Raw genomic sequence first — 121,896 nt, 5'->3', positions numbered from 1 at the left:
GCATGAATGCAACTGTAGCTCTTTGCAAGAAACCCGCCGCGGATGTGCGCATATAGACGCACAAAAAAATAAAACTATTTGCCCTGACATCCAAGTGACACCATTTGGAGAAACAGTATAGGTGCTGCACTGAAAATCTAAACCAGATGTAGTAAATGAAATATAATCCCCTGACCCGGGAGTGTTCATAAATAAATCAACATATGAGAGAATGAAGAGAGGAGGAGGTGGGGATGGCTGTTGCTCAACTGGTGTCAGGAACCCATCTGTGACTCTCCTGAAAGGAAAATGAATGTGTGAAAGTAGAAGTCAGTGATACTCTGAGGTCTGTGCAGTTTTATCCAAGTGGATATCTCTTTCTTGAACGCACGCACAGTCCATGCGTTAGTAATAGAGAAGCGCTGATTTTTTTTTTTTTTTATTCTCTGGCATTCAGGGCTGAGTCGACCGGAGGGGAAAACTATCATCAAGCAATTTGTAAAAGCCAGACTGGTGGCGTCATTGCCTGCCCTTCTCTATAGTAGCATACGCGCAACACCACGATTCTCTTGCTGCCTTTATTCAATGCTTATTCTCAAGTTTCTCTGTGGCTCCATCACACTGATGTGAAAGCAAACCCGTTCGCCCAAGACTGGTGATCATAACACAATGCGTGTTTGCTCGATTTATGTTACTCTGGCACATGGATTAGGAGGTTTTGCGCAAGAAGCGTCACAGACCAATGTGTTTTCTACTCGTCGCTGGACTGGTGTTGTAAAAGAGAAGGTATCGTACGGTGCGCTTCCAACACACCACTTCTGTAGAACAGTGTCTCCAATTTTTTGCCTGGGAGGAATCCTCTCCTCCTTCCCAGATGTTGCCGGAGAGCATTTTCTACCCGCAATTTAATGCGCAGCTCAAATGTTGCCCAGAGGGGCACGCGCTTTGGCGTACTTTAGCGGGCAGACCACGTCCGGATAATCTCAGTTTACATTGGCCTATACTCTTCAAGATACCCGAGAGTTCCCGTTGTATCGGCTGTACGTCATCCATGCCTGATTAGACTTGTCTGACGTCGTTGAGCACCATTCAAGTAAAGCATGCACCTCATACAACGTTGAAAACCTTAATTGATATGAAAAAAACTGAAAACATCCAGTGTGACGAAAACCACTACCTTAAAACACGGATCAACAAGTTACCTCCAACTTCCATCTAAACACGAAACGAGGTTAAATCATAATCCGAGACGCACGTGATCGGCAAATCACTTGAGCTGCAAATATTTCTCATCTGTCAAGAGAAATACGCTCCAGACTGTCCGTGGAGACACATCTTGTCCGATTACGGCGGGAAACAGGAGCTGACCGGCTCCATGCCTCGCTGCGTCTGTCGGTGCTCGGCTGGCCACCACATGGTAACTTCGCTCACACAGCACGCTGGAAAGAGGATACATAGAGAAGGGATCTGAATGAATGGGACTGAGATTTATTCGCATTTCTCTTCTCGCCTCCCCCAGACTGTTGCATGTGTTGTATATCCTGCCGGTTGAAGTCGTCTCACGTTATCAGCAGATATCGAGTCAGCGGTGGATAGATCCATCACTGGAATAGGGAGCAGCAAATGTCGAAGAAACGGAAAAGTCCTGACGACCAGGACTTTGAGGAATCTCCGCCTGCAGGATGCAGCGACCAAGGTAAGAGTCATGATCTGAAATGACAGTGTGAAAGTTGAACTGTTGCTGCCAAAGTGCATGCATATGATATTCTCAGGGACTGTTTTTGATGTTTCTGCAGAGCAATTTCTGAGTAGAAACCACAGGTTTATTGCAAAGTGAGAGGCACCAGGACTTAGTCATACCCTCGGGATACCCAGCCGCTACAGCTGCTGTATTAATTCATTAAGTGTCAAACCTGTACAGTGACATGGCCATGTTGTCATGCAATCACTCTCCCCTAAATAAGTAGTTTTATCCAAAACAATCTTGTGTGTTGCTGATTAATTTTTATAATCTCTCATCAATCCTCAGTGGAGTCCCATTTGTGTGACATCAGGTTTGGTTGCAGAACAGACTCTAATGTTCAGCTACAGAAGGAAGTATATGATAGATGTGTGGCATGAGAGTTGTAGAGGCTGGGTGAACTCAGCTTGGTTGGTAGTATGGCTGTCATCACTCAGGCAAAGAAGGACCTGTTGATTCAGAAAATGGATTATATGCATATAAAGTATAATGGTGGTTCACCTAGATTACTATTTCCAGTCCAGTTGTTACAGTTGTTGAGGTGGAGTTGATATATGAACATGCATTGTGTGAGTTCAGAGGGATAATCAAGGCTGGATCTACCATCATGGTGTAGCCCGGCATACGAATGGGCCCTTTTATGTGCACAGAGAAAATAAAAATAAACTGTGGATACAATAGCAACCCAGCTGCACAGAACAACCACTACATGAACATTTCCATTGGGAAACATTATTAATAGTCACACTGTTTATTCAGTGTAATAAATGATTGCAAAATAAACAACTTTAAATATTCTAATATGGAACAATATTAATAAATAGCTACTCCAAGTAGCCCACAGTCATGGATGGATTATGAGACAATGGCCATAGACATGTAAAAGACCCCACACCAGATTGAAAGAGACCGTTTTGTGTCTCTTTTTGGTCATTTGAGTGACTTTCACTTTCCAACAAGAAATGTTAAAAGTCACTTCATGCAGAGGCTGCAGTCCAGGGGCTTTGGGCCTGTTTAGTAATCCTCCATGGTACTAATGAGCGTACTACCTATCACCTTCTGAATCCTCTGGCGCCGCCACGGATTGGCTGTCATTGATTGATGCAGATCCTGTATTGAGTAGAAGAGGGGTTATTTTACACTGCTGCTTACTTACTTACTGCCCTCTGCATCGGGTAAACTTAACAACAGACACAAAACGAGGCCACTACACACACCAACTGTAACAAATTGTTATTGCAGGTCAGGTCACCGGAAATGGAAGTCTTATTAATCAAGTCATGGGGATGATCACAGTGACTTAGTATAAAATATAAATGTGGGCAAAAAGCCACTCTAAACAAAAATTAGTCCTGTTTCTAGGAATGCTATGCTTTACTTTCCTCAAAGTGCCTGTGATCCTATTAGTTGAAAACACTGGTTCAGCTTATCTTTTAGTTCAAGCAGTTCCCCCTTTTTCAAGAGGCAGCTTTTGAAATACCTCAATCGGCAGTGTGGCTGCTATTGTGCTGGCAAACACATGACATGAGTTTTAAGTTTAAGGCCAAGAACCTTAAAGCAGAGAGTCGTGCCTGCTCGCATGAATAGTGCTCTGCAATGGAAACGGCTTGCATGAGGACTAGACATGTGTGGTGTTTCCTTCGCATCACATTATTTAAGTTTAAAGCTGCATTTGTCATGTTTAGATTTGGAAAAAAAATACTGATCCTTAATGAAGCATGAATACATCATTTGATCTCTGTTTGTCTTTTTACTTTTAGTATCTTTTTAAAGACTAGATCACAGTCATCTTCACCATCACCTCTGAAACTTACTGAATTACTCGTTTTGTGCCACAAATTTTGACTTTCCATAGAAACTCACAGTTGCAGTGCAGGATTTACTGTAAACATTACGGCTTCCTCAGGCCTGCAGACTTGTTTGTTTGCGCTGGAGACGTGACCTGTTTGCATCACAGTCTTTGGCTCTGTATCTTTTTGGGTCCATGCCCAAATGAGAGTTTCCCTTGGCTAACACGGAAGAAGAGCTGGGCGCTTCCTTCCCCGACTGTGCCTGGCATCTGTGACTACTTAGGGGGTACACACCCACTGAACACCTCCCACTCAAGATTCTGCATGCTTTGATGCAGGATGGCAGCACTAATATTGTACAGCACACTGTCAAAGCAAATTTAGATTTTAAACCAATAGAACACTAGGCTTTTCATACACACTAAGAAGTGATTTATGAGGGAACCAGAGAATATTCTGTAACCTAAAATATCAGGCAGTAGTGCATATCTTAAAATGAAATTAAAGTTAGCTAGTTTTGTAATACAATTGTTTGTCCAAACTAAATAGCTGCTGTTACAAAAAGCTGACAAATATTGATTGTATAGAGTGATTATACGTATATTTGTGCATCATGAACAGAATCTGAAATCTAGCAGCAGTAACTATGGTGCTGCTACTGTCGCTGCTCCATTCACTGTCGCCTTTGAGTGCTCAAGCTTGTATTTTCTCATGGAGATCGTTTTTGTTCGCTCTGATATCCCCGGTGAGGCCTTGAGGGGAGGTGTGGAAAAAGGGGCATTGAGATTCATATCAGGACCACAAGGTGTTTTTTGTCTTGCCTCTGTGTGCAGCCTCGACCTGTCGATTACAGGGCCACTCCTAATAAAACAATAAAATAACTTATATATTTGTTCTTGAATAAACAGCCTGGCTTATTCAATGCAGCATTAGTAGGTGCAGTGAAACATCCCGTAAGCACAAGATTGACATTTTATCACCATATAAAGTTGTTATGACGAACATTTTAGCAAATAGTTTCCTATTTACACATTCAGCAGATACACAGCTAAATGCCCCACTTTCTTCACCAGCTAGTCATTAACTTTGTCTTTATCAGAGCTTTTTTGCTGACAACAGCTGCCGACTGCTGATGAAAACAACTCCAATAAGAGCAGTGAGAGTGAACCTGAACGGTAAAGTTGCGGGTCGTAAAATCAAAACAATGAGCTAAAATGCTTCAAAGAGCTGCAGGGAACTGCAGCGTTTGGTGATAATTGTCCATTGTTAATATGTAAATATTGCAGCTTTAAGTTTTTTTTATATCATTGGATGTGTTATAAATATGCACATTATTCATACTATAGAATAGTAGGCTACATAATAGGCAAAACTCGGGTTTCAACAAAACAAACCAAAAGTGCATGAAACAGCTCAAGTATAGCCATAAAAATGACTGAAATATTTATCAATATAACACTTAACACACCGCTTTTTTAACGGGTCAATAAAACCAGCAGAATATTAAAGAAGGGAGTTCATATGGTGGGTGGCAGGATAACAATTTGACTGTCATCCTTGCTGCATCAGACCATTTAGCAAATAGTCCTACTGTAACAATGATGGTGCTCCCACCTCATTGACAATACATCAAGAATAACATTACAAAATGGCCTCTGCTCACATGAACAAAAAGGCCCTGTTCCAATGAGACAGAAGACCAGCGCGGTCAAGGCCAGATAGAGTTTCTCTTTCAGTTTGAATTCAGACTGTTGAGAGAAAAGTTCCAGATCTTGTGGAGTGGTTTGTCCTCATAGATTAAAACTGAGGAGCGGCTCAGCGTCATACACCGCCATGGCTTTCCAGCGGTGCACCATGTGTGTCTCTTTAGCTTGGATCTAAGCCCACGATGCTGAAAGACTGTGGAAGTGCAGCAGGGCTGTTCGCCACTCTTGTGACGCCACAGAGCATTTAGTGTATAAGCTGCATGCAACCTCACACACATTCAAACACTCACATATCCTCATAAATACTTTTATCCATGTTCTTCTCCGGAGACGAAGTTGAACAGCAGCTCACAGCTTCAGTCTACATGAGGGCCGCAGCTGCAGACTGTTTGGAACAAGCTCAACTTGTACAAGGACACCACTTAGTGGTCGTAACATGTACTGCAGGCCACAACACTGCAAACAAAGATTTCTAGTTTATAAGGCTATCATCTAAATTAATTTATTTTATCATATTTGTTACATTTTTACCAAATGTTGCACTTTGCCCTCTCTGTAATTTGACAATAATTATTAGATGTCTCCGTCAGTGTCCTCAGACAGACAGACACTAGGTGGGGCTAAAGTATAAAGATGAAATGCAGTGAGTGGCGTCAGAGAAATTCACCATGGAGCAGACAACCAGTAATTCTGAATAAACATATTTCTTTATTAGTATTATTTGCAGACTTAATAATGACTACCGAAAGGTTCCACAAAATTATATATTTATAATATCAAAAGAGATTTCAACATCACCGTTTTTTGTGAACGAGCAGAAGGCAGAAAAATAATTCAGCAAAATTGTTCAAGTGAAATCATTGTTGTTACATTACACTGAGGTTATTGGTTTTCATTTGACTGCAGTGCTAAACAAGGTTAAATCTTCTCGTTACAAGTTTGGATAGAACAATTGGATTATAAAATACACTAAATCAGAAAAAAAAGCTATAGTCTTAAAACGACCTGTGAGTAAGGGATAGACAAGGCTAGAGTGTGCGCATAAGTGTGTTTAGTTCATGAATGGATTGTGTCCATGTGTTATCAGTAAACAGGCAGACCTGACGTCTGGCTGCTCGGCCGTCTTGGCCTGTTGTGATGTCTGCTGTGTGGAGAGATTGATAGGCCTGTACGTCAGCACCTGCTGTATATTTCTCACCTGTGATTCACACTGATTTGGTTTGGCTTCTGATGAGGGCCGCAGGCAGCCAGTTACCACTCGTCTCCCCAGCTACTCCGCAACTTATTTGAGCTTAATATGGAGTTCTCTCTCTCTCTATTTTAAAGCATCTTTTTTTCTGAGGCACAACATTGATTTATATCAACAAATACAAATTAATAATAAAGTCAGATACATTTTATTGAGTCTGTTTTATTTTTGCATCAGACAGTGTTATTTCCCCCCATGTAGCTTTTGTTAACACTGAATGGAACAGAAAAAATAAATGATTAAAAAATACAATTTAAGGATTTGATCCTTATTTTTACATGAGAAACACAATGTTCGCACATTTTGTATAGCAATGCAATTAATTAGGAGTAATAATCCTTCTTGTCCCTATGACATAAAAAGCACATCAGGCAGGTTATGGTAAAATCAAACAAAGTGAGTATAAATCAAATGTGAAAAAAAATATGTAAAATATATTTTTTTATTTTATAAACGTGAGCTTTGTTGTTGTGTTAAAGATAATTTCCTCTTGGTGTGACCATGTATAATGCTTGTGTAATGAGCAGAGTCAAACAGTCAGTCAGCAGCGCCTCACTGTATACACACCATACAGCGTCACAAGAAATACACATTGACAGGCTGTGTGACATCGCTCAGCTGTAAGTAATGAGCCGACTGTGTGTTTGGTGGTTAAAAGGCTTACATTTGACCAGGACGCTGTTGGCTTCTCAGCTCAGAGATCAGCACACATGTGTTAAGCAGAGTGGTATCATATAGCACATAGGGAGGATGTTTGCCTTGCAGAGTGATGCTTTGATGCAGCGGTGGAAGAAGTATTCAGATGTTTTACTTAAGTAAAAGTAGTAATACCACAGTTACAAGTACAAGTCTTGCATTTAAAATCTTAATTAAGCAAAAGTACATAAGTAATAACATCACGTGATGCTTAAAGTACCAAAGTACTCATTATGCAGAATGGCTCAATTCAGAAAATAATATATATTACTCGATTATAATTAGTGATGAATATGTAAGTGTCACTAATGTTGCAGCTAAAGGTAGGGTAATTGAAATTGTATTGACTGCTGCAGGAGTTTCATTTTTAACAATATAGTATAATGTATTAGTTGTTAATATTTTGTATTAACAATCTGAATATACAAAGTAACTAGTAACTAAAGCTGTCAAATAAATGTAGTGGAGTGAAAAGTACAATATTTTCTGAAGTATAAAGTAGCATACATGTCAAATGGAAATAACCAAGTAAAGTACAAGTACCTCAAAATTGCACTTAAGTATAGTACTATAGAGTAAATGTATTCAGTCACACTCTACCACTGGTTTGATTCATGTCTCCTGCTTGCGTCCTCACCTATAGGATGTGACTCCTGCTAGCAGAGCTACAGCTGCTGCTTTCATTGTTCTAACAGTGTCAGCGGCAAAAAAAAACTACATCTGAATCATGTTTTAGCGCACATATTGACAAAAATCATCACACCAGCAGACCTGCGGTGGAAAGCAAAATGTCCCTGATATAATATAAAAAGGTATCATAAGCTAAAACAACAAAATTCATGTTTTTACATTCTCATTTAAGTTTAGTTTTAGGACAATATTTGCATCTGTCTGTGTGTTTTTTATACATGTGAGTGCTCAACACATGCTCACACGTGCCCGCTCTCGTGCACATCTGAGGAGACACATCTGACCTCCTGTTTTGCATGCAGCAGTTTTACAAGATTGCACAGTGAAGCGTTTCACATGGCGCAGTGACGTCAGCAAATGTGCACTGTTTGTTTTGTTTTTACTTTACCCTCCACAGACCTCTGACCACATGCTCATCATAGTCACCGCTAGAATTACGGATGTGATAATCTAGGTCAGAAGTGGTGCCAACAGAAAACACTGCCCGCTAATCTAAATAACCAGGATTTGCATATGTGAGTCATGAATGAGCTTGTATGTGTGTAAATACTATGTGTGTGTCAGAGGATTCTTTTTTAAATATATGTTGTTATGAATTTATTTCTGAATTAAAGAAATAATGTTTGTTGGCTCAACACTGCACTTTTTAAAAATAATTATTTAAAAAAGAAAAAAAAGTATAATAAATAAATTAATCTTTAAGTACACAGAGCCAATCCTCAGCAATACTACTTAATGCTATAATAATAATATAGTATAAATAGAACCTATAATATAATTCTTGGCCGGTTTATTAATTAGCGATGCATCCTTTGATACTGACGCAAGAAAGCCATTTGGTTCCTCTGTATTTACTTTGACATCGTCAGTTGCATCAGCTATATGCTGCGTTTACTTAAATACATAAACATTATGATGATTGATGGTGAACAGCTTTGTGTTAAAAATAAGGTGCAAAGAATAAGGTATGGAAAAACCATTGCTTTGTGAGAAAATGGAAAAACAGCACTGTATTCTTCTTCCAGAAATGAAGAAATGGTTGAGGAAATAAAAGACACGTCTACTGGTGCGCTAATTTAAATATAATTGAATGGTGCTGTATATGTGTATAATGCACATAAATTACATATAACCATGCGTGCGTGCGTGCGTGCGTGCGTGCGTGCGTGCGTGCGTGCGTGCGTGTGTGTGTGTGTGTGTGTGACAAATGTTCATGCAGGCATAATTTGTGCCAGCTCTGTGACGTATAGAGGACATGAGGCTCAGGCGGGTGCTGTGAGTGGCAGTAACAGCATCTCCTGCTTGAGCCTGCCACATCTCTGACTTCATTGGCTCCAGCTCTGACGCAGATACACGCACCACCCCCCCCCCTTCACACTTCTTTCATCACATTTTTTTTCACCCATTTAAATGTTTTTTCTTTTTTTGCTTCATGTGCTTTCTGCAGTTCCTTCCACTGCAGCGCTCCACATCACATATCTGCATCACCTGTCCGTTGTGCACTCTCATGAACGTGCTTTCTCTGTTTCATGCATTGATGTAAACCCTATCAGCATTTTTAAACCAAAACAAATTTCTTAGCATGTGGCACATGAGCAGAAGACAGCCTCCACTGTTTCAATCAACTGATGCGTTTAAACTGTTGAAATGTGCAATGAAATATGTTCATCGTGGAGCATTACATTTTCTCCTCCAACTGCACAGTGTAGTTTTGTTAAGCGCAATCAGGTAGTGAACAAATGCCTTTTTGCATTTGGCCAGAAATATATCCCTCTCAGTCTCATTTACAGTTTTTGTGTTGACAACTTCACTAATAAACCACAATAATTTAAATTTAAATAATTAAAAGCATGTAATCCAATCTCAAAGGTGTAAGGTGTAATTTGGGAAGGGAAACTGAAAAACACATTACATTTTTTTTTTTTTCAATCTCTCCCTGAACAAACCCCATAGCAGCAAATTAAAAGGCCATCTCAAGTGTGGGTCTAAAAAACTGTATTTATATATATGTTTATTACTTTACAAGCTATTTAGTATGCTACCATTATGCCACAGTTGTCCACATTGTCTGTTAGCAGTGTGTCTGAGGCTCTGAATTTAGGCAGAGGAATTCTGGCAGTGTTCTGACTTTACAAATGCTTAATTTTTCAGAGTAAGCCTTGCTGCTCTGAGTGCCTCCTTACAAACCTGCGTTGCTAATGTTTGGATGCTTTTTTTTCTCTACTGCATAGAGCACATGTGTCAAACTCAAGTCAAATCCGGCCCCTCGCAGATTATGATCCGGCCCGCATATCAATTTAGGTTCACAATACATTTTGGCCCACCTAGTTTTTGTCGCTTTTTCTGACATTGTCATTTTTTTTGACGATTTGTAACTTTTTTCCGACGTTGTTGTCACTTTTGTCTAAGTTTTGGTCACTTTTTCTGACGTTTTTGGGCGCTTTTTTTCTATGATGGCTGAGGAACTTTTTCCTGACTTCTTTAGGACTTTATGTCAACCAAACTGTAAGTGAGAAGACTATATGACACATGCAATAATGCAGTCAAAGATATTTGACTTTTTCAATTAAATAAAAGCATATCAATAAACTAAACATGTCTGCCCCCCCCCCAGTGTGACCATTAGAGAAGTTGAGTTTGACACCCCTGGCCTAGAGTGACCTTCCGGCTGCAGTGCTACACTGGAATACACCTCAGCTTCCAGGGGTGCTACAGTTTACCCTGACTTTTGACTTCTATGTAGATAAATGGGGAAATGATGTGACTTTCCCTGCAGGGATTACATAATTAATCATTCAGAATAACATTTGATTCAATGTGTCACATGGAACTGGTGGTCACTGGTACAGTTAAAGGAAAACTGGTTTATTACATTACAATTTTTTTTTGTAGCTTGGCTGTTGATTCTTTTGGTTATAACAACATTGTACTCCTCAAGTTAATCACTGTGATCTGGGAAAAAGTCCCATTGAGCAACAAACATGAGAAGTCAGTTTAGCTATACCTATATTGAAGAGAAACAGAGCCGAGCACAGTAAAATGATCGGCCAAACTGTCAACTCATAACATTTTACAGGCTAATTTCCTCATTTAACTTTGACCTACTGTACTTGCCGTATTGCGTACACACATTCTTTCATTGTGACGAGGGATTATTGCTGACATTTTTACGTGTGCTCACTTTGGTTTTGGTTAAGTGGTTTATATACTCTGGCTAGATTCCTGCTTTGTCTAAAACCTGCCCAATAGTCTAACTGCTCGTCTCTTGCCCTGTCAGACTTCGCTATAGCAATGTAGCCAACTTCCTAGGTCTTAGCAATTACTTGAACTTGAATTCTGAATTAATAGAATTGATGTTTCACTTCCGGGATTGTTCAGGTGTCGCCCGAAATTCTGCCAGATGTCCCTCTTTTTAGGCCAGATGTCCGTCACCTTCCCCTTTCTGTGTGTTGGCATTCTAAACTCCGGTGGATATATTTTTAACTGCTCCTCAGATCTCTGCAGGGTAAATCGAGACAGCTAGCTAGATCTGTTGAATCTGAGTTTTCTGTTGCACGACTAAAACAACTTTTGTACGTACACATGTTCCACCAAAACAAGTTCCTTCCCGAGGCTATTTTTCAGAGGCACCGTCATTATGTCCGGGGGTTAGCGCCGCCCAAGACATCTTTGAGTGGTTTAAAGAAATGCCAATAAGCCAGAGGACGTTTTTCTCCCATCCCGGAATGTTGTGTGGACTAGCCAGACCCTCCTCCGCAGCGCTGTGGAGGAAGGTTTTGCCAATGCGATACTAATGGCCAGAAAACTGTATGGGTGCCAAGACCAACCAGTAAGATATTATATTGTCTACTAGACTTGTGCTAAAATACTTGCTTTAGCAGCAACATTATTTTAAACTGGGTTAAGTTAGATGTGAGCATGTGGTAATTTTGCAAGTGAAGTCTTGTTGCTGATGTTTTTTAGTTGGACTTGACTGACTGAACCATTGCCGATTTTTGGGGTCTGTCTATGAATTGACCAGATAATTGTCAGACTTGACTTAACCACCATTACCCACCAGACTGCTAAAAAAAGTAAAAGGATTCTTTTAGTTTAGAATACAAATGTCACATTGTAGTATATCCTTTCAGAAAGATCAGTTTACCAAATTGTCTCTGGAAGGGAGACTAATGTAACGTCTAGCCTGAATTAGACTAAATTAGATTAGGTATATTACTATGGCCTGCACACAATTGGGTTGGATTATCTAGTTAGTCAGTCCAATAAGTCTGCATGCTGCCAACTGACCAGTTGTGCAGTTTCATCATTCTTTGTCATTAAACTCTGGAGCACCATTGGCAGATAGTGGTAGAGATGGAGGGTATCAAGCTCTGTCATTTTGAGGACCCTGAAAGCCACTCTTAAGGCTCCCGTGTAGCCTGTGTTGTTAGGGCAACATGGCTTTTAGCAAAAGGCTTTTCATACTGGAGATGGATGTGCTTTTTTTGGGGAGCACGACTGTAATGTGTCTAAGATATCTGCAGAGGAAGCAGAGCAGACAGCAGAATTCTATATCACATAATGGAAAGAACAGGACTGTGTTTCAAATAAGATCAGTCATGTAATCAGCTCCACCCCAAGTGAAAGTTAGGCCCATCATCCTCCTCAGGTTCCCTGGACATGCTGAGGCTCTCAGTGAGTCCATAAAAGGCAACCTTCACCAGATCAGCCTGTTTCCTGTTGACAAGCCAGTGCTGCGCCTCTTCTGGAGGGACATGCAGGCAGCTGAAGAGCCAACTTTTATTACAGGACACTTGCCTTTGGGCCTTTGGAGACACAATATGTAATCCCTGCTGTGTAATCTACACAGGACTTCCACTCACTGATGCGACAATGCTGGCAAAAAAAATCATTCTGTCTTTTATGGTTACATTGAACCGGACTCTCATTTTGGAAGGAAGTCCTCCAAGATACAGCCGAGTCAGTACATGTGGCAGCTGTGCAGGCCACAAACTGGCCCGAATATGTATCCATTGAAAAAATGCTCCAGTCTCAAACTCAGATGGATTTATGGTCCTCATAGGGGCATACTTTACCCTGGTAACCCCCCAATTTGCAGCTGGACAAACCAGCTACTACAGAATGGGTTATTTTTACCTATTTCTCATCAGGATTGGCTGCAGCAATTAAAAGATGTGGAGCATCACCTATAAATGCTTGAGTATTTGACGTATATGTTTGGATCTCATTGAGAGATCCAGATTGAACTTTATTGCAACAGGGAGAAAACCATCAAAGCTTCTGAACCTGGCTGATGGAGCTTCCACATCATCATGGTCATGATTTTGATAATCAAACACCATCCGGATGGACTTTCTCACCAATTTCAACAGATGTGGGTGTTTCACACAGTAATTCAAATGCACCCAGACAGGCTGAGTGAGGAATAATCTCAGGAGATATGTAATGCCGAGAAAAGCCTTCCCACCATTGCATTCGTGCTTCCTTCTATTCTCCCTTTTGGTCTTAGTTGACATTTTCTGTGAGAAACAACAGCAACGACTTTGATTCAGATTGATTCAGCTAACATGCTACAAGCTAATGAAAAAAATAGTAAGCAGATAGATGTGACAGGTGTGAATAAGTGAGGCGAGACTCAAGCTGCTGTTTTTCTGCGTACCACTAACATTTCATGCACATGAATATAGTGTGTACTGCATGTTTGGTATTTATGTTTGTTGACTATTATAGTTTGATATAATAAATATTCATGTCACAGCAATTCAATGACCATGCTGATTATTTTGAATCTAATTAAATTGGTTAGGTGTGGATTATCTCATGTGGAAAAGTTATTCACTTTGGAATAAAATTCCAAATATAAAATCTACTACAAATTACGGTATGTTCACAACTTTAGTGAATTTTGCGACATTAACTAATTTGTGTACTTTTATTTATTACTCTATTAAAACTATAACTGTTTATATGTATTATTATACACTGCTATTTTTTATCTTGCTTTTGTGATATCTAAACACACCTGAACATGCATGCTGATACTTCTTCCATGTAGTGATGCTCTACTGTGTCATTAACATAGCCTCAATCTACAGTATAGGGATTTCTACCCATACAGACCAATTTAGATACAAGATTTTTTTATTTATTTGTGTAGATCATTTCTTTTTACAAGAACACAGGTAAGACCACAGCAACACATACTGTATGTGGTCACAGACAAACAAACAGGAACTATGTTACATAATGTCCCATAGACAATCTCAGATATGGTGAGAGGAGAATGAGAGAGAACAATGAGATTAATGGCTCTGATGTTCTAATGATGTCTTAGAAGACAAGGGGAAAAAAAGAGGTTCAGAACATTAAGCGGTAAACAAAGATGTCATCTTCTCTCCTAAGACCTGTGAGGACATCTGAGCGAGCAACAAACCCTTGTTCTGGGTCGGTCTAATATACTACACTCTGACAGCAGTGATTCAAAATGACAATTATTAAGACGACAGAGGGCAGGCAATGATGTGCTGTGATTTCTGTTTCCATTAACCTAAATTATGCACCTATCTCACATTTGTCCTAATGGATCACAGTGCAATGACGTCCATTGACGTCATGTTTCAGACGATCCGCATTGCAGTCGCATGCAAATTTGTGCATGCCAGGCTTTGTGTAAATGTGGAACTCCTTTTTTTTTATTGCATTTTCCGACAAATAAGAGTAAACAGAGGCAGTAATATGCTCATTGGTTGTTGAACTAGTTGTGAGCCAAGCTGTGAAGATGTGCATAACTCCCTCAGCCCCCCAGGGACCCTGTATTTTCATGGGCCTGCCTCTGACGTCAATGCTCCGGCTGTCCTGTGGATTGTCAGAACAGACTATTCAGTTGGGGGGAGGGGACTGGAAGTCTCTGTGGTGCGTGTCTGCCGCATGTAATGTGTGTGTGCTTACGTGGATGTAACTATGTTCATGTTTGCGTGTGCTTGCATGTGATCTGTAAATGTTTCACTTACATCTGGGGCGTGTGTGTGTGTGTGTGTGTGTGTGTGTGTGTGTGTGTGTGTGTGTGTGTGTGTGTGTGTGCAGAGTGCAAAAAGCTTGTACAGTGCCTTGAATCAGAAATGTGCATAAGTGGATGAGGTCTGTAATGTGGGGGTAGGGGGTAAGGCTGTGCGTGTGAACAAGCACACACACGTCTGAAGATGTGCAGCTCTTATGTTGGGAGACAGAGGCTGTAGTCATCAGGAGGATGTTTGCTAAAAACAGCAGAGAGGGGAGAACAGTAAAGCATGGCTGCCGACCACTTCACTCTTCAGTCAGCTGTTGATCCCCCAGTGGACGATATAGTAAAGCTGATCTCTCCCCAACAGCCACAATAGAACCCTTCTGCATGTGACACACACATTAAGACACATGAGATTTCAGCCTCTTTCATTGTCACCTTTTTGATTTTCATAATTTTTTGTGTAACACACATGCTATCCATTCACTGATGGATATGAGATTTGGTGGCAGAATAATGTTGACAGAGAAAAGAGTGTGCACTCGCACTGCCTGTCCAAATTGATACAGATCAAGCCTGAGAGAGACCTGGCGGACATTTTGAGGTTTTCTTGGGTCTGTGGTGCTTCGTTTTTTCCAACTGTATCCAAATACTGTAGATAAAAAGATACTGTAATGCAGATTTAGCCACACAATCTGTTGCCCGATCTGTCTGCCTATGATCTATCCTCTTCTGCAAATACATATTTTGTTACATTATCCTCATGCAACAAAATCACCAATGGTGGACTGTAACAAAGTACATTACTCAAGTATTATACGTAAGTACAAATTGAAGGTACTTTACTTGAGTATTCTCAATTCTACATTATTCTTCTACTAGACTACACTTCAGAGGGAAATGTACTTTTTACTCCAACTATTTGACAGTTATTAGTTTACATTACAATTTAAGGTTTTACATACAAAACATGATGAGCCTTTAAAATATGATGCACTGTTAGAGATGCATCTTGGTTGGAGAAAACGTGCTCTCATCGAGAAAATGAGCAAATTCATCTTTATTGAAAATAATCATTAGTTGCAGCCCTTTATGAAATAGCTGAAAAATTAGCTCCACCTCAAGCGACTGCAACGTCAAAATGCTACTCGCACATTAATGCATTAGTAATAATATAGTCTCGCTTTGTCAGACCCTTCTTCAAAGCGCGCTGAAGGAGGGTCTGGCTACTCCACATAGCATTCGGGGATGGGAAGAAAACGTGCTCTGGTTTATTGGCATTTCTTTAAACCAATCAGAATTGTCATGGGCGGCGCTTAGCTCTGCAAAGAGCCGCTGCAAAATAGTTGAGAGAAAACTCAGATTGGACAGATAGTCTAGCTAGCTGTCTCAATTTACCATACAGAGATCTGAGGAGCAGTCAACAATAGTCCTCATAAATCCACCAAATTTAAAATTCCAACACAAAGAAAGCGGAAGTAAACGGAAAATAGATGCATCCGGCGGAATTTCCTGCGGCACCGGAGCAATCCCAGAAGTGGAACGTCAAGGATATAGACTAGTAATAATAAAACCTTTGATACTGCACATACATTTTGATAATAACACAAGAACTTTTAACGCCGGGAGCAACATACTACAGACAGTTGTCTTACCATCAATGGAGAAGCTATACAGCTGTGACTACATTATTACCACAATTTCAAATTAAAAGTAATTGGAAATGTATTGTTCAAAATCTTAAAATGTCAGGGTCACAGCGAGTTGATAAACTAGTCCTTTACCCGCTCGCCAGAGATGCCAGGCGGCTCCCTAGCAACCAACAATGTGTTCCTAACAAAATGCAGCGTACTTTGTGTTCTTAAAATAGTGCAGGAAATATGTGACAGCTCAAGATTCGCCGGGATCATTCTGTTGCTTATGTGTCGTTTTAGATATAAGACTACTGTGTCTCATATATAAATACACCCAAACACTATGTGCAAGGCCAAGAAATACAGCTTCTGCATAGATAAAACCATTACTTTAATACATTTTATGTTTATACAAAGTGGAGTAATTTAAACACAGTTGAAATATCAGTTTGATTGGACATGTCAAGCTGGTCAGCTCACTTCCTGTTATGTAATAATTATTCAAACTTTAAAGCCACTTCGAAGAGCTGTGGATCAGAAGGGTTCACTGGTGGGTCACAGACAGAGTTGTCGCATCCTTTGTGATCTACCGCATTTCCCTATAAGTTGTTCACTCATTACTGTCTCACATAAGCTCATAAACTTCCAGTCATGCACTTTGCTGTGAACGTTTGAAAGTATTTGTTTTCTATCTAAATTCCCGTGCATAAGCTGCTTGAAGTACAGGGAGGATGCACAGAGGTGAGCACTGAAGGAGCTGACAGAGCTCTCTGAGCTTCTCCAACTTAGAGCTTTTTCTCATTTTTTTTGTGTTACATTTGACAACAATTTTACAATTGTTACATTAGTTCCATAAGTCAGAAAAAATACCCAAATGTTTATAGGATTAAAGGCATGACGTTTTTTTTATATATGAATTCTTCAGATGAAAATGGTATCTAAAGGATGTGTATCTATCCTCAAATAAAAGTCTAACAATGTGTTGCATGTTAGTTGTTATATTTCACCTAAATAGCTGAATTTATTTGGCTTTCACTTTAGCATCACTGCTATTCGACCGACCAAATTCCTGGTTAACAGAAAATATTAATAGATTAGTATTTCAAATGAACAGATGTTTTATTACAATCATACAGTAATACTATTACACTTATATAATAATCCAAAGGCAGCATCATACATGTGAGATAAACGGACGTGTCACTGTAAGATGCATTCCTCATTTAAGGATTTTTCTCATTGTGGCTGAATATAGAGGGAAAAGCGACAGAGCGTGTCAGAGAGAATCCATATTATATTGTTATACGTGACCCCTGAATGGACCAGCTGCTCGAGAGTGTAGGAATGCCAGTGATTGATAGCATGCGTGCTTACGCAACCTGCGACAGCTCCCACACCTCTCTCTCTCTCTCTCTCTCTCTCTCTCTCTCTCTCTCTCTCCCGATATGATCAGTGTGTAATGCTGGAACACTGTATGCTGTATCACGTTGCCGACTCAGAGCTGTTGAGGTGCACTGTGAGCACTGATAACACAAGCACACATCTACAAAGGTTGCAGAGATAGGGAGCTCACTTCATTTGGAACTTGATGCTGGATCATCATTTAAACTATTCACACAGAGAGAACAACAGATTTAAACAGGAATCATTTACATGCAGGTTGATATTGTTGACATGTTGTATATTTAATCTGATCAAAGAACCTTATGTGTGCTGTATAATAGTGTAGTTCTGCAATTTATGGCACAAACGTAGTTCTGTGTCAGGATTGTTTTGCTCTACCAATGTCTTGTAAATGAATTATGAGTCTCTCTTCTACATGGATAGTATTAGTGGAAATATAAACATCAGTGTTGATGCATTCCTTGGCTAGCTTTACAGTTAACAGGAACTATAGCCTGAAAGACGTCAGCGACAGCTCAAACTGATACAGGAAATGCTCTGACTGACACTTGAATCTGAAAATAACAAGAAGAAGAGAAAGAAAACTTGCTTTGGGGTAATTCAATTCTTAACTGTGCCATTTTCTAATCTTAACCTTGTAGAAACCAAATGATTGTTCAGCATTGTGAATCTGTGTATTCAGCTTCCATTGTTTTTGTCTCCAGATTGTCTTCTCCAGTCAGCGCAGAATGTAAAATGTTCATCTGGTTGACCTGAATTTGAGGTTAATTAGGTTATTTTTATCATCATCATTATGGGATTGGATATTATTAGTAAGGATTATAATTTAAGTCTAATTATTTCAGTTGCATTGCAGATGTGCAGATTTTGCAGTAATTTGCAGAGTTAGGCTTTTGCTAAAGGGATGGACTATATTGATTTATTTTATTGTGCTAATTCCAGGCGATATTTACAATTATAATTTATGTAAATGTCCGCCTGGTGAAATAAATCAATTGAATACATTCCTTCAGTCTCTGCAGATATTTGAAGTCAGGAGCTTAAATATCAACAGTGGTCCCGAAAAAGGCAGAAAGACAAATCGTATTTACTTCAGACAAAAGGACCTTATGTAAAATCTCAAAATAAATAAGACGCAAATTAAATCTGGGTATGATCAATGTTTAGAGTCTAGACTTTAGGACTGTCTCTCACACATACACATTGTTTGTCTTTTCTGTACATTAAATATGCTTTTCTTATGCTGCACCATAATAAAGAATGTGTTCAAATGTTTGACATTTCTTTTTACAAGACAGATCTCTTTTACCTGGCTGTATATGTAAGGCTTTTCAGAATGAACGTGCTTGTTGGACACAAGCAAATTATAACATTTGGTTTGGTAGTAGGCTACCTAATCTAACTCTGCAGATTGAACCGTGTTTTCTCCTCTCTCTGCTGAGGAGGTCAGAGGTCAGGGTCGGCACCTGAAAGGAATTCAGTACCTTGCTAAATGGCACAGCAATATGCCACCGTGCTAGACCTTTTCAGTCATTTTATGTGAAAGTTGACGCTCCATTAATTTGTCCTGCCATGCCTTAAATTTGGAGGTTGTCGCCGTCTCCTCCTTGACCACTGAGCCGTGGATCAGGAAACAGCATCGTGTCTCTGGAGCGCTGGGCATTTGGCTCGGCCCCTTTTACGCTGCCAAATTCAGGAACAGGAACAGCAGTTCAGCAGCCTCAAGAAAGCTTATCAGATGCGTCAAATGCGCAAAAACACCGGAACAAAGGACTATTTGTCTTTCAAATTGAAATAAATGTGTTGGGTTGTAGAAAAAAACGTAAAGATAATTTTTTTAGATGACACATCATCAAGCGCCGGTGTGTGATGTTTGGTGTCATTGCAGTAATATCTCACATCAATGTGCATAAAGGCCAATTAAGCCATGGCATCAAAACTGTGCATCTGTTTAAAGGAAATTCCTGAAATAAATATTGTTTTATACTTAAATTCTTGACAAAATATCCTTAGGTCAATTTATCGGTGTGTTTAATTTCCTTATCACCCTTAAATCATGCAGCGGTTTGTCTTTTATTTTGAAAATTAGAGCGGAAGTTGTGCTATGGTTGTGGCTGACTTGACGTTGGCGCGCTCCTGTCTTTCCCTCTCTCCCATGGATGTATTGAGAACTCTCTCCCCGTGTGTGTGTGTGTGTGTGTGTGTGTGTGTGTATGCGCGCGCGCGTGCGTGCGCGTGTGTTCCGTCTCTCTGTGTCTGTGCGTCGTCGTCTCCGCTGCCCCAGTCTGCTGCTGCACATCCACAGCGGAGCCACCACGCCGAGGAGGCGGGCCGACTGTAGCTACACCTCGGCCAGCGGTGCTGGGTCATAGCGCTGGTGGAAGGGGGGGCAGCACACTGCTCTTCTTGCCCTTCCTAAACCGTGCACAGCCTGAAGCATTGAGGACACCATCACCTCAACGCGTACTGGAATAGTTTTGTTTTTTTGCCGAGACGCACCAAGTTGCAGCTGCAGAGGCGCACTTCTCTCCGTGGCTCTTCTCTCCTTTGGCGCTCACAATCCGACATGGAAGATGGCCCGTCTTCAACAAGCTGTTTCAGAAGGTTAACGGACTGTTTCCTGGGTGCAAGTAGGTATTTTTGACTAAAACTGTTAATGTGTGAAACAAAAATCAAACTGAAATTTACGCAAAAATATGAAAAGCTTTCATTTTCAGTAACACGGCAGTAAATTGCGAAAATACTGACATGTTTTGGTCCTGCAGGCGTACGTTATTTACCCATGTGTCTACCCAACTTTATGAATGACAGATTGATTGCTGATCTAGGGGACTTCATTGAAGGGGGGCCAGACAGGACTGCAATTTGGAAAATGTAGCCTGTCTCTAAAGTCCTTTTTAATAAAATATAGAGCGGGTTTATGAATCCCATGTTGGATATGATCTGGCCCGGTCTGTCATGGTGGGGGCAGTCAGCAGTTCTGCAGACAAGCCTTTTTAAAACGCGAAGCGAAGTCTGCAGCTTGGCCGGTGTGTGAATAGAAAATGTAAATGTAAAATGTAAAAATATTCCTGTAGAAATGTGAGTTCAGGAGTTAATATTCCTATATAAATTAGTTTATTATTATAATTGTCCTATACTAGCAAATATTTTTTTCATATTGCAAGCTATTCATATAACACTTATAATATTTATGTTCTTATTCCATAGCTGTGATAAATGTTTAGTGTCCTACTAAGATGTATTATAGCTTTCACAGCTTAGACCTATTTGCTTATTTTTATTATATATTTTATCATTGTCAGAGGCAGGCATCCTCCACAGTTTAAATTGTTTTTTATTGAAATAAATGTATTAAATATATTTAAAAAATGGTGCTAGCATAAGAAAAAATATTCAGAAGGGTTAGTGAATGCATTTGTAATTTTCAGTTAATATTCACCTATAATATACTTATATTTCCTTAGCATGTCTGTGTTGCATATTTTGTCTGTACCTTATCCTTGCAATACTGCTGTGGGGACTTTGACTTTAGGAATTATTGTAATTTATAATTTCTGTGATTGTAACTTACACTGTCTGTGTGCCACACAAATAACTCAGTGGATCCAGTTGTTTTAAATGGCACCTCAAGTGACCTTTAGTGGCAACCCTGTAATAACAAGTTAGCAGTTTGGGCCCTTGAATACTTAGTGATGCCAGAATACACACATAGCAGTAAACTGCAGTCATGGAATGTATTATTGAGGTACAGTATGTAGGTATCCTGCCCTCATACTGACCAAAGAAGGACAAGAATTTGAGATTTTCACAAAGCTTCCACTCTTTTTGAATTTATAAAACATAGATGCAGGTTGCTGCGGCTGGTTGAATATTCACTCTTATAAAAGTTCATCATTGACTGCCTGCTTCCGCTTTTGCTATAAATGTCATTATGTGTGAGTATCATAGCTCACATGTATGCTGTAAGGTTATACTGTACAGCTGTCAATTAATCTAGGTTAAATGTAGGATTAATTTGACACACTGTTTGCCTTCTCACGGCATGTTTCCCTGTGACTGGTTGGGGATCAGGGAATAATTTAATTATACTTTATCCTACGCTTTTCTTAAGCACATGAATACATTAATATATAGGGTTTATCTTTTCTCTCGTTTAGCTGCTTTCTACAAATATTAGATATGTGATAGATAACTTTATCTAACACCCAGTAGTGTTATTTTGTATTCTGGCAACTGTGGCATGTTTATCCTCCTATCATTGTTTGTCCTTTCTGAAATGGGACTGGCTGTTGGACTCGGTCGCAACAGACTCCAGTTTGAAAAGACAACGTGTTGGCTCATTCACTTTAATTGCTCATGTAATTCGAAGCAGTGAGTTAGACTTGGGATATTATAAATAGCTGTTTGTAGCCTCACGTTGTAGGAAAATATATATGTGTGTGCATGTTCTTGTGAATTGTTTGTGGATAGTTGTCAGTTTCGGAGGTCAGTCTGGGTCAGCTCTAATGTTATCTCTCAGGCATTTTCAAACCCAATTGGTTGTCGACGAATTGCTTTACTCAGTGAAGAAGGCTGCATTGTCAGGCAGGAAGTGCTCACGCTGGACATTTCCTGCCCCACCGCATGCCTTCTCTCTCACAGTGAGGACTACTCTTAGCACAGTCACTGAATATATAAATACATACATAGTGCTTGATATGATTTAATATGAAAATTAAAACTTGATTGGAATTTGAATGGCTAAATAATTCCAGACTGGGCTGCCAAATGGTCTCTCTCTGTGATTTGTCTTCAGTGTTTATTTAAACTTTCAGGAAATTCAAGCCAAAGAAAATTAGCTTGTTATAAAGTTTAACGCTTTTTTTTATATCAAGATTTGTGCAGGACTGGGTCAGTGCCAGGGCACAGTGCATAATCTAAGCGGCGAAACAGATGACATTCTCCTCAAGGCATCCGTTGACCTCTCGTCAGCTTGTTGTGGGTTGGTATCTGAGGGGATGGGAAAAGGCCACATGCATGTAGATTTCTTTACAACTTGTCCTTGTGTCAAGGCTCATAAAAGAACAGGGCGCTGGAGAAGACGCACAAATCTGCGGTTCTCATTACCGGGTCCCCATTGGCCTCTCTGCAGAGCGGCTGCAGATTTCAGCATCAGTCCAGATGTGTAGCGGGGAACATGACCCCTGATCACTGATGTTGCTCTGGGCGGGGGGGGGGACACAGAGGCACCGCTGCATCAAACCAGAGATGTTAACTTCAAGGCAGAAAGCCAGCTTTAAGGCTCACTGTTGTAGGCTGTGTGATCCACCACCCCTGGCTGTCGTTCTTTCACAAGAAAGTTTTGAGTTTATAACTTGAGTTGAATGTGAAGGTCGACCTGCTATCTTTCTACAGGTGCATTAAGAGTGTTGCTGCTTGCCGGTGACCACACTATTAGGCTGTGGATCAAGGGACATGCTTTATCTACAACTCAGTTCGCCATTTATTACTTACCCTTTACATCTAACGACCTGGACCATTGAAGTGGTAATAATGCAAATGACATTTCCATGGAAATACCCCCCCCCCCCCCCCTCTCTCTCTCTCTCTCTTTCTCTCTCTCTGTGAGGTGTGAGCTTGCATGTTTGTGCAGTGGTGTTTGTTTTTACCATGTGGGGGCGTGTCTCTGGAAGTGATCGGACTGCAGTAAAAGTCCAGGGTGAAATGGCGTTTTCTTAATTTGACACCTTTTCACTGACTGCCCATTGACTTAGCCACACCGGTCACCTCACCCTTGGCTGCTGTGGAATGTGGGGTGCGTGTATGTTCACCTGCATATTTACCATACAGTCTATGATATCTACACATACATACCCAGGTTCACCGGCACAGGCTCAATGAATAAATGAGGTGAACAGTGGGAGAGGAGTCAAAGCGTTTTCATCTTCAGTGTTTTTTCCTCATTGCCGCTCACTGAATGTCAGTGTTGGACGCTGCGCTCCAGCCTTCCCAGAGATAAGATAAGAACCACATGCTCTTCCCACCTCCTGGCAAGGGAGTCCCAGGCGGACCTGCTGACGCACGCACCCCCCTCCTCCCCTCCCTTCCCCTTTCCTGCCTCAGCCTCAGCCTCATGTCAGGAAAGTGAAAAGTAGTACCTTGGCAGCTTGCCCTTGACTCTCTGCCAGAAGGAGTGTGCTTCAAGAGAAGTGGTCTTTTCCCTTTTTCTCTCATGTGCATTTTTCATCTATGTGTTGCAGAGGAGGAACATCTTGCTCACTAAACATCAGCACCGCCGGGGTCGGCCTCTGCTGTTGACATTGCCGCCCGGCATCGTTTGACAGGAGCGCTGAAGACACACGTTCACTTCTGTTCAGGCACTGGCACATAGATGGCTGGCTGCTTCATGGGAAATATAGATGAGTGATGGAGATAGGGTGGAGCTGGCTGTTTTTTTTAGCAGCTCTTAAAACCTTCTTTTATCTGCATATGGGAGTTTATTGTTTCAGTTGAAGCAATACTTTCCTTTGGCAGCCCCTCCAGAAATTTCTGTCACCAAAACAAAAATAAAGAAAACAAATCCTGCAAATGAATCCATGTATACCCCTTTTCTGCATTAAATCCTTGTAACCCAAATAACAACTCAGGTCAAAGAAAGTCACACTTTCCCTTACACCTCAAACTAACCATCTTATTGATGGAACTTGTTGGGAAAGAGTTTTGTCTGACAGTAGAATACAATTTTGATCATTCATTACCATAATTGTTTAGAATATGTTTGTAAGAGTAACTCAACACCAGGGCTGCATTCATCCCTGACAAAAACGTAGCAACATGCGTTGAACACCCTGTTGTGTGCGCAAGAGCTCTGCCTTTTTATTAGCACGAGTTTACATACACGTCTTTGTTGATTGGGTATCCCCTGTGACACAGCCACTAAACGAGAGACACACCCACCAAACCAGAGAAAACAAACCTCAAAGTCTGTTACACAACGTTTCACACTGTTCTGAGGAAACATGTCGTTCAATGCGGACACCCTATAGCAAAAAGATGCACACCGTTTTGTGATGGAACATGCCCTAGGTATCACTGGTGGGCGTGTTCAGAAGTGTTGCACCTGTAACCACACCCAACAGTGATGTCACGGTATCCTACACCTATGCATCACTGCCACATGGTGAGAAGTTCAACCAGTGGAGATTTAAAATCGTCCACTATTTTCTGCCATTTCATATACTAAACGATTATTTTCAGTGAATCAAATAAATAATTGAATGGATTAATTGATGATAAAAAAATCATCCTTTTACCTAAATAATAGGGGGGTTGAAATTAATCATTGTATCGATGCATCGCGATGCAGACCTAGAGGATTCTGCAGAGATACAGTGACAGACCGTAATCGATTATTGCCTACTGATGTTACGGTCGCTGCTTTTTTTTGCCTTTTGTCTGTTGTGTTCAGACTCCGCTACATTCAGGAAGTGTCTTTTTTAGGAGCAGATACAATAAAACATGTATACCTGACTGCTTGAATTTGTTGATGAAAACCATGTGTAGCAATATATAATAATATTGAGGAGGTAACGCATTGTGATGCATCGGGACATCGAATCGACTCGAATCGTTGACAGGATAATCGTTATCGAATCGTGAGACCAGTGAAGATTCACACCCTTACTAAATAACAGTGAAATCGTTATGGGATTTACAAAGCATCAGCAAAGACACTTACAGTGAGAAATTCACATTTTAAAATAGATTTTAGTTAAAAAGAAGTAAATGAGGGAGTTGATCCTTAGTTAAAGACTCTCTGAAGATCTCTGTTCTTCCGCTCTCAGATGAAGACTGCAGTGATGACATAAAGCGGGCGTTGCATTTAAAACAGTGACAGAGATACATGCGTTGTGGAGGCTTAAATCAAACAAAATGTAAATTGTAAAATAAGGACAAACTTGTGGATACAGAGAGAGAAATGAGGCCTCTTCTCTTTTTCTATTCTCTGAAGGAGCTTCCCATAAAGACATGTAGCATCAGAAAAACAGTACTTTGAGGCTTTCCTTCTTGTGTGTCATTGATAAATGTTGATCTGCAAAGTGTCTTATTATGACTCGTGACTCATATGATATCTTACCACAACTGACTCGGCATCAGGTTTCAATGCTGATGCATTTCTCAATACGTTAAAGTTACTATATTAAAACAAAGCATGAAAGAATAAATTTATGAAAGCATGTTTTTTTATATGGAGTGAATTACTTACAGTTTACAGTATCGCTACAAGCTATTTATTTTTCCATCTAAAATCAGACAATGCTTGATGCATGAAATAGCATATGAATACCAAAAACTGGTGCAGACACAAAATAGATACCAGCCCAGGCAGTCTGTAAACGCCTTCCCTGTCCATCAGGAGCGTGTTGCCGTGTTCATTCTGAAACTTGGATGTGAAAGTGCAGAGACCCAGACAGACTGTGACTGGTTTGGCCTTCCCTTCCCAGTCCCAGGGTGTGGTGTTCTGTAGTCAAGATAAGTGTTATGCAACCATACCTCACTGAACATGAACTCAGGCTTCAGTTTTTACACAGGAAGCCCAAGTCTGAGTCAGGCACCAAAAGATCTGCCAACTGGGCAGTAAGTACAAGTTTAAGGTACTTCTGCTTTACATGAGTATTTCTATTTTATACTATACTTCTACTCCACTACATTTCAGAGGGAGATATTGTACTTTTTTCTCCACTACATTTATCTTGCAGCAAAAAAAGATTGTATATAAAAAAACACGTTAAAATACAACCCTTAACCAATAGTTCCAAACCTTTTTGGCTTGTGATGCCATACAAAAGTGTCTCAGATCGTTTCATTTAAATAACACTTCAAGGCCTGATTTACTTTTAACTGAGTATTTTTACATTAAGGTACTTATACTTTTACTTAAGTACAGGATCTGAATAGTTATTCCACCACTGTTTGAGAATAGTCAGTCATTTTAATTAAATGTAAATTATCCCCTACCGCAGTCTTTGCACAGCCTGTATTATACTGTACGGACAATTTAATATTGTGAACATGGGAAGAACCAACTGCTCTGGTAAAAAGTTAAAATGTGACTAATCTAAAAAACAAATCTAGATGATGAGAATTTGGACTTATTTTGTTTGTTCATTTTGATTTGTTTATGTTCGGCGGGCCAGACATTGTGTTATCGTATCTCGATGACGCCATTGTCTTCAGTGGCGTTAGCCACTGTGGGAAGGAAAATTTGACTGAGGTAAAAAAACAACAGACTGGTCAAACCAGTGACCAAGCGTTTGCTTCTACGACAGCAGCCTTTCGCTTCTGATTGAGTGAGCACATGTGGTTCCCAGTGGGGTTAACCATCTTGGACCACAGCATGTGGGACAAATCTGGCTGCACCTTTGATTAGCTGTCGTAGTCACAGGCCCAGGACACTGACGTATATCCCACTGCTCTGAGTGTCACTGCGGTCACATTAGGTTGAGCTGTGGCTCGAAAGACTTCAGAAGGAAAGTCTGTGAGGTCGTCAGAAAGTAGCAGGAATGTTTAGGAAAAAAAGTGCCATCAATCACCGTAATGCTGCAATATAGTGGCTGTTGGGTCAAACCAGTCATTTTTTGACTTTTTCAAGTAACCAGTGCTTTCTTCTACTAAACTGATACAGATAAGAAGGGAGTTTTTCCTCACCACTGTCACACTAAATGCTTGCTCTTGGGGGAATTACTGGAATTGTTGGGTCTTTGTAAATTATAGAGTGCGGTCTAGACCTACTTTATCTGTAAAGTGTCTTGAGATAACTCTTGTTATGATTTGATACTATAAATATAATTAAATTGAATTGAATAGATAAATATTTAATGAGTCTGTAATGCTAAGAGCAGATGCAGACACTGCTTTATTTTTAAACTGTCTGCACTCACCAAAAGAACTGTTTAAATAATTTCAAGAAATTGTTGAAAATACATTTAACATTTTCAAACATCTTTGCTCTTGAATTTGATCGAGAGGAAGTCAACACTTGAAGGCTTTCATGTCATGTACTACCTTCCGTTAATGCATCATGATATTGTATTGCATTAAATCATAACATAGTTTAATCGGATATGTCTGGTCTATATTTTTACATTGTCAAAAAATACAATGAAAAGACCAAAACCAACCAATCGTGCAACCAATCGTCTTGTTGCCTGAAATAATAATTAGAGCACCAAATATGTATTAATCCGCAGATAAAAATAAGTCCCAAAAATGCACTATTTACTCATGTTTGAATAATGTTTGATAAAAACTACGATGCCCACCTCTTTTAGGAAATTATTTTTTTATGAAAGCATATATAGTATTTGTAACCTGTTTTGAGATTTATGTCTTATAGGAACAAATGGGCTTGGAGGGTCGCAGAAGTGTTGGGAGAAGTCGGAATGTATGGGGAGGCGGTCTAACACTTGGTTTTGGTAATTTTATGTAATTTGTTGACAATAACAACAAAAATAGAATATGGTCAGCCTTATCCTTTAAGCAAATATTGGCCTAATACTGATTAAATGACTTACTCTTATGATGCTAGTAAAAACAAAATATACTTTCATTCCACATTCTTGTACTTTTTAGAAGTCCATCAGCCCAAGCCAAAGTTGCAGGTTGAGTTAGGGTCAGAAATAAACAGTGGCTGTTTGAGAGAGCCATTTTCTTTTTTTTTTTTTTTTTTTTTGGACAATAAGGTTTTACAAACTCACACTTGTATTATTCCACATTTACCAGTGTTGGCTAGTCATTTTAAGCACAGGGATGTACCCAGAACACCATTTTAGCAACCTTTATATGCCCACTGTAAAATTCTTAGCACGGCAATTTGTTTTTCGCCCCATGGAAATAGGACATTTGACTATTTTTGTTCATGTGCACACATATGATAGCTAAATAATTTTCGACACAAAACCTGTATTCATAAATTGACACAGCCTCTTTGTTTTTTCATTTTAGTGTCACAAATCACAGTGCCTTCTTTGTGTTTCAAATAGGACAAAGTTGTAAGGGTATTTTGCAGTGCTCCCATTTTACTCCTGTCTGTGTGTCTTTCTGTCCCCTGCAGCTCCATCCAACCCCCCCTTAACTTTCTCTGATTTATTAAGCCGTATTCTGCCGATGTGCGTCACAGCTGGCCAGGAGGCTCGTGAGGCGTTCCGCTCCTGAAGATCTGTGTCTCGTGTCTGGACAGTGTCAGACCGCAGGCCCCCCCCCAACAAAAAAAAAAACGTACCCCCACCTCTGTTTGCCTTATTTGCCTACAACCACAAGCCTGCTCGACCTACACACCCATCCACTCACACACTGAGCAGATGATCCATCGTAACTGAAGATGAAATTATTTGTTCTGAGGGAATAGATCAAAGGTCGTAGCTAGCTGCTCAGACTGTTTACTGGAATCAGCAGCAGCACTTTAATTCCAAAATGAAATTTAAAGTAAAATGCAAGTTTTTAAAGCTTTGTTATAGACACACAAGAGTTACCTGCAGCTGTAGTGGATGCTCCTAACTCCTGCATTTGATTTTATTTTATCATCTCGCACAACAGTCAGGGCTGTACCACCCTCCATGTACAGTTCTATTGTCCACAAGTCTATAGCCATTCACTACCCTGATATACAGCATATTAGACAGACACAACTTAGTAATATTTTCATGCCGTGTGTGTTTATGTTTGTATGTTTGAGGGCAGAACACCTGTCTTTCAGCTGCATGTCCTCCTGTGATTCAAACTTGAAGGGAGCCTACACAGATGCTGCTGATAACCAGACATTTCGTGAGAAAGAGAAATTAAAATAAAAACGATCAGGGCTATCTGAATACAACGGCCTGCTTTCAACTCTTATCTGATAACAAATATGTTTACTGTGTGCCACTCCATAACATGTAAATTTAGCACAGGATCAGTTGGCCATAGGATTTTTCCTTTACAGGAATTATAACTTTCGGTTGCATTTCATATCAGCGTTGAGTTTGTGGTCTCATGATGCAATGACGTCTCATGGCTGAATTTAGACAGCTACAAGTCTTTGTCGTAGACACACACTCCATTTGCATGAGTGACCTAAACGTGATGGTTTTCTAGTGCATCATGACGGCCACTCAGACGCCAGCGGGTGTATTAAAAACAACTTTCCCTCAACGATGGTCTGGCAAATGGCTTTTTTCCCTGACAACAAAGACAGTAAACAGCAGCACTTAGCAAGCTCTCAAGAACCTAATTGCCTATTAAGCACAATCGGGTCCGCCTTTATCCTGCTGCCTCTGTTGGGGGCTCCTATCCTTGGAGACACAGCTTTACAGTAAACATAAGCGAGCTAGCCCGGCTATTTGACAGCTTTAGCTAGGACATAGGCACTGCTGCTGCCGCTCTTACCTCACAGCAAATAGAGAGATGACCTTCGGCTGTTTCTAGCCTGTGCATTTGTTTGGGTGACTGTCGGGAACACTGTGGGCCTTTGGCAGCGTGTCATATGACGTTGTTTCCATCCTCTTATGTCTTATGTTTCTCTCCTCCATACTTTTCTAGCATTTCCAAGATTTTGTGCAACATCTCCCAGTGTTATTTTTTGTTTTTTACACTTCGCTTAGTCATAAATAAAGCTGTGTAGTGCAAGAGCTAAAAGACGTTTTATTTCTGTGCTCTTCAGGCTTGACAGATGAGAAAGTGAAGGCCTACCTCTCGCTGCACCCACAGATGCTGGACGACTTTGTGTTGGAGAGTGTGAGCGCAGAGACGTTGGACAGATGGCTGAAGAGGAAGACCAGCAGCAGGCCTGCAGGTACATGTATAACCACACACACACACACACACACACACACACACACACACATGCTTGTAGCTCTCCAGATCACTGTGACATAGTGATTGGATCAACAGATTCCAGGATATTGATGCAGAGTTGTAATTTCTGGGTTATTTTGCTTTGGTTAAATGTTTGTATGTTTTAGCTCACATAATCCCATATGAGTTTCCGACTAGTCAACCACAAATACAGGCTGCAGCCACGTCAGTTTGCTTTTATTGCATTGAAAATCTAAAACCTTTTTGCTTAAACACCAAGAAATAACCAGAGTGTGCCTCTGCAGATTGTATTTGTTATCCCGGCCATTTGCAATACAAATCACTCATCTTTACATGTCTCCTTTAATTGCCAGTGTGTGTGATAGACAGAAGAAAGGGAGAGGGAACGGGCCTGTCGGGTGTTTACGGGTCATTAGATGTGTTAGAGCGGGCCGAGTTGAGTCTGTTCTGTGCGCTTCACACACAGCGGACTGTTTCTCAGACCAACCGCATCCATCAAGGGCCCACAGGGCTGGCACTCTGCCCAGTCGAGCTGCTGACGTCAGAGGCGACCTCCAGAGACATGCAGCCGGCTGAAGGGGGCCCAGGGGAGGGGTAGGGATGGTGGTGGGGGATTGCGCTGGCTCAGGGTGTGGGTGTGTTGAAGTGAAGGGGGAAACTGGCAGAGGATGGATTTGTCACATTTTGGAGCTGCTTTCTACATGAGGTCTACAGACAGTAGTGTTCATTGCTGCCATGCAGAGACGTCTGAGCCTGCATTTGAAACAGTTTCCTCCTGTATACTGTGTGTGTGTGTGTGTGTGTGTGTGTGTGTGTGTGTGTGTGTGTGTGTGTGTGTTTAGGTTGACAGGTACAAAATAGACGCCCTCATGTTAGTCCTACTTGCGCCAACTAAGAACTAATTCACCCATGTAGTTCAGGTCAGAGCAGATGAAGCCCATGCAAAGCTGATTCACAGAACTTCATTGCAGAGCAGAAATGCGAAAGATTTTTGGCTTAATTTCCTGAGTTTTCAGATATCATGCGAGTCATAAAACTTAATTCCCTCAGTGCAAAGGTCAAGTCTTTTCAGTTCTTAATTCTTTACTCTGCTTTTCGAAGACAACAATTTAAGGAACCATACAAACTGCTTTGTTTACTACAAATAACATATTCTTAACATGACAGCTGACTGTTTTTCAAAGCATGTTTCAGCATTTCAGTACAATAGGAAAATCAACAAAGCCAAAGTTATCAGTGCGCAGAAACTCACAAGTGTTGATTGATTTGAAAAGTCTGCACTGCATTACCACACAACCATAACATGTTTTTTTTTTTAAAGATTATAATTTTTTGGGCATTTTAGGCCTTTATTTATAAGGACAGCTGAAGACAGGAAAGGGAAGAGAGAAGGGGAACGACACACAGCAAGGGCCGCAGGTTCGATTCCGACTCAATGCTCAAGTGGTGAACAGTAATGCAAACTATAATACTGGTCTCCTAATAGGTGTAAAGCTTCTAGTAATGTGGTAACCCACATCAGTTTGTTGGATGAGGACACAGTTTCAGCCATAACAATATTTTTTATGCAGTGACAGAGAGAATATCAGGGACATACTGCAGCTTTTGCCATGTTGACATAAACAGCTATACCACTTGTACCTCTAGTTGTAAACAGAATTTGCCAAATTTGACCAACTGCATACCTGTGGTTCTCATTAAGTACCAATACTTTCTGATGGTCATAAGTGCAATATGCTGCTCTGCTACAAGCATCTAGACTTTTGGTCTCAAAGAATCCCTGTCAGTGAATGGCTAATGGAACCCATATTAATCTTAAAATGTCAAACAACTTGACCTACAGTTGATATTTATTGGATATTTTTTTTAAAGCTTTTCTTGTTTTAATTACATTTTGTCATTTCATGCATTTATTGGATAGTAGGGGGGGGGGAGAGAGATGGGACCACCAGGGTGTCCCTATTTCTTGGATTTTAATCTTGTTAGATTAGTTTTTTTCTTTCTCTCTATCATCTAAATTGGCTAATAACTTCCCTAACTTTTATTTGGAAATTGATTTTGAAATCCACATTTTTCAAAAAATGCTAAAGAAGCTGTTTTGGTGAAAAGTTGTTTTACACTCAGCTGGTTATCATGTAGATTACAAAGCCACACAGTATGCAGCTTCAGTGTCAGGTTTTTTTTAATGCAGTGTTCAGTGCCAACCTAAAGTAGAACACTGATATTACTGCATTTGTGAAGAAAGTCTTTTGTGTCCCCAGATGAAGCTGTGTGAAGTCTGATAAATTGCCTCAAATGATGTCACTTGAGTCAGTGTCAGTTGGGTCTGAAAACCTTAAACTGGAAAAGTCTGGGCGCGTGGAGTTGAAAAGAAGGGAGCTTACCAGACCTCTGTTACCCACTCCTCATCTCTGCTTGAGGTTGAGGCCACATTAACCTAGTCGCCAGTTAAAGCTATAGTGCGTAGTTTCTGTCGCCCCCATGAGGAATTCTAAGTAATGACAACAACACTGTCGGCGCGTCCACATGATACAAGCCTTGTGACCGTGCACGTGCCCCCACCCCTCCTCCACGCAGTTGCTAGCAGCCAAGGAGGACACAGAGGATTGAAAAAAAAATGATGGACTCTTCAGAAGAGGTCATTATCTTCACTTGAGTTTCTGCGCGCGAAAGTCACCGGATGCCACAATCTTCTGAACATAGCCATACTGAGAAATACACAGAGAGTTATATGGAGCTGATAGTCTTAATTAGCTTTGTAGCAACTCATTTGGCAATGGCTTTTATGTAACGGACATTCATTAATATCAAAAAGTTGCGCACTAAAGCTTTAATTTGCATTGTGGGTAATGTAGGCACCAGGTTTTGGCTACTAAGAAGAATGCATGCAAAAAAAAGTTGATATCTTTGTGGTTCTGCTGCACCGATTTTTATCTTTTTTTCAGATTTTTTAAATGCTATTATTAATTTGATTTTATATATATATATATCATATCATATCCTTGAGGTCTAACAAACATGTCAAATGCATTTCCTTCTTAAATCGTATATTAACTTGGTGTTAGTTTATAGGTGTATTGACCTACAGTCACCGTATTTTTACCATGCCGTTTTGACCATCATGTGAAATATTGTTAAAAACGACTTTGTATATTTATTCTGTCCCACACTCACACTGGGGTTGCTGAGTTGGTCCTAGGGTACTACTCAACAAAATGCAGGAACAAAATTCAGCCACTAGCCCTGTGCAGTTGGGCTCTTGAGCTGTGTGAGAGGAGTGAAAACAGTAACATCAGTAATCAGCCTGACAGCTCTCTCGTTATGTTGCATGTCTCTCTCTGGGTTGGTCTTTACATCACATCTGTAATATCCCTCCACAAGTCCACTTCCTCTGTTAGACCACTGTTAGCGGACAGCCGGATACTTAGGCAGTTCTCTGAAGCCTCTTAGTGGCTATATCCACTCAAATGACAAGCACTGGTTCAGGCTGCAACTAACAATTATTTTTATTGTTGAGTAATCTGTCGATTATTTTCGCAGTTAATTGATTAGTTGTTCAATCAGTGTTTCCCAATGCCCAAGATGACGTCCTCAAATGTCTTATTTTGTCCACAACTCATATTCAGTTTACTATCATAGAGGAGTAAAGACACTAGAAACTGTGTTGGGATTATGGCTGGAACCTGGCTCGTAGATTTGACACATTTCTCTGCTTGTTTTAAAGAAGCTGGACCTCTCCTGTATATATTTGTGCTGATACAAGTAGCTCGTGTATTCTAAAGATGCATTTCTGTGTCTATTTTTGCAGTGACACTTTTTAGAGATCAGATAATATTCTTTATGAGTGCAGCAGCAGCAGCAGCAGCAGCAGGACCTGTCATCATGTGATCGTCACTGAGATAACCACTGCTTCCTGGAAGCAGTCCCTGCAGCCAGTCCCGTTCTCACTTATCATGTGATGGGATACATCGGATTACATAAACCAGTTTGTCTATACTCATACATGCAAGTGTGTGATTGTGCAAAGGTTGTGTTACAATCTCTAATTCTAGATAAAGCCTTCACATTTGCACACTTGCGTTGAATCTGCTGTGTGGTAATATAACAAATGGGCCTTGTCATAATAACAAAATTACAATTTTCTTCTGTAGTTCTCTTGTTTTTGTCTTATTGTTTATGACTTTATTGCTTCATACAGTTATGTATCAAGATGTTGGTGTGTCATCATAACAGTGTTACAGAGCAGATCGCTCTTACAGCAGCCGGTTACTGCAACACGACGAGCAGAACACAATTTTCCAGAATCCCCACCGTCATTTGACCATCACACCTCTTTTGACCAATGTCCCACTGGCAATGTTTACTTCACACCACACACTGTCATGGGGTAATTAATAAATCCCAAACCCTCTGTTGCTCTCATGCAGAGGCCCCTCCTTACTCATCAGTGCCTTCTGCGATGTGCGCGCGCACACACACACACACACACACACACACACACACACACACACGCATGCACGCACACACACACACACACACACAATGTGTCTGTTAGTCAGACTGTGCAAGGTTTTCTAGCTCTAAAATTTCTGCTCATACAAAGTTGTGAATGAAGGCTGGATAAAGTCTGTAGGGGTGTGCAAAAAAATCGATTCACATTCGAATCGCGATTTAAGCTCTACCGATTCAAAATCGATTCATAGAATTCCAAAAATCGATTCATATATATATTTTTTTAATTGTATGTCTACTGCAATCACATGGGAAAAGTAACTACATTTACATACTGTGAATCGTTTTTTTGAATCGAGAATCGTTTTTGAATCGTGACATTTTCTGAATCATGCACCCCTAAAAGTCTGCAGTGTGTTGCAGCGTGTGCTATGATTGTTGCTATAATTTTAACAATGCTACATTTTGTTCTCCCTTTGTGGATGTACAGTTTTTAAATTTTTCATTCATATTCTCATCAGATGTCCTCATTCCCTAAAATTGTGAACAAGGAGGAGAAGTTCAGAAGCAGTATCAGAATTAGATATATCTGAACTAAGACTGCAACTAACAGTTATTTTCATCGCTGATTTATCTGTTTATATTTTTTCGATTGATTTAATTAATTAAATGTCAGAAAATAGTGACAAATAACCATTTCATGTTTCCAGAGCTTAGATCACAGCTTTAGATGGCTTTAGAACAGCCCAAATCCTTAAGGTATTCAATTCAACTCCTTTTTTAACAAAAAGTAGCACACACTCACATTTGAGAGGCTGCAAACAGAAGATATTTGGATTTTTTGGTTGATAAATCGACTAATCAGTTCTGCACCAATCTGAACTAAATCTGTCAGTATTCATGATGAGAACATCATTCAAAAGCTGAATATCCCTGACAGGTCAGACTGCCTGTCTGATTATTAGTGGAGAACTTTGTGGAAGAGGTATGAGTGAGTCTTTCTGGCCCGGGCACCAGAGGGCAAGAGTTGGGTCGAGCCGTTAAGCAGCTGATGCTGTTTCTCAGATGTGTTTGGGTGGAAGTCGCAAGCAGACAAAGATGTGCTTGTGTAGTAGAACCTCACACTCTGCCACTGTGATAAGAGAGCCATCTCACCTGCAGGGCGTTTTTACATCAGGAGGGAGGAGGGGGCCCCCTACGCAGCGCTCCTTGAATGCTGTTTAAAATACTGAAGGAAAAGCATTTTAGATGTGCTAGCGTTGTTTGAAATGCAACTAAAATGATATGCCAAACAAAAGGTTTTCTCACCCAAAAGTATCTTCAGAAGGTCAGAAAATATATTTTTGTCAAAGTTGTTAAAAATTGTCCTGATCTATAACAACTAACTTGTTTAAACAGAAACTCTGAGATCTCCGTTTAAGGAGACCTGTGTCGAAATAAACAAACAGTAAAAAAAAAGCAAGTAGTGGACAAGTGTGCAGGTAAACAGGGAGCATGGCACAGAAGAAGAAGACTGCTGCTTTTAGCAGCTGCACGTCCTCCATAGAGCAGGTTTATGCAGGACAGCCACTAGGTCGACACACATTGACCGCTGAGTCACTGCTAGCTGACCATCCTGTGGGAAGCTGTGTATCTGTGGCGGCAGATCAATAAAGCGCCCGTAAGTATCATGCACATTAGACCCAGCTGACTGAGGGATTTTTTTCCCCAATGAAAGGCCTCAGCCTCGGGCTGCTGATATATTGTGGGTGCTTCTCCAAATCATTTCTCACCGTGTCTCATCAAACAGTTCACCAGAGACCCTTGTGCTGATGTGAACTGCAGGCTTTGTGTTGGCATGTGCAGTATGTACTTGGATAAAAGTACAGAGTTAAGTCAAACTTCTCTCTTCTTTTAAATGTACGTTCAAGAAATCATAAGAAAGACATCATGATTATGGCACAAATTTTAATTAATGAGATTAATCATTATTTGTCCAAATTGCAGTATTCAGTAATGCAATTGTTACCTTTAAAATATTTCAAATTGCCCTAACCTTTTTCTGTGCAGTATTTATGAAATTCATTCATGAAATCACTTTAGGAATGTATCAAATCATCAAAGTAACAGCAGTAGATCTTGGTTTCTTTCTTACAACCTTATCACACCACTGTGATGTAGCACATAATACTTCATCTACATACTACATCTAATCTTTTGAATATTAAATTGTCAGTATACTGTAACCCAAGTTGCGTTTTAATAAATACTAGCTACCTACAGTCTGTGTATGCTATGATTAGTTTAGATCAGGAAATTCAAGAAAATTCCTTGTGACAGTTTGAATCTGTTTTTTTTTCCTGGATAGATAAACAGTCTGCTTGACTCCTTGTTGCAGACTGTGATGACTATCTGCTGATTTTATTGGTTGAACCGTCACAGAAATCTGCAACAACTAATGGGGGTGCTGTGTTTGTTTTTGTCTGCTGCACAAATGTCCCACACTGAGGCAAAAGCTTTCATTACACACCATAAAATCAATATGTGCAAATTATTTCAGAACAACTAATGCCACAAAAGGACTTGGAAATATAACACACTTAATATTAAGAAAAAAACCTTTCACAAAAACATAACGTTATTATATGTATGATTAACTACAATAACCATGCAGCCCCTCTCATGCTGTTAACAAAATATGTTAAACTTGTTATTCTTAACATTTTATGTAGGATTGTAGTCTATTAACAGAATCAATACGTGCAGTACAGTACTATTCACCCTATCAACAAAGTCTTTAAAGGAGCCTTACCCACTAAACCTTGGTTTACAATCTGATACATAACATGTCAACTTAAAGCTGGAAATCCCAGGGCTGCACAGCTGACAAACATTTAGACTGAGGTTGTTCTGGTTCAGGAAAAGTTTGAATGAAGTGATGAATTTACTAGAAGGGGTCTGTTCAGCCTTTGGATTTTCAGGAGCTGCTAGACAGTTGGGTTTAGTGTTCACTGCTTAGTGAGCTGGCAGTATATTTTCTAAGAACATATTAGCCCTCTCCTCCTGTGTTTACAAAAAAAAAAAAAACAGCAGGTCCCCGAAAATATGGGATGGCATTGGAAACTCATAGAGTCTCTGTCCTTGTGCTGTTGACTGACCACATCATAAGGTGGTAAAACACACAGACATGCGCACACACCTGTACAAATACCTTCTCCCTTGGCTGCAGGGGTAGCTGTATCATTAGCGTAAAATCCCCCAGACACACACCTGATGAAACAACAATGTTTTTGTTGCAAAACTGGTGTATAGTATATTTAAGTTATTTTCTGGTTTCAGTGAAACCCAGGAATTGGAGAGCAATGCTGGACCTGCACCTGCTGAATGTGGGCATGGCTCTGCATTCTTTCTTTAAAGAAACAGCTGGAACTGCTCCAACCAGGCAACTGGTTCAGCACAACAGACGTAAAGGGCACTTGCTTTGATATCTCTGTGGTTCCCAGGCACAGGAAGATTCTTTATTTTACCTTACAGGGTATATAGCTTGCAAGTACAACTGCTTACTTTTTCTTTTTGGCTCCTTAGACATTTTCAGTGTGTGGACACAGTGCTCAGTGCTCACCCTGTGGTTCCACTGGGACTGCTATACATGAGATGCCGGCAGAGGTGGTTTGCCAGACTGTAATTGGACCTGCAACACCACAAACAGGGGCTGGTGATTCATTACTCCAGGAGGTACTTTGATTATTGGGGCGAACCCACACACACTGGCAGGGAGGGAATGAATGTTGCATTCGAAAGGGGAGGCTAAGAAAATACACACTGCTGCGTGTTAGATTTTTTTTAAAGTCGCTTTTTTGTTCTAAAAAGCCTTTTAAAATGTCAATGACGCCATACACATCATACGGCCAGAGATACTGCTTTATGGCAAGCTCTGAGACACTTCCTTTTTTCTCTCGAGGCATCGACAACACAGCTGACAGGTAAGGCTCTCCCTGTCAATACACGTGCTAGAAAGAGGTTTACTAATGTTTTAAAGACCACGCCGAAATATTCACTCTGACATTCTGGTTCCGCTTTGGATGCCGTCAAGCAGGATCTCTGGTCGTAGTCAGTCCTTCACTTGATCATTCAACTTTCGACCTATAATCCATGTTGAACTTGCAAAAACTACAATCAAATCTTGAGATTTCTCAATGAGAATCAGGCGAAATAGACAAATTTAGCCGTCTAGCGCCATAGAGTCCCATTCATTTTGCACTCTCCTGCGATCATCCCCAGTGGAACTCTGGTGGAACTGCAACCAAATTCGGTACAATGGGGCTTAATAGGGAGTGAACAGGCTCTGACCTCATGTTATAATGCCCAAATGCCTCAGCCCCATCCACACACCACCTCTTTGCCCATTTTCGGATTAGCCGATGTCAGGCACTGCCAAGATGGCACAGCTTAATTTTGGCTCTTAAAAAAACCAGTGGGTGACGTCACGAAGACTATGTCCGTATTTTGTACAGTCTATGGTTCTACCTTTGACCATGCTACACCCTTCCAACAAGTTTCATAAAAATCAGGCCAGTTCTCCGTAATCCTGATGACAGACAAACAAACAGACAAACCGAGCCGTAAACAAATTGCAATAAATGTGTCCCACTCCTTGTTATGTATTAGATCAGACTCTTTATGTGCAGAACACTAACCTAAGTGACTGATTTTGTGTCATTATGTGAACATATCATTACCCTACCAGTTTACTGGGATGATGTACCGTATCAGTGTTGCTGGAGTCATTGGCACTGCAACACCTTACAATAATGTTAAGTGGCAATGATGTGTTGGTGATGAAAATCAACAACCGCGTTATGGCAGCCGACATCAATCTGCCCACACTTTACAACGTACAAGGGTCAACATCAACCCTAACAAGGACTGCACCTCTTTTATTTAAAATGCATTCATCGTGTGTAACTCTATAGTAACAGCATGTTATATGGTTGCAGTTTATGCAGCTGTGTGTGTTTTTGTCTGCTTTGCATTTGGTTTTGAACTATCAATCCTGACAGGGTTCAGGGTATGATTAGGTTGTTTTCTTTCATTTTTAAACATTTCTTTTATCGATGACTGTCATAGTGTTAAATTGGGTGGTGTTAAGCTGCAGTCTGGTAGTATAAAAAATGTAGACTACTCTCTAACAGGTAATAGGCCTACTGTATTTGTATTGTATTTGTGTTCTTCAAAGGGGTTAATGTATGAATATTCTTGGCCTCAACAAGTCATTATATACTGTAGAAAGATTCTCTCTGTATTTCAAATGAGGTTGAAGTCTTATAAGTGCAGCTCTCTGTCCTCTGATTGACGTCATGCCCGGCCAGAGGTTCACTCTAAAATAGCTCTCATGGCTAAGTTAGGAAACTCATAGCATAGTGGAGGAATGTTAAAAACAACAAACGGTGTAGCTGGCTGTAATTTCTTTCTTCTCATGTACAAATGGGTTTGTTTCTAAAGAGGACCATCCTCGAGTCAGCACTTCAGTAGATGTTTCTTAGCTTTTTGCATGGTTTGATCACATGAAATGTTACCAAAGAGATCTGAGCAGTTACTGTTCTCATGTGCTGGTGACCCCATGTGTAATGAAGAACCGATTGTAGCTGTGTGAATTGTTTTATTTTCATCCCAAGTAGCACTCCCAGACTATAAGGCAAGAAACTGTTATGATTGGCTGAGGCTTTCATTATTATCACATACGTCTACGTCCAAACACAATAGTCATATGTCTACTGTCTCTCCAACAGCCTGAAATCACACCAGGAATTTGCACTCCAGGCCGCAAAATATTGCACTTGTCAAGTTAGATTAATATCTCTCCTAATTGTGTTTATAAAGGACCATAACTATAGCAAATGTCTCAATGCATCAAAAGTAGATTAATTAATTCATGATTTATACATAATGTATATTAAGGCTTTAAATACTGCATATTTCTTTGCATTTGCCATTTACCATTCACATGACTACTGTTACTGTACAGGACAACATATGGTTTTGCTTACTTGCTGCTTTTGGTGTTGTGCCTTTATTATCCATCAGTGCACGAATCCACTGCATTATCTACCCAACCTCCAAACAACTGGGCCAGATTTCTATGTGGCTTGTCAGTTTTTAATGCAGACAGTTGATTGTGCATGTATGCTCTTTTTTTAGCAATGACTGCCTTTACCTTTGCATAGTTACATAGACTTGGCATCTACCATTTAACCATTTGATGAAGTATTTTGCTCAGTGGCACATTGGCAGGGGCTGTGAGAACTGAGAGTTTTCACTCACAGTCGCATCAACTTCCTTCCTTCTGAATAACTAATTAATATTTATTAAAGTAACTATACAGTGTGTAGAGTCCTCAAGTCTACAAATGTCCTCAGTTTGGCTGCAATATCTATCTAAAGAATACTAACATTAGCCAACATAAACTACTGCTCATACCAGACCAAGTAAGCTCCAGGCAAAAAAAGTATATTGAATATTGCAGGGATGCATTTTATTGCTTATATATTATATAAGTTTTTCATCTGTAGGAAGAAAACTGTTTTATTTTGTCTTTCAAAAGTTATTTCGTCTTGCTTCAAGCCAACGTATTGTTAAACCCTGAAGAGCTAGCTTACTAGCTAGCTACACACAGGCACAGTGAAAAGTCTAAGTTTATACACAACCTGATTCTTCATGTTTTGTCCACCTGTTCATTATTTCAGATCTGATCCTAAAATAGAATCTAAATTTGTTTCAAGTCATGTTTTAACATTGTGTTTTTTTCTTTACAGATGACACATCAGCTAAAAACGTCAGCAGGGTAGGTTTTTGCTTCTTTTTATCTGTACATATTTATGTGACAAGGCACATGAAGCTTCTCTTTATAGCTTCACACACTGTAGATATGTTATTACTTTATTACCTTGCCTCTTAATTCCCAAAGCTAACCTTAGAGACTTGAATTGATTTCTTAGTCAACAATGGACACTATGGCTGAACTAATTCAAACACAGCACATAACTCAATACTGTCCTTCACGAATTGCACAAATTAATTAAGATGCAGATTAACAATGCTCTTTGACAGTTTGTTTTGTCCTTGTGCTAACTTTGAGTGCCATTGTGACTTTGTCTCATATAAAAAGCTTGAAACAGTTTACAAATTCATTCCTGTGCATTCTTCGGTATGATGCCGTACAGTAGTGATGCTTGGGACATGAATGTTTTGGGCTGCATTGTACACTCGCCAGGTCAGGTGTGAGACAGTTGGTGGCAAGTTATGGAAAAGAGTAGCTCCCCTGTGCTCCCCATACGTATATTCACACCTTTGTCATCTTGACACTATCATGCCCCTAGCAGGCCAGTGCCAGCACCCACAGCAGGGCCCTGGAGCTGATTAGAAGGGACTTCACAGAGAAAAACAACAAGGGCCACTCGACCCCTCGGTGCGTCATCCATACGTCTGTGCAAACAGGATGTGAAAGGATAGAAGGCTTCCCATGGGGGAGGCTTTCTAGTGCGCCACTCTCCCGCCGTCCTTCCCTCACCCTCTCTGCAGGCGCAGAAATAGACGGCTCTCTGGCCCCGTACAAGGCAGGAGGTCTGCCTCTGACATAACCACACTTTTAAGCTGAGGCTGAGCAGCAGAGTTTGCCCGGGTGCCTCCTCTTGGGATTGCGGGGGGATCCCTGGGCTTGAATGCAGCAGTAAAGGGGAGTGTAAGGGTGGGGTGGAGGGTAATGTTGTGATGAATGGCTCTGTCTTGAGTGAATGGCAGGAAGATAATCCTTTTTCATAAAAAAAAAAAAAAAAAAAAAGAAATCTTCCCATTTGAGTTAGTTATTTTAGCAGCTAGCTGCTTAACATTAGACTGGGTGCAGTACAGATTGCTGGTTGTTGTCACTTTTTGTCGTAGCTCTTGCTAAATTTTGAAATTCAATCTCGGTGTTTATGCAAGGCTGTGGAGTTGCAATTTCTGTGTCTTGTGTCCAGCAGTACCAGGACACAAATATGCAGGGTGTGGTGTACGAACTCAACAGCTACATGGAGCAGCGCCTGGACACTGGAGGAGACAACAAACTCCTGCTCTATGAGTTGTGCAACATCATTAAAACAGGTAGAAGTAGACATGATCCAGCTCATTGATACTCTCATCTTTAGTTCACGTCACACTGTTGCCGTCAAACATCTCCTTATGAGACTAGGCTCGAAGACTCTAAATAGCATTTGTTTTAGCATTTGTTTTTAAGAGGATGAGGAGGAGGATTTGCTGTGGTGGATAACCCAAGTAGAGAGTTTTGTCAATGTAAATCCAATTTAGTGCACTTCTCAGACATTGAATGTACTTTTATGACCAACTGAATTGCCCACTGTGGTGAACTCCACCTGTATTCTGCTTCATTGAAAATAATAAATACATAAAATATGCAGAAATAATTGTTTGTAAATGAATAGTCACAGTTTTTCTCCCCATTCATCTTGGCAAACCAAAATCAAATTAGTGAATAAAATGGTCTAAAAAACTAGAAAATTGAATTATATGATCAAACAATCTGTATCATGTTCCACAATAAATGCAATTACATTTTTTAGCATTTTAGTTCAAAATTTGAAATGTCCTGGACTTTATCGTTTTGACAAAGTCTGATATGTTGCATTTTATAAATACAGTGTTGTCAGTGAATCAAACCAAATGATGATTGACAGCCAGACCACACCACTCATTATCTTCTTGATAATCTGCATATTCACTGATGCGTCACCAGTGTCCCTGTTGTCACATTGTATGATAATGTGACCTAAATATATGAGTGTGAAATGGGACTGGAAAAGAGGACTGGGAAGGAGATGAACTGGATGGCAGTCAAAGCCTTCGGTCAGAGCGCCCTTGTCGTTATGTGGGACATTGTTAATAGATTGTTATTAGATTGTAACTGTTATATCCTATTGCAATTTTCCTCCCAGGTATACCTGCCATTTATTGTTGGACACATCTATATGAGAGAATGTAACACGGGCATACACCGACAGCTAATGTCATGTTGTTACTGGACACTCGTACTACACACATGTGAACTGTGTGTCTCTTATTTCTACAGCAACAAAAGCAGATGGATTCGCACTTTACTTCTTGGGAGAATGCAACAATGTAAGTGCAGAGGACATTGGCTGAATACATTTTATATGCTAATGCAGTTGTGTGCGTGTTTTTGATTATTTTTTCCCCCGCCATTTCTCTTTCTCTTTCTCTTATCATGCTTCTCAATAGAGTTTATGTATGTTCACTCCAACGGGTGCCAAGGATGGCCCTCCAAGCCTCATCCCCTCCGGCCCCATCGCATTTGGGACGACCATTGCCGCTCATGTTGCCAAGACTCACAAAACACTGCTAGTAGAGGACATCATGGGGGTGAGGCTGTTTTCTTGCAGCAAGTACACATTTTCCCATCATAGGAATTTAACATTTCACTGCATAGCTGTGATGTTTGTTGATTACATATCTCTTAATACTCTCCATTTATGTATGATTAACGTAACCTGGTTAGATGCACTCAGCACCTTCAAGCAACAGTATGCTTTGAATTTTAATCGTTTTAATTTTCTGCTGAGGGGCAACTGTACCAGCTACACTGACCTCCTTTGTTAAGCTCCTGTGCACTTTAGGCAATAATGTCCTTCACTGATCTGTGTGTTAAAGGACGAGCGCTTCCCCGACGGCACAGGGCAGGACTCAGGGATCCATGTTCACTCTGTCCTGTGCCTCCCCATCATCACTGCCATCGGGGACCTCATTGCCATCCTGGAGCTGCAACGGCAGTGGGGCAAGGAGCCCTTCAACCTCAGCCACCAGGAGGTCAGTCTGACCCAGACAAAACACACCAAGAGTGGGAGGCTGGAGCAAGGCTCACAGAACTACAGTTAGCCTGGTATTCACCTTAATCTGGCTCTGTTAAAGATCTCTTTTAGATTTGTGGGGTTCAGTTGATTGTGGAAAATACTTAATAATGCTGTATTTTTTGTCTCCAAGCACTTTCTACCAGTTGCTGATGATTCAGTAAAATGGCAGTGCAATGAGCTAGAAAATTACTTAACATACCCATGGCTCAAGCAAGTATAGTCACAGTGAATAAGCTTTAAAGATTCACATTTGAAATTCAAAACTTTCCATAAAAAACATCTCTTGACAGCATATTTAATAAAAATACATAATGATTCCCCAATTTGTACTTAAAAAAACCCCATCTCATTTATTTTATTATTATTTTTTGTAAATTAATTAAATATTAGGAAGCAGAATACAGTAGGTTTAAGTGACTTGAGAATTATTTGTGACATTTTGTCTAATTTTATTCAAATGTGCATCAGTTGATTGTTTTGGCCACTTGTTGGCAGCACAACAAGGTGATATGGCTCACGTGATAGCAAATATACTGTACACATCATAGCAGATGCAGAGCAAGCATTTGAAGTTGTAATTTATTTTCTATGATGATATGATTTTGTTCATATACCACCATACAAGTGCATAGCTGACACAATTGTTGTAACTTTTCAATTGGCGGCAAAATATATATCGTTCGCCGCGAAGAATGCTATACCCCTATTAACTGCATACCCTTCTTACTATTGCTTATAACTTTAAAAAAAAAGTAAATACCCATAACGAACTCTCTTTAACAGTGCAAAACACTTATAATTGTACATTTACAAAATTACACCTTTTTACGGCATGTTTTTATATTCAATGTACTCCTGACATTATAGCCTCTATAGCATAAGCCACTATAAACCTTTACTACAGCCCTAGTCATGCAACAACAACAAAATACTGTGATATAGCATGACACCGCCAGAATCTTAAATAATATTGTGATAGAAAAATTTGGTCATACTGCCCAGCACTATTATTAGTGCAGCTTCAATTTTAAAGCGATAGTGTGTAGTTTCTGTCGCCCCCATGAGGAATTCTAAGTAATGACAACAAATCTGTTGGCGCGTCCACATGATACAAGCCTTCTGTGATCGCGCACCGCCCCCACCCCTCCTCCACGCAGTTGCTAGTAGCTAAGAAGGACAAGGAGAATAAAAAAAAACATAATGGACTCTTCAGAAGAGGTAATTATGTTCACTCGAGTTTCTGTGCGCAGTGGTCGCCGGACGACACCAGTTTCTGAACATAGCCATACTGAGAAATAAAGAGAGACTTATATGGAGCTGATCGTCTTAATTAGCGTTGTATCAACTCATTTGGCAATGGCTTGAATTTAACGGACGTTCATTAATATCAAAAAGTTACGCACTAAAGCTTTAATCCACAGTACTGAACAACACAGCAACACAGCAGTGTTACAGGTGTGAGGTGTGAGTGTCCCTAGAGTGGCTCTAAATCTGTAGACCAACTGGCTCTTCTATGATTATGAGACGGCCTGATCTGCAGAACAGATAATTATGTTGAAATATACAAATCAGAAATTTGATAAGAACTGATTAAGCGTTGTAAATGTGTGATAACTTGTGTTAGTTGTGATATATTTTTTCTGCAGTTCTCTGGAGCTAATCTTCACTTTATTTTCCAGGTTGCAACAGCTAATTTAGCGTGGGCATCAGTTGCCATTCATCAAGTACAGGTGAGCAAACTATACTGTAACATTTCACTAAAGACTTAAAGACTGCCAGTCCCACTTATTATGATCTTTGATGCTATGGTGTTTTTAATGGGGAAATCCACTGTGTACACAAACTGGTTGTCACTGGGCCCAGTCCAATCAACTGAGCCATAGATTCAACTAATAGCTCCCCGAAGACGTCATTACACCCGAGTGTTGTTTTTATACGAACAGATAGCACAACACCTCAGAGAAGCAGCATCCCACTGCAGCACTGGCCACAGTGGACCTCTGAGCCTCAGCCACAGCACTGCGGCACACTGTGCTCCTGGGTTAGCTACTTGCGGCAAAACACTGTTGTTACTGAAACTCATGAAGTTGGCCCACAGCCAAGTGTGTAGACAGCAAGTTGGCTTGTTTACAGTACACGCACGATGTTGTATGTGTTCTGTGAGAAATGTGTGATACGTCTGGTTGCCGGGTCATGGCCCATCTTTCTTTCTTTCTAGGTGTGCAGAGGCCTCGCCAAACAGACTGAGCTCAATGACTTTCTACTAGATGTGTCAAAGTAAGAGCTGTTGTTGGGACAGTTTACCTGACACTAAACGAATGCTAATGAAAACATGTTAAAAGTGTATTTACACCATGTTCTTATTTTAGTCTATGTATAACAAAATTAAGATTTGGGCTCTAAAGTGAGTTAGTATTTTTTTCTCATGTCAGGTCAAACATAAATTACACGTTTTTGCTCACACAATAGAAAAAAATGACTGCATTTTAGGCAAGTTAGCTTTCATGTCTTGAATGTGAACATCATCAGAGCTTCCCATTTGTCAACATCTCAATGCGCCATTTCTTCTTTTCGCACAGAACATACTTTGATAACATTGTGGCAATAGATTCTCTACTTGAACATATTATGGTGAGTGTGATTTCTGCAAGTATGTGTTCATTCACATTGTCTTCAAGGCTACACATCCTGGGAGTGTGTTAGGTTATGTTTGTTAAAAAGAGTAATAATGCTGCTGTGATACAGATACACACAGGCTATCATAATACCTGAGGGACACTGCTAATGTTTCTGACAATACGTTTGTTGGCATTAATAATACAAGATAATAATTTGTTATAATAGATACATAGACATACTAAATACATGTTTAGAATTGGGCTTAACCTAAACTAGGGACGTTTTTCCAGCTTGCCATATTTTAAAACAAATATGATCTAGGTGAACATGATTTCCCTGTTTTTCTACTAAAATCTGCCTCTTTGTTTGTATGTATGTTGTTGCCTTGTGACTTGTGTTGTCATCTCAGGTCATTCAAGTCATCAAACATCAAACACTCAAATGAACTGGAATGACTTGTAGTTATACTGTGTGTTTTTTAATTCTCTACATTTAACTGTCCCATCCAAAAAAACAATTAATACTGATTAAATTCAGTTGGAGGTGCTAGATGTTATTTTCCATGTTTTTTTTCCAGTTCTTTTAAACCCTCAGTGTTGCTAATAAGATTCTGTCCCTGGTGTTGTTTTGCAGATATATGCAAAAAACCTGGTGAATGCGGACAGGTGCGCACTCTTCCAGGTAGATCACAACAACAAAGAACTGTACTCTGACCTGTTCGATATTGGGGAAGAGAAAGAAGGCAAACCTGTCTTTAGGAAAACCAAAGAAATTAGGTGTGTAAGATTTACCCTTTTCTCTAACAGTGTGCTAAACTGTGTACTCATTTGATTTTGATAGCGTCTGTTCTTTTTGATATACATAAGTCTCAGTTTTCCATTTATTCAAAACAATAAAAAATACTAGTTTATTTTGAAGGAGTAGAGCAGTTGGAACTCATTTTCAAATGTTTTTTTGTCTCCACACTTTCAAAAGTGTGTGTCCTGCCCCTAGAAGACATTGCTTACCATAGTGTACAGTGAATAAGGTCCTCTTGTAACACAGACAGCTCAGAAAAAAATGCTTCCACTAATAGAAAGTCAATAGAAAAGCAGCAAAACATCAAATGACCTGCTTATTTTGTACTATTCCAAAGGAACATCATCATTTTTACCCTCTAAATGAAAATAATAAATCTACACACTATCTGTGCTGTAAATAGCATTTTTAAAGGTTTTTGCATGGATTTTTATATGATTGATTTTTTATTATTGATTTTCACCCACCCACCCGCCACCGACAGACTGAGAAGACTTGAAGTGCAGTCCACAGAGCTAACTCTTGTCCTCTTCTCTCCTTTTTCCCTGTAGGTTTTCTATAGAGAAGGGAATAGCTGGTCAAGTGGCTCAGACAGGGGAAGTCTTAAATATCCCAGATGCCTATGCAGACCCCCGGTTCAACCGGTAAACTCCAACTCCAACTCTGCAACAAGCCGTTTTTATTTATCTTTTTAATTTATCAATTTATATGATCATCCACAATCTAACTAACTGTCTTGAAGTTGTGCTATGATTTGTCCTGGACAATTCTTCTTCGGTTGACTTATTCTTCTATATTTGGGATAAAAAACACTGTAGTCATACTCCTACTCATTATAGAGGCCTTCGGTGTACACCTTGAGTTAAACAATGTATGGTTCACATTCTAATCTCGCTTATGTGATGAATGTAATATCATATTTTTGTATGTCTTCCTTAACAGAGAGGTGGACCTCAAAACTGGCTACACCACGCGGAACATCCTGTGCATGCCCATCGTGAGCAGGGGGACCGTTATAGGTGTGGTACAGATGGTGAACAAGCTAAGCGGAAGTGCCTTCACTAAAACAGATGAGAACAACTTTAAGATGTTTGCTGTCTTTTGTGCTCTGGCCTTACACTGTGCAAATGTGAGTAAACTGAATTAATCCTAAAATATTTAATTGACTAACTGATTTTCTCCAAAAGCAAAAACATGATCCATTCCCTTAATATCTGTCTGCACACACCTGCTCTTTATCTTTTGCAGTGTATGTAGATTATATAATGCTTCATGGCCATGAATACTTAATTCTTATTTTCAGAGAACTGCACCTTTGACGTATCGCCCTAAATTCATACTGTAGCTGGAAGGCTTGTTTCAGCTGTTACTAGGCTGCGGGTTTCCCTCTTTGTCAGAGAAGTAATTTTATTTTTCTCCAAGGTTGACAGAGACCGTGCCAGCTTCTATTTAAAATGTGCATTGCCCCAAAATATGAATAAAACCTTATTTTTTGACGGTGATGATTATTCCTTAAATGAAACACCAGCCGTTTCATGAATAAACTCTGGAAACCTGCGTTGTGTGGTCTGTCTGTCAAAGCCTCTCCTCTCTGTGGGGGCCTGACTCACCATCATCTCGTGCGACAAACTTACGCAGGCGCAGCGTCACAAAGTTGGTTTTAAAATTGATGAGGTGTGTTAATATTTTAAGACAAGCAGTCTGCATCCGTCCACTGACAGGATTTATGTTTAGCTGTAATTTATGCCTCGTGTCTCTAGGAACCTTGCTCGGGCCGGCTCCTGATTTATGCTGATTTATGGTGGAAGGTGTGAGACTTGGCACCTGTACCTGCCTGTCTGTCTGGGAACGGGGACAGGGATACAAACCAGATGTGGAGACACTTTTTGGAGACAGATAAAAATATGATACAGGACTGTTGCGGACATCCTAACTTTGTCTGACCCTTTTGGAAATTCCAACAGTGATACTTAAAGAATTCAACAAAGATATAAGATATTTTTCCAGGTATTTTATAGCGCTGGAGTGTTCAGTTTCCTCTCTCGACATTTTAAAGACTAATTCCTGTTCTATGTGTCTCTGCAGATGTACCACAGGATCCGGCACTCTGAATGCATTTACAGAGTGACGATGGAAAAGCTGTCTTATCACAGCATCTGCACATCTGAAGAATGGAAGACCCTCACCCAGCTCAACCTCCCTACACCCATTTATAAAGAGATCGAAATGTGAGTGCCCTTTCAGGTTCAGGTTGTGGTTATTATCTCTGCTCTGCTCTGCTGTGAGTGTGGTTGGTCTATAGCCATGTGTCTGTGAAAGTGACAATGACAGAGTCCAGAAGCTCTGGGGGGGGGGGCAGTGCAGGAAGTGGTGGGTCTTCTGGAGGACAGCCTGTCAGTTTAACACACCCGGACTTCAGAAGTCCCCTTATCTGTCTCTCTGTACATGCTAATTTAAGACTCTTCTCCCATCTCTTTCTTCCTCCTCTAGGTTTCACTTTGACATCAGCCCCTTTGAGGAGATCTGGCCTGCTGTCTTTATCTACATGGTTCATAACTCCTGTGGAAAGACCAGGTGAGGTGTAACTAGGCCATGACAGTGTCAGCGTCAGCTCTTCATCAAAGCTCAGGTTGATTAATTGTTGTATTGTTGTTGTGTGTAGCTTTGAGCTGGAGAAGCTGTGTCGGTTCACCATGTCTGTACGGAAGAACTACCGGCGTGTGCCCTACCACAACTGGAAGCATGCAGTGACGGTGGCCCACTGTATGTACGTCATCCTACAGAAAACCTCTGGGATGTTCACAGAGCTAGAGGTTTGCTTCTTATTGAGTCTGGGTTTTACTGTTTCAAGACAAAAAAATAAATAAAAACAAGATCAGCAGCATCAGGGGCTCCTGATTTTAAGTTTTGTGTTTCCCGTCTTTACACTCTGGTCTACAGAAGAAAGGTCTGTTGATCGCCTGCCTGTGCCATGATCTGGACCATCGGGGGTACAGCAACTCATACTTGCAGAAGTTTGACCATCCGCTGGCTGCTCTGTACTCCACCTCCACCATGGAGCAACACCACTTCTCTCAGACCGTCTCCATCCTACAGGTAGAGCTCCACTATGCAGAACTTAATGTACAATGTATGTCATACATGTGAACGCGATATGTCTGTAACGCCTTGAGGGAATTTCTTTAAATTTGGCACAAACATCCACTTGGACTTAAAGATGAACTCATTAGAATTTGGGGGTCAAAGGTCAAGTTGACTGTGACCTCAATTAACACATTCATGGCCATAAATCAATAATTAATATGCTAATTATGACAACATTTCACACAAAATGATGAAGTAGTGACATTTTATATCCCAAAGGTCAACTTCAAAGGTCAAAGGTCAACCTAAAAAAAATATCCTCTGCTCCGCGAAGCGGTTTTCTATTATCGATCATTTCACTGTGTGGGGAATTGGCAAATTGGCGCCCCCTGCAGCTGCAGGCGCCCTGCTTGCTGAGAGAGGAGCATCTTGCTGCAGCTCGCGGATGTCAAGCCCCGCCTTCCCGCGGGCAGCATGCGAGACGTAGCCTACTTGTGCACAGAAGCCGTGTGGGAAAGGAAAAGGGGAGAGGGGCGCAGGGGACAGTTCACCTCTGGGTCTCGCAAATGGAACGGTCAGGACAAGGGGGGGGAACGGGGGACCACAAGCCTCCTTGAACTCATCACTTTTATGCATGATAAGGATCTATCGAAGATCTACCCCAACTTTTGGACTGCTCTGAGGATTGCACTTACTCTGCCATTCACTGTGGCTCAAGCAGAGAGGAGCTTTTCAAAACTAAAGTTGATCAAGTCATACCTGAGGTCAACCATGTCCCAGGAACGGATCACTGGCCTTGCCGTCATCAATATCAATCACTCAATAGGGGAGCAGATTTCATACGATAACATCATTGATAATTTTGCATCAAGGAAGGCCAGAAAGGTCAGGTTTTAGTTTTAGTTTGTGTGTGTGTGATAATGACATTCTCTTTAGTGTGTTTTCACATTTGTGTGATGAAGGATTTGTGCTATTTAGAATAGGCCTATTTATTCAATATTTTATTTGTATATTATTCTTAATATTTCATATTATTGTTGCTCTCTGCTCTTGTTACATTTTTTATATATCTGATTGTATATATTCTTTGCACGTTTTTATATATATATATTATAACAACATAAGTGAAAGAAAAAATTAGATTTCTCAATTGCACAAATCCTTCATTAGAACATTTGAAAAACACACTTAAGAAAATCCAGTTATTTAACTATTGCAATTACAACAGGAAACACACTTTTTAAGGTGCACAATCTCTAACTCCAACATTGCCAAAAAACAACACAAACACAATTCTGCACAAAATATGACAGTATAAGTTATCTGAACTTAAATAAATGTACACTATATATAGTATATACAAAATTCTGCTCAAACATGTTTGTTCAGAATTTTGTTATTTGTTTGCTCCAAGGGGGTCTCGCCCTGGGTGTAATTCAATGTAGAACCGCCACTGGTCATGGCTACAACTTTGTGTTCTATCAGAATCAGCTTTATTGGCCAAGCATGTGAACACATAAAAGAAATTTCATTTTTTAATTTTTTTTCTCTCAATGAACTTACACACTAATATGACATACAGCAGAACAAGAACAACAAGGCTTAACAAAGTCAAATCAATTTTATTTATATATCCTTATATCACAAATCAAAACTTTGCCTCAAGAGGCTTCACAATCTGTTCATCCAACAACATCCTCTATCCTTAGACCCTCGTCTCAGATGAAGAACAACTCCCATTAATGAGCAAAATTGGACCCCAAGGTGCTTGCATGAGTCCACTGTCTTAACTTTCTCTCCCTTGATGGCAACCAGGACAGGGAGACTCCTGTTCCTCTGGTAGTCCACCACAAGCTCATCACTTTTGCTGATATTGAGCTTCAGGTGATTGTTGTTGCAGCATGTGAGGAAGCGCTCTATCAGTCCTCTGTACTCCTCTGTAAAAATAGTCTCTGAGTAAAGACGGCAAGTTTCTCACTGGAAATTATTCTCTGGAATACATGTCAATATAGTGATAACTTCCATTTCGCCAAAAAAATACACTTTTATGGAATTCCTTCAATGTCTTCACTACATATATTACATGCTTCCAGACAGACATGGATGTAAACTGCAACTTGACTGGTTGGCAGTTGCTTCACATTTATAAGTACATTTTTACTTTCTTCTAATACTTTAATTACCACATAATTTCTAGAAATCTAGTGCTTACACACACACATACTCACACACACACACACACACACACTGTCAATTACAGATCTATTTATAGGATCATATGACTTCTTCTGTAACTTCTGAGTGCCCTCTTCTGTAATGTCCAGGATCTGCGTGAACCTGCGATGGCCTGAGATGAACTTTTTTACAACCTGTTGTAATCTAGCTGAGCCGAACGCCTCATAAGTGGAGCTTTTGCTTTTTTATTGATCTCTTTGTTTCTCATAGCTGGAAGGGCACAATATTTTCTCCAACCTGAATTCCAGCGAGTACGAGCAGGTGTTGGAGATCATCCGGAAGGCCATCATCGCCACAGACCTCGCCCTGTACTTCAACAACCACCAGCAGCTGACGGAGCTGCTGACCTCGAGTGTGCTGGACTTGAACAACCACTCACACAGGTCAGGTCACGACACGCACCGGTGCACAGGTCAGGTCAGGTTCACACCAGGTCTTGTTGCATCACACGCAGACCTGGTGCACATACACGACACATTGAGGTTCTCCTCATGGCGATAACAAGGCTTTGCTCCCCTCCAGGGACCGTGTGATTGGTCTGATGATGACAGCATGTGACCTGTGTTCTGTTACCAAGCAATGGCAAATCACACGACTCACAGCCAACGACATCTATGCTGAGTTCTGGGCTGAGGTACAGTGGGATACTGCTGGAATTTAAACAGTTTTATTTTTAGTTTCATGTAGAGCCGCCAGTATGACAGTAAGACCTCTGTTTTTAATTGGTAATGCTGCTACACCTAGCTGTCATACAATTTGTAAAGTGCAAAATAGTGTCGTCTAGTGGTCAAAAGGTTTGCCACAGTGTGCAAAAATAAAAGGAAATGTCTCTCTTTATTTTGTTCCTCCACAGGGAGATGAGATGAAGAAGATTGGGTTGCAGCCGATCCCTATGTTGGACAGAGACAAGAAGGACGAGGTTCCCCAGGGCCAAGTAAGACCAGCACTTTTACTCATGTGTCTCTAACTGGGCTCACTCTCTAACTTACACACACACACACACACACACACACACACACACACACCAAAAAATTAGAAATGTCTCTCAAGTAGGATTACTAGGAGTTGACTTAAAGTCTAAATAATTACTTAAAATAACCAGGATCACTTTATATCCTGATAACAATGTAACAAGTTTTAGCAAAGTTTTACCATTCCTTCAGAAATAACATGCAATGTAAGAAGCCTCTACAGAATGCTATGGGTATATGTAGTGTAATAAACTTTGCATATTAATAAATAATAAGGGTTACACTATGTTTGGCCCCATATACAGCACATTCGAACAAAGACTGTGCCTGCCAGGAAATCAGATCAGTTAATTACTACAGTAAATTATCAAAACATCCCAGACAACAGAAAAAATGAAAATCATGTGCTGCATTTCTGAGTATTCCTTAATGTCATGACAGTCATTTATTTTACGTTTGTGAACATGTTAATGTAAACTTGCTTCTAATGCCTTAAGCATTTTTGTTTTGTTTGTTTTTTAAGGTGGGATTCTACAATGCTGTTGCAGTTCCATGTTACACGACACTAGCGGAGCTTTTCCCTCCATCCAGTCCTCTTCTAAGAGCCTGCAAGTAAGTCTTCGAAGCTGCAGTTTTAAAGTAGAAAGGAAAGTCTCATCCTTGGCTGTGTGCTTTGACACAAAGTCAAGCAGGATTTTGAGGTGATGGGGAATGTATCTAGCATATGTGTTTAGCAATAAAAGATTAAATAACTGTATGTAGGTGTTTTCATTTACACTTTTTGTTGGTCGTGCATTTTGTCGTGCTGATTTCACATCTGATTATGGCCAATAAATGCACTGACTACTTCTTGAAGTGCAACAAGTAACGTGTGATGACCAGCAGCAGTTGGCAAGACAAATAAAATTTGAGGTGATAAGGAGTACTCGTGTGTATAGACGTGCATTCCACTTTCAACTGAAAATGCAAAAACAAAACACGTGCTACTGCAATGCTGTTGGATTAAACAAACCTGTGCTAGAACTTTATGAAAAGCATATTCAGTAAGACACATTTCAATATAGAAGACAGTATACTAACAGGAAATGGTTGCTCTTGGTGCACCAGTGTGTCTGCATGTAACCTGCTGGTCTTTAAAAAGTTGTGACCTTGATCTGCGGGGAATGCAAACAAAGTGAGCAGTGTAATATATAAGCCTGGGGTGTACGTCAGCACCTGAGCCCTGGGTGGGCAACGAGCCTAGACCCTGTGGAGCCCGGCTGCTTGTTGTGGGATCTGCCACAGACGTGTAAACTGCATCAGCTAGGCTAAGTGAAGGGAAGGGCACCACTTTCTGCACTCGTGTGTCAGGCTTATAGATTATAGTGGGGTGGGGGGGTGACAACACGACCTGATGGGACAGCTAATGATACAGATGACTAATGAGTTACACTGTTACTGTGGAGACACATGTTTGACCATTGGTCATTTTAGCATCATTCTTGATATTTCTCTTTTGAATAAATTGCTGGTACAATTTCATTATACCATATTTAGTTGTTTAATACCGTTGGGTTTGGTTTATTGCAGATTTAGTTTTGTTGTTGCAGTGTGTGAACATATGGATATTAATATGGATATCTTCAGAACCATAATTTGCTATTCTGATTATGTTCTGATATGTCTTAATATCATTACTACAGTTATAAAATAGAGGCATAATTGTATCTATCTTGTTTCAATAGTTCTGTCTCTAACAATATTATGTCCAATTTTTCACATCAGATGCACACCCTTGTGGCAACAAAGTGTTATACTGCTGCTATAGTGTGCTAACTAGCTTGCCCCATCAGTTGCTACAGTAGTATATTTCATTTTCTCTCAAACAAGACAACTTTCAAATACCAGCTGTTTATCAATAACAAATATACATCTGAAAATAACTTGATCAAAAGCCATTTTTACCCTAATATAATTATCATTTAAAGTAAAATAACACTAGACAATTTCATTCAGTGTGTTTTGTTTGAAATAACTGTCATACATTATAATTTTGTCCTGTTGTTGATGAAGTTTTCAATGTCTTTGATTCATGCTGACATGATTTTATCCTCTGATTTCAGATGCTAAGCCATGTCTTTGTGCAGTAAGAAATGAAATGTCTGCATTAGTGGCACAGATCTGATTGTAAACCCATGACATGCAGAGTCTGAATCTGATAGAGGATATTTTGTGTGTGCAGGGAAAACCTGTGCCAGTGGGAGAAGATATCGCGGGGAGAAGTGCAGGACGTAGTGCCCAACCGGCCTTGTGATTCAGGTCCTGTCAAGGTGGACAACTGACTACCAAAGGGGTTGCTGGCCCACCAAAGGAATACAACTAGAATCCTGCCACGGACCTGGAACTTTGTCAAGGGGAAGAAGAACCCACATCCTGTGTTAGCAGGAGACGGATCAGCTAAAGGCGACTTGATTTTGAAAACACACAGTTACCTCATTGGGTGACAGAGGTGTAAACACTGACGGTTTCACCCAGAGACTGACAGACAGCTGATGGGGAGGGACTTCAACCCGTCACTCTACATCCACTCAGCTTGGGAACTCATTTGGTAGAATGGACTTGTGGCGTTTTTGTTGTTTTCTTTTGGCTGTTATGTTATTTTTTCTTTTTTTATATGAGCTGATTCTTTTACGGTCTTGTATTTGCAGAGGCCTTACTCTGAACCTTTCACAGACAGACATACGTGAAATCTTGTTGTTGGTTCAGGCTTTTTTTCTTCTTCTTTTTTTTTAAATGGTACTGTTTGCCTTCTGTGGTAGGTTTATCGTACGCGCACTACTCAGCAAGGTATTTCCAGAGACAGAAGGAATGTGTAGAGCAGATGTATGGTTTAATGCCACCTTATTGAGAAGGTGGACGTCGGAATGTTATTTTTTCAGCAAAAATCCTTTGCAGTACTTGAATAAAGACATACAGCCTATTCTATGTGGAGAAATCGCCCCGTCAGCATATTCTACAAAACGTGGATGAACTGTGACGAGAGGAGTTTTAGCTAATGTCTACACTTGTGAACGCAGTCACAAGTGAGTCACAATGTTTCTCCCTGAAGTGGACCCTACAGCACTGCCCCTCCTGGTATTTTGGAACCTGCTGCATAGTACATCTACTTTTTTTTTTTTGGATTATCAGGATCTGACCCCAGGCCAGCACTAATAATAATGTGTGTAGGACAGAGTTCACAAGATAAAGACGATGCACAAATAGCATCAGTTTTAGTAAGCCTGCGTTCTATTGAATTTTCACTGTCATAACATTATTCACGCCACTATCACATCATGAATTATTTTACACAAAAATCTGATTTCTCCTCATTAATCAGTAATCATTTCTAGAACCATTAATAAAACAGTAAAGAGGAAAGTAAAAAAAAAAAGAGGATACTGCTCAAGTTGGTTAAGTGTCCCAGCGGATTTTAAAGATTTCTTTGTTTGAAGTAACACAACAAACTTTTTACATGTTGACTAGTTTATTACTCTAGCACCCTGATTTATAACACCTGGTTAAGACGTGCTGAATTATTGAGGTATAAATTAAATCAATAGTGAAGGGCGGGATTAGTCGTCAACTATACAGTCTGTTTTTGACGTAGACGGGTGTCCTTGCAGGTTCAAAGCCGTAGCGTGAAACGTTCATGACACTGAACACGTTTTGCTGTTGATGCAGGTACAGCAGCTCAAAAGGAGTCTCAACAAATCGTCAGCTTCATATTTTCCCACAATGTCAAACCTGTTAAGAGCATCATATGTCTATCTCTGGGATTCAAGAATGCTTGCTTGACTTTCTGCAGGTGTGTGACAGAAGTTCCCCTCATATCCATGGCCTGTCGAAGGAAACAAATCCTCCTCCTTTACGCTTACTCTCCAACGTCATGCAATGGGGCACATTTGGACTCTTTCAAAATGAGTTTCCAAGATCTTCCAAAAGACAATTTTTGTTGTCTGAAACTGTCATTCCAGTGGACATTGTCCCTCCAAGACTGAAATTACCGCTCAAATAATTTGTTTTACAACTGGTACTGTGGCCCCCGCATGGTGTGAATGTACATTTTGATGAATGTTTTGTTGGTTGCAGATCCTCGGTGGTGGCATGTGGGTCAGTGCGCCATCAGTTTCCATGATGTGCTCTGTCTTTACTTTTCAGAATTGCTTCCAGTAAGCTTCAACCAAGAGGAGCAAAAATTAGCATGCACCTGAACGGAGGTTTTTATATAATTTTGCATATACGGTAATGGGTGTATACTGAGTGCAATCTAAGAATTTTGCATACAGACTGAGATGTATGCTCTGATGGCGCTAAACTGAATGGCGGTTGTGCACTTTCAGACTGTGTGTGTGTGTGTGTGTGTATGTATGAGTGTGTCTGTGTGAGTGTAAGAGAGAGAGAAAGCTTTTGACTGTCTCTTTACCCACTCCAACCCCACCTGAGAACATGGTTAAGTCCATAACACTGCACTGTCCCTTCTACTTTTCAGCACCAGTTATACACCATTGTCTGCACTATGTTTAGCTTATGATCTTTATCATTATTATTATTATTATTATTATTATTATTGATGATTCTTATTATTATTGCTATTATTACTATTGTTATTTTCTTAATTAGAGTTAAATTTAAATTAACTTATATTTTTTATACAAAGAAAAATAATGTTGGCCTTTTTGTTTTGTACAAAGTAAACATTCAAATAAACAAAACGGTCTAGACATGTTACTGTTACCCAGAATAATTGCGGAATGTCTCAACTGTAAATGTAAGAGCAGTAGCCCAAATGACTTTTATTAAATACCTGAAAAATGCATCAATGTGCCAGATCATTTTTTATTTCCTGTTTGCATTTATTGACTGTTAATGCCTACTATTTTATTGATACTGTAGAGCTGCAGAGACAGTGTTGGAGCAACAATGCATAACTCCTGATTGGTCAGTAGCATGTTATTGCACTTAATCAAGTCCATTTGTTTAATTATCACAGAGATGAAGGTCAATTCTTTACACACTTTTGTGAAAGTCAAAATATAAATAAGAATTGGGATCTTCAAAAATGACTGGCAAGGGTGAAAAAATCTTGTTGGACGAACTGAGATGAGTGCAGCCTGCTGTACATACTGTAACGTCTGCTGTATGTTGTGCATGCAGAATAGTTGAGGAAAATCAGCACCACCCCATTTTAAAACTATACAATCATTTCAAATCATCTAAGAAATTTGTAACATGACTTTTTAACCTGTGTAATACAGTCGTACATTTTAACCTTAAATCAGAGTTTCTGGTAGGTTAACCCTTTATATTTATCTATTCGTTACTGCAGGAAATACAGTAATACTGCTGTCATCCCAAACTATAATAAATACAGTGAAAAGATTTTCTTAGAAATCTCGCTGTGGAGTTTGCATGTTCTCCCCGTGTTTGCGTGGGTTTCCTCCGGGTGCTCCGGTTTCTTCCCACCGTAAAGACATGCGTGCTAGGTAATTAGCCGACATTTACAGAAATGTTGATTAATGTGCATCCTAATCAAATAAATTTGGGTCACCTGTTGGGTGAGGGGTCCATGGAAGGTGTGTTCATAGGCCTATATGGTAGATGTCATTGTCTTTGAATATACAGTAGGATATCATGGATGAATATGTTTGCAACACATTGTCAGTGCCAGTTGTTGTCAGTTGATCTTCCTCAGTTATCTCTCAGACCAACAATGGAGGTTTCATTTCCACAAGATGGCTGCCTACCACTACAGATCCACCAGCTGCCAAACGCGGTTGGTGACCGATGACTCATCACAACAAGTTCCTTTTGTCCATTGCAGTGCTCAATATTTAGATTTTTTCGTACCCCCATTATCCATTTTATACTATATGGTGCTATTAAATACAAATTCCCAAATAGCAGCTCTTCAAAAAACCTGCTTGATGGGAGTAAACTATTTTTACCTGATGGCATTTGAGCCACAGAGGTTTTTGTATTTACATTCTATTACTTACGGAAATTCCTAAATTACCAATGGACATTAAATACTAAAATGCAATCTGTTTTGGCTTAGTAAGCAATAACATCATAACCACTGGTCCTCTATTCTACAAAGTAATTTGTTGTGTAATATACATTTGGAAATGAACCTTGGTATTTCATATTTTTAGTAAATTCTCTTTCATCATCAAATGCATCCTTAACTTCAGGCAAGTAAACGTCCGGGAGCCTCTTTATCCTCTACTACTGCATTATTTTGTTTAACATCATTACATCAAAAGTTAATGGAGCACACAAGATTGCAAATAATGCAAACTCCATTATATAGCCCTATTTGTTTCAATGAAGCATAACATGTTACACTGTCTCTTCCCTTATGCTCAGCTTTGCCATCTGGGTGCTTTCCTATTCTGGCCATTCCAGCCCCGAGGCCCCGGCTCTCCTCCTCCCTCTCTTTTGCTCTGTAGGCTACACTCACTACTGTGTACTTTACTTGCACACAATAACCCAATTATTGTAAATAACCCGATTACGATAATAGTTTGATTAAAGCATTTACAGGAGTTTTGTTGTAACCGGATTTCCCCAATAACTATAGTTTACACAATCTGTAATTGTGTTACTGTGTGCAAGGATTTGTGGCAGTCCACAGGAAACATTTGAATACTGTGGTAGATACTACAATACAAATAAGAAAACCTGAGGAAATATGGGGAATTTGTTGGAGAATTTCTAGTTCTGTTATTTGCAGTGTTATAAACCACAAGTCATTTAGTATTGTTTCGAGCTCTTGACTGAATTTAACAACTCGTACCAGCTTTAGTCCAATGACAAAAATCTAGTGTGTTTGTGTTCATTGTCAAACATGAAAATTCCGATTTTATTTTTGGTCAGTACACATCCTTTTGAGCCTTCCCCGAGTACCATGCATGCACACACACACATCTTTCTGATGTGATGCATAATCCTTAACTTCAAGGTAATGGACAGGACAGCAAAATAAAGCAGAATATGGTTATGGAAAGGATGGGCTCCCATGAGTTGGGATTTGGAATTCAGTTAAACTCTTGCTTGCCTTTGCTCATGGTGGTCAAATATTCCAATCCGCTCCTGCTTTGCAATGTGGTCAGCTGCCTGAACTCCACACATATCTCTGCCCTGATGTGTAATACAAACTTATTTCTTTTTCATGTTGGTTTTATTTGTTTTATGTTTATTGACAGTTTTCAAGAAAAAAAAACTAGCAGTTGGTGATAGCCTAGGCCTACTTGAAAACTAACTTCATCTTATCTGATTGGTTGAATTCTTTCATGTTTGTAATCAATTACAAGAACTGAAATCTTTTTTTTTTAAATATCCTAACCACTCGAGGCCAATGCCTAACCAATCGAGCTGCTTCGTAGGGCGGGACTTGCCTAGAAGTTACGTGGGATCCATAATAACCTAACGCGTAAATGGGACCTAGAACCTTAAAGCTCATGGGTACGATTATTATCGAGACATTGAATGCAACGCTGGCGTTACGCGCTTCGGTCTCCTTGGCAACCGAGTAAAGAACAGACCGTTGGCCATGAAGAAAGTCTGTTTTTTGCATGGTTTTTTTGTCGTGACTGCACGAAATTAGCAGGTGAGGATATTATTGAGCGTTTCTGTATGTCTGCTTTGTTCACAATCTTCACCTGCTTATTAGCAATATTTTAAAGTAATGTAAAAGCACTAATGACTCTTTGCTAGGTGCCTCTGGATTGTGGAAAACCAATTTGATTATGGATTTACAAAAGTTATCGTAGCTAGTGTTAGCTAACTGTTAAATAAAAGTTTAATGTTACTTTAATTCAGTTTGTTTTCACAGATTTGTGTTTTTAGGACAGACAATTCATTTACAGACACAACATTGAGTTAGTTGTTTTTCACCTATTTCATGCCATTTACTGTAATTGTGAAGCCCCTTCGGATAAAAGCGCTAACTAACGTTATATAAGTAAATGCAGTTTATAGAAATTCATACTCATTTTGGTTTACATTTATTTAATGTGAACATATGCAGTTCTGTTGCATTATATAGGAAATGTACTGTCAGATTGTGTGTCTTTCAACAGACTTAACAATAATGTTGTTCTGTGCCTTTAGCCATGTCCAGCAGCTGTAAGCCAAAGCCCGGGTGCTTTAGGAGCGACATCCAAAGACTGCTGCTGGCTGCTGAAGCTGGTCAGAAGGCTGATATCCTGACCTACTCTTCAGGTCATCTGGGACCACGCTGCCTGAACCAGAGTCAGCCTCACAGGGACACAAAGCAGTCTTTCTGGAGGATGTCTCAGAGCCTAGAAGAAACCCCAAACCCTCTGACACCCCAGCTGACACGGACAAAGGCTTCGCTCTATGTAAAGAAGAAAGAAATGAAAGAGTGTCCCCCTGAGTTCTCCACTGGCACCGCTTTAGTAGAGTCTGAAGTCTTAAGGTCAAGACAAGATCAGGCTACTCATTGCTCATCACATGCAGACAAAAGAGAAGATGTGAGTCTGCCTAAGATAGTTTACTGTTCCTCAAACTCTCTGCCAGTCCAGCCTAGAGCCTTCTCCCAGAAAAAGTCTAACTTTTTATCTGATCCTGAGGGGAAACAGCATTTTGACCAGGAAGGCCTGAATAATGACAGCCAGCTAAAGACGAAACAACGATTTGGCAGGAAAGTCATAGCCAAGCAGGACCTCTGGGCTGGAATACATGTTGCTGAAATTCATGAGAGGAAACTACAAAAAGTGAGAATGGTCACACAAACCATGACATCACACAACTAGTTTAGTTCACATATTTCTAATGTGTCAATTTCACATGAGATGGCAATTCTGAATTGCCCGCTCAAACTCTTGCAGAAAGTGCATGAATAAAGACATGCACAGCCTCTCACGTGTGTGTGTGTGTGTGTGTGTGTGTGTGTGTGTGTGTGTGTGTGTGTGTGTGTGTGTGTGAGTGCGTGTGTGCGTGCATGCGTGTGTTCCTGTCATACCCAGGAGCTGAGTAGGTTGTCAGTGCACAGCTGGCCCAGCCGAGACTGCCTTGCGGTGTTCAGTGACGTCTTTGATGATGTATGTGAAGGCTCGCCAGTATATGGACGCATCCTGAGGGAAATTAAGGTTTTTCCATTTCCTCTGTACCCACTAGCACATTTTTAGCATGTGTCGTCAGACGTATTAGAGCCAAGAGAGAGTGAGTCCCTGGTGTAGCAAGCGGAAGTAGAGCAACCACTGAAACCTGGTCATGATGAGTCTGGGAGCAGGTCATCACCGGGCAACGGCTGCATTACTGCTCATTCATTCAAGAAATGTTTTGCAAGTTTCTTTTTTTCACACAATGGCTTTGCTCACACTGTCAGTAAAACTGCGTTGCACGTTTATAATTTTGCATTGCACATTAGTGTTTGTGAAACAAAATAAACTGATCATTGCTTGACATTCATTTGTTGTAGGCTAACGAGTAGACAGTGAGGTGGTCCAGAAGCCGAAATCAAAAAAATAAGATTATATATTATAATATATATATATATATATATATATATATATATATATATATATTATAATCTTATTCTACAGTGTAAAACTACAGGAAGACTACTTTTGATTATCCTTTATGAGGACAAGTAAACAGCTAAACTGTTACAGTAACCTGCTGATGTGTATTATTTGTTAACACACCAGTAGCTGGCTATTTCATGATCTGTAGCCGGCAGTTGTGTCCATGATAAATGTTTCCACCATCACCTGTAATGCAAAGCTGTAAAGCTTGTGTTGATTAAAACAATGTAACAAACATATGAGCAGTACATTGAAATATATTATTAATAACACAATTCCAGTGAAGTTTTGATTTCATCTACAAAGACACATAATAAAAACAATCCACAAAATACATAGAGTGAAATAATGTTTTCTTTCTTCTTCCAGACAGATTATGATTTGTATGTCAACCACTTGATGGCTTCCCAGTCATCACTACATGACACGGTAAAGCACAATGCTCATAATGTATTCAAATACAGTAAATACGTAAGACATATAAGAAGACGACCTGAGACATGGTTGAGACTTTCTGGCCTTATTTCCTGTCAAAAACATTGAGTCCCTTCTGTGGGTGTCAGCTGATTGACAGCAAGCATAACATACAGTAATGGCTTCATGTTTACTGTGATGAATTATCAAGCTCAGGCACTTTCAAAGTCGAGAAATTGCTTTTCATACTGTGTGAGAATGTGTCCATCTTCTAGAAGGAGTAACATTAGCACTAAGTTGAATACAAAGTCCTTGTAATGTAACAAAACTGCACCTATAGTTCAAAGGGTCAAAGTTAACTCTGTCATTCATTTTCATGGTAATTTGTCCATTAGGAACCGAACAGGGCTGCTGGCAATGGGGTCTTTTTATTCAGTGAAAAGATTTTTTTTGACATAGCAGAATATGTTAATGGGGTTGGAGGGTTGTACATTACAGATTTTGTAATGTCTTGGAGCCTCAAATCATTTTGCAATAGTCACAGAACAAGCATGTCTCTCAAGCATCTTTTGCGCTTATCGCAAACAATACAAGTGTTAATATGTTTTTGTTGTTCTGTTACAGTCGCTGGATACTTCACTCAAAGATCTTGGCAATGGCAAAGTAAGGCAAATGGAGTTGGAAGACGCTGAAAAAGAGGTTTGCAGGCTGGAGCAGGAGGCCAGAAGAGCTCTAGAGGAGAATAAACGGTACTGCAAGGATCTGTCTACTAAAAAAAGTATATATAATTACATACTGTGTCATTATTTTAAGCACATTTGTTCTTTTTTTAACCTCAGAGTCCAAAATGAATCGCAAAATGTTCCAGCTATCATAGGCCCAGAGGACAGTAATATGAAGAGTAAGTCTCAAGACTGCATTGGTAGATCTAATCATTAGTAAACCACTTCTAAGCACTTGCTGTATATTAGCCTGCAGGCAGCAGCACATGCTAACTTTTCAATGTCCTGTGTTCAATGTGTCTTTGATGTGGACAGACTGAACAAATAATGACTTTGTCTTGCCAACAACAGGCATAAAGAGAGTTTTGTAGTTTCAGTGAGTCAGCTGTGACTTTATAATCCCTGCAGGGGTGTGTATGTACTAGTACACATGTAGCACACAGTGCATTCATGCTAGCTCTTCTGTGTTTTGACAGATACATATCTGTCAGGGCTGCAGGACAGCTGCACCAACAATCTCCAATCCAAGAGGCTTCAGGTGTTGAACACGTGGAGGGAGATCCAACAGCTGGAGGAGGAGATTAAAGAGAAGCTGGTGTCCTCTGTCACAACCACTGCTACTGAAGGACGCATCAAAGACCTAAAGGTGCTGCTGGGACATAAACTGTCTGCTTATATTCATATATTCTGCCCTGTTTCTCACAAGTTTATGAACAGCACAGCTAGACTGTTGCATCGCATTGTGCATTAATTTTGTCTTTGTGTTTGTTCAGAAATAAAATTAAAGCAGGAAGTGCAATTGGTGATTGCTAAAAATGCATATGGCTGCAGTTTTTATTTAAAATGTATTTTTCTGTTGGCTTCCAGAAAGAGATAATGAGACTGATAGCCTCAAATGACTGTCTGAAGACCACAAACAGGGCAAGGGAGTTTGATCTTTTTCCTACCATATCATCATTTTTTAAAGCATTATAGATTTGAAATGCTGTCTTGCTCTGTGAAAGTGGGCCATGTTTTTTTACTGTACTTTTCTCTGAAGGATCTGGAAAACGACATCAACATGGTGCTGGACAGAGAGAAAGCAAGCAAGGCATTAAGACGGTACATGTTATATTGCACATACTGTACTGTGAGACTCAGGGACTGGTGACTCTTTCTAACCTGGTGCTGCTTTTCTATGTTTTTCCACCAGGATGTTATGGGACGAAATGCATTGTGATCTACAAACAGAGAGTAAATAGCTTCACCAGCAAGTAAACCAGAGGATCATTTCTTGATATGGACATTCCAAAGTGCAATAAAACGAAGTAATATGTATTAAATAGAGTCACATATTTGATGAGCAAGCAACTTAAGTATATTAGCTTATAGCCCTTGAGTTTAGTACATATAAAAAATGTTTTTGTCCAGAAATAACACTGTAGACCATAGCTTAAAACTACCACCAGTATCAGCAAGCAAGCAATGACACAGTTCTGCATTCAAAAGTACATAAATATTAGCAGTAAAATGTACATAAGATTCAAAAATACTCATTAAGCAGATTGGCCCATTTAAGAGTGTTATTCATGAATATAAATGTTTACTATTTTATTCTTACTCATGCAATGTTTTAGAAGTATTTAGATGTTATGGTGGGTTGAGGCGAAGCTAATATGAGCTACTTTACATACTGTTAGTTAAATCTATAATAAAGTACCCTATTTTAAAAGATGATCATGTGTTTTGTGTGTTGTTGGAGGAGATGAACATATTGTGAAATTGTGAAAAAAAGAAGCTCTAGAGAGAGGGACACTGTCTCCCAAAAAGCCTACTGAATGAAAGTAGAGCTTACTGAAAAAAGAAAAACAAGAAAACATAAGCAAACTGACAGTCTGGTGTGTGCTGAGTGACCTGGTTTACAGTCATATTACACACAAACAGTACATTGTATGAAATTACAAAGTAATCACCCCTTATTTCTTACTATTTCACAGTATTTTGTGTTTATGATCTGCTCAAAAGTATGCTTGTTTGCTGACTGCTTTCAAATATATAGTCGATGGCTTTAGTATTACACTCTTATAGAATTTTGATTTTGTAAGCCTTTTATTTAGCCTTGATAGCATTGGCAGAATAACACTCTCAAAGTGTTTTTGAATTTTGTAAGCCTTTTGCATTTATTAAGCCTTTATAGCTTTGGCAGAATACACTGAAAGCGTTTTGGAATTTTATATTCCTTTTGCATTTATTAAGCCTTTATAGCTTTTGCGGAATACACTCTTAAAGTGGGCTTCGAACTTGTGAAAGTGTGTGGCTATAAGCATTGTGTACCAAAACACGTATCATAGTTTTAAACATTGTATTAGAACGTAGCAAGCGAACAGGGGACGGAAAATCGTGGTTTAGAATTTAGCTGACAGGAAACTGTAGCTGCTTCAGTTCGAGCATGCAAATGAGGAAGACAGAATATGTGGACTCATGCAGGTGGAGCAACGTGTCTCGCCTCCACCTTGATCTTACCTAGTAACAGTTTTTTAAGACACTTTGGTCATGACGTTTGTAAGATGGCTCACTTGTCCCCCTATTAGGACGCTGTAGGAGGCTTGTGATAAGGGGATATAAAGAGCGATGCTCGGGGCTGGTGAGTCAGTTCGTCAGAGGCTTCGCTACTTTTGACTCTTGGGAAAAACATCAGGCCTACACTGTCTCCCTCAGATGATGAGCACTGAATAAGGTAATGACAATTTCATTTTCAATAAGTTGTGAAAGTGTAATTTACACTTTGCAACGATTTGGTAGAACGTTGACTGTGAACTAAAACTTGGTGCCTACTGAACTTGGAACCACCTGTCTCTACATTCCAACAATTGAACTGTAGTCAGGCCTGGATTAAGAATTCAGAGGCCCCTGGGCACAATGTCTTGTAGGGCCCCCCACCCCACCCACACAATCAAGCTTTTGAATTTTTGGTTACTATTTGCTGGTAACACCTCTAGCGAGCAACTAGCTGGCATATGCAAGCACATAGTGCCTCACCTTTACCAATCCAGTTCTATGAATCAAATTCATAATTCACACATAAACACATACACACACCTGTTAGTGTTCCCTTACTGTCTGTCTACATGGTGTCATTATCTGAAATGTAAAGAAAATTCTTCCCCTCGCTTGGGCCCCAAGTGCGCATGGGCCCCTGGGCCCGTGCCCATAATGCCCATTGGGTAATCCGGTAAAATTTAGCAAGGCGGGTTGTGACTCTTTCTCTCTCTCTCTCTCTCTCTCTCTCTCTCTTTGTATCCTTCAATTCATTGAGCAGATGGATTTTCGAAGATATTTTAGCAGAGAGAAAGAGAAGCAGGAGATTGGCAGGGCAGTTGATTCTGAGGGAGCCGGCGTGATTAAGGTCAGTAGTGGTCTACAGGTCTAAGGAAATGTGGGGTGTTTGGTTTTCTTCTAACAATAAGCATTTGTTGGCAGGTCTAGGCACTAAGGCACAGCCTAAACTAAATTATTTCATTATATTTATTATATATGCTACCTATATTCTGAATTTCTGACCAACTTAACTTTCTGCATTAATTGGCTGTGATACATTAAATAAATATGTAGATGTTGCCTAAATGTAGGCTAGGCTAAACATGACTATATGCCCACAGATACACACACATCCTACATACAGTACATACAGTAATCATTACTCCAAATATTTTATTCCTTCCACCATCAGGTTATTATAGTCAGACAGTAGCCACTTTAAATAGGATCCTTATCAAGAGCTTACATGATAAAGCATGCAGCGATGCCTATATATATTTTTTCTTGTACTGCTATTTGTCATATTTGTTTAACTTACAAACTTATTAGCTGTCCGACCTCTGTTTGTCTGTTTTTGGACATTTTGGATGTTGTTTCATGTGACCAATTCGCATTTCGAAGTCATGAAATTAGCATCAGGGTTTTGTTTTATCTTAAAGGATAAGACAGAAGGAGAGGCTGAGGAGGAAAAGGGTCAAAAGGCAAGCTGCTCGAGGCAGGGAGAGCAAGCGTGTCCAGAGACAGAGGAGCTTGAGCAAATGGAAATAGAGAGAGTGGGAGACCAAACTGATCCAGGGAGAGAGGTAGAGCAAACAGACCTAGAGAAGGAAAATGACGAAGCAACTGCAGCAACTCCTTCCAGTAATGTGCATGATTTAGGTGACAAAGACACAGGGCCCCTACAGGTGAAGCTGAAGAGCTACCCACAAGATAGCTTTGGTACACAGAAGAGGACATTTCACCACAACTGGTTGGAATATTCAATCAACCGTAATGCAGCTTTCTGCTTCCCATGTTGAGTGTTTGGCAAAAACATCAAACGTGATGCTTTTGTCAGTAGTGGTTCCAAGAACTGGAGGAAAGCCTTGTTTATATTTGGCAACCATGAGATGGCACACACACATAAGGATAGTGTTGTTGAATGGAAAAGCTACCAGGCAAGTAGCCGACAGGGAGACATTGCACAGATGATAGCATCTGCAAATGCAAGTGAGATAGTGGAGAGAAGAGAGTATCTAAGGCGAATTGTTGCAGTCACTTCCATGTTAGGGAGACAGGGAATCCCCTTTCGTGGCAATAATGAAGGCGAAGATCATCCAAACAGAGGCAACTTTCTTGCTTTCATGGAGCCTTTAAAGGAGTTTGATCCTTTCCTTCAAAAATATAAACCTCCATCAAATGATACCTATATCTCGCCAACCTGGCAGAAGCTTTTATGGGCAAAGAAGCTGTCTGTGACACACTGAGGGGCAAACACACAGATGCATTTGCCACAGACCTGTATGAGAAAACCAAGGCCATGTGCCACACACACACAGTATCCCAGAACCACATGCTAAGAAAAGGCATAAACAGAAGAAAATGGAGGATTTTGTGTTGGAGACAACCATGGGTTCAGGCACTGAGTTGATCAGCTCATAGACCTTGAAAACCAATTTGCTTTTCCCCTGTGTGGACAGGATGGTTAGTGAGCTTGAACTAAGATTTTCTAGTGTACATTCAGGGCTCCTAAAAGGCATCCAGGCATGCGGCCCTAAATCTGAGAACTTATTTAGTGAATCCTACTTGGATGAGCTTGCCAGGCACTACAGCATTGACTTGAAATCAGAGGAGGTTCTCGTAACAAAAAACTTTCTTACCTGCAAAACAGAGGCTGGATGTCCACCCCAAGACATGTTAGCTGTGCACAACTTCCTAGACCCAGACATGTCTCCCTCTCTGAGGGCAACCATCCAAGTTACCCTTACAGTGCCTGTGAGCAGATGCTCTTGTGAAAGGCCCTTTAGTGCACTGCGTCGGCTTCACTCCTGGCTGCGTCAAACAATGGGGCAGAAATGGCTTCACAATCTTGCAGCCATGTCGATTGAAAATGACATACTGAATCACCTAAGTCACAACAGAGTGATAGACCGATTTGCCACCCTTAAAAACAGAAGGCATTCTCTGATGCTTCCACCCACGTAGACAATAAACACAATATAGCTGTTGACTGTGGTTTTGAACATTATTTCATTCTCAATTGTACTTTATTTGAATACTGCCTTGTCATTGTATCATACATTGTATACATCATTTGGCAGAATAAATCATCTTTATTTGAGAAACTCTCAAACTTGTGTTGTCAAATTTCACTGTGACCTTGAAATTCAGGTTCTTGGGTTATGCTGTATATATCATTCTTTGGACAACTTATCTTATAGAGAGAGGAATTAGATATAGTATGCTATTACTTTATCACACATTTACATGAGCAGACAGCATTTAAGTCATTGCCTACAGAAGAACTCATCAGGAGCACAGTCTGGCCTAAGTAAATGCAGCTTTGACGTGTCTAAAAGCTACATTACAGTAACTTTTGTTGAACAGAGTAGAAATGGAAGAAGATATGTCTGTCACTTTTTACTTGTTAACATCTTGGTTTCTTGACTGGTTGTTGACATAAGTGTAGTTCTAATACAGTAACAAAAGATGTGAGTGCAAAGATTTTGCAAACGCAAGTTACAAATACCCTGGGGGTTAAGCACCCCCTGTCTTTAAATCCCAGTGATGTCCCTGACCAGTACTATATCTGTCAAATGAATGTAGTGGAGTAAAAGTACAGTTTTGCCTCTGAAATGTGGTTAAGTAGAAGTATAAAGTGGCATAAAATGAAAATACTCAAGAACAACCAGCTCAAGTGTTCAAAATTGTGTTCAAACACAGCTTTAAGTAATTGTATTAAGTAAGAGGACGTCAGGTTTCACAGTTTCCAGTCATCCATCAGTTAAAGAACAGCAGTGAATTTGACACTTAACATATGTTGTTTTAGTGGCCCAGAGCAGTCTAATTAGTATTTTTTAATATGAACAACTTCCACCTCCAGTCCAATTAGTATTTTTTACTGTAATATGAACAACTTCCACCTTCAGGTTGAAAACAAATAAGTTGTGGTGTATGTACAGCCTGGAGCTACTTATGTACTGTGGGCAGTAGTGGCCTAAAGGTTAAAGAAGCGAGCCAGTGACTGGGAGGTCACTGGTTCTAACGACAGGATAAAATCAGGGTGGGGAAAGTGAAAGAGCAGTGCTTGTCCCTCCCTTACTACCACCACTGAGGTGCCCTTGAGCAAGGCCCTTAACTCCAAGAAGCTGCTCAGTGTAGAATGTGTAACAGTGTGAATGTGACAGGTCATCGTTGCAAATGACAATTTGTTCTTAATCGACTTACCTGGATAAATAAAGGTTAAATAAATGTTAAAGGATTATAAATAGTACTGTTTCAAATCATAATAAAAAGGCCTGGATGTTGTCACAGCCATCTTTTTCTGATTTATTCTGTATGGAGCTGTGCAAGAACAAGATACCACGGAGAATTAGGAGGATACAAGTCCTCTCATTTCTAGCTACAGGAGACTGAATAAGGCATTCGGGGGGACCTGAAACCCCATAATAACATACTTGACAACTTGTATCCTTAAAACAGACCTCTGTTGTTGGACAGGGACATTAAATAAGAAGACAACAAAAAATCAATATCCACAGCATCAGGAGCAAATTACTCTTCAAACACCAGAGGGCAGCAGAGACATGCCAAATGAATAAAATACCTTTCTGTTTGTCTCTGTACTTATTCTGTGCTAAGTGTCATTTAGTCTGTGACCTCTATCAAAACACAGTGAAGATATTTGATGTCTTGATAGAGGTCACAGAATGAAATACCACCATCAGATGTGCCGAGTTTAAAAGAAAATACGAAGAGGGTTTTTCCTCTGGGCTCAAATTCCATGTGACGTTTTGAGTCATAAAAATCCAGTTATAGCTTTTGTGGATGAAACTGATTGAATTACTCATTAGATGTTTTCAAGAATCACAGAGAATGAGCGGATTACAGAAATTATACAAGCTTTCTTTGGATTGATATGGGGTGACCTTTGCCCCCAGTGGGAGAGAGTGCCTTGCTGTCTGCCTGAACCTAATCATAGGTCAAAGTCTGCTCTCTGGCTGGCAGAGCCAGTAGGAGCACAGTGTGTGTATGTCCCTCACTGTCTAAGCTCTTCTCACACTGTTAACAATACCTTCACCTTGTGCAGAGCTTCCTCTGCTCGGATTGTCACCAGTTCAACACCATGCTGCTTCGGACTGCGGTTCTGCTGCTCCTCGGCGTGTGCACGGGCATGTGTGCCACTTTAGGCCATTACCAGACTCAAGCAAAGGAAGAGGAGGAAGTCCCTGCTGTGCACTCAGCTGCTGTTACTGACAGTGTTTTAGCAGCTACCTCTGTAGATGCAGCTGAAGAAGCTGGAGCTCCTGCAGATACCCAAGTAGATGATGTGCCTGCAGTTGAGGAACCTACAGCTAATTCCATTTTTGGTGACAATCTATTGGCTAAAATACTTGCAGTGGATAATCCAGCTGCTGACAAACCAGCAGTGGATGTCCCAGTAGCAGAAGTTGCAACAGCCGAAGAGCCAGAGACAGACAGTGATAGGCCTGCTGGAGACGCCTCTGTTGTGGAAGCTCTTACTGGTGAAGCTGTCACCCAGGAGCAACCTTCTTCTGAGGCGGAGGAGAATGACATTAGACCAGTCAAAACAAACCAGTCCCTGAACGAGCCCTTGGCTCATAAAGACGACAACAGCTGGAGCATCAACTCAATTAGAAATAGTTTCCAGAGTGTGCACGGATACTTTGACTCCCTGGTGGAGCTGGTGGGGGGACACAATGGTGTGTGTCAGTACCGCTGCAGATATGGTAAGATCTAATCTCTTGAATTTACTTTTTTTACTGTTATGTTACTGAGAACCACACGTATTTTAGTGGCCTGGAGGGGGGGGGAGTTGTTGCTGTTTTCAAAAGAGCCAAAACATTTTCAGTCTACCTGGTTCACAGTAGATTTTCAAATGCTAATTATATTTTGTCCACACCCCATATTCTTCCTTCTGTTATATGTGTTTTCTTAGTACACTTTGAGTGTCAAATTGGTGTCTCTGCTGTCAGTTTATCTACCCTCAGGCTGCTGATAATGAAACCTGAAAACATTCTGGTTATCAGTCTAGGTGGTAGATGTACAGTTACACAATCAATACATATGTTCTTAAACAGAAGTTACATCTTATCTGTGAAACAACACACACCCAAGAACAGATATATCCTGTAGACCCAAGGAGTATATTATGACATCAGTGTGTTAATGTGCCTTCACTTTGAGAAGAAGAATTAAATGGAACGTCTCTGTTTTTGTAGGTGAACCTCCTCAACCTCGTCCCGGCTACCAGCTCCCAGAGCCCAACGGCTGCAGCTCCTCTCTGGTGGGATTCCAGGTGAATGCCGCTGTAGGTGGCCCACATAGCACCAACAGCCCAGAACTACATCATTAAGCCCATAATAATGGGGCTTACGACAACCATAATGGCTTAAAATGCTAGGTTCTTGGTAAACTGCACTGACAATACAGTTCTTTATTTTGACAGCTTGACCTGGGGATCCCTGCTATGACTGAGTGCTGTAACCAGCTTGATATGTGCTATGACACTTGTGGCACAACCAAGTACGACTGTGACTCAGAGTTTCGCTTGTGTCTGCATGGCATTTGCTCTGACCTTAAGAAGAGTCTGGGCTTTGTGTCGAAAGTACAAGGTGAGATATTCGCAGATATTTATATATAAAGGTGTATATGAATGAAACCACCAGGGTATGTAGGCAGTTGGGTTTGGAACCGGAGGGCGCTGGTTCAAGTCTCCATACGGGACCAAAGTAGGGTGGTGGACTGGTAGCTGGAGAGGTGCCAGTTCACCTCCTGGGCACTGCCAAGGTGCTCTTGAGCAAGGCACCGAACCCCCAACTGCTTGGGGCACCTATCCATAGACAGCTGCAGCCCCCTCACTCTGACATCTCTCCATTAGTGCATGTATAGGTACTGAGCATGTGTGTGTATTTCAGGCCTGTGTGTAATGTGTATTATAACAACAGAGTGAAAACATTTTAATTAATTATTAGGGATTAATAAAGTATAAATGATTATTATTATTATTATTATTATTATCATTATTATTATTATTATTATTATTATTATTAACATCTCACATACATTGTGAGTAGGGCTGGGCAATATGGAGAAAATCAGATATCATGATATTATTGATCAAATACCTCAATGTCGATATTGCAACGATATTGTAGGGTTGCCAATTGGTGCTTTTACAAAATATTTTCACAATTAGATTTTAGATAAATCATCATCAATAATGTGCATATAATGACTAAGTGGTTAAAGGCAAATAATAGAACAGCTAGAACAGCCTGGTGAGTTCAGACAATGGCATCCCTTTACTGTAATGCAGCCTTTAAAAACAGGAAAAGACAACACTATCGATATATTATTGATATATTGCCCAGCCCTAATTGTGAGTGATCAAAAAATCATACTAAACTCTGCCTCCCTCCTCTCTCTATTTCTCTATGTCTTTTCTTCTTAGCCTGTGATTCGATGGCGGACGCTCTCCACAGCACAGTGGGGACTCTTGGTTGCAGGCCTTACATGAACAGCCAGAGGGCAGCGTGTGTCTGTGAGGGAGAGGAGAGGGATGAACTGTGACACAGAAAGACTATGGACAAACTCCTGCATGCTTTCACAGACAAATAACAGAGTCATAGGTATTTCCACAGATTATACTGTATATTTATAGGCTTTTTGTCAAGGAAATACTTCACAAGAGCCCTCTCAGGATTCACAGCTTGGGAGTTTAAAAAAAAAGACATAAATGGGAAATGCAGATGAACAGTTTCTTAGGTTTTATTCATAGGCAGTACTAACACATATTAGGTATCTGAATATGACTTTCAGGTTCCTAATTAACTGCCCTATGCATGTTTTACTCTCCATACTCAATTTCATTTTAGGCCATTTTTAGGCCTCTATGACTCCATTACCATAAATTACTATGATAACTCCAGACAAATTGCCTGATGGGAAGGATATTGTTGGATTAATTTCCTCTAGATAGAAAGACACAATTTAATTCCTCTGCTGCACATGGTTTGTTGTGTTCTGCTATTTATCAAAATAGTCTGCTCAAACCTTAAGTCAGTGTCATGTAAATGTAATGCCTATTACAGCTACTGTACTACGTTAATGTTTGATGTAAGTTATTTGCCAGTTATTTGTTATGAATGAATAAATGACTAATTGCAGTTTAACTGATTAATTCTAGATTAATTGTCAGTGAAGAAGCGCATTAATCATTTTCAGGCAGGGCACACTAATATCTCTTCTCTAACACACTGGGATGTGTGACATGAACCCCCAGCCATCTGAGCAAACGAGTCAGTCTATGGGTGTTCCACATGTATTTGTCAAGTCAGTGATAGTGTGAAGGATAAACCACTTCTATAAATCCACAAAATCTTTAAGCTGTAATCAAGCCTGATAAATGCCAGAAAGTTTGACATAGAAAAACATCCTTCATGCTGTAGTTGTTACAAATTAACTGTGCCCCCTCAGAATGATTTCTAATAGAAATGTCACTCACTTTACTGCCAGTAAATTGTGCTGCCGGGCAAAGTGGCAATGACACAAACAAACTTGGATGTATTAAGCAGAATTTAAGTGATTTACAGCACTGTGACTGACACAGGAACTTACATAGGAATAAAAAAGAGTGTATATACTACACATCATGTATATGTGCATAAGAGAGACTTTTAATATCTAAATAAACTGAAATGGCAAGTCTCCTTTAATCTAAATGTTACTCTGCAAATGTAATTTTGCTGCTGCTGTTGGCTCTCATGGTGTTTTTCTGCCTGTTTGAGTTAATGGCTCTATGTTAGCATCATGGCTCAGGCAGGATGAAGATGGGGCCTCCACTCAGTGTGTGCTGCTCCTGAGGTTCACCGGACCGAACCTCTCGGCGGACACGTCTTTGACAACGCTGGGCACAGTGGGAGTCTCCTGCCCCGCATACTAACACCTGGCAGTGGAGGAACACTTGCTGTAATCAGAGGAGACAAGCTTGTTTTGAGTACAGATAGAGAAGAACACCACCACAGTGTAAGGACACTGGCTACTTCAGTCCTTGCAATATAGTGCTACACAGAAATAAGCCCACACACACTTGCCAGCTGGCTCCCAGCATGCTTTTCTTTACTCACTTGGTTGTCCTTGCCAATGAACTTGAAGACAGGGACCTGGTAGTGCTTAGAGAGCTGGTCCTTTGATGAGTACTGTGTCACCGTTTCATCAGAGATACACCTGAATTAGAAGCCAAAGAGGGAAAATAGAGTCATACATGTGTTTGATATCCTTACAAAGTATTCAGTGATCCAGATATGTTTCTAACAAGCCACGTCATCAAGGTTAGCTGCCCAAAGGCCATCAAACACTGTCGCGTTTTTAATAGGAAAATCAAGAAAATAGATCACTGCCCTGCTCTGTGTTCGTAGAGTAGAGGTAGAGATTTGGTAGAGAAATGGTTTGCCAAAAGAAAGTGTTCCCCAGATAGTAAGGATTTATACTCAAAATATTCTTGTTTTCTTTCCACATAAATCAGAGTACGAGGCTAGTGGCATTTTTCATTTGACATTTCCTTGAAGGAGTGGAGATTTCCTGTCCTATAACCATGAAGCGGCTGATGCTAAAGCTTTGTGGAAACACAGCAGCTGGGTCTGATTCTGTTGACATTTATTACATATCTCGTATTAGTGAGACAATATTAAAAAGACAGAATTCTGCAGTTTTCATTGTGGGCATGAGCAAGACACTTTAAAGGGTCAGTTCACCCGAATTACAAAAAATGGTCATTGCTATACCACTTTATTACTATCACATCTTTTTCTTTGGCTTTCCTGTTAATATAGTGTATAGTATCTATAAATACAGGCCAGCCACAGTTTACTTATATAAAACTATCAGGTGTCAGGGTTAGGAAGACATATGCAAATATAAAAGTGATCATGAACTTGAGCTTGAATCCTTTATTATATATATTTAGCATTATAAGGTAGCAAAACAAACCTATTCATTTATATACTCTTCCAGCAGTGCTATTTTGTGGTTCATAAGGCACTTAAGTATTATGTGTGCTATGTCATGCAGCACAAGATGTGGCATTAGAACTGATAAAACCATCCACAGTATTCACCCATCTTTGATGAGGTAATACTTGAGGGCCTGGTCAGCTTTAGGTCCTGGTGTGGCGAAGCAGCTCTCCACCAGCGCAGAGAGGCCCTCCACCCTCTCTTTTGGCTCCACCCCAAAGAACAGGGAGTCGTGCAGGCGGAGCTGGGGCGGGGTGCGATACGGCTCAGAGAACTCTGCGCTCTTAAAGAGCTCTAGAGAGAAGGGGAAGACTCCCTCACTGTGGCCTGCCAGTTCGAGGGCTGAGCTGCGCTGACTTGCCTGGTATCCGTCCGACACTTGGTACTCCCTGGGGAACTCACAGGTGACTGGGAGCACTAACTTGCTGGTGCGGACTATCAGGTCCCTGCTGCTGCCTGGGCTGCTCCTAGGGAGGCCTGTCACTAGGTTGGTCCCCACAATCTTGTCATCTGTCACCTAGGGGTCGACATTCAGTTTTATCAGTCGTGACAACCTCACACAACCCACTTTTAAGGCACTACCCTTTATATATTGTTGTAATCAAATATGTCTCCTAGCCCTAACTGCAGAGACTAAATCCTGAGCACATTCTGTCTAAAAACTTTGAACCCAATGCCTCTGACCTCTACCACTGTGCCGCAGGTCTTGAGGCTGAAGCTGAGGTTGATGTGTGTGCCATTGGAAACACCTCGACAAGACGAGTTGGACAGAGAGAGCTCCAGTCCTCCTACAAGGTCCTTAGGAACTGACACAATAATAGAGCTGGAATCACACTGGACTGGCACTGCAGGAAAGGGAGACAAAGATATGACATATTATTATGGTCTCATAACATGGCACAAATCGTGAAAAAAATGCAAAAGAGAAGAAAACAAACCACACAATCTATTTGTTGGCTAAGTACATAAAGAGATAGATTATTAAGAAAGTAATCAACATTTATTAATTGATAATGACCATAAATGATGGATACAACCCTAAATATCTTTGGGTTTTGGAAAGAATATGTGAATAGAGGATGACACCTTGGACTATTCTAATATCTAGCTTTCTCATACACAAACACTGATACACACCCTGACATATGCGTTTATCCTCTCCCAGCTCCAGCCCTCTGGGACAGTGGCATTGATAGGAGTCCAGCAGTGAGGAGCAGCCATGGCTGCAGCCTCCATTGTTAACATGACAGCCTGCTATCTCTGCATGAGGTGACAAAGAGACATGAAAAAGATGAAGCACACCGCGTGGTTTCTTGGTTTAACTATCTCGGTACAACATTAACTGATGTGTCATACAGTATGCACATCACAACACAGGTGTACCTCTGCAGTTGCTTCCATCCTCGTCCAGCACACGGCCCGGCCCACACTCACAGCGTCTGGAGCCTTTGGTGTTCACACATACCTCTGCACAGCCACCGTTGCCCTTCTCACATTCATTTACATCTGATCATAGGACACACACCACAGCTGGGTCAGGTATTATTACCAGATGAGTCCTTTTTCAATCGACTGAGTACCAGATGGGTGGAGTTTATCACCTCACTTAGTGTTCGGGAGGAAGATGATGAATCGACTTTGAAGGACTTTAAAACTGCATTGATAATACTGAGAGGACTGGTAAAGAAATAATGATGGTTGAAATAAAAGGAGGGACTAAAGTGAGAGTGCAAGGGAGTGAGGGAAGAGAGTGAGCGAGGATGGAGAAATGAGACAAAGAAAGGCAGATTTTGTTGATGGGTGAATAATGAGATAATGGGACTTTTCAGGCCGGCTAGTTTCCCACTGCATGCCTGTCACCCATCACTGTGCAACATCCGGTTTACCATACACACACACATGCATGCATACACGCACACGCACACGCACACACACACACACACACACACACACACACACACACACACACCTGGAGTCAGCAAACTGTAAACCCAGAATTAGTTGTAGGCTAATTAAACTTTGTAGTGGTCAGTCACTACTTATTCTTTCATGTTTTTTTAAAAATCATATTCATTACTAAATCACATTAGTTGTTTGTAATAATCAGCTTAAGTATACAGTGCACACATCATATTATAAGCAGAACTAAGGATGGGAGGGGCGGGGTCATTTGAACGCTCGATGATGTTTTTTGCCCCCAACTGCTCCTTCCAGGCAGCGCTGCGACCACTGCCTCCAAGGCACCTAACCCTAACCTTAACCCTAACCATAATCATAACCATAACCAGTGCCTAATCCTAGTGCCTTCCAGGCAGCGCTGCCTGGAAGGAGCCGTTGGGGGCAAAAAACACAGATAAACCATTTGAACGCTTCTGCGCTGAAGCGATGCAAATGCTCATGGGGAAAAATGTTCTGAACGGTTTCTGTCCTAGTTAAAGTGTGTTTTAATAATGTTCTGTTAATGTTCTGGGTGTGCATTTATGTTATCTGGGTTTAAGCTTTGTATGGTTGAATTAGTGTAAATGTTTATCTACATTTACTGTTGCACCATGACCAAGACCCGGGTGGGGACTGATGGCTTCTGGGCAGTGGCAGTATTCAATGGCATACCCAGTTGGAAAGTAGTAATTCTGTAATCTCAATTAAACTTTCCATGTAGAACATTGCAATAGGGTATAACAAAGCTAAATGTGTATTAATAAATTTTTTCTGGAATTTGTTTTGAATACTTTGTTCTACAAATTGGGCTGTTATTAAGGAAAACAAATATTAATTATCTGAAAATAATATTTATTTAGTATTGATAACAACCCTACATTTTTGTATTTGCTATGTTTCTTTGCTTATTTAACCAAACATGCATAACTTAGACAACATAAAACTCCAGAAAAAAATAATTTATGTTTACTAATGATTTTTAGTAATGACTACTAATGTAAACTTGATTTGTCTTCTGCATCAGCTTACCGCTCTGTGTTAATACAACTTGACTTGTTAAGTTTCACCTTTTGTAAAAACTTAGATGGTTTAAGGCAATGGGTTTCCACGCAAATTTCTAGTAAAGTCAACTAATTTGGGATAACAGTGTACAAAAGACAATATTTCAATCTTTCTGTCTCTATCGCTGCTCCCTTCATCAGGCTTTGCACTCATCTTTCCTATTTTATGATCTACTGTATCATATTATTTAGAAACTAGAAATAACTCTATTGGTATGGAATTGGGATATTTAAACACATCCTACAGTTACTCAGGTCATAGAGACTAGATAAAATGGCTGGAACAGCCGTCACAGAGTCGTGAACCACGGGTACTTGAACCTCAGGGGGTACGTGGAAAGATTGTGTCTTATTTGATAAAACAGAATTTACTGATTTAAAAAAGTATATCCACATATTGAGTCAGCTATAACATCTAAGCAATGTTGTGATTAAGAGTGTGTGATAACTGGTTAGCAAGTGAGCAGAGACGTTAAAACAGCTAGCTAAAAGTAATCGATAAATGTTGAAATGAATAGCGAAAAGTATGGATAGATAGTTGAAAAAAAAACAAGATAAATGAATAAGTTGTTGAAACAGTTAGCTAAAAGTAACAGATCAACATTTGAAAGCGTTAGGAAAAAAAAATGGTTAAAACGATTATGTTAATATACTGCAAAGCCAGTCTGATTGATTTTGCTTATTATTATTATTATTATTATTATTATTATTATTATTGTTATTAATTTTCAGAAAACATTTCCTATCTGTCTTCCATATCTGTTACACAACTTTTCTGTCCCCTGTCTTCCTCCCTCTCCGTCTCACCCAGGCATGTTTGTCTGTCTGGTCCCAGGGCAGTTCCAGGTGCACAGTGACAGTCAGACTTGGGACATCTGGGACCTGCACAGTCCACCTCATCACAGATATCATAGAAATCTGTGCAACAACCACACACACACACACACACACACACACACACATACACAACAATAGCAGGTAAAATGAAAAGTAATTAATTTATTGGATAAAAAAATGATTTTTATATACATATCGGACATGTTCACTCACGGCCACAGTAAACATGGAAGCAGACTGAGGGTTTGGGCAGGCGATAGACAAAGTATCCTCCACTACAGGCCTTTACATCGGCACTGGCGTTCCACTGGCAGCAGTTGTCATTGAAGCTGGCACAGACAGGCAGGGTGACGACACCCTCGTGGGGTTGAGGGTGGCTGCCGTTGAGCCAGATGGGAGCATGGGTGCCACAGTGATTCTCAGAGATGCAAAAGGTGGGCATGGCATCCCCTGCCATACCAGTGAAGCGGTACCATTCTCCAGACACGTGGCTGTCACACAGGGGCACACCGGATGACTGGTTGACGTGGTAGTCTGTGTTCCTCCAGGGTTCATTCAAGCTGATGTAGGCAGAGCATGGGTCCAGGGCTGAGGTGGCAAAGATGAACAAAAAAAAGAACATGATGTAAATGTGTGTTTTACTATAAGATAAGGAGAATGAGCCAGAGAAGTTGGTTGGGCAATGTATAGAGTCTGAAAGGGCAGTGGTGGAAAGTAACTGTTTACTTAAGTACTGTAAGTAGTTTACTTAAGTATTTTCATTTTTAGCTACTTTATATTTCTAGTCCACTAGATGCAATATATTGTGTGATTTTACTTTGCTACTGTACATATATTTCAAAGCTCTAATCACTGGTTATTTTTCAGTTCAGGACTGCACATAAAAACATATGATAGGTTTACAAAATATGAGTTAAATTACCCAACAGTATATGGAGTTGTTAAAATTAGCGGCTCACACATTATTGTGACAATGATGCATCAATAATAATATATAGGCTCTATACTGTATAGTACTGTAGCTACTTCTACTTTTGATACTGTAAGCATATTTTGCTAATGATATTTATGTAACCTACTTTCACCTAAGTAAAATTTTGAATGCAATACTTACTTACTTCTATACAGAGCATCATTGTATGCTGTGGTATTGCTACTTTTACCTAACTAAAGGTTCTAAATAATTCTGCCATCACTGTTAAAGGACCAGTTCACCCAAATTATCTATATAGTTTTATTTTGAAAAGAAAACATATTTGCTCACTATATTCTTGTACTATTCTTGTACAGCCAATGCAAGTAGTTTTCTTTTTATCATATCAGGGTTTGAGATTTCTGACTCCACATCAATATAATGGAGGTGAAATAATGTTTTGTTTCTGGTGCTCACAGCATTGAAAACTTACCTTTAAAAAGACATTCAAAACAGGGGCACTCTAGGGATTTAAGGTGTCAACCATGAACCACAACACCCCCGGTTTGAATTCAGTCGGGGACTTTTGTTGTAAGTCCTTCACCATATCTCTCCCCCTCATTTCCTCTGAAGTCAGCTCTCTAAGAAAGGCATACAATGCCCACTAAAACAATTTCAAAACAGGGTCCTGGCCCTATTACTCATAACAATCACAGACCTCATTGCCAATACTTTTCAGTAGTAAGTACCAAAAAAAACAACCAGAAATCTCAGAAACCAAAACTACCTGCATGGATAGATACCAATAAATGTGAGAAAATATGTTTTGTTATTTTGTTGAAGTGACCATTTAGAAAGGTTCACATTTCTGCCCAGTCCAAGTCCAAGCACTATATCCCATGTTTTGTACATTTAACCTATACAGGTCGCTTGAGCAAACGTGTTACCATTAAGCAGACCTTTGAACCGTCAAGATAAACTGTAACACATAGTCAATTCTAACTGAACTAAAAGCCAACCACAAAGAACTCGTTATCCAGTCCTGTCAGCGGTGACTCTTTTCACTACAGCCAGCTTTGCAGAATCAGGAGAACACCTGAATGAGCAGAGCAAACAAAGTGCAGCAAAAACAATCAATAGTCTCTCCCTCACTTCATGCCCTCTCAACAGTGTAATTAAGAGGTTGACATAAAACAAAAGGAAAGAACAATACATGAGGCAAAGTGGGCAAGAGTTAGAGTGTTAATCACTAAGAATTAGCAGGGATGAAGAAACAGCTGGAGGCTGATCAAACCGGCAGTAAAGCATCTTCAGTGACAGGCCAGGAGTCAGGAAACATGACAGCTTTACTGGAGCAGTAACCAGCCATGTAACCAAACTCAATTTAGTTGGATTGATCTGTATAAAGTATCCATGTTTACGCTTTCCCCTACCTGTAATGAAAAGTGCTTTCTGCGTGACATCTAATGGAGGCCAAGGTTGACCAGAGGTTTACAGTAACAGTTCCTTTTACAATAAACATGAAAACACAAACTATGGTAAGAAAAATTGACTGACATCTTAGTTCCTGGAATCTACGAAGAAATATACAGTATGTGTAAGATGGGACTCATTTTGTGACCATAAATGATGTCACCACACACATTTTTTACCCTCCATCCACTAATGGGCAGTCCATCTTGTTGCTACCTGCTGCTCCAACAAAAGCAAAGGGATCAATCCATGGCCCACTGACAGCAGAAACGACCAGTTTTGCAGACAAACGACTGACCAACTGTGTTTCTGCTTGAGCAGCACAGAAGGGGCAGAGGACATAGCTGACTCATGCGGGTGTATGCTAATGGTGGCGTTAAATCTTTCAGTTGGGGCTTGAATAACTTAATATGGCTATTAAGGGAACGTGGAGCCAAGCCTGACCTGAGTCAGAATCCAACCTCTTATTTGCACAGATGAAGATGAAGACCCAGAGTAAACAGTGTCCAACCCTATTGTTCTTCATTATAAATATTTTTTGTTAAACAATGATGCTGGGTTCCCAGATAGCTCAGTTAGTAGAGCGTGCGCCCACATATAGAAGTATACTCCTCAACGCAGTGGGCCTGGGTTCAACTCCGACCTGCGGCCCTTTGCTGCATGTCATTCTCCCCTTTCATGTCTTCAGCTGTCCTATCATAGTAAAGGCTGAAAATGCCCAAAAAATAACCTTGAAAAAAGGACGAAGCTGATGATATTCTATTATTTCTCCTACTGTCTAAACATCCCATGAAAAGACAAAACCTCATCAATTAGAATTAATGCGCTAACACTGAATGTCCTGCCTAGATTTCTCTATTGTTTCAATGTTTTGTTTTTGCCCAAACATTTCTTCAAATCTATAGACCAAATCATTACCAGGTTTTTATAGGGGTGGGAAAGCAGCCAGGGTGAGGAAATCATTATGGCAAACATTTAAATTCAGTGGCGGACCTTACCTACCTAATTTTCTGTTTTACTATTGGTCAGCACATATACTCAAATTGACTTACTGGCTTCAATCACAAGGGTCGTTAAGTGTAGGTTGGAGGTTTAATCATCAATCATGTTCCTCATCTTCCCCGATGGCTCTACTCCCCTCCTCCCTACCAATTAATCCTTCCAGATTTACAAACAGCCCTGTGATGCTGTCTCCCCTTAAAATTTTAATTGAGATGTAATTTATTTTTAAGTTTATGTCAACCTCCACCCTGATGCCTCTAGTGAAGAATCTCCTATTTCTCCCATCACTCATTGATACTACTGTGTTGAGGCGTTACACTTTTTAGAGACCTCTACAGAGATGGCACTGTTTGTAGCTTTTCAGTATCCTCATATTTTAATTTGCCTGCATCCCACTTGTTCTGTTACTTTCAAGTTAGACACTGTGCCTCCTCTCTTTTTCCATGCTATCCTTTCCTCTCCACTACTGTAACCAACGATAGGATTCTAACCCTAAAACACCACCAGAAATCACTCATATCCAAGACGTTTGACATTCATTCTGTTGCCAAAACTTACTAGAATTGCTTGGGAGCAGGAACTGTGGGTGGATTTTACAGATCAGTGGTGGGATAAAGCTGTGCATACGATCAAGCACACATTGTGCCAGGCTGGAACGTATACAATTCAAGGTGTGACAGAGTTCATTTTTCAAAATCTCGACGCAAATCTGAGAGATGTCACGCTTCCACTTGTAACCTGATATAGGTAGTGATAGGTAGACTCGTGGCCTAGTAATGGGAATTGAACCTGGCTCTGCACTTCCTAGTCGCTAGTGTTATTTGGAGCATGTTAACCACTAAGCCACTGTGATGTCAAACAGAGAATATTGAAAAAAAGTCATAGCACAGTATGTTGAAACAAATCATTAAAAAGTCATACTATGGTATATCAAAAATGTCATAGTATAGCACGTCGAAAAAATGTATAAAAAACGTCATAGTATAGCATGTCGAAAAAAGTGATAAAAAGTCAGTATATTATGTCGAAAAAAGTGATAAAAAAGTCACAGTATAGTATGTCAAAAGAAGTCATAGTATGGTATATAAAAAAAAGTGATAAAAAAGTCGTAATATAGTATGTCGAAAAAAGTGATAAAACGTCATAGTATAGTATGTCGAAAAATGTCGTAGTATAGCATGTCAAAAAAAGTAATAAAAAAGTCATAGTATAGTAAGTCGAAAAAGTGATTTAAAAAAAAGTCATAGTATATAGCATTTCGAAAAAAGTATTCCAAAAGTCATAGTATAGCATGTCGGAAAAAAAAGTCATATTATAGCATGTCAAAAAAGTGGGAAAAGAGTCATATTATAGTATGTCAAAAAGTGCATTTATCTCTCCAAAACAAGAGGTTGGGATAGAGACTAACACGAACACAACTTTTCTCTACATCTATTTGTAGTCTACCTTTCTGTAACATGGGTTTTGAAACTAATTGCAACCTATAGGATTTGAACCCTAAACCTTCTGTCTTCCAATCATTGTCTTATCACTCTAAGCTATCTGACCTCAAACAATACTTATTTTTTTGGCATATTTGTCTCTTCGGCTTAGGGTATTGGACCTCAGAACTTAATGAAACACATCAGATTTGAGCACCCAACCTTCTGTCTTCCAATCAGTCGCTTAACACTCTTAGCTATCTGACCTGACAGAAGATTATGATTTTGGCACATTCGTCCCTTTCACTCAGTATATTGGACCTCAAAACTTCCTGAAACATGTAAGATTTGAACACCTAATCTTCTGTCTTCCAATCATAATCTTATCACCTGACACAAGGTTTATGATTTCGTAAAAAAGTCATAGTATTGTATGTCAAAAAAAGTCGTAATATAGTATGTCGAAAAAAGTGATAAAACGTCATAGTATAGTATGTCGAAAAATGTCGTAGTATAGCATGTCAAAAAAGGTAATAAAAAAGTCATAGTATAGTAAGTCGAAAAAGTGATTTAAAAAAAAGTCATAGTATAGCATTTCGAAAAAAGTATTCCAAAAGTCATAGTATAGCATGTCGGAAAAGTGCATTTATCTCTCCAAAACAACAGGATGGGATAGAGACTTACCGGAACACAACTTTTCTCTACATCTATTTGTATAGGTTTTTCCTCTATAGTAGTTATTGAGCTAATTGCACTCTATAGGCTTTGAACACTCAAAGGTCTTCCAATATTCTCTTATCACTCTAAGCTACTTAACATGACACACAAATTATGTTTTTGGCATATTTTTCTCTTTCACCTATATTGGCCCTCAAAACTTACCAAAGACATAGAAGATTGGAACACTCAACCTTCTGTCTTCTAATCATATTCTTATCTCCCTAAACTAACTGATCTGACAGTGAGGTTCAAGTTTTTGGCACATTTGTCTCTTTCACTTAATATATTGGACCTCAAAACTTCCTGAAACATGTAAGATTTGAACACTAAATCTTATGTCTTCCAATCATAATCTTATCACCCTAAGCTATCTGACCTGACACAAAGTTTATGTTTTCATTAAAAAGTCATAGTATCGTACGTCAAAAAAGTGATAAAAAAGTCATAGTATAGCATGTCGAAAAAAGTGATATAAAAGTCATAGTATAGAATGTCGAAAAAAGTGATAAAAAAGTCATAGTATAGAATGTCGAAAAAGTGATATAAAAGTCATAGTCTAGTATGTTGAAAAAAGTGATAAAAAAGTCATAGTATAGAATGTCGAAAAAGTGATATAAAAGTCATAGTCTAGTATGTTGAAAAAAGTGATAAAAAAGTCATAGTATAGAATGTCAGAAAAAGTGATAAAAAAGTCATAGTATAGTATGTAGAAAAAAAATAATAAAAAAGTCATATTGAAAAAAGTGATAAAAAAGTCATAGTATGTTGAAAAAAGTCATAGTATAGAATGTCAAAAAAAGTGATAAAAAAGTCACAATATACAATGTCGAAAAAAGTGATAAAAAAGTCATAGTATAGTAAGTAGAAAAAAATAATAAAAAAGTCATATTGAAAAAAGTGATAAAAGAAGTCATAGTATAGTATGTTCAGAATCAGAATCAGAATCAGAATCAGAATCAGAAAGGGCTTTATTGCCAAGTACGTTGCACATACGAGGAATTTGTCATGGTGTTCTTGGAGCATGTCACACATACAAATATAAGAAGGATAAAAAGATATAAACAATATAAGTATAAACATATACACACAGTACGTATTAATAACGATAAAATAAATTTAAATAAATAGTTGAAAAAAGTCACAGTATAGTATGTCAAAAAAAGTGGAAAAAAATTAATAGTATACGTCGAAAAAGTCATAGTATAGCATTTCGAAAAAAGTGATAAAAAAAGTCATAGATTAGCATGTCGAAAAAAAGTCATAGTATAAAAAGTGATTAAAAAAAAAGTCATAGCATAGTATGTCAAAAAAAGTGATTACAAAAAATGCATAGTATAGTATGTCAAAAAATACAGTATAGTATGTTAAAATAAGTCGTAATATAACATGAAACATGAAGAAGCTGGCAAAAAACTGTCAGGAAGTCACAGGACAGTGCACAGGACAGTTTCTGACTGTCCCGGGACAGTCATGGAGTCACAGGACAGTGTCTGGGAGTCACAGGACAGTGTACAGAACAGTCTGGGAGTCACAGGACAGTGTAAAGGACAGTGTCTGACTGTCACGGGACACTCCTCAGGACACTGCTAACAGGACAGGACAGTTTTTGCTGCCACTGCTGCTGCATAGTATATTATGTCGAAAAAAGTCATAGTGTGAATGTTGTATGTGGTTGGGTTAGCTCAGTTGGTATAGCAGGTGCACATATATAAAAGTGTATGCCTCGACGCAGAAGGTCAAGGGTTTGAGTCTGACCTGTGTCAATTTCCTGCATGTCTTCACCCCCCTCCCCCTTTATGTCTAACTGTCCTTTCCATTAAAGGCTGAAATGCCCCAAAAAAGTAGTATATTGAAAAAGTCATAGTATAGTATGTCCAATACAGTGATAAAAAAGTTATAGTATATTATATCGAAAAAAAATTCATAGTCTAGTATGTTGAAAAAGTCATAGTATAGTATGACAAAAAAATGATAAAAAAGTCATAGTAAAGTATGTTGAAAAAAGTTATAAAAAAGTCACAGTATAGTATGTCAAAAATAGTCATAGTATATATAGTATGTCGAAAAAAGTGATAAAGTAGTTCTGGTATAGTATGCTGAAAAAAGTCATAATATAGAATGATAAAAAAAATCATAGTATAGTATATTGAAAAAGTCATAGTATAGTATGTCGAAAAAAGTGATACAAAATTTACAGTATATTATATCAAAAAATTCATAGTATGCCGAAAAAAATCATAACTTCATAGTATAGTATGTCAAAAAAAGTGATAAAAATAATTGTATAGTATGTTGCAAAAAGTCATAGTAAAGTATGTTGAAAAAAGTGATTAAAAAGTCATAGTATTTTATGTCAAAAATAGTCATAGTATAGTATGTCAAAAAAAGTGATAAAGAATCATAGTATGTCGAAAAAAGTCATAGAATAGTACATCGAAAAATGTCATACCGTAGTATAGTATTCAAAAAAAGTGATTAAAAAGTCATAGTATAGTATGTCAAAGAAAGTCTGGAAGACAAAGGGTGAGAGTCTGAAGTGCCTACTTGCTGGTGCTAGTTAGAACAGTGCTAACCACTGAGCTACTGTGCCAACAAATGAAGCATGTCAAAAACAGTCATAGCATAGTCACACAATACACAGACATTATAAATGTAGAAAAATCCCGAAAAAAAGCACTAAACTTAAACAGTGATAACATAACTGTAAAATATATTGAAAAGCTGAATCACACTGTTATATATGAAGGTTTTGTGAACAGTCTAAAGATTGAATGACGTCTGTAGATGAAAGTATGTGGGAGGAGTAGCATTTAGAAGTGGAAGAAGCCTGAAGAGGATTTAAAGATTGCTCCTTTGACTTTCAATGTAAAAAGAAAAAAACATAATATTTTAAAAAGTATAAATGGTGAAGAAAAGTTGAATACAAGCACAAATGTCCTTAAAGAGCTGAACATTTTGATATTTCAAGGGTTTTTGTAGCTGAAAGTATGCAGAAGTAGTAGGTGACCGAAAATTGTACGGAAGAATCGGATAACAATACTGTGTATGCTGCTAAATCAGCATTCACACAATAATCTTCATATAGGAGATAGCTGCTTTGAAAGTGAAAATAAATGTTAACTCACCTACACCTGCAACTGCAACAACCTCCAGCAGCAGACTGGTAATTACCCAAAACATCATGATGCGTTTTCTCTGTGTTGTCTAAATGATAGCCAAGCTCAGGCCTGAGTGTGCATGTGTGTGTCGCTCTTCTGGTTCATCCTTAGGGGAAGCCTGTCTTTAATAGGCGCCTCTTATCTGTATGTGTCATTTTGTCATGTCTGTCTCCCCAAATCCAGTGACAGGACCATCCTCCCATTGTTTCAGACTTTAGTCTTCACAGTCTATTCCTTCCATCCTTGCACACATGACCTTAAACTACATCTTTTTTTGATATCATGCTGTGAAAGTGTGGTTGTGTCTTAATCTTTTGTCTCATCCTTCCTGATTTAAAGGGCGTGTAAAATGGAGCAATGATCTGATCTGCAGCAGCATTAAACCAATCTGATTAATCTGCATAATGCCGTGCTGAGTTGTCTTTCGCTTCAAGATGACAGCGAGGTTTGCACATTCAGGATTTACCATAGAGTATATTGAGGACACACTGTGCCAATAGAGTGCATATGTCCTTATCTAACTCATTACTTTACCATTACTCCTGGCCAGAAAATGTCTAAAGCCCATTCGAGCCCATTTCATTTCAAAAGTGCCCAAACTAACCGGATGCTTGCAGTTTTTGTTTCTCATATGTAATTAAATCAATGGAGAAATTGATCCACCAGGCTGTTAGAAGAAATGAGGTGGAAAATGCCATTCTTCTTTTGTGATTACTCCTGGAAGTAATACACCGTTAGCCCACCGGGCGGCAGGTCCCTATGGCCAAAGATCAGCACGTATTATACTGTACTACTGCATAACCATACGTTGTACAGGAAAAGCATACAGTGTATATAGTTTTCCATGTTTAATGATCCCCTTGTTTTTCACTTTTGTTCAATTTTCCTCTACATTTCAGCTTAATTTAGTTTTTCAAGTTTGGATTTTTTAACTACTGTGGTTGACCAATGTGCTGAACATGGTAAAATATCAAATAAAAAATGATCACATAAAATACATCGTTACAAATAACATGAAACAACAAAACATGTTAAAAGACATTTGATGCCCAGACTCAGCTACGTAGGACCAAAGGCCAGAGTAAAAAGGTGTGTCTTTAGCAGGGACTTAAAAGTATATATAGTCTGCGCCTCTCGAATATTCATTGGAAGGCTAGGTTTATGTTTGTTTTAGTGGTTTCACCACTGTGAAATGTGTTGCAGGATGAGGTTAAAAGATACTGGTCGTTTTTTCTTTTCTTTTTTTAAACACACTAGAGGTGAGGCATATGAAAGGCAAAGTCAATCTATTGGTCGATCACTTTGGGCCAGACTGAAATAGCTCGAAAACTGGATAGATTTTGAACAGATTTTGTATGGACATTCATGGTCCCCAGAGGTTGAAGCCTGGTAACTTTAGTGATCTCTGTACTTTTCCTTGAGCACCAACAGGAGCTTAACTTTTTGGGCTTTTAGTTAAATGTCAAAGGAATGTCATGAAATTTGGTAGACATTCATGTCGCTCTTAGGATGAATATAACAACCTTGGTAATCCCCTGACTTTTTATCGAGCACCATCATCAGGTCAACATTTGTCTAATACTTTGGTTCATGACCAAATACCTGCAGAACTAATGATATTCCCATTAGCCCCAGCTGTACATAGGAACTGTTCAAATGTAAAACTAAGATGGCGGATATGGTATATGGATTATATCAGCTCAACAGCATCATAGCATGCTGACATTAGCATTTAGCTCATAGCACTGCTGTGCCTGAGTACAGAACCTCACAGAGTTGCTTGCATAGCATACTTGAAAAACTTTCTTATAATCAAACCAATATTTTACAAAAGATTGACTTTTTTAAACAAATTTTAAAGGAAAATATCATAGCCTTTTCTTTTTCCATTGGCATTTTTTTTATAAACTTTTCGATTTTTAGATGTGAATGCAGTTTCAATCATAGCCATGCTTCATGTACCTATTGTATGAGAACAGTTTATCCCCTCAGTTCTATCTCATAGGATGTCCTGTACAGGAAAAGCTGGAGGCCAAGGAGAACCAGGGGAGGTGGTCAAGACCTTGAAAAGCTCTGTCTTGTATATTTCTGTATGTCCATTAATCACTTCACTTCCAGTGGGAACAACAAAAACCTCAAGTGGACCACTGGCTCCAAAAACTGGATAAGGATTTTATTGATAATTGAATTACATTTCTCTTTTATACATTATTTCATAAATGATACAGGATTTTACATTTTTCTTTTTTGCCAACATTACAGCATCATATGTCAACAGAAGAAAAAAAGACAAGAAAAACAAATAAAATAAAAATAAGAGGTCAGAATGGAGTCATTTCAATTCCTACATTCTGCTTCACTCTTTAGGCATTTTAAACATATCTTATTGTAATTACACACAAACAAGATATTCAAAACATAACACATATTCAAAACATTGAATAATAATGTCGCTTTGGAGAAAAAAGGCTGAGGGTGGATGAAAATGACAGGAGAGAGGGACGGGAATGGGAGGTGTTCCCCGATAAGATAACAGAGAGCACATGACACTTTTCCTTTGGACTTAAATCCAGGACGTTAGTAACTGAGATCAAGAGGTCTCCTCCTTTATAGGTGCACTGAGGATGGAGGGTGTTTTTCCATTCATTGGGGAGTATAAATGCACGCTGAGGGAGGAGTTTATGGGAGTAAATAAGGTGAAGATGGTAGTGGGGTTTGAGCAGTTGGTTGGCTGGAATTTAAGTCAGATTTGGCAGGGCAGATTCTAAAGACGCAGCCCTGTCCACTGTCCTTTATAACTAGGAATCTCTACAAACAACGTTCTTAAATTATCTTTGCAGTTTTTTTGATAAAATCATCTTTTTTATTTTCACATAACTTCTCATGTAAACATACATTCATGCAACACCCTCTTTATAATAAAGTTTCCCTATATTTGATATATTTTGTTTTTTTTTTAAAAATAAACAAGAAAACAAAAACCAGGCAATAAAAAGGTGGATGGTGTGATAAAAAGAAGGAGGTGATGATGGAGAGAAGTGTAAAAAACAGCAGAGGGAAGGATTGGACTGTAGACAGAGACTCTCACCTGCCACAGTACATCTCCAAGGAAACGCCACCGTCATCGTGTGTGTGTGTGTGTGTGTGTGTGTGTGTGTAAACTGGCCTACTCAGGAAAAACACATGACTGATATGAAGTTAGATGAGGGCGGAATTGATTTCTACCACTATTGGCAGTTGGTGATTAGGGGCAAAGGATTCATGAATATTGTGGTCTAAACTTTGTCTGCAGTGCACTCACGCTTCAACACACAGGTTCCCATTTCCACTCCTAAACATTTAAATGTAATCCTCCTTTATTTAAAGGTTTCATTCCAAATAAGAGATTAACTATGGCAATGAACTTATTATTGCCATTTACCAAATTGCTACATTATCTATACCTTTAAAATCATCCAAAAGGCACAGTTTCCCTTGGAGATAAAACGCACGCGTGCGCACGCACGCACGCACGCACGCACGCACGCACACACACACACACACACACACACACACACACACACACACACACACACACACACACACACACACACACACACACACACACACACACACACACACACACACACACACACACACACACGACCAAATCCTGCCTTAAGATCTGCATGGCTAACTTTTGATTTGACCTAAAAGCATGCATTTTAATCGAAAATCGGCAGTTAAACACAAGGATCTCTTCAGTAGGATTCAGCCAACTGTCCACACGAGACACACAAGCAGGATCTTGAATTAGACTATGTTCAGGGACGTCATGTCATTGAGAGGGGCCTTCAATCCTCACCCTGAACAGAAAACTAAGTGTAAGCTGACAAAGGTTTATTTAATGACCATCCCAAAAAAATGGACAACATAAACATATGGCTTCTATAACCTTTGATTTAACCTATCGGGGAGGGGATGAGACTTCAGCTAGATGTGGCAAAGAAAAGTGTCCAATTAGGTACAAAATTGCAGTAATGCTCCTACACATTCACAAATTTCTACTGAGGGCACACCACAGCATGCAGTCTACCCTGCCGTGTCATCGGGGGGAGCAGGGGGGCATTACAGCAACAGTGGGAGGAGAAAACTCAAAAAAGCCTCTGTGAATCAGTGCCATGATGCTTTTTTTAATGTAGCCTTCTGTTATTTTGTCAATAAGCATTGTAAAGGGAGAATCATGAAAAAATTTGTTGAAATGCACATCACATGCCGTTAAACTAAAGGCCAGGTCACTGAAAATCTGATAATATACACCTCTAAGAACAATACTTTCGATTGGAAAAGGAGAAAATATTGAACTGCAGGCAATTTACTCAAATCCTGCACCTGCTGTATAATGCGGCTTTACTCTTTTTAAAAGCCTCTCAGTTCATCAGATATATTAAACTACTGTATACCTTGCCTGTGGGTTTGTCTGAGACAATGGTCACTACACAGTTTAACGCCTCCATTATGTTCAGCATTTCCGCAGCAATCTTTGTATTCATGAGATGGTTATACAGGTCAAGCATGGCATTATCCACATCCCATCTGCGTTGCTCAAAATCAATTCCAATCAAAGCGATTTTCACCCTGATTTGGCTTCAACATGGTTTCCCCCTCTTTGGTGGCCATGCACAGGAGCCTTACATCCAACCTTGGATGTAGTTACTGTGAATTACATTGTGTGTGTTTGTCATGACAAAATATAAAACAGTTAGTTCAAGTTAGTAAATGCATACATTATTATGCTTTGTGTGTGTGTGCGTTGGACAGTTAGCGGGTGTCCTTCATGGCAGGAGATCTTCAGAGGATGTAAATGAGTTTCTGATGAAACAATGTTTGTAAGAGAGCTCCTCCCCCCACTGAAAAAAACTAGCCTCTGGTCATCTGTTTATTTGATTGTATACATATATATATATATATATATTTATATTCTTTTCATAACAAATATACTATGGCTTTCAAAATAAAAAGTGCCAAAATATTTTTTTTGGAATAAAAGAACACACAGTGATGTTGTTGTCGGTAGTACTCTCATACTCAATACGCAGACCGGGCCGCTACAGGACGTCAACAGGAAGAGGAAACCAGGCGTCGTCATGCCTATATCCTGCGAGTCGAGACAGGCTCCTGACAAAGGTCACACTGGGAGGGACAGCTGTCCGTCACCTGGAGAAGGCGTGGCCCAGGGAGGGGGAGGCCACAGGAAGACGAAGGTCCCCCTGATGGTGCGACTGCAGTCAGGACTTCCTTGTAAACTTTAACGTGTGGGGTGGGAACTTTCTGGAGCCTACCAAGAGTAGGTGTGTGTGTGTGTTGACAGTTTGACTGCTAGAGGAAGCAGGACTACACTGCTGTGTTGACCAGGGCTGAGTGGCCAGGGTCGATGTCCCAGTGTACCCCAAAAGTCCCACACACACACACACACACACACACACACACACACACACCCGCACGCACGCACACACACACACACACACACACACACACACACACACACACACACACACACACACACACACACACACACACACACACACACACACACACACACACACACACACACACACACACACACACACACACACACACACACACACACACACACACACACACACTTAATGACTGCCCCTCTGCATGTCCTCTGTTCTGGAGTGTCTAGAGGTGTAATAATTCCTGTTTGCCCCCTGGACTTCCCTGCAGGCTGTCCCTCCGGAGACTTGAGGCATATCCATAGTGCCCAGTGTTATTCCTTCCATCATCATTGTCCTTTTCATCATCCTCGCCATCCTTCAGCTGTGAGAGTTTTTCAGTTCCCAGTACTCTCGCCATCCTTCTTCGTCTTTTAGCGGTTTTCACTTGCAATTCCAACTGAAGTTTTCAGTCAGGAAAGTAAAAAGAAAAAAAAGAAAAAAAAGAAAAAAAAGGAGAAAAAACTAACTCCCACAGTCAAGACAGGGATGGGATTTTTGGGTGTGGGAGGGAGGAGTCTGAGGAAAGAGTTGGGGGTAAAAGGGGAGGGAGAAGGGTGTTGGACAGAAGAGGGAAGAGGGAAAGGGGGTTTGCAGGAGCGGAGAGAGGAGGAAGTCATTATCAATTCCTATCAATTTTTACTGGCGGTGAGCTGCTGAACTGGGAGCTGGAGCTGGAGTGGGTCCCGAAGACGCTTCAGATCCAACTCCACCTGGACGGTGCACAAAGAGAGAGAGGCAGGGTAGAGTAAAAAATATGAAAAGAAAGTGTATGGGAAATTGTATGAAACTAGGTCTTAGTACAGCCGTTACAAATCAAAGTATTGGACTGTAAAATGTGAGAATCCCCAGTGTGACTGAAGTGCTCATGTTACATCACAGAACATCTAGCTTTCACCAAGCGACTGTACCTCAGCGATATCATCCTTCAGCTTGTTGTACTTCTCAATGTCGAAGCGTGTCCTTTTCACTCCCTTGTGGAAGAACAGCAGATACTGTCTGTCTCTAGCGTCGGGGTAAACGTACTCCTGCAGGTTATGAAGAAACACAGATGGAGCACTTTGTAAGAGGAACCAGTTTATCATATATCGTCCATGTTCTGCTTTCTATGCCTTGGGTCCAGATGGACTCCACGTCCTTGGAGTACAAAGCTATCGGTAATTTATGAATGCTGAATAACCAGACCAGCCTGTTTAATAGCTACAAATATTACAATTGAATGCAGGGTGTTGCAAAGCGAAGACAACCATTGGTTTTCATTAGCATAATGTTTTTTTCTCTGGTTGCTGAAACATAACGTTAAAAAAAGGACAATTTACCTCAAAAAATTACATCTATATCTATAGATAGATATATATATAGACATACTAATATGAAAACCTTTACGATTAATCAGCTAATCGTTTAGTATACATAATGTCCGGAAATCACGAATAGGATTAGACCAAGGTAACATGTTTAGATTGCAAAAACCAAAATATTTTATTTATAATACAAACGTAATATAAAACGCAGCAAATCCTCATATTTGAGAAGCTTGAGCCACAGAAAGTATGACATTAAGTTTAATACATGACTTAAATGATTAATTGTCTATCACAATTGTCAACTAATCATTTTAGCTCTAACCCAAGCACTAGCAGAAGATGCTTATTACACTTATGAATATGTATTTGCATACTTTTTGTGTTTCGTTGGGTCTTACCTGGCGTGTAAGCACGAAGTAGGCGTACATGGCCATGGCCGTGCCATAAGTGATAAAGTAGGTGACGGGCTCCATGATATCCCAGGAGTACTCCCACCAGGTGAGCCTGGCCAGGATGCCAAACTGGGTAGCCATATACGCCATGCCGCCCCACAGCACCCAGGTGGTACGCCGCTCTGCCTTCCTATTCAGCTCCTCCTTCACCTACACAGAAGTCAAGAAAAACGCAAGCAGTCAGCCAGTTTAAATAGAACAAAAGAAGTGGATATGTGGATATGAGAATCGAGTTAGGAAGAAGGATAGAGGCCGGGTCAGCTGTTCTTTAAACCCTTGATAGCCCCTTACCCATAATTAAGATAACTCAACTGGTCAGACCTTCTTAATTAGTAATCATTAATGGCTGAGTAGAAACAAGGCCTGATATCTTAAACTAATGATACAATAAAATAACTAGGAGGGCATTCGGATAGTGCAGACCTCCGCCAAGGAAATGCCCTATCTCGCAATGTAACCGAAAGTGAGTGATTATTTCATGTATTTCCCTCGTGATTTGGATCAGATCCAAAAATTAATGGGTTTTAATGAAAATCTGGCCAGTAGTTTTTCGTAATCCTGCTGTCAAACAGACAAACAAACCAAACCGAAAAAAACAACCTCTCTGGCGGAAGTAATAATAATTATCTGCAGATAAGAGGATTATACAAATCAAAATTCTGAGCAACTACAGCGCCTCTTAGCTTCCATGGAAAAGCACAAAATCGGATGATTTCATTGCAAGGTCACTTACGTTTTACTGTTCAATTATTTGTCAAACATTTGGTTGGCTGGTTAAAAACCTTGCAATGTTTTGTGGGTCTAGCTAAGAGCAGCAGTGAACTTGTACACCCAGCAACAAAAATGTTAGACCTTCTCTAAGGGGCGGAGTTGAGAGTTGAGGTCCTCCAGTCGTCCAATCAGCTCCCGTTCCTTGCCGAGTTGGTGCTCCTCGATGCGCAGGGTGGTGTAGAGCTGCTGCACCAGAAACTTGACGTCATTCAGCCTTTCCGCCTCCTCATGGGGCAGCAGCTCTGAAGCACACAGACACATATGCAAACAAATACAGGCATTCAGTCTTTAATATGATCCTCCACAAACCATTCTTCCTCTTATTGGTAGTGACTCCCACTGTGTGGAAATGACTCAGAGCAAACAGTACAGACTCTGCCTTTTCTTTGCCAGTCCTCACCTCTCCTTGGTGGCCGCACGAGGTGTGTGGTGTCATTAATGACGAGCTTAAAATCATCCAGCAGCAGGATATCTATGCCTGTGGAGGAGGCGACCCTCGCTCCATCTGGAGAGAGAGAGAGAGAGAGAGAGAGAGAGAGAGAGAGAGAGAGAGAGAGAGAGAGAGAGAAATGTAAAGGGATGCGGTGATGAATAGCCACTTCAAACACCCTTGACATCTCTTGATAATCAGGCTTGTTGTCACTGGAGGTAAAAGCAGATGCACTTACACACTACGAGTAAGATTTCAGTTCCTGTATAATAATAACCCCCTGTGCAGAGTGAGGGATGAAAAATAATTTCATGATGCATGCAGTGGTATTAAATTCTGATACAAAGCCCCAGCTGCGGGAACCCTTAACAGTATCAAAACACAAGAACACATCATGTAATGACATGCATACGTATGTATAACCTGCCGAGGTAAATGGATACAGCAGTGGCGGTGTGTGTGTGTGTACACTACTTGTGTTTGCGAACATACCCGTGGAGTAGATGGCTACCCGGTCGATGCCTCTGTCCTCTGCTTGGAGCTGTTGCAGGAAAACTCCCACACAGTCACTGAGAGGCTTGAGGGTGAACTGACAGCGCTCTCGCCTGGATGGCAAACTGACTGAGATCACCGGCAGACCGTTCTGATACACCACTGTCACCTCTGTGGGAGGGGGGGGGGGGTTGGAGAATGTGAAATGGCACCCCAATGTCTTAAATGAACCATGGAAATAAGCTTCCATGTACTCTGCTCCCTCTGATTAAAGAAACTGAAAATTGAATTTAGTAGTTAGTATACTCTTCTGTGACTGACATCTGATATCTGATAGGATCTAACTGCTGTAAACACTGCGTACAGTATCGGCAAACGGCAACTAATTCAAGAGTCATTTGTAAATACAGGACATCTGATTCAATAGATGACTCGATCTTATTTATCAGTGTGCTGCTCATACACATGCAAGTACAGGTTTATACATGTAGACACAGACATCCACTGACTGCTGATTTTGCCAAAAATAAGCCCACTCTCGACTGTCGGGTCCTGAAGATCAATACAGTATAATATTGCTAACCTTTCCATTTGTTGATGCCAACTATTGATATTTCTTATTCCCATGGAAAGGCTAAAAGATCTCTAAATGATGCTTGTACGGTGGGACTGACAATCAGAAATACCTTGAGGTAACACATTGCTATTCATTGATTTCTTTTATAAGGTTTTGGCTTTTCATAGTAGCAAACAAACGAAAAAAAAAAATGAAATGAATCAGTGCGCCTCGGAATAACACAATGGACTCCAAACACTATTTTGAAGTTCATGGTGCATTTCAATGATTAGTGTGGGCCTCCGCTGCTGTTTTGTAGCACCACCATAATAATTGTAATTTTTAACCCAAACAGCTGAGTTCTGCTTAGTTGCACTTTATTTTTCTAGCATACTGTTAATGGTCTGTATTCCAGCTCTTTTGGTCCGTAATTAAACTCTGGTTATAATGAGCCCGTACAGCTTATACCATTACCATGCTGAGTGTCCCCTAATGACAGAGGCATGAATCAATGCAGTGAGCTGTGGGCTCACGGCGGAGATGATCCAAGCTGCCTTGTTGCTGCTGCACACAACAACCTCTTCCTCCTGCTCAGGGGGACCACTGCAGTGAATCAGCAGATCTCTGCATGGGCACCAAAACGTGAAGAATCATCGGCTGCCATAGGCAGCACCAGCTGGGCTCGGCTTCAAAAGTGTCTCTTGACCATGTTCAAAGACGCACAGGTGCAGAGATGCAGAGATTTAATTTCACACCTACTTCTTCATTACGGTGACAATTTTGAATCCTTGCCCTGAGCATCATAGCTGTTTCTGCACCTGTTCCCTTTGTCCTCTAATATCCTGTCATCACAGCCACATTGCTAAAAGTGTGAGGATCCTGTGCCTATCTCTGCTCCTATTCCTACAGCTATCAATCCCACTTTAAAATCACATCAGCATGTTCTGCAATGCTGCTGGCTTCTCCTCAGCCCCCCTACCTCTCTCTTCTTCCCTTTGTTCACGCTCTCCATCTTTCCCGTCTCTCACACAGACGAGCAGATGCTTCCCCGAGACAGATTCCATATTAATATGGCTACTGACTGTTAATTCCAAATGAGCCTCCGCTGTCTGATCAATGCAGAACTTATTTACGTGCAGAACTAATTTGTCTCAGACGGGGAGTAGAGGCTTGATTTGGGAAACCATTGATACAGCTCATATGGACCGAAATAAACTGAATGAACTGAGAGGGGGAAAGGACTTACCTTCTGGAACAGCGGAGGAACACAACAGTCTCTGTCCATGCCATGAGGGGGCGCCCCTCCAAACCTGCAGACAGGAAGACAAAAGGGCAACAACCTGTTTATTTATTCCACTTGTGCACAGCTTCTTCTTATCTAATGTTTTCGTTCTTTTTCAGTGTGCTGTAAGTCAGCGTGTGACACTCAGCAACTTAACACTACCCTACTCTATGCAATTTACTTCTCTACATAATTGTTTATTCCCTAGACTGCCTGAGTATTATGTTACAAAATGGCTTCCTCTGTTGCAGTTTCTAGAAACATTCCAATATCTAGGCTGGAGCCACACCCAAGAAGCGGAGATCCAACTGCAGCCTGCAAATATTTTAGAATGGGATGACACAAAAACACACACGCACACACACAAGCAGAGCCTCTCACATCTAAATACACCGGTACTCAGACATACAAACCACCACTTGGAGGAAACCAGCCCAGTGGGAGACACAGAAAGAAGGCGGCCAAATGCAGTCTGAATAACAACAATGTAGTTTAGTATGAATTCTCCACTTGTGCCACAGAGTGGTGTGATTGAGGGAGGGAGGGAGGAGGGGAGGAAGAACGAATAGAGCAGCAGAGCTTGGGGAAACCCTTCTTTTTTCTGTTTTGCTACTGTACACAGTCAGCACAAGAAAGTAGGTGTGTCTGCACACGTTTCAAATTACAGAGCTCGTCACGTTTTCTGCCGAGCGGTGATGGAGCCTTTTAAGACATTAGACAGGCTGTCGGATCCCTTCACACTTACACTGAGCGATGGGGAGTGAGGATGAGACATCGGAAATCAAGAAAGAAAGAGTGCGAAAACAGAAATGTATTTTTAGTTAGGGATGTAACGATTACCGGTGTAACGGTAAACCACGATAAAAATGTTGACGATAACAATTATCGTTTTCATTTAAAATATCATTATTAGAACTCAACAAAATCAGTCCTTGTCCATTCCTAGCCTATCATCACTTGAAGAAATGATGGTGATAGACTGCCAGTGAAGGGGCTTGATTTCCAAGATATATAATGAACTGTTTGGTGAATCTTCAGAAACTCCAGCTTGAGTCCTGGAGAGAGGACCTACAGGAGAATATCTCCATTGAGGAGTGGGAGAGGGCGTGTACCAAAGCACAATTACAAACAGTGAACACACGTTTAAAATTTCTGCAGTACAACTGGTTAATGCGTTCTTACATGACTCCAGTTAAACTTAACAAATTCAATAATGCCATACCGGATGTTTGCATTAAATGTGACAAGGAAAAGGGAACAATTTTCCATTGTTTGTGGCAGTGTTCTCAAATAAAGAAATTCTGGGAAGACAGTGTATTGAGAAAATATTAGAGATACATTTACATTTAGAACCAAAAAAAATTCTACTGGGATTCTACCCAGCTAACTGTAACATAAGAAAGAAACATCAATTATTTTTAGATATAGGTCTGTTGTTGGCTAAAAGAGTCATTGCAATTGCTTGGAAAGAGGTGGATAGACCAAGGATAGGTAAATGGCTTTCAGAATTAAGAGCAACTCTGCCTTTAGAAAAGATCATGTATGCAATCAGGGGTAAGCAACCAATTTTTGATAACGTCTGGGGCCCTTTTAGAAATTTCCTTGCAAATAAAGACTTGTCTCGTTTGGTGGAAACACCTGGGGACGACCCATAAGTAGCCCCCTGCAGTTCATTTGGGAAAAATGTTTGTCTGGTTTTGAATGACCATTATCTAATTTATGTGTAGTGCACACTTGAGAGTATGAGCAGTGCACGGTTGGTTTTTTACTTATTCCCCCCTTCTTATTTACTTATGTAGTATTTGTATTATTATTTTATTGTGTATTTCAGTTGCTTTTTTCTTTAGTTATTTATATTTATTTATTTGTGTTGTTGTTTGGTTGTTATGTCTTGGTCAGTGTTTGATGGACATGGGTTCGGCAAGGTTTGGGGCAGTAGTTTTGAGTCTCAGTGGTTATATGTAAATGTTATTATGTCTGGAAATAAATAAAGATATTGTGGGAAAAAAAAAAAAATTATTATTACGGTGGATTACCACGGTGTGGAAACCGTGTGTTTAATCCTTCCCAGCTTCATCCGAGTCTCCTGAAGTTGCCGCGCAGGCGCACTGCGTAGCCTACCTGCACTTCTTGAAGTTGGAATCATGGCGGAAGGAGGAGATGACAGCGCTCCGGACATTTGATGTTAAAAGTTGCACTTTTGATAAGGTTTTGCCTATATTTTTGTAATATAATAAACACTGTTACACTTTTTGAAACTATTTCAGCTTGTGTAGGCCTATCAGTGCTTTCTGAACATATTAAACACACTTTTAAAAACCGTGATAATTTTGGTCACTATAACCGTGAGGTTAAATTTTCATACCGTTACATCCCTATTTTTAGTTATGTGCACACGCACAAATACAATCTGCTTCTACTGCACCTCAAAAAAGGCTCTGTTTGTCTACCGACTGGTCCCGATTTGTGACACCGTAGTGCTGTAATATGAACCATCTGGACCACAGAAAATGAACCATCATCTGTAATTAAGCTGTAAATGATTACATAGATATTGCTTTCTTTTCTGTTGTGATAAATGCTGCCACAATACCAAACACAAGCCCACAACCATAACCCTAACCCTTAGAGCAAGGGAAAAGCTGAATTAGAATACAACATAAGTATTTGTGTGTATATAATAAGTGTGTGCTGTCAACTGGATATGCTTATACAGTATGTTCTCCTATGAGTGCAAAGCGTCACCACAGGCTTTCAAACAGACCTGTCTGCATGGCATTTAGCACCCAGCAGGCCTCAGTCTGATGCACTCACTCTGTGTACAACTGTGGTAATGTCTGATTTACGATATGCACACAATCTGACCGCCACTGAGCCCGACCACAACAGCAGAAATTCAAAGCTCTTCACAACGTCTCTTTATGACTTCATACTGACAGTTATGAAGTGAAAACATATCTCCAGGTAGAACAGGTGTGCATATGTGTGTGTGCATTGATGTGTATATGATGTCACTGCAAACAGATGCTTTCTGTATCCGTAGCACTGAGCTAAACAGGAGCACCGTGGATACCCAGCATCCACCCATCAAGGCAATTCTTCAGTAGCAGCCAGCAAATGATCGACTTCAGAGAAGCAAGATCAAGGCTTGACTGCTGAGGCCAGATTCTATCATCAGTCAGCAGTACAGATATCCTGGCTAACTCTGTGATACAGGCAGCAACAGAGGATATATTTTATTCCGCTGTATGCCTCATAAGAGGGCCCAGTGACAAAGCATGAAGGTGGTGGAATATAGTGGCTCATGTTTCATAGGTCTGGGTCAGATTACAATAGTACTTTCAGAACTTTTTTTAAGTTTTGTTTACTGCTTACAGTACATGCATCCTGGTCTTAACCATGCACATCCCCACAAAACTGAAAATACTTTTTTACAGGGCCAGCAGTGGAACTTCCTGTAAACTCAGAATCGACCTGACATCTACAGACGCCAATCAAGCGCTGCTGATTAGATGTCCCGGCTGTCAATCAGGGGATGAGACTGCCAATCACATCTTCAAACCATAGAGATGATGTGGAAGGGATAAATGTTAAGATCAACACAAACAATGACATTTAGCCACCTGTCACTACTTGATACAATGGAAATTGTTGAGGATATTCAGTAGCTTACCATGACTGACATGAATTAGTGATGAGGTGCTAAACAGTCTGCTGTCAGCTCTGGATTATGACTGCTGCCTCCATTTTCTTTTTTTAGAGAGATTTTCCTCACCAGGCGAGCAATGCTACACTGACTATCCACCATGCAGAGGCTCAGTGAGGGTCCACAGAAACTGAAAACTTTCTTGCAAATGCAGGGAATAGTGAAGAACAAGAAGTCTGAAAGCATCTTTGAAAAGTAACTCCTACCACTGCAGCTGTGATGCAGTTCCAGTGTAAACTAAGCACCACCACAGGGATCAGAGGGGTGTATGCATGTGTGTGTGTCTACGCATCAGGACTGTAAAACTCTTGCTTTTGATACCACCAGGCCAAAGATGACAGAAGAACTGCACAGTCTGCAGAGAGCAGTCCAGCACTGTTTCACTCATTCATTAATTTCAGCTGCTTGAAGCTAGGAGAAAAGATTTCACTGAAATACCCACAACATCAGTGGCACCAACCCACACACCCCGACACAGGGCAGCATCGCACACATAAGCAAATATGGTGCTGGCGTGTGTGTATATTCATCTGTGGAGTGACATGTACGTGTGAATGTACCTCTGTGTGTTTGCAGGTGGCGTGTGTCTTTGTGTGTGTTTGTATGTGTGTGTGTGTCCACCCGTCTGTTCACCAGCCTGTTTGTCAGCAGTAGTTGCAGGGCAACTGAGCGAAGCCCCCCCGCCTCCTCTCCCTCGGCACACAGCCACTGAAACGCTGCCTGAAATATTTAACAGCGTAGCAGCAGTCAATAGCACAGCAACCTTGGAATCATTGTCATACGAGTAAGAGAGGCAGAGAAAGAAAGAAAGAAAGAAAAGGGCATAGACGATGGCTGGGAAGATGGACAGATGAGCTGGAAGAGAGAAAAGAGGTGTGGAGGAGGAGGAAAAAGAATTTGAGGATAAATGGAGCAGCAGCAGGGGAGCGATAGAGATAAATGAAGGCTGGAGTAAAATGGTGTGAGTCACGAGTGCGCCTGCATTTCTAACCATGTGCTGCACTGTACCCTGCAGCAGACAATCCCTCCCCACTGAAACGTGACTGTACTCTGTGTGTGAAGTGGAGATGGTGGCGAGAAAGAGAGAGGGGAGGGAGGGATGAAGGGAAACGGAGGAAGGTGCTGGGAGGGGTGGGGGTGGGATGGAGGGAGAGGGGGGAGGGGGGGACTGCTGATCACTGCAGTAAAGGAATCCCTCGTCTAGAAAAGGGGGGTTGCCCCTCGCCTTCACCCTTGCTCCATATCTCCCTCCCTCCATCTCTGTCTTTCTCACACTGAATCCTGACGTGCTGGTTTTGATCTTCTTTCAAATCTCATCTGCACTGCGCTTTAACTTCCACTGCATTTCATCATACCACGTGTGTGCATTTCCCTTCAATTAAGAAAACCTCTCCCCAGTTCAAAATCTCGCTTTCAGTGTAGTAAATGCACAGTGAGCAAGGACCCAGTAGATCATACAGTATATACTTTGGGAGATAAAAATAATTTTGATACACCGAGGACAATATAAGGCTTCTTAGTAGCACAGGCTATGTGCTACATACCGAGTCCTTCCCTGCTCTCACGTAACGTAGTAACACATATAAGAGGTATGATATTGATCTGCAGTAAAGATGAATTATCCTCATACAGTATGACCATAACAAAGATATGCCAGGTTTCAGTGAAAATAAAAAAAACACAGCACACATTCACACTGTATAAACCTGGGGGAGGGAATCGGCACACATTTGAGAGTGAAACTGCTGCATCTCTGGTTACTATCAATATTTCCCCTATGTGTTTCAGCAACATTATGAAATTATTGTTCTCATTTCAGTCCATATTATGTATGTGGAGAAATTTGATTTATTAGGCTCCTCCTGTTAGCAGAGCCGCTTTGAGTGTGAACTGAAACTACTGCCAGTGTTGTTCAGCCAAAGAGATACTAAAGACATTATTTTTATTTATAATTATTTTAGCAGTTCAGTGCAAGTGATAAAATGTATGACGTGTTCAGGTGTTACAGCTAACTCAATTTAGACATTTCGATGAAATCATAATTTCTATTTTTACAAATTAGTTGAGCTTCTCTACAATATGTCCACGTACCCCTTGGCAACTACAGAAGTGCCTGATAATATATAAAGGCGATTAGGACAGCATTCCAATTAATACTTTTTATTGCCACACGACAAACTGCAGAAGTGTCCCCTGGGGTATAAGTACCCATGGTTGTCAAAGCATTACTGTACATATATGGAGTGCTGCTTCTTTTAGCTTTGTTGTTATGACTGGATCTGAACACAAAATGACACAGCTGTTTAAAAATCCCCTCTCCCTTTAGAACACATCCTTTTATCTCCAGAAACGCCACAGGGAAAATCTGGTTGCCGAGCACGGCGAAAAAATGTCTCTGTGTGGGTAAGTGTGTAACAGACACCAGCGCTGAGGAATAATGTCGCTCACATAATTCCCATTTCATGGTGCCCTTCAGGGGGAGTGCAAACCTCTGTCATTTATCTACACAATGACTGCATCCATCTATGTGGTAATGTGCTGTCCTGGGCAGCGCCTAAGGGCCAGATAACACGAGAGTCATACAAAGTCATTCAGGGATACCTCAACCATGTCAATAGTGCACATACTATTCTAGGCATCACTGAACACAAGTATTTAAATCATCTTTTAATGGGTTTTTTTCAATTCCTTTCACTAGTTGAAGTCATAACGTAATAGATTTACAATCAAAGGAGCTGGGATCAATTTCCCAATGGCCCAGTGGTTTGATAAAGGCTAGGGTCAAGGATAGGTGTGGTGTGGTGCTCCATCATGCTACAATGACAGGCGAAGCTGAGAGAGGAGAGCATGGTGGAGGTGGTGGCAGTGCGAGGTTACTGTATGTCGATGACAATACATGCTGAGATAGATAAATATGAATCCAGTCTGAAGGACAGGACAGACAGCACCCTACTTTCATCCAAGAGGTGTACCAAAAAAGCTGATTAAAAAACAAGAAACTCAGTGCCTATAACTGAAGCTAGAGAAACAGAATTTACAGTACATCCCCAATAATCAGCTGTGACAAGCTGCCGACTCAACTTTACTATTTCCATATGGATTGTTAGAGTATGCGAATGAGATTTATGAGGTACTCAACTGGAAATACACCATGTCCACTATCTCAGCTGCTGGAAGGAATGTGTGCGGACGACGCTCTCCTTTATTGTCCTATTGTAATGTCTACGTTTTTTGTATCCTTCTAACTTTATTACTCTTTTATAGCACATTAAGAGACTGCTGACTGTGTCTTTTTGAAAACTCATTTCCAGTGATGTGCGGTATTTTATTTTACAGAAATAATTGAATATCAACTAAATTATATGATTATATATTATTTATATTTTATTACTTAAAGCGTGAGTATACTTTTCACTACCTTACTAATCTTACATTAACAGACCTATCTCACTGTAGCGCTGTGTCAGCACATATTCCTTTTAACCAATCACAACCGCCCCCGAAAGCAGTGACGGTGCTCTTTGCAAAATAGATAGCGGAGATAGCGGCAATGACTGGACAGCAATGTCCAGTTGAGCCAGACTACTACCACAAACAAATTTTGTATTTTGTATTTATTTATTTAGAGAATGTCAAATTTAGCATATAAAAGACCACAGCAATTGTTAAAAACATATCCAAAAAATGTATAAAAATGGTTAAAAGAAAAGAGATAATTAATATCATTAGTGAATTTCCTTAATTACATGAACGAAAAAGGAGTAGGAAGAAGTATAAACTCATTTTATCCTACCGCAAACAAAGGAAGCAACTTACAAAAAGTACACAATCAGACATTTTCTCAAATAGCAGTCTGTCTTGACGATTGAACATGGGTTTTAGGTTGACGATTCAGAACTGAACACAGTAAATCTTAGCTGGGACACTCCTAATTCATTCCTGCCAAGACGCAAATTATTATTTTTTATAACCAATTAATGTTAAGACTATTGTTAATTGATCAATTGTTTAGTGTGTAAAATGTCAGAAAAAAGTATGAATGTCCATCAGTTTCCCAGAACCCAGGGGGACATCTTCAAATTGTCAGAACATGTTTGGCCTTTTTTTTTTTTTAATAAACAGTGATTAATCGATTATCAAATTGATTTATTTTCTGTTGACTGACAAACTGAATTCCCCTCACACTGAGGGAAAAAGTATTAAACTGCTAACTCGCAACTTATACGTACAGTAAGTTATACAGGTGATATGTAAAGGTCATATTTTGGCGGTGCAGTATGGCTGATGTGTCCAGTTTTCTATCTCACTCCTGTGCCACCTCCTCCATCTGCTCTGCTCCGGGGACGAGGTCCTGCCCACTCAGCTCCTTGCAGCCTCCACTTTCCCACTGTGGGGTTAACAAGTTGAAAAGCACATTTGCGCCCGTTCAAAGCCACTCACAATCCTAATGCACACACCCACATTCTCTGTTCCCTGAGAATTACATATAGACCTAGATAAGGCGGGCACTCAGTAATTGCTACAGAAGAAAGTGGACGTGAGTACAGTGTGACAGTAATCACTCAGTTTCCCACCTCAGCGGCGATGAGCTTATGTAATGAAAGAAAATACTGCCTTTTCTCTCCGCTATGTTCCTCGTCTGGTAAAAGCCATTAACAGATATGAAATCTGCAGTCACATCCTTGAACGGCACAGTATTAAGTAATCTCCGCTCACACATGGAGAGGGAAAACTTCGACAAAGCACAGCACGTCCCACAAAAAGGCCTGTACCAATCTGACCTCTCTACTGTAATGCAGACTTGATGGTAGAAACCTGATTAGGATCAAACATCAAACCCCCATACCAGTTACAGCAAGATATAAATATTTCCATCTTAATATTTCATCCCATTTCAATAAACTGCCTTTCAGACCCTGGACATGCTTTGATTAATTAATGCCAGCTCATAGCTTGCTTAATCCATGGGATAAAATCTCTCAGCTGTGAATTAATCCATCTCTATGGCACGTGGGCTACTTCAGAAGGGCCAGAAGGCCCCTCATACTCACACCATCCCTCCACCCCTCCCTGGGACCAACAACACTGGAATCTGATGCATTATTAAACAGCGGTGCAGGCTTTAACCCATGAGCTTAGAAGACAACCAGCGCTTGGCTGTGCTTCACAGCTCTGCTCCTCGAAGGACTCAATCCGGCTGCAGGGGCAGCATCTGCCTTTTCAGACTTCCTCGAGTCCCGTTTGAAATCAGAGCGGTGCAGGGATTGAAAATGGTGTTTGCATGCATAATGTGTACCTATACAGTATGCCTGCTGGTGTGTGCATGTTCAGTCTGCATACCCTCTTTGATTGCTCATACACCAGATGGCACTAACTGCTTGTGTCAGTGGTAATTTCAGTGCAGGTCACGCAACACTCAGCCCCTCACCTACTGTGGTGGAGAAGATGAAGGAGCTTCTCCTTGCTTCTTCTCCTTTTATTTTTTCTTCCTCCCTCTCGCTTTAGCAGTTTTCCCCTTTGAAAGTAAGTGAGACCCTACTGATGTTCATAAACATGCATCTAAGGAATGCCTTGCACTATGCACACTCACTCAGTCTAAGTCTGATTGGTGATCTAACAACCCCGATTAAGCCTCAAGAGTGTGAAAAGCTCCCTTCAGCTCCATCACATCATACATACTCACCGAACAATGCTGCTGAATAAGCACTGTTCACCTCTTATCACCTCGCTTTCTTTCTCCCACCACCACTCGCGTCCTGAGAAGCCTTGCTATCCACTATTATAGTTATCCTCTTTGCAATCACACCTCTGAGAGCAGAGCCAAATTTTGCAACAACATTCCCCGTTGTTTTTTGGTTGCTTTAATAATAGTGGAAGATAAAACGCTTGTTTTGAATTGAGGAGTAATGTACCTCCCATTTGTTCTCTCTCAGACAGCGCAGTGGTCCTCTGTGACCACCACACCGATTGTTCCTGCTGAAGCGGCTTTAGGCGACGGAGAAACAGCACTATTCTACGGAGGTTTATAGAAAACTTTGGCCTCGGGAAATTCTCTGAAAAATGATTTCTAAGTGTGGGATATAACCTTTCCAATAAAAAAAAGACACAAAGCACAACTTTTCAAAGGATTCCTGGCAAAAACCTTCCTTTCAGGAATTAAAGTTCATGATCACTTTTATTAGAACCCACATTGAATAAAATATCATGTTCAGAGCACACGCATTAGTACAAGGTCATCACCGATTTATCTTTCATCTGGGATGCTGAAGGGTGCAAGATGCTCCACTTTTCCCTCTGCGGCTTTATCTCTTGCCTTGCTTTCATAATCTAACCCCACAAGTTATGTTTTGGCAAAAAGCCAGACACACAAGCTTTGTATTTTCATCTAATCATGGTTAATGAATATATTTATTCTGTTTTGGGTTCACAATTCAGGTATAATGCTTTATATTCCAGGTTATTAAAACAATCTCAATATTCTGCATCATTCATTTTTAGTAGTGCTAAAATGTTTAATTAATTGATTGATCGATTATCAATTGACAGAAAATCTATTTATCTATACATCCATATAGATAACCCTAACCCATCTACATATAAGTTTAATAATTGCTTAATTGTCTTAAGTAATTTACAATGGGTTTGGGCTGTTCCGGCAGATCCTGTTTGCAATGTGTACCCATTGATATACAGACCTCTATCATTATAACTTAACTTATTATAACATAACTATCATTGGAACCTTCAATATGAAAGAAAACTTAAAAATGTGATAATGGCACAAAGCTTTTCACTGGACTTGTGAAGTTGAGTGACTGAATAATTAAATGTCAGCTGAGACAAAACATGCAGCTTGTGAAAATGTCAAATTTAAATTTCAAGGCAGCCAGGTGGCTATTAATCTCAACCGGGGGTAGTGTTTTTGTTTTTTTCTTGGTCTTGTCTTCTTCTTCTAAGCTTTGTATTGAGCGATGAGGTGAAGTGAAATTTGCAGTATTGTTTGACTAATAGGGCAGGCCAGTGGTGACACATTCTGCTGTAACGATTCACACCGTCAGAATACAAGACTGGATGCAAAAGAGAAAAAAAACAGTCAAATGTACATGGCACTTTGATAAATCAGGGGATCATTCTGGGTCTGGGTTCACAATTTAAGCGATGGCATGATTATATAATTTTTAGGAAACTGCTGTCATATAAAGACTATTAATACATTCTCTCCCTGCATACTGAAAACCATAAGAGGGCCTGGGGGAGTTGTGATTGTTAGTTAATATGACAGCAAAGCAGCTACCATAAATGGTAAAAAGCATGTTTTACCAACATTCCCTTGATGCAGAGATGACCCATTGATGTTTGTGTCTCCGCTCGCTGAGAGCATGTGAGGTGACATCCAGGGCAGCATACAGTGTCTCACAAACCACTGTGAATTCCTCCTGAAGCTGTTATTTATGGAGCGTGGCATGGGAATGCTCCTTTTGAGGAACTTTAACAGTGCTCTTCCTCTCTGGGAGTCTTTCCAATGGCCCTACATGCCATTAACACAACTTGGACTGTAAAGGTACAAAGTCTATAAAAGCACAGCCAAAACTGTCCAGATTATCAATCCATGGACAGGACTACAGTAGAGCTGAATCTGGAAAACTGAATCCACAGAATTGTAACTCGCAGCCCTGTGTCAGCGAGTCTGTCAGAGTTTTACTCTGCTGCGGCCCACATGGACATATGGCATACAGACATGCCAGAGCTAAAACTGGGCTAATGAGTGTCACTCAGACACAGACTGGACCAGGCACTGCTGAAGGAGCTGAGGGGAAGCTGCAGCACAACATACTAATACAGAGCATAGTAATACACAGCTCTCCTTGTGGGGACATTTACTGTAGCAAAAGCTACAACGGCCTCAATCTTTCCTAACTCTGATGATTATTTATAGCTACAAGACAAGACAAGACAAAGTCCACGTGACAGACAAAGAAAAAAATTATAAATTTGTCAGGATGGAATTTTCTCTCAAGATATGCATGACTGATCCAAATTTAGCTGTTGCCAATTTTCACGAAGCACTTTCACTGCTCAACCATTTGCTAAGCCTGGAGAGTCTGAAGACCGCCATATGCCTCCTCAATGCAGTCTACAGCTGCTCCTTTGACCTGACAGCAAGGAAACTGGTTTTGGTTACCACTATCTGCCTGAACAATTTCAAAAGCTGAGCCCCGTTTCTGTGGTGGTCAGTTAGTGTTTTACATCTATGCCTTTCCTGTCTGCATGAATGATAATGAAAAAAAGTTTCCCTTCATAGAGAATATAATAAATGCAACTGCAGTGGCTTCTAGTTTGAACATGGAGTGGAATGTGTAGGAATGTTACCCATCTAGAGTGTCTTGCCCAAGGACACTTGGACATGGGACTGCAGGGCCAGGGATCGAACCACCAACCCCCATTTTTAGTCCCCATTAGCAACCAAGCTAGCTCAGAGAGCTATTGTGACACATGGTCTAAGTGTTTCCCAAACCTTTTACAGTCCCATACCCCTTAAGACTTTCAACATCCAGCTACGTACCCCCCAACCCTGCACTCTTATATGATTTTTTTTTTTTGCATACTGCCTACTTCACGAACCCCTGGGAGTACACGTACCCCAGTTTGGGAACCAATTTTCTAGGCTAGCCTGGTAGAGCTTGACTCACCAACTATGGCGGTTCACAAACTAGCCTAGCGAGCAATCTCTACATCACCATGGCTTCTAGCACTACATATTTCGCTGGGACGCAGAGATGAACTTTGCTGTGCCACTTTCTGGTGTAAAGTCAGCAGAAAGTTCAACTGTCTCGACCACAGCCCTACTTAATATTGAATCATGTCAGCATTGGAATGACTGTAAATAATGCGGACTATTGGTGGAATTCAGAGATTTTTAGAGATTTTAAGAAAGACAGTAAGTCTAGGATTGTTTCTGTTGGGACCTATTTGTCTGATTGTAAATAACAACTAGCAAAAGCTTCACTCCAGGCCATTCTCACAACAAGCATCAAATATTCACAGGTCCTGTGCCGAGGGGCCGCGTGTGGAGCGGCCCGCTCTCTCACACAGACTTTGGACTGTTTGCAGAAAGTGGGCTAGCGTCTGTGAACCATGTATCATTCTGCCCACCTGGAGAGCTGGGGGAATGGAAGTCACAGCAGTCAAATAAGCAGACCGCCCAGCTTTCAGATCTTAAAGGGTCCTGGGTTGGCATCTCATATCCTCCTGCCTGCGTGTGATGTGATGGTCTCTTCCTCCACGAGCTCTGGGAGCCATGACCAACACACCAAATCTGACTCACGGACCACACAAGGGGCAGGAAAAAGGACTGAAAAACTGAGCAGTGTCTAATCAAGTCAGCTGATATTAATTCCAGATCAGACTGCATGGCTGACGACGACTTTGTTAAAGATCGTCCCCCTCCTCTTTCATCTCGCCTCTAGCTCTTCCTCTAATCTCTGCCCTTTCATCTCCCCTAAGTGACATCATGGCCTAAAATTAAAATGAGCTAGTCAGCCTCCCTAATGCTCTGACAAAAACGATTTCACCATCTCTCTCTGTCCTTGTGCTCCCATTCACAATATCTTAATCCTCATCATCAGAATACTGCTCATTTTGCTGCCTTTCCTCCTCTATTCTTTCTATTTTTAATGTGATTTAATAATCCATCTTTCTCAAGGACCTCCTCCACCGTTCTAACCCCAACTGCTATTGTTCCTGCCCATTTCCTTCTCTCCGTCACTGCAGGAGTCAGTCTAGCTTGAATATTGGCGAATGGGCACCCCATCACTATGCCTCCGGACTAACGAGCTTCCCATGGACGGTTCCGAGATAATTCAAAAAATGTAGGTACCTTGAAGCAAAACATCCTCCTTTTCTGTAACAAATATTAATATTATGTATGTTAAGTTACCCTCCAGGGGCTTAACAGCTTTAGTGTGATCACTGCCTTATTGGCAGCCAATATTGTTTGCTTTCTAAAAATCAGCTCAGCTGTAGATGTCATCTTGTCTCGTCAGCTTCTCGAATTCAAATTCAAAAGGCCAAGGGTTTTCTGAAGACTCATCATTTTGCAGAAATTCAAGCAGCGTCTCGATTTACACACACATAGATAATCTAGTCATAACACTTTTAAGGCAGTAACGCGGGTAAACTGGAGCCCCCTAAAAAATATCATATTCTGATTTGTGTTCATGCTAATGAGACTATTTTCAATTTACGTCAAAAGATTGCAAAGTTTTATTTATATTCAGATTTCTGCTACATGGCTGCTTACATCAGTATCTGGTTGGCATATTTACATTACAGGAATTACCTGCTTCCAGTTCACACCTCTGGAGGTTGCCAGGAAATGCTTGTGTGAAGATTATTGGGGATGAGGCTTGTCCTTTAACAATATAATAAAGCCTTTAATCCAAGAAAATGTGGGCAATTGAAAAAAATGATCAATAAATCAGCTGTGTGCGTAGTATGCTGTTTATTACGATATAAGTAGAGAGAAAAACAAGGGACTAGGTAAAGTAAAATAAAATGAAAAACTAAACGTCCTAAAGATAAATCATAAAGTTAGGTTGCAAATAAACATCTCATAATACTAGAATTTGTTGAGATCGTTTTCCATTATATTATATTATAAAGTATCATGGATACAACCTGGTGGTTAATTAGGTGCTTAACTGAATGGATTACCCCTCATTCCTACTGAACACCGCAGATTGACGATATTAAAGTGTAAGAGTACCCGAGGGAAGACAAAGTCACTCCGCAAGGTAGCAGTTTTTCATGAATTCCTGCTTGTTCTTTTAAGACAAACATTAACTTTTACACAGTAATGATGACGCACTGAGTCGATGGCAGGTTACAATCAATGAAACTTTAGGGTTTAATGGGTTTGTTCTAACAGATAAACAGAGGAAAATGTCTGTTAATGTCCCAAAAAGACACTGCATTTTTCTTGAAATTCTTCGTATTGATTTTGTGAACAATCACAGAGATTCACTGAGAAGTTCAGTTTAGAAATTTGTTATAGAAAAGCCTTTAAAAAAAATACTTTTTTCTTGAAGGACTATAGTGTTCGGAAAACAAAGTTTTAGCAGAGATGGTCTTTAACTGAAACCTTACTTCAAGAAGTATTTCACTTGGGACAATCCTCTTCACACCTCCATCCTTTACATCCCAACACTGGTTTGTTTACCGATATTTAGCAATATTGGGACTGCCTTCACCCTGCAGACCCTGTCTGTCAATGTAAACAGAAATAAGAATCTCAATAGATCTCCTTTTGCTGCAATTTTATTCGTGCAATATCTGTGAAAGGCACTAATACACAGACACACACAAATAGATCAATAATGTAATAAGACACAGTGATGGTATCTCATCCTTAAAGGTAGTTTTAAGCTTTACTAAGCCGGCCTGTATCTGGCCATCATGATGATGGAATAATCTATTTCATTTGAAGGCAACAAACTAAACGACACAAGTATTTCTCATTGCACTTCTTTCACACAGCATCACCCCACTGACTACGAGTAGTTTGCAAATATTTAGGCTTTGTTTTGTATGTTCATATCAGCTGACAACTGAACTGACACTTGAAATCTGTTAACAGCTGCGATGACTCGTCTCACTTTGTATTGCCACTCAAAACAGATCATTATATCATATTGGACTTGGTAATCTTGTATTTAACTGCTGAGTTAATTGAAGCTAAACAAGTCCTCAAGTGCTTTCCAGATGTTCAGGGTGAATGGAGGATTGAACGCGTTCCATCCAATCCATCCGGTAACTCAATTTTGTAAACCAAGAGATTTAATTCAATTCAATTTTACTTATAGTGCCAAACATATAACAGAAGTTATCTCAGGACACTGTACCGATAGAGTAGGTCTAGACCACACTCTATAATGTACAGGGGCCCAACAATTCCCTCAATAGCATGCATTTGGTGCGACAGTGGCGAGCAGGCAGAAACCTTGAACAGAACCTGGCTCTAGATAGGGGGCCATCTGCCTCGACCGGTTGGGGGGAAGAGAGAGAGAGATAGAGAGAAAGAGAGAGAGAGAGAGAGAGAGAGAGAGAGAGAGAGAGAGAGAGAGAGAGAGAGAGAGAGAGAGAGAGAGAGAGAGAGAGAGAGAGATGCAAATAATCCAACCATGAAAGATAAAGAAAATAAAAGCTCACTCTTCCTCCAGCCTCTCTGGGAGAGTCAGGACTGTACAGAACAATCAGGGAAGGACTTTGATTATTTGCCCCAGCTTGAGCCTTTGAGATAAGCTGTACAGCCCTTTACATATGGGCTCTCTACTGTATATTCATTGTATACAACACTGCCAGTGAGGAGTAGATAGAGAGGGCGAGCAGACATAGCGGGCTGTAGGTAAATCTTTTAGACGGATTGACACATTACTATACTGTCACTTTTAATTGTAAACCATGTCAAAGAGGGTTTAGGCTAGGTTTCTGATTAAAACATTTCTGGGATTAGGGAAGGGAAAGAAAGTGTTTTGCAACTCAGAGGAAGTGATTGAGGGTGTGTTGTAAGGTGGAGGTGTGTTTGTGTGCGATAGGGCACGGTAATAATAATTTAGGTCAACAGTCTCCTTCAAAAGGTGCAGCTAAGCCCAGAGAAAGTTACCTTGGACAGCAGCTGAATTCTTGCAATACCACGAGATCACGCGAGAAACGCGACATCACATATCACACGAAAATCCATCTTGTCAGGCTTCAGGTAATGAGTTTGTGTCTGAACTACCAGCTAACCAAACTGATAATAGACTGGTGAGGAGCTACTGGCAGTTACGGGCGTGGTTTAGGTGTGTTTGACGGCCGCGACTGTTCGTTCAAAAACAAGACAACCGCGCCCCGTTTGAATGGAAAGAGAAGTGTTAAGTATTGCAGGAATATCAGAATTAGCTAATAGCAGTTCCTCTTTACAATCTACCTATGGATATACAGACAGCTATCACTGGATTGCTTTGATACTACTTTGTAAAAGGAAACATAAAAACGTGATGATTCTCAGGCAAGTTCTGAAGTTATAAGGAGTTTTTTTCTCGTACCATTTCTAAGCAGATTTATGCACATTTATTCGCAATAGATGGAAATAATGATAACCTCGGGAAGTGTAAGTCATACAGAATCTTAAAAGATGTGAATCATGTCTGTGTGTTAAGAAATTGACTCAGGGAAAAAGTATGTTTTTGACTCAAATTGCACACGGAGTATCTCTCACTCACATTTCGCACTCTACTCCTGCGCTTCCTCTCACAGGTGAAATGAAACCTTTGGTTCACTTAGTCTAAATGAATAAAAACTGAGAAAAGGCATGGCGTTATATGACCCTATAAAAGAAAAATGATTGTTTAGAGTGGCTATATGAACCACCATATACTTTTTTTACACGTTTTTTCCTCCAAATCGCCTTGGTGACTTAAACAACTTAAAATAAGGCAGGTTTAAAATGAGCGTTGACCGCAAATACATTGTGACAACATTCAAACAAAATCGCTTTCTAGCCCCGACTGGCTGGGTGATGAGCTACAAGTTTGGACTAGCAACTCCACACAGTTCATAGTCAATCAGAGTAAATGGACGGTATGGCACAAACTCTTGCTGACTCGATGCCATAAAAAGGAGAGGAAGCAATGGAAACGGAAACACACACACACACACACACACACACACACACACACACACACACACACACACACACACACACACACAGAGAAATTCCCTTTAAAAACAGTTAAAGGGAACTTTCAAGTTAACAGAAAAGAGAGTTAGCTACTTGTGCTCGGACGGTTCAATGTATCATTTAAATAGAGCCCCAAACTATTTTCATGGCTCTCTTCATAACACACCTGCCTCCCGGAGAAAACAGCAGACATTGTTTTTTAGTACTTGGCCATTTCCCAACTTCTCCCCACACACAGATGCAAGTCTGCACATTGAGCTCTCTGCGTAACACAGGTCATTCTGCTATTAAACTACACCCACCTGTCAGAGATTGGAAAATGTGTGAATGCCCAAGTCAGTGTAGATTAATGACAAAATCACCTTACAAAGAGAGAGAAAAGAGCAATTTACTTTTGAGATGACTGAACCATGTTTTTTTGTTTCACTGATCAATGTCTTCTCTGCCTTCAGGAGGAACATTGAAAGACAGGGCAGATTCTTCCTCAGGAGGAGAGATCCTTTTGACATGGCTTGGTGAAGACATGAGTCAGGAAATAGGTTCAAGGTACCTGTCAAATGGGACACCACCTGCCCTGCCCTACTCTTATACTACTCATGTTCTCTGTCTATTTTATCTTAAATCCATCCACCAATGTGCCCTGTAAAGTATTCTTGCGTACTATTACACATTGCGTAACATGGACAGGCTGGTTTCCAATGAGGAACCAACAACTTGTTTCCTCCTCATTTCAGATTTCTCCTTTCATGTGTCAGTGTGACATTTGACAACTTCTCCAAATTGCCTCGTCTCCCATCTGCAGGGGCTGAGTCGCAGATGGGTCGAGAGGTCCATGCATGAATAGTGCTGCTGAGAATGGCTGTGTGTGTGTGTGTGTGTGTGTGTGTGTGTGTGTGTGTGTGTGTGTGTGTGTGTGTGTGTGTGTGTGGCCGTGACCCTTCATGCCTCATGGGAAGCTGCAGCTAAACTGATTGATGCAATAGGAGCAATAGAGGGAGGAGGGAAGGGAGGGAGGGAGCACTGGCTTAGCCAAGACAAGTGCCTGTACTGCAGCAATGCAGGAGCAAGGCAGAGGGATGTCAATGAAAAGAAAAAAAAAGAAAAAAAGTGTGTCAAACAATGCAGGACGCCGCAGCAGTCATGGTTAGAGACAATGTTTGCAAGGCTAACAAGTTTATGCAACCTGATTTTCATTCTACTAGAGATTCTGCACGGTGTCACGGTTTTGCTGATGTACCCTTCTTCTACTGCAGTAATGACAATATCATCCTCAGCCATACCTAGCAGAGACAACAAGCCCTGGCAAGGCAAACACTCCCTGCTGAGACTCCCGTGTCTCCTCTCTCCATGCCCTCTGAACAAACAGCTCTCCCTCTGGAGGCTATGTGGCAGGGAGAGGGACACTCGGGACTATCGACTAGCTCCCAGTTGGCTCTGTTGTTTCACCCCGTTGTGAACAAGGCCTTGCTTGGAGAACCCACAGCTGATGTTTTGACTTACCAGCAGCGTACGTAATGTATTCATTTCCTCTGTTCTCATTCACTAACCTCCCCCCCCACCCCCCCCTAATGCCGAGTGGCCTGCTGCAGTAAAATGTAAACACGGTCCGAGGGAAGCCGCTGCTCATTTTTCTTTGTACAACCACCCCCCACTCTGTGCAAACCCATGCCTGCCTTCTCCATTTCATGTAGCTGAATGACATACTTCACCAACACAAACAAAGCACACTGAACACAGTGAGAGAGAGAGAGAGAGAGAGAGAGAGAGAAAGAAAGAAAATGAGATGAGCTAATGCACTGCTATCCACAGCTGAAGGATTACAAGCACTCAAGGAACAAATATCCTGTTCTCATCATAAAATTTTCATCCCGTGCAAGCTTGTTGGTGGGCCAAGCGCATTTCCTGGTGAAAAATATACACACTTAACCTTGGCCTGATCTTTTTAACATAATGCGTCTGCTTTATTGGATTCTAGCTGGACCTTACTCACAGGAATACCAAGTACAAAGAGTAATAGTCTGACCAAGCCAAGTTGGAGAAGAGGCAAAGGACAAAGTGGCAGCGCCGACGTTCTTCTGCTAGATCTTGTGACTGGTCGTCGTGTTCTATTGTAAGGTCACTTATATGACACCTTGTGCTGAGAACAGTGCGACAGTGTTGTACTTAACCTCAAGTGATATCATGTAGGAACCAAGTAAATTCACAAGTACACATAAATACATGCAGACTCTGCATGTGCACACTCACTTTAAGTATACCCCTAATAATAGTTGATAAAACAATCTCAACCTGAGGTTCAGTCAGTGGGTCATATCACATCATTATCTTTAGCAGGTGAGAGTTGTCACAGTTGTCATAGAATCGTAGATGTTCAAATATCCATTTTTTTTTCTGAGCACTTCAAGGACTTCATGTTCGCCTTGGCTTAAAACTTGAATTTCAATGCTCATTCCTTTTTTTGGGGGGGGGGGGCATTTCTGCCTTTATTGGATAGGAAAGCTGAGATATGAAAGGGGAGAGAGAGGGGGAAGACATGCAGGAAAACCATCACAGGTCAGACTCGAAACCTGGACCTTCTGCGTCGAGGAACAAACCTCTGCATATGTGCACCCGCTCTACCAACTGAGCCAACCAGCCAACAATGAGCATTTTTAACCATGGAAAAAGTAGTTAAAAAAAAGAAATCTGACCCAGAGGTACATTTAAAATAATCCTTAAAACTAAACTTTTAAGGCAACATGGGGACAGCTCCTTTAAGTGCTCAGAAAAAGAGGACATTTTCTACAAATAAGAAAATATAAATACTTTATATATAAGCTGCTGACAAATGTGACATAAGTACATTTTTCTTATACTGAAAATATGAACTTTAAAAAATTTAATACATACATTACATATATTTATAACTTGCATTCATTATCTTTTTTCTAATCCTTATTTTTTACTATTATTCTAATTGATTGTTGCCCATTAGCTTATTAACACATGCTCTAGAGTACGCCACACCTGGATTTAACTGCATGTAGTGGAAATATGAGTATGTGACGAGTTAGTCTTTGAATCCTCAAAAGAAAGTTGCTCATCTGCTGATGAAGATGATGTGATGTGATCAAAAGCCCCAGGAGAGGATACTAAATGGACCT

General features: G+C 40.3%; 5 protein-coding genes across 16 annotated transcripts in view; 3 read left to right on the top strand and 2 right to left on the bottom strand.

Moving 5' to 3' along the window:
- Positions 1-520: 520 nt before the first annotated feature.
- Positions 521-59,615, top strand: pde10a (phosphodiesterase 10A). 7 transcript variants are annotated; one of them, XM_035992175.1, is made up of 23 exons: positions 523-1,396; positions 1,499-1,675; positions 30,569-30,700; positions 41,967-41,995; positions 43,170-43,290; positions 44,273-44,322; positions 44,443-44,583; positions 44,872-45,027; positions 46,751-46,801; positions 47,290-47,348; positions 47,651-47,702; positions 48,324-48,466; positions 49,040-49,132; positions 49,431-49,617; positions 50,574-50,716; positions 50,979-51,062; positions 51,151-51,301; positions 51,429-51,584; positions 54,018-54,211; positions 54,330-54,441; positions 54,661-54,741; positions 55,302-55,390; positions 57,000-59,615. In XM_035992175.1, exons 2-23 carry the CDS (start codon positions 1,603-1,605, stop codon positions 57,097-57,099), a joined length of 2,397 nt encoding a protein of 798 aa, XP_035848068.1. In that variant the 5' UTR covers positions 523-1,396; positions 1,499-1,602; the 3' UTR covers positions 57,100-59,615. The 7 variants fall into 7 exon arrangements, with proteins under 7 accessions (XP_035848069.1, XP_035848068.1, XP_031158300.1 ...); XM_035992176.1 differs by having other exon boundaries at positions 521-1,675; positions 54,021-54,211; XM_031302440.2 differs by having other exon boundaries at positions 523-1,675.
- Positions 59,616-62,317: 2,702 nt separating this feature from the next.
- LOC118493263 (uncharacterized protein C6orf118-like) lies at positions 62,318-67,175 on the top strand. Of its 2 annotated transcripts, XM_035992690.1 has the most exons (11): positions 62,318-62,408; positions 62,881-63,294; positions 63,394-63,537; positions 63,790-63,912; positions 64,720-64,779; positions 65,389-65,513; positions 65,604-65,665; positions 65,963-66,132; positions 66,354-66,407; positions 66,526-66,587; positions 66,679-67,175. In XM_035992690.1, the coding sequence occupies exons 2-11, from the start codon at positions 62,914-62,916 to the stop codon at positions 66,725-66,727; spliced, it is 1,230 nt and encodes a 409-aa protein (XP_035848583.1). In that variant the 5' UTR covers positions 62,318-62,408; positions 62,881-62,913; the 3' UTR covers positions 66,728-67,175. The 2 variants fall into 2 exon arrangements, with proteins under 2 accessions (XP_035848583.1, XP_035848582.1); XM_035992689.1 differs by having other exon boundaries at positions 62,881-63,537; positions 66,679-67,171.
- A 5,808-nt stretch (positions 67,176-72,983) lies between these two features.
- pla2g12b (phospholipase A2, group XIIB) lies at positions 72,984-76,707 on the top strand. Of its 2 annotated transcripts, none has more exons than XM_031302432.2 (4): positions 72,984-73,732; positions 74,225-74,313; positions 74,452-74,617; positions 75,457-76,707. In XM_031302432.2, the coding sequence occupies exons 1-4, from the start codon at positions 73,108-73,110 to the stop codon at positions 75,573-75,575; spliced, it is 999 nt and encodes a 332-aa protein (XP_031158292.1). In that variant the 5' UTR covers positions 72,984-73,107; the 3' UTR covers positions 75,576-76,707. The 2 variants fall into 2 exon arrangements, with proteins under 2 accessions (XP_031158292.1, XP_031158297.1); XM_031302437.2 differs by having other exon boundaries at positions 72,985-73,732; positions 74,225-74,301.
- A 34-nt stretch (positions 76,708-76,741) lies between these two features.
- oit3 (oncoprotein induced transcript 3) lies at positions 76,742-90,673 on the bottom strand. Of its 2 annotated transcripts, XM_031302418.2 has the most exons (10): positions 90,507-90,627; positions 83,785-83,861; positions 82,066-82,440; positions 81,823-81,933; positions 79,400-79,522; positions 79,154-79,276; positions 78,701-78,861; positions 78,121-78,533; positions 77,132-77,231; positions 76,742-76,971 (listed from the first exon to the last, which is right to left on the bottom strand). In XM_031302418.2, exons 3-10 carry the CDS (start codon positions 82,307-82,309, stop codon positions 76,813-76,815), a joined length of 1,434 nt encoding a protein of 477 aa, XP_031158278.1. In that variant the 5' UTR covers positions 82,310-82,440; positions 83,785-83,861; positions 90,507-90,627; the 3' UTR covers positions 76,742-76,812. The 2 variants fall into 2 exon arrangements, with proteins under 2 accessions (XP_031158278.1, XP_031158270.1); XM_031302410.2 differs by lacking the exon at positions 83,785-83,861 and having other exon boundaries at positions 90,507-90,673.
- A 5,865-nt stretch (positions 90,674-96,538) lies between these two features.
- The window catches only part of mcu (mitochondrial calcium uniporter), a 52,714-nt gene continuing 27,356 nt past the window's right edge, over positions 96,539-121,896 (bottom strand). For all 3 annotated transcript variants that reach the window (XM_031302385.2, XM_031302395.2, XM_031302401.2), the window contains exons 3-9: positions 101,292-101,355; positions 99,490-99,660; positions 98,968-99,072; positions 98,649-98,809; positions 97,743-97,946; positions 96,949-97,065; positions 96,539-96,750 (exon numbers count right to left, since the gene is read on the bottom strand). In XM_031302385.2, the coding sequence (XP_031158245.1) occupies positions 96,670-96,750; positions 96,949-97,065; positions 97,743-97,946; positions 98,649-98,809; positions 98,968-99,072; positions 99,490-99,660; positions 101,292-101,355 (903 nt within the window). In that variant the 3' untranslated portion in view covers positions 96,539-96,669. The remainder of the gene's footprint in view (positions 96,751-96,948; positions 97,066-97,742; positions 97,947-98,648; positions 98,810-98,967; positions 99,073-99,489; positions 99,661-101,291; positions 101,356-121,896) is intronic.

The sequence above is a fragment of the Sander lucioperca genome, chromosome 15 (assembly GCF_008315115.2).
Source record: "Sander lucioperca isolate FBNREF2018 chromosome 15, SLUC_FBN_1.2, whole genome shotgun sequence".
NCBI lineage: Eukaryota > Metazoa > Chordata > Actinopteri > Perciformes > Percidae > Sander > Sander lucioperca.
The sequence above is the reverse complement of the archived record's forward strand: the minus strand, read 5'-3'. Positions and strand labels throughout refer to the sequence as shown.

What these genes read in the sequence shown, in the direction of transcription:
- pde10a (XM_035992175.1), top strand. Translation starts at nt 1,603, where the DNA reads ATGTCGAAGAAACGGAAAAGTCCTGACGACCAGGACTTTGAGGAATCT. An exon ending in TTGCCATTCATCAAGTACAG is followed by an intron (nt 46,802 to 47,289) that starts GTGAGCAAACTA and finishes CTTTCTTTCTAG; the next exon opens with GTGTGCAGAGGCCTCGCCAA. An exon ending in AACTCCTGTGGAAAGACCAG is followed by an intron (nt 51,063 to 51,150) that starts GTGAGGTGTAAC and finishes TGTTGTGTGTAG; the next exon opens with CTTTGAGCTGGAGAAGCTGT.
- LOC118493263 (XM_035992689.1), top strand. Translation starts at nt 62,914, where the DNA reads ATGTCCAGCAGCTGTAAGCCAAAGCCCGGGTGCTTTAGGAGCGACATC. An exon ending in GCATCCTGAGGGAAATTAAG is followed by an intron (nt 63,913 to 64,719) that starts GTTTTTCCATTT and finishes TTCTTCTTCCAG; the next exon opens with ACAGATTATGATTTGTATGT. An exon ending in GCAAGCAAGGCATTAAGACG is followed by an intron (nt 66,588 to 66,678) that starts GTACATGTTATA and finishes TTTTTCCACCAG; the next exon opens with GATGTTATGGGACGAAATGC.
- pla2g12b (XM_031302432.2), top strand. Translation starts at nt 73,108, where the DNA reads ATGCTGCTTCGGACTGCGGTTCTGCTGCTCCTCGGCGTGTGCACGGGC. An exon ending in TCAGTACCGCTGCAGATATG is followed by an intron (nt 73,733 to 74,224) that starts GTAAGATCTAAT and finishes CTGTTTTTGTAG; the next exon opens with GTGAACCTCCTCAACCTCGT. An exon ending in GATTCCAGGTGAATGCCGCT is followed by an intron (nt 74,314 to 74,451) that starts GTAGGTGGCCCA and finishes TTATTTTGACAG; the next exon opens with CTTGACCTGGGGATCCCTGC.
- oit3 (XM_031302410.2), bottom strand. Translation starts at nt 90,564, where the DNA reads ATGATGTTTTGGGTAATTACCAGTCTGCTGCTGGAGGTTGTTGCAGTT. An exon ending in TGTTGCAGTTGCAGGTGTAG is followed by an intron (nt 82,441 to 90,506) that starts GTGAGTTAACAT and finishes TTGCCACCTCAG; the next exon opens with CCCTGGACCCATGCTCTGCC. An exon ending in CTTCCATGTTTACTGTGGCC is followed by an intron (nt 81,934 to 82,065) that starts GTGAGTGAACAT and finishes GTTGTTGCACAG; the next exon opens with ATTTCTATGATATCTGTGAT.